Source organism: Symphodus melops (assembly GCF_947650265.1).
Source record: "Symphodus melops genome assembly, chromosome: 2".
Taxonomy (NCBI): Eukaryota; Metazoa; Chordata; class Actinopteri; order Labriformes; family Labridae; genus Symphodus; species Symphodus melops.
This window is the reverse complement of record NC_136692.1, coordinates 14,854,327-14,976,222: the sequence shown is the minus strand read 5'-3', so window position 1 is coordinate 14,976,222 and position 121,896 is coordinate 14,854,327. Positions and strand designations below refer to the sequence as shown.

At 39.5% G+C, this 121,896-nt stretch overlaps 5 protein-coding genes across 10 annotated transcripts; 3 read left to right on the top strand and 2 right to left on the bottom strand.

Moving 5' to 3' along the window:
* Nucleotides 1-462: 462 nt before the first annotated feature.
* Nucleotides 463-10,337, bottom strand: nptxrb (neuronal pentraxin receptor b). The gene is made up of 5 exons (XM_079336983.1): nucleotides 9,420-10,337; nucleotides 6,776-7,160; nucleotides 5,712-5,953; nucleotides 4,082-4,261; nucleotides 463-2,482 (listed from the first exon to the last, which is right to left on the bottom strand). The coding sequence occupies exons 1-5, from the start codon at nucleotides 10,143-10,145 to the stop codon at nucleotides 2,237-2,239; spliced, it is 1,779 nt and encodes a 592-aa protein (XP_079193109.1). The 5' UTR covers nucleotides 10,146-10,337; the 3' UTR covers nucleotides 463-2,236.
* A 4,094-nt stretch (nucleotides 10,338-14,431) lies between these two features.
* On the bottom strand, nucleotides 14,432-23,935 carry cbx6a (chromobox homolog 6a). 3 transcript variants are annotated; one of them, XM_079336963.1, is made up of 5 exons: nucleotides 23,617-23,935; nucleotides 22,477-22,520; nucleotides 22,306-22,371; nucleotides 21,627-21,693; nucleotides 14,432-20,650 (listed from the first exon to the last, which is right to left on the bottom strand). In XM_079336963.1, exons 1-5 carry the CDS (start codon nucleotides 23,683-23,685, stop codon nucleotides 19,388-19,390), a joined length of 1,509 nt encoding a protein of 502 aa, XP_079193089.1. In that variant the 5' UTR covers nucleotides 23,686-23,935; the 3' UTR covers nucleotides 14,432-19,387. The 3 variants fall into 3 exon arrangements, with proteins under 3 accessions (XP_079193089.1, XP_079193090.1, XP_079193088.1); XM_079336964.1 differs by having other exon boundaries at nucleotides 14,432-20,653; nucleotides 23,799-23,930; XM_079336962.1 differs by having other exon boundaries at nucleotides 14,432-20,653; nucleotides 23,617-23,924.
* A 1,470-nt stretch (nucleotides 23,936-25,405) lies between these two features.
* pla2g6 (phospholipase A2, group VI (cytosolic, calcium-independent)) lies at nucleotides 25,406-36,451 on the top strand. 4 transcript variants are annotated; one of them, XM_079337930.1, is made up of 19 exons: nucleotides 25,406-25,503; nucleotides 26,460-26,683; nucleotides 27,398-27,607; nucleotides 28,216-28,396; nucleotides 28,549-28,736; nucleotides 29,454-29,550; nucleotides 29,837-30,019; nucleotides 30,313-30,421; nucleotides 31,047-31,163; nucleotides 31,606-31,696; nucleotides 31,843-32,006; nucleotides 32,101-32,251; nucleotides 32,591-32,727; nucleotides 32,922-32,999; nucleotides 33,395-33,549; nucleotides 33,671-33,722; nucleotides 33,994-34,109; nucleotides 34,377-34,450; nucleotides 35,265-36,451. In XM_079337930.1, exons 2-19 carry the CDS (start codon nucleotides 26,469-26,471, stop codon nucleotides 35,407-35,409), a joined length of 2,463 nt encoding a protein of 820 aa, XP_079194056.1. In that variant the 5' UTR covers nucleotides 25,406-25,503; nucleotides 26,460-26,468; the 3' UTR covers nucleotides 35,410-36,451. The 4 variants fall into 4 exon arrangements, with proteins under 4 accessions (XP_079194056.1, XP_079194057.1, XP_079194055.1 ...); XM_079337931.1 differs by lacking the exon at nucleotides 25,406-25,503 and adding an exon at nucleotides 25,667-25,787; XM_079337929.1 differs by lacking the exon at nucleotides 25,406-25,503 and adding an exon at nucleotides 25,670-25,804.
* Nucleotides 36,452-47,241: 10,790 nt separating this feature from the next.
* pdgfaa (platelet-derived growth factor alpha polypeptide a) lies at nucleotides 47,242-62,828 on the top strand. Its single transcript, XM_079333845.1, has 6 exons — nucleotides 47,242-47,891; nucleotides 48,198-48,294; nucleotides 52,094-52,201; nucleotides 53,590-53,783; nucleotides 60,501-60,627; nucleotides 61,244-62,828. The coding sequence occupies exons 1-6, from the start codon at nucleotides 47,829-47,831 to the stop codon at nucleotides 61,252-61,254; spliced, it is 600 nt and encodes a 199-aa protein (XP_079189971.1). The 5' UTR covers nucleotides 47,242-47,828; the 3' UTR covers nucleotides 61,255-62,828.
* A 21,559-nt stretch (nucleotides 62,829-84,387) lies between these two features.
* LOC306820446 (dnaJ homolog subfamily A member 3, mitochondrial-like) lies at nucleotides 84,388-90,224 on the top strand. The gene is made up of 12 exons (XM_079338296.1): nucleotides 84,388-84,714; nucleotides 85,780-85,916; nucleotides 86,088-86,171; nucleotides 86,328-86,537; nucleotides 87,003-87,155; nucleotides 87,267-87,414; nucleotides 87,578-87,642; nucleotides 87,729-87,857; nucleotides 88,239-88,354; nucleotides 88,492-88,586; nucleotides 88,732-88,871; nucleotides 89,568-90,224. The coding sequence occupies exons 1-11, from the start codon at nucleotides 84,510-84,512 to the stop codon at nucleotides 88,854-88,856; spliced, it is 1,467 nt and encodes a 488-aa protein (XP_079194422.1). The 5' UTR covers nucleotides 84,388-84,509; the 3' UTR covers nucleotides 88,857-88,871; nucleotides 89,568-90,224.
* The last annotated feature ends 31,672 nt before the right edge of the window (nucleotides 90,225-121,896 follow it).

The following is a 121,896-nucleotide window of genomic DNA, read 5'->3' as shown; positions in this document are numbered from 1 at the left end:
ACACTCCAGGAATGTTGTTAAACATTCAGTTTGTATATATATTTTTTATTCCATCTATTTCACAATATCATCGAAGTTCCATGAAGATGCAAATAAGAACAAGCGCAACATTTTCACAGCATTCAACAATCAAAAGCAAAAGAGACAGAAAGAGAGAGATAGAGATTTTGACAGAGAAAAGGAGGAGACAGAGACAACGAAGAAGAAAATCGTTTCACCAACATTGATGGGCGTTGGAGCCCAGGCAGGCACTTCACAAATGGGTGTCTAATAGCATGAGGGCTGATGTACTGAGGTAATAAATGGACATAATGACTGTTTCATTTTAATGCACTGTGACTGAATATATGTTAAGTGGGAATGAAAAGTGGGAATGAAACCCTCACTCTCGACCACAGAACCAAATAGATGATAGATGGGAGCAATGATAGTAATTTGGCTTAGGGTTAAAAAATCATGCAGTTGCTGTTCTTGTTGTTTTTAGCTCTGTTTCTACAGCAGGAACTTTCCTCCTGCCTGGACAATGAACCTTTTGAGGAACTCAGTTTATTTTCAATGCAGAGAACAGGGTATGAATAAAGCACACTTTGAGTCACAGTTGTTGTTGTTGTGTCAAGTTAAAAAATGACAGGTATAATGGGCTGGTGCTTTAAATATATTAACAAGCTACTTTTCCCAGTCTTGGCAGGCCTTTAGGCCCCAATGAAACCAGAGACATCAAAAGGATACGTTTAGATCCTCAGGAAGTAGTTCCTAGCACTAAAATGGTTGATTACTGATAGGTGTAAATGCAAGTTTTGTGCATTACTTTAACCCTCTAGATGCCTCATACTTCAAAGATTCCTCATTCTTTAATGTATTTTTAGGTAGCCCCGTCTGTGGCTGTTTTTTTTTTAACCAGAGATAAGAAGTTAGAGATAAGAAGTATGGATGGCTAAAAACAGAAATATTTTTTTAAGTGATTGACAACACTCCTTCCACGTAATATTCTGTGAACTATCCTGTTGATTTTTGGATGATGTGTATCTTTTTTTATTAATGTATTTGCATATGTGTGTTGTTTAGTTAGCCAAGACAAGGAATGTAGAACTTGTTTTTGTTTACCTATAACAATACAGAGTCCAATGTTGAGTCCAAGCATCAATCTCATTTCAACACCTCCCTCCCCTGTATTCAGTATTCTGAAGATCTGCTTCACCACACAGACATTGGTGTGTTTCAGATTGTTGGGTGTAATGTACACAATTTGAGTTTGTTTCCCCTGTGGCAGGAAATGTGACTTTTCTCATGCAATTACACTTACACTCTATCTTGTTCACTGAGCTAGAACACATATCTTCAAACTCAAACCGATTTGGGTGTTAGAATGGTCTTAAGATGTATATATGATGTTTATTTCAGAAGCAAATTGGGAGCACTGCTTTGCCTAAGTTGCAAAAAAAAATAAATGCTCAAAGTCAACTTTACACAACTGAGTGTTGTGAGAAGCTACAGCATGGGGAGCAGACTGGCACCATTAGCAAAGATATATTACACAATAAACACTTTTAAGACAACTGTTTTACCACATGATGGTAAGTAATGTAAAAAAAAAGTACACAGACATTTCTCAGCATGATCAATTACAGTTACAACAAAACATATTCTGTTTTCCATTGAGTGCTAAAATCCATATAACGTGATAGCTTCTCAAACCTCTTTTTTAGCGTTAAACACAACCAGCAGGGCACATGACAAAACTGTTTTTCACTGTGTAAAACAGTTAAGAAATCCTTAGTAATGTCATAAAGGTACAGTCTGTAATTCTTTTAAAACCTTTCAAAGCTCTCAGCCTGAATGACCATTTTTGGTTCATCGGTCCAGTAGATAGTTACCAATATGACAACATGTGGAACCTATTCGAAGCAAATGCTTTAACCAGCATGAAGGGCTTCTTTAAAAGCCTTGTTCATGCCACAAGTTGATCCACCCATGCGGTCTTAACTAATGTGATTCAGTGTTTAAACTTACTGCATCTCATTGCAGAAGTTAAGTGTGGACACCAAAACTTACAACAAAACAATTTTTAACAAACTTTTATATGCTCCGTGATATATTTCTGCCAACTAGTAAGCTTCCCATTCATGACAAAATACTGTTAGCCCCAATGTGATACATTGTGGTACATCTTCTAAAGTGTCTCCTATATTGACCTATGAAACACGACCATTATCAGCTGATCTCTTCCAGTCACCCTTCACTGTTTGGAGCTGGAAGGGTTGGATCTCTGCGCAGCATGGCAGGGGTCCAGGGACTCCTTGGTGGCACCACCGTACACATCTACATCATGGTCAGTCCAGGGGGCGATGTTCCCTAGCGCTGAGAAGCTGCATTCAGCAAGGGCGGCCACTTCAGCTGGCTTTAACACCCGATCCCACAGGTTGAACTGGGAGAGCTCCCCGACCAGGGCCTGGGAGGCATCAAAATGCCCGCCCAATGTATCCTTAGTCAGAGGAGTTGAAAAAAACAAATGGTTTGTATGTCAGAATGCTAAATTGAAAAGTCAAGCGATTGTTTTAGTTTCAGAAAAAAAGATTCCATATTGATTTCCTGACCTGGAATTTAAATCCTGCCTTGAAATAATCCTGACCATTGAAGTATTACCTTTCATTGGCCCAGGAACTATTTGGGTAGCACTTTCTGTGCTGAATTGACAGGGCTCGAGGAAGATCAGCGGGAAAGTACGGTCATTGCAAGTACCATTAAAGGATTAGGACAGATGCTTTATGTGAGATAAACATTACAAAGAGTGGAACAGGGTATAAAAAAGCTGTTAGTGTCAAATCACATCAGATCACTTCAAAGCAGGTCAACTGTAATGTTTAAAGCTTTGTTCACTAGAAGTTCATAAAAACTTTTAGTACACACCAGGTCATTATAGGTACAATCAGCTAAACAGAACTACCAACAGCCCTATTCAATATAGCAGCACTTTATACTGTATCATGTTTGGAACAATAAACTCTTCAGAATATTTTATACTTCAAAAGTAGCAACCATGGTATCTTGAGTTTTTTAAATATTCAAACATTTAATTTAAATTAATACAATTTATTCTCAACTTCCTTTTTTCTCAGGCAGTTGAACAGAAAATACGTCTGTAGTATCCTTCTGGGTGAAGTAATGTAAGAATCGGAAAAGCAGTCAAAGGCTTTATCCTTCCACAAAAATGTTGTCTTTAAATGGTTCCCCATCAAAAAGATTAAATAAATATTTATATCTCTCATACAACCTTTTCTACTGCGGGTGGTGCTGAGATTGTTCCCATAAAACCTATTTAACAAATCCACAGAACAGCAATTCACCATTCAACAGAGATTTGCTCCCTCTCTGTGAAAACATGCATTAAATCAAGTCTCGTTGCATCATTGCTGTATCTTGTAGAATTGGACTCCCTGCCCCATGCTGTCAATCCTTTATCAAGGACAACATACTGCAGAATAAGCTTATGCTTGTTCTTTTGACACAAGGGAGGAGGGATAATGTCAGATTTCATAACGGTTACATAATGCGGGTGTCTTGCTAATGAAGGACAGAGGCAGCTGAACATGAGGATGAATACAATTTGGTTTCTGTCTTTCATGTGTTAGAAACTAATGGGGCAGCCTCAAAATAGAACTTCCTTGTCTTATCTACACATCTGAGAATCATTCATCCATGCTTCCTTGAATTGTCTGTTATTCATGCATTTAACTATCTCTATCCATCCATCAATACACATATTCATCTCTAATCAATCCATAAGGTAAGCTCTATCTATAGGTGCATTCATCCTCTACTCACCCCCTCTCTGTTTATGCCTTCATCATTCATCCAGGCATCATCTATCTGTCCATCATATTTTAATTAATCCAATAATTCTGTCATTTATCTGTCTTCCAATTCCAGTGTCCAACATTATGTCTATATCCATTTGTTTATAATCCATCCATCTATTCATGTGCCCCCCCCCCCCCCCCCCCATCATTTCCATTGATATATACAGAAAATGGATCCATCCATCCATAGTGTATTTATTGATTAATTCATCCATATGTCTCACCTGTTCTTGTCCAAGTATTAGGACTCCTCCTGGTTTAATGGGATGCCATGCAGCCAGTCCCTCTCCCCTCCCCTTCATCTTTCCCCCTTGGTAGGCCTTCCACACCCCATCCCTCAGGGTCCAACTGACGCAGATGTGTTGCCACTCATCCTGTGGTAGGGAAAGAGGCAGCTGCGCCACCTACAGATGGCAGAACACATTGGCGACAGCTTTTCTTTACAAAGTGACTGAATGATTTCTAGCTGACTGACCTATGACACACCAAGCTTGCATATTGTTATTGCATATTGGATAAGTGTGCGTAATTAGAGCCGAATGTGGACACACTGATGTGTCATGTAAAATGTCACCCAATGGACGGTCCAAGCTGCCATGGGAGCTATGAGTGTAAGCACTTTTTCAAAAATGTATTTATACTTGAACAGACAATGAGGTAGAAAAATAAACCTGACACATATAATCAATAACAAAAAATATTAGAAACACTTGAAACACTTCACAATTGGAAAAAAATGTTAATAGAAATATAAATGTTAACTAGGTAAGAGAGGGAATAACTTCAATCTGTAGTGTTTGCTGGAGTGGGTACCATTAGTTTAGGCCATTAAAAACAACAGTTTAGCCCAGTTCAGTGAATTCTCAAGGGAACTAGCCAGTCAGAAAAACAGGTTCATGTAGGTGCCAGAATTCTACTCCAAAAGGTCTGTTATGTAAGGTGGAAGTTGTTTATATCTGTATATCTATCACCAGTTACACATCTGCATCAGCAGAGTGAGAGACAGTGTGAAGGGGCATTAAGGTTGTAGCTGCAGCTTGTCTATAACTAACATCACAATAATCCATAACAAACAAGAACACAGCTTCAACAATTATTCTACAGGACAAAACACAACTTGATTTATTTCTGTACAGGAAGCTTAATTTTGAGCCCTTTATAGTAGATGTGTGCTCTCTTATAATCAATATTTCTGAATAATAAGAAATGATTGTAGAAAATGTAAAGCAAGTAGTAAGTTTTGAAAACTAAACATTTTGTATGAGGTAACTTAACATACTGACATTTATCAAAGTCGTACAGTAATCCTGACACCAGGAATACAGTATGCTGTGTTCAACCTCATGGCAATGTATTTCTTTAAAAGAAGGTTCAATGCCAGTATTATGTCACTAAAATTGTGATGTGACTGGCTGTGACACCAGATTGCAGATGTAAAAGGTAAGTAGACTATATAAAAACACAGCTGAAAAGTTGCCTCGTTCCTATCTCTGTGAAATAACATTTATTTGCTTCTGCTAAACAGACTATAATTGTACAAAATAAAACAACAACTAGGGACTTTCTCACACTGCTGTTTCATCACTCAATTTAATCAATAGTTATCATAACTACCTTGCAGCTTTTATTGTTAACAGCATATTAAGCTCACAATTCCTTTGTCAATAATTTGACTTAAAAATAATACCTCCTGAAACTACTCAGAACTGAACATTGTTTGAAATGCATTACATTACATTTCCATCTTTGAACAATCTTTAAAAATTGCAGCTGTTTCCGACAGCTACACCAAACTTGTCATAAACACTTGAGGTGAGTTCAATTTTTCAGACCTTGAAAAACACTGTTTTTTACCTTGTCATTGATGAGCAGCTCCACAGGATTGTGGACTCCTTGCAACAGCACCAGCTCATTCGGCTGCCCAGGAACTGAGTATGAAAATGGCGTTCCGATGCCACCCTCTTTGGCCTTCAACCACACACAGGCAGTGAAGGCATACATCTCTGTGATCTCTTTCCTCACCAAGCCATACATATAGTTGGTCCGCATAGGGAAGGAGAGGACAAAGCCATCTGGGAAAGGGGGCTCTGTCAGTGCTTTTAAAGAAACAGATAAAGGAGAAAAAGTCAGAAAGCGAGATCAAATGGAGAAGGCAAATTCAATGAAAGCACAGACTCTTCTCTTCTCACTTCCCTGTCAGTTTTGTGCGCATGCAGTGTCTAGCACTAACTCAAGCACTACAGTTAATGATCAGCCTCTGTGACTCAAATTACAGCTCTTCAAAGAGAGAATGTTCAGAAGTTGGGAGACAGAACTAAATATATATATTTTTTTCCTTTTAAACCTTCCTCTTGCCACGTAATGAAGGTTCAAATTCTCATATAGACTTCCAGTCCTTTTATTAAACTCCTGTCACCTTATTCAAGTCGGTTTCATTGCCTGTAATAGCAAGGTTTGGTTACCTTGATTGTTTAGGGTTGAATACATTTCATCCACTTATATAGCCAATAGATCTTCTCAAAAACGACGCAATATATCGGTCAACCCTAAAATATGGATTTGTAATAAAATCTCAGATTATAAAGATTTAAAGGTTACATTTAAAAGCCCGTAAATGATTTAAGAAATTTGCTCATTTAATTTATTCCTCGCCTCCAGCCCTGTTTGACATTTTATAACCTTCAGCACTCATTAATCATCTTATTTTAATCTAAGCATATTCTCTACTGCTGCGATGACCCAGTTCACCCACAGTGCTCATTAAAGTTTCATTTTATCTTGCTATGCTAGCTTATACACACGCTTTGCAATGCAGCTGTTTAACTCAATATGTGCACCTGGTCATCCATACATCCCTTCTTTCACTTCTTTAACCATCCCTCTGTGTCTATCCTTCTCCTCCATCCATGCAGACTCACTGTGTTCCAACTCAGTGATGCGGTGGCTGACGGTGTCAATGCCCTGGTTGATTTTTTCGTGTTGGCCGTTCGTTTCTGTCCTCATGGCTTGACGCTCCTTCTCCAGCATCTTTATCTTCCGCTCCAGCTCCCCCTCCAGGTCCTCCACCCTCCAGGTGCCCTTTCCACGTCCAGGGGTGGCCTTGGAAGGGGACTTGGGGGCAGGGGAAGCGGGGGAGGCGGGACGGCGACCTCCTGGAGGGGCTGCCACAGGTGGGGAGGAAGCACTGTCAGTGGGTGGAGCAGGTGCCTTGCCAGTGTTTCCAACTGGGTTGCTGCTACCACTGCTGCTGCCTGTACCCACAGGTGCATCTGTAATATTCAAGGCAGCAGGGCCGATTTCTGCCTTTAATAGAAGGAGAGGACACAAAATAAAGAAACTGTTTCAGATTTAGAACAGAAGAGTCAGTCAGAGGGATAGAAAGAGATGCTGCAGAAAAACAATCTGTTTAACATAGATCTGTAATGGATGCAGCCAGTCACAATATCCGGTTAGCTTTTATAGAAGGGTTTTGTGATGGAAGTTGTAGTGATGGAAATGATGGATATTAGTTTTGTTGAGCAGCACTTTCATAGATCACACTTATTTCCCCCAGAGAAATAAACCATCTGACCTTCCCTGCAGCCCCATTATGAGATTTCATTTTTTGTTTATAAGTAAATATCACATCTTCAGCTAGACTTGTAACTGTTTCTAATTAATAATGTCAATTTAATTTTAGTGGATTGAAATGTGTTCCATAGTCATTTCATTGCGTGTGATGAAAAACTAGTGACATTGCCAAACACTGACTTGTAGGCTACTTTATGTTTACTACTATTACTACAGGCTAAACAATTAAGTTAAGACCCCTGCGAAATGCTAGTACGTTAGCATGTAGATATTGCACTTAGCTCAAAGCAAAACACAAAGTACATTGCCTCGGTCAGTTTTTCCCCGGTAAGTGATTGTAAATATGTGATTTACTGGTTGTTTCCTTTTTCAGCTGATGCATTGAATCATGGGAATCATTATTGGAAACTGCATTTCCCATGTGTACTACCATAAAAAAAGGCAGTGTGCTCTTTAAATGTCAGGACACGCTATGCGATACACTGTGCATATAATCTACTTCAATGAGGCCTTAAAGATCAAATACTTGGCTTTTTAATAAAATACTTGTATTGGACTTGGAGATGCTGACCTTTCTTTTCTCAAAGAAAAATGAAACGCAAATTGTCCACACAGCGTGTTGTGGACAATTTGTTGACAAGCGTCCATTATCAATACTATTGATCATTTTCATGAAATTTGCTGGGAAGATTGTGATTGCCCTGCCTGGCTTGGCAAAGCTGACATCAATATAATGCTTGAAAATGAATATCGTGGCCACATACTGTATGCTGACGCAAAACATATCAAAATATAGACTGGGTAAAAGGATCGGACATATCCACCTTCGTAATTCCCCCTTTGGAAACCTTGATTTCGTCATTTTTACAACCTCTCACACGAGAGAAGTTAAACAAAAAATATGAGTAAAGCCCATTCCTGACTTCCTCTCTAAATCATTTTACCATATCAGTCACTGTGATGGTTTAAAACTGAAATGAAAATGTGTAAATGATACAGCAGAATCACAGCAGGAGGTGTTGTACTGATGATGGTAGTAACACAGCGGCGGCAGCGGAAGCATTCGTATTCATAGCAGAAGTTTTAAAAATAAGGTGTTGGTGAAGCAGCAGTAAAGAGAGAGATTGCTGCTCTAAGTGTGAATAAGAGGCTGCAAGGGTGATATATGTAATATCAAAAGAGTTGCTGAGGCAGGGCTGAATCTGGAAGTCCGGGACATAAATTTACAGAGACTGAGACAACCATGTAACTGAGTGTGCTTGGAGAGAACTGGCAGGGATGCAGCAGTTTGTGTGCGTGGTTATAACACCCCCCCATGTCTCAATCTCAGCACATACACACATAAACTGAGAACCTGCACCCCCCCCCCATCCTGTCCAGCCAGCTTCATCTTTTATTTATATCTCTATCCTGCTGTCTTGTGCAGAGGTATAGGGTGGACCAGCAGGTGGAAAGATTTCCCTTGGGAGCAGGGAGGAGGGAGTGTGTGCAAGACATGAGGAGTTGTGTCACGAGTTGCTTGTCAGAGGAGAGGTGAGGTGAAGATAAAAGAGGGAGGTAAAGATAAAGAGAGGGAGGGATATAGTCATAATAGAGATTGGGGCACTTAAGATGATGAAGGTGCAGGCTTTTAAATCATCTCTTTGTCATTATGCTGCAGCAGAGTGGCACTTTTCCTACCTGAACCTTTTTATTTTGCTAAATTATATTTAAAAAATGTTACAGAAGTAGGCTACTTCTCTGCTATACTTCTCCGGTTTAGAAGGGACAAACTGTCTATTGAGAAGATGGGCTGTAAAATGGACTGGTCACATGCCAAATTGTGTCAGTTGAGTTACTGATTCACCTGGCAAATCTTCATTTTGGTAACAGTCCACTTTCCTACTGTGAAACAAAATTCAAACAGGAGGATCAACAGCAAGACCAACAGGTTTTGCCAATAGTTTTTTTTTTTTTTAGCCTACTATAGCTTACTCATATATTTCAAGTTACCTCGAGTTTTTCAATACGGTCCTTCAGATCCATGATGGCCCGGGCCAGCTCCTCCACAGCCCTTGCCGTCTGCAGCTGCGCCGCGTTCGAAGAGCTCACCTCATCCCCGGCCATGACGCGGCGGTTCCCGCTCCAAACCCCAATGCTCCGCTCCGGGACGTTCCTTTCATCCTCCAACCCGCTCTCACACTCACTCAGCTTCCCCGTCAGCTCTCGGATCGTCCTGTGGTCCATGAGGATTTGGTCGTTTTGCTGCAGGACTTTCTTCCGGAGTTCCTCGGCGGTGGTCGAGAGAGAATTTGCGTCTTCATCCCCAGCTGCGTACGGGTCCTCCGCCTGCTGCTGCTTATCCCGCCGCTGCCTCAGATCTTTCGTCTTGCATTCACCCATAGGTACAGGTGTGCAGATCAACCGGCTGAAGCTGAACTGTTTAGCAGACCCTCCTCCGGTTTCCTCACCCAGGTTGAGCTCGTTCAGAGTGGGAACCTCCAGGCCGATGCCGCCGAGTCCGTTCCCGTAAGAATCAGAGCCGTGTAGAGCGCCCAGCGGCCCGGCGTGAGCCACGGATCCGGGTTCCAGGGGCTGGATTAGCGTCTCCGATGTTAGTGTGCCGTTATCGCTGAGAGGCGCGGCGCTTTTCCGGGGATAAACACTGGCGATTATGCAGATGACCGCGCCGAGAAAGGCCAGGGTGCCCGCTCCAACGAGCACCACCAAGAACTTCATTGTGACTATGGAGATCAATTAAATGGATTGCTGTTTAGAGGAAGCCGGAATGACAATGCCTTTAGCCTAGAAAGAAAAAAATATAGTTTAGAGAGCATCATAAAGGAATACGACTGCATCACCAGAAACACGATCTCCTAGTCGACTGAACTCCGTTTGATGTCTCATATTAACGAACAAAAACAAAAACTGCTACTCAACCTGCTGGTGCTGTTTGTCCGAGGCGCTGCTGATTTCCTCTTATTGCCCTCAGTGTGTATTATCGATGGCACCGCGCTGTCTGGACCACAGATGCTCCCTCTCCGGATCCGTGTTGCTAAGCGCTCTCCTCCGTACGTTACCATGGGGATCGCGCGTGAGAGGAGGAGCGAGGCTGTGAGCATGCGTCAGTCAGAGCGAGAGGTGAAGCTCTCGCAGCAGAGCAACAAACAAGGCATTGATGGATCGATGTGTGTGCGTGTGTGTGTGCGTGCGTGTAGGTGTGTGTGTGTGTGTGTGTGTGTGTGTGTGTGTGTGTGTGTGTGTCTATACGTGAATAGTGACAGGAAGAGAAAGACCAGGTAAGTGAAGAAGGTAAAGGGAAAAAGGGAGTTTAGGTTGATTATACACACAAGGCATTTTAAGTTTGTTTATTGCAATATTTGTGTTCCAATGTATTAATCATTTTAAATAAAGGAATTTGCAAATTGATGTTAGCATAATGAGACACTTTCCATTTGATTCAAGATTCAAGACTACTTTATTTAGTCCCGAAGGAAATTTGCCTTGGACGTACTTATTATTCTTCATATTCATGTATCGAAAACAATTGTTCAAAAAATATGGTAAAAGAAACAAAAACATGTATAAAACAAAGAAATCAAATATGAGGCGATAAAAACACGTTTTTATTATGTTAGTCTTAAAAAAAAAAAAGTCACATAGACTCAATGTAATGATCAAGAAAATAAGAGCCAACACTGATTTAAGTACCTGAGAGAGCAGCCATTAAAGTCCTACTGAATTTACAGTACCTTCAGTCATAATACATGCACACATCTGAAGGGACACAATTCAGCATGCCTTCCACAGTCATCTGTTCAAGGATACAATATGTGCAGCAGCTTGCATGTATTCACAGAAGGAACAATGAACTTATGTATAGCCAGTTTACTTGTGAGAAGTGGTGGAAGGATGAGGAGACACAGAAAACGAAAACGAAAAAGAAGGAAACAAACATAAAACTGTGACTCTAAGGCTTCTGACTGCGTGGGAGAAAGTTGTTTTGCCCAAGAGAGGTTGCAAACTGAAACTTCCCACAAACGCCAACTGAAATGCTCTGACCCTGACACAGAAGTCCTCTGTGGCCTTGCTCAACAAACTATATCCTCACTCAAAATATTTTTTTGAAAGCGTGGATAAACCAAATTACAAATGTTTGCTCTTGATATAAGTCCAAATGAAATATATATATATATATATATATATATATATATATATATATATATATATATATATATATATATATATATATATATAAAACGTGCATACCACTGCAAATTTTGTCTACACAAATGATTCACCATGAAAAGGCAAACAAAATGCACATGCGTTTTATGGATGGGAGTTTGTTAGCTTGTCATATGAAGAAAACTGTATCCTCAGATAACTCTTGGTAAACTTTCCATCAAAATTGTCTACATCACTTTCTCCCAACACATTGAGGTTACAGACTTCATCATGTAATGGGTTATAAAAAAAACATCCCCATAGTTAAAAATCTACATGCATATATTCCAAGGGGATAAAAATGAGATGCATCTAATCTTTATTATTGTGACTTTTTTGTATCAGATGTGTTGCTTCTATAAGTGGACCATGGGAAAAAGGAATAAACCAGACTAAAAAGCGATGAGTCATCTATAAGAAGCAATGAATTATTGAATAAAATCAATAAAGCAACAATTGATAGGCCTTGTCTTTGTGTAACTTATGTCACATTTTTACATGGTATCAGATTTATTGCTAAGAAGCATTGTTACAACTAAGAAATAATCTGCCAAACACGTCTTTACTTTTGTGTGATGTTAGATTAAATGGAATATAAAAATGATATAAACAAGATCTATCTGATGATTTATAGATAAAAAACAATTTTAGTTCTCAGACCCAAAGTCCAAAACGTCCAGAAAATTCAACAGGGACACAAGAAGCAGCATCAAGGGAGCATAACATGGATAGGAAGACGTTTCTTGGAATGACATATGACAACAATAGGGAAAGGAAAGCTAATGAGACACGGGTAATCAGACAGGTGAGGCTGATGAAACTGGTGAAGACAATCAGGTCAATCAAAGTGGACGGAAAACAGACAAAAGGAAGAAGTAAGACAAGACAAAAACTACTAAATAAAACAGGAAACACTAAAGACAAGGCTAGTGAAACGCACATACTGTACTCTGGTAAAAGGGAAACATGAGGACACAAATGTAAAAATAAAACATGCCACACAAGAAATTTACACGAGAGATAAGGGAATAAAGCAACATGATAAATAAATAAAAATTAAAACAGAAAAATGAATTCCAAAGATTGAAATTAACCTAATATAAAACTTAACAATACACATCAGATCTTTTATGAAATATGTGACCAACAAGTCTTTGTGAATGTTGCCAAATGCTGGTAAACCTATAGCATTATCTTATTTCAGATTCCTAAAGTGTATTCAGTGTAACTCTGACTAAACCAATTTTTCGAAAGTCCATACTTACAAAACACGTGTTGCCGATGAATGACCCAGAGTTTTGTGTCCAGTAGGATGGTTAAATTGGCTGGTTAGACCTTTGCCTTAGTTAGATGAACATGTTTATTTGGTACATAATTAAAAATCAAGATATAATGTAGGCGTAGGAGTCAGAGGTGATAAACAGATGCAGATTGTATAGCTAGATTGTTATGAAAGGCTATAAAGTTTACATGTTTTTTTTTTCCAAGTCAGGCTCTAGGAAAAATAGCACATGAAAATATTTTGATTCTCTGTATTTAAATAGAGCTGAAATATTCATTATAGACTATCAGAGACTTGAACTCCAGCCAGGCGTCACTGCAAATACCAGAAGCCCAGATTGTGGAATAATCTCTAGAGGTGGCTGATGTTTCACGCACAAATGCAGATGTGGGCCACTTGCATCAAACCACTGTGTATTTCAGTTCTGTCTGGCTCATAAGCCCATGCAGTGGTGTCCTGCCACAAAGCGAAGGAACAAAGAATGACAAGTGACCAGGGCCATATCACCTCTCTCTGTCAACTCTCTCCTTGTTGCATCAAGCACAGCTGTGTGAACAGAGGGTGAATTAAATAAAACACTGTCGACAAAAGCTGTTTGAAATACATGTATCTATCACACGATCAAAGCATTTGGAGATGAATCCTGAACATGATGACCCTGATATCACCCCAGCCTTTACAATCCCTCTGAAAACACTGAGGTTGCTTTACTCTGGTTGAAAAAACGGCTCACCAAAAGTGGCTCAACAGCTCCTCCCTGTGGTACAATTTAAAACTATAAAAACACCTTCCCCTGTTAATAAAATAATTAATTTGGTCTGTTTAAGGGAAGGAAAAGCTATTTAACAGGCATTATTTTTCAAAAAGCATCCGATGCAAACCAGACTGTATTTCAACTTAAGTATTGGCTTGTCTTTTTTAGTTTGTTGGGCAGCCGAGTGCTGTCAAACATCCAGCAGGCTCCCGAGTCCTTGCCATGCGCATTAAGTTTAAAGCAAGTTCAGAATTAAATGCTGAAAAACAACACTTATGGATTCATTTTCTGTTTTGTTGCTATGGAGCATAGCGATAAATGACTCCACATTACCATCAACATTGCCATTTTGTTTTAAAGGTGTCCATTTAATTACCTGGTTTAAGATGCATATCCTCTCGTCATGTTTTATCTTATCTAAAAAAAAATAAAACAATGAAAAAAAAAAATCAGATAAAGAACCCCGTTTCCCACAATCCTTGACTCAGTCTCCTTTAAAAGATAATACTGGAGTATACCCATTTCCTCCTGAATGTTATAATACATAGACCCTATAATGTGCAGCCTCTGCCACAGTCTGCTCCGCTTTAAGACGCCATTGGTACCCTCAGGATCTTCTTCACTTAGATATTTCCTATGCATTGTGCCTATACAGGATCAAAATTCCCCTGAAAGACCCTAACCCTATCAATTTGAGTACAGGTAATAATGATTCAAAAAAATAGCAAGAACTAACCTTAAGAACAATAAAACCAGATGAAGTGTTTTAATGAGCTTTTAATTAAAAGCCTTGTACAAGAAACACACAGAGAGCAACAACAGTAACAGCTAACATGACACTGAATACATAATCTGTACAATAAGGGTTTGCAAAACATGCTTCAGAAGTTCAGATACATTACAATGTCATTATCCTCCATCTCCTCGTTATTACCATCAATACAATGTACATAATTCATATTAACATTTAAGCAGACTTAACTGCAGTCTTGACAAATTAAAATCACTGCCTTCTAATCCAACTCAAATTAGGACTTTTTAAAAAATGGCAAGTAAAGAACAGTATCACATTTACATAATTATGCAAATTAAAAAAAGTATTAAAATACAGTATAAAGGAAAAAATGCAACAAAAAAAAAAGCAAATTTCCTAAAAAATTTTTTAGCATATTTTGTCAAACATTACACTGAGTATCCTTCTTTATATCCACTCAGTGCTAAATAAGTCTAGCACTTAAAATACATTACATGTCAGAGTAAAACAAATTGAAAGGAAAAAAGGCTTAAAAAAAGTCAACGAAAAAAAACCAAGAGCCCTATTTGGTTGAAACACAGGCCACTTTGCTGAGTTGTGCTACCCCATATGAGAACAAAAAACAAAAAGACATTGCTATCATTTGTTGGACACACTGCCTAACAGCCTTACACATCTACCAACTGCAAGAGTCACTTCTATCAACCACTTAAAGATATCAAAGATACAGTAAATGGAAAAATCTATTCCAAACCAGGATATATCCAATAGGAGAAGAAATTCATTCTTAAATTAATTAAAATGAATCCGTTTTGAAAAATAAAGAGCACATTCTTATTTTGAGGTTTCAGTTAACTGTCCTAATTTGGTCGTGGTAGTGGTTATTCAATCTCTTCTTCATATAATAGATGTGTAACTTTGGAATAAATCTTTCCATATGGAACCTATGAGAGTATTGAGACAGTATTGACAACAATTAGAAGAACCATTCAGTATATGACAGAAGAGGAGGCAGCTTCTTCCTCGTCTGAGTGAAAATCACAAAAGCCGTTTCTGCAACTTAAGAAAATTGGATACTTGAAGCCCATCAAAGGAGTGACTGATAGGGATAGTGTAATCTTTTTAACAATTGCAGTTGCAGCACTTAAGCGTGGTAGAACTGAAAGAGACAAAGTAAACGTGGCCTGAAGTGAAGCCAGGGTTGAGGGGAGCAGCTATAAGGCAACAAAAGGAAGATTTTAAAATATCACAACACACAAGTGTACCAGAGAAAGAACGAAGGTATGGAAAAGGTCTACATCGATGCTGCATTGTGAAACCAATCAGTGCTTGTATCCCCCCTGACTCCTTTAAAAACATCCGTATTGATCAATCTGACCTTGATTTAACAAACATGTTTTTCTTATCCTTTTGAAAAGAAAAAAAATGTTAGTTTTTTTGTACAAATAACATCATCGTATCGATATGTTATTTTTCTTTCCTCCTTTTCGGGCTCATACCACTGAAACAAGCCAGAGTAAAGCCTCTGTGTAACTATCATCTAAAGTTGAACTGAGACTCACGAGAAACTAATGAACACATTTACATTGCTGATGTAGAAGCAGCACAGAAAAAGAAGTCCCTGCTGGAAGTTGTTTAACAACAACCACTGGCTACATAGGAACTTCAGAGAAAATGAGCAATCCACCCCCAGTGGCATATGGTATCATCAAACGATGATAGATGATCAATTTCAGATGTCTTCCATGATTGGCTTGATTCTAATTCCTTACAGTCCACGTCATGTGCCCAAGATCAACATGAAAGTATAAGTCAGTAAAGTACACGGTTAAAGGTTCAGGCAAGGACAGTGTCTCACCCGCAGACAGAAAAAAAAAATTGTAAAACTGAGTTCAGGGTCATTCTTTTTCGTATTACGTCATTGTCGTATGAAAGATGCTATATAAATAAACTTGACTTCTTGCTATTCTTTATGAATTAATACAAACATTTGTGGCTGGTAAATTATGCTGAAGGCAAGTCAAATGATAACTGAATTTCGTCCTAGATTTTCTAAACACCATCCCATATAGTTGTAGTAGGCTGGCTATTTCAGCAGCATTGCCACAGACATTAGCTAAACTAAGAAAAAAAACATGGGCGTGGCCTAACTAAATGGGGGCATAACACAGTTGACAAGAGCTTGACTGGTGGTCTTCAATACATTTAGACAGGTTTAAAAACACAGTTAAATATCTAGAGAGTATCAAACTTGACACTTTCGATGGCTTCTGTCATTCCCAGCTGCTACAAAAACATCAGCAGAGCAACTGAAATCAATCTCATCTCTTCTTATACTGATGGATCACAACTGGAAATAGATCGAACTGGCCATGATATCAGGTTCACAGAAAAGCTCGAGTGATGGCCAGACTGGCCACAGAAATGACTTCTTTTGGAAAGTTATAGAAAGTTTCCTTCCTTCCATTTTCTTCTACTTCAATTTGAAGCTCCTCCTGGGAAATCAACAAGCATTTTCAAAATGAATGAATTTACTATTTCTAGTGGTGCAACTGATGACAGTTGATCGATCCATTCGGATAATCCCCTACAGTTATGACCAGATGTGAATCAATGGATCGATGGAAAAGAAGGCAGCTTTTAAGTACTGTGTGTAGGCGCCATGGACAATTTAACTCAAAAATAAATTCTCGCAGGTTTTTCGGCCAACTTTCACATTGACGCATCTTGAATTGTGATCCGTTGCACCACAAACTACTTCTGGTGTCATTTAGCTCTCCTCTTAGTTGGAAATGCATCAATGGAGATGCTTATAAATGCTCAAACCATCTGAGCTGGCTCCTTTTGAGAATCTGCTCTAAGCTCTCTTCAGGCTATGCCTGGCCTCCACAGAGACAAAACTAATTTTTGTTGTGACTTGTATTCACTTATGTGTGATTCCATTCTTTTCATTACTATCCGGAGTCCACTACTGTAGGATGAAACATATTGACTGGTAAATTAAAAGCTTTGCCTTCCAGGTCAGCTCTCTCTTCAATAGGCCTTCATTACTGCTCAGGCTGCACCTGAGTCTCTGTTCATGTCACTCTCCATTTGAAAGTCATTCCTGAACACGACCTCAAGATAGTTACTCCTTAGCTTGAGGGAGAAACTCTCTCCCAAACGTTAGCCAGCAGAGAACCAGAGCCCCAGGCTAAGGTTTTCTGACTCACAAACTCAGCTACAAACAGATCTATTGCCCGCTTGAGGTATACGTTTGATAAAGCAGACCAAACTGCATTATCTGCAAGTTAACATTTGACATCTCTATATTTTCTGAGATACCACAAGTCCAATTGCACTTCTGTTTGTTATACCTGAAAGCAACTTGCACAGTAACCCAGCCATGCCCAGAAACAGTTGGTGTTAAACCTTTGTCCTCAAACTCTTAGGCTGCATTAACACTGCAGGTAAAAGTCACCCTAATTAGAATGTATAGCTGCTATGTGACTCATCAGATTTCTTTTTTTTTTTTCTTTAAAAAGAAAGAAAGAAAAAAAAAGACTTGAACAGCACAAGTCACATGGAATCAGATCAGATTATGTATCCCCGCATTAGATACATGGATTCCCACAAGAGTCTGATACAGGCCACATTTAAAATGAAATGTGAAGAGCCAAACAAGAAGATTACATTAACGAAAGGAAAAAATAAAAAATAAAAAAATCAGAATTTTGCACGGAGGCTTGCAGTGTGAAGGCAGCCTGAGAAGTCTTGGTTTATCTACTCCTGTTGATAGCATGAGCCCGACCTTGGCTAAAGAACTTCATCTATTTAAACTAAGCGACTAAAATAAAAAAAAAGAAGCTTATTCAGCATCGTCACCAAAAAGAAAGAAACACCCAAAGAATCAAAACAGGAAGTCCTAATATAGCTATACAAGCATAAACTCCCGAGAGACAACCTTCAAACACCTGCTGAGCAAATTAAGGGTTCCAACAAATAGCTGTGTTATGTCTGCATTTGGGAGTTTGTTTCAGCCTGAACTGTGTCCAGCTAATGGACCTTCTACACCTCGTACCTAGAGATAAGAAGTTAACCGAAACTAAGGAAGAAATCCACAACTAACTGTAGGCCAGTTAAGAGTCTTAGAGGACATTACAAAGTGAAAGATGGCGATGTGTTTGTGAGAAAACAACAAAGCATGGAAAGATGGCAAGGACTGTAATAACTTAAAACTATTTCTTGTGTATTATTTTGCAGCTTTTAAGGTTGTGCGTGCATATAAATACTTACTCACACTGTATGTATATGCGTGTGCGTTCAAGAGAGGAGAAGGCCTTGAAAAATTCCTACTTTTTCTTTTTTTTCTGATGCAGTCAAGTGCATTGCATTTACCTCGCTGTATTGATGCAATATATGAGAGTCCAACTGTGTTAAGTGCAATAACACAATCTCATTGATCACTAACAAGCTGGACCTCCATTGAGAGAAGAAAAACCTGAAGGCCGCCGACACAGCCTTCACGGCAGGGTCTGAATCAGAAAAGTATTTGTTTCTTTCACGTACATCAAGTAAGCTTAATAAAAGCTCTAAAACTCAAAATAGGGAATAGTTTTCACTTTTTGAAAAAACTTTTTATTGCACCAAATAAGCTTAACTCGGCATGTCCAAAGCGAGTGAAAGGAAACAAATACTCTTTAACTTCAAGTCTGATTCAAAAGAGAACAGTGTGGTGCAAGTGGACAGAATATGTCACTGTAAGTGACATAAAGGGCGTATTAGCCCTCTGTTCAAAGTGTTACAATCCTTTTTACAAGAGAAAGAGCTCCTCTGTACTATTCAATTGCTGGGTGGTATTCAGTTGAAATACATTTCATTTGACACAACTTTTAGGAAAAGGTACGAGGGGGCTACGGTGGCAACGCTGGTAAAAAAAAAAAAAGTCATCATCTATGGCAATAAATTTCACAATATCTGATCTCCTATGGCTTAGGGGGAGAAGGGTTGTCAGAGGTGGTGCTTGGGGGAGGGGGAGGGGAGGAGGCTTCCTCAGGGCTGGTTGAGGGTGAGGCAGGGCAGGAGCCCGGAGAAGGGAATTCTTTAATGGTGACGGTTACCAGGTTGGTGGTGACGTCGGTGACCACCACGTCTTTGCAGCTCGGGGCCCTTTCAGGATGCCAATCGGGGTCTCCTTCTGCGGGCACCCTTTTGGGTTCGGTTGGGGCGGAGCTCTTGTCGCCAGGAGTATCGGGGGAGGAGGAGGAGGAGGAGGCCGGCGGCTGGTGTTTAGCCCTCTGTTGGCGAGGATTCCTTCTGCCTCCCTCTGAATGAGCCGGGGCTCCCCCTTCCTCCCCATCCTCCAAAGAAGAAGAGGGGGAGGAGGGTATGAAAGGAGACCCTGAGGCTGCGGGGTCTTCATCTAAGGATTGGGCAGGAGCTGGTGGCTTAGCGCCCATCTGGTTCTTTGTTTGAGGTGTACTGGACTTTTGACCGCCGGTTGAAGGAGAGGCTCCTGCAGATTCTTGGGATTTAGCAGCTGCTGCACTGGGGGGAGACTTTTCGACAGCGCATCTGGAGTGGGAAGGAGAAGGTGGAGACAGGTACTGGGAGGAAGAGGAGTTGCTCGAGCGTGACCCTGGATGGGAGGAAAAGGGCAAAACACCGCCACACTGTAGCCCAAAGGGCTTCCCATACATGGGGAACCCGAGCATCTTCATCGGAGGCTGGAATGGTCTATAGGGTGCCTCACCCTTCTTCCCGATGATGCGATTGCGTGAAGGTATATTTTGGCGTCCTGCTGTGTTATTCCTGCTGCCCGTCGATGCACCGCCCCTCCCTGGCTTGTCGATGACCTTCAAGTTGAGGATGATTCGACCCCTCTTGACCTCCCGGGGTTTGACTCGACGGTTGAGGATGCGCACGGTTTCTGAGAAGGGCGAGATGTGGGGGCGGAAAGGGAAGCCGCCAGGATTGGAGAAAGAGGACGCCATTGGATCTGAGCGGGGAAGAGGGCGCCGGGACATCCGATGGCAACGATGAATGTCTTTCTTCAGCTTGTGCGTGGCTGCAAGGGAATTGAGTTTAGGAGAGGGTGCTACGGTAGAGGAAGAGGAGGACGAAGACGCTAAGTGATGAGGAGAGGCGGACGTAGAAGGAGAAGGAGTTGCTCTGGACACAGAGGAGCGTGATGTGGTCTGGCGGGAATTAGAGATTCGGCTGCCGTTCCCTCCTTTCTGAGCACGGGCCTGCTGGAGATGGTAAAGAAGCGGGAAACCATTTTTTCCAGTGTTATGAAAGCTATACTTCTTCAACCTGTATCATTCTGACCTTTTGACAAAGTGTGTTAAACAAAATCAGTCTTTGAAGCAGGGTTTTTGCAGTTTGCAGGCCAGAGATGTCGTGTCAGGGAAACACAGTGAACATGTTGCAGTTGTTTAAAAATAATTGTCGTATTGATATTTGACATCGAAGTCACATTTACATGGACTAACATTGGATGCAGTTGAAAACAGCTACTTAGATTTACTATACATGATGAACTACCTGTCCAGTAATCTCATAAATCTATTCATATCTGCACCTTACTTTGTAAATGCTACATTCCTTATGTAAATACTTGACGTTGTTTTTTCATCCTGCACTACAACGAGCCATCACAACCAAATGTCATTGTTTTCTGCACTGTAAAGTTCACAATAGACAATAAAGAAATAATAACAACTTTATTTAATTCTATATGAATTACTAGTTGTGATCATCCTTTAGTAAATAGTCTCTCATAGCCTGAGCAGTAAAAGCTACCATTAACAATGAGACTCACTGGATCAAAGACTTTGATGCATCATACAAGATAGAGAAACTTTTTTAACTTTGAAAGGGAAGACGCACATTACAGATGTGATACATGTTACATAATGAGTGATTAGCCGTGATCCATGTTAACACTACAAGAACTACAGGGTTACAGCGATTTAACAACATCAGGACTGACGTGTTTACAGCCGAGGCAGTGAGTTGTATGACAACTGTTCCTTACCGGGGATTTTTGTTAGTACAAGATTATTAAATATAAGCTCATAGTATACAACTGGAGGGCTTGTGCTTTTTACATGTACATGAGAGACTTTTGAATCACTGCCAATGTGATGCAAATTCAATAAAAACAAACTGTTAAAAAGTCATCTTTTTGCTACTTATAAAGACAAGAATCAAATTATTTACCTTCATAACAAGGTTTTTAGGCTTAGGCCCCCGTTTCTTCGGCCCGTGCAGTTCTCTTTCTCGTTCCCTGCCAAAAGCAAATGACAGTTAAATACAAATGGAAAAAGTGAAAACAGTATAAAAAAAAAAAAATGCAAAGAGAGCGAAGAAGGTAGTGGTGAAAGCCATGGTTGGAACAATAACTAGGGCAGTCAGTTACAGAGAAAGTTAGAAGCCACATTTGAAGAGAGACAGATCTGCACCCATCCAGTGTACCCATATCATGATATTAGAGGGGCGGCCCAAAGGTCAAGTTAAAAACGCTTAGTGGAATTTTTTTAGATTTATTTTTGGGGCTTTTTGTGCCTTTAATGTAGAGATGTGGATAGAGTCGGACATCAGAGAAACTTGTCTGGCAGTGCCATAATTTACTATCATTGTAAACACTTACACTTGCTCTGACATTAGGAGTAGCCAGTGTCCTGAACAGTGAGAGTTTAAGACTGCCCCAGCACTAAGTGTCTGTACTTTTATTTACCCTCCATGACTGTGAATGCTAGGTTGTGCAATGAGTGCTGCCTTGTGTTTGCCCTACATCCACATATGTAACCAGAAGTGATGGCATTGCAAAAAGAAGGTAATACTGCTGCGAGAATTAAACCGGTCCCAATGAATTTGTATGAAAGCTCACTTGACTTACTTTTGCTCAAAGCCCAGTATCAGCCTATCATCTAGAATATTCTCCTCTGGCTCCCAAGTGCTGTGCCTAATTGAGGATGGAGAAAAATGAAGAAAACACAACCAAAAATATCCACTCCAAGTTATCGTTTTGTCCTTTCCAATTTAATTCAAATTTGAGAAAAGCACTTACTTCATTGCCCATCCTTTCCACTTCACCAAGTATTCAAGTCTTCCCTGCAAGAAAAAGAATTATTACAAAAACAGCATATGTTGAAAAAGGTAGTAGAGCTTTAAAATGTGACTGTACAAGTGCCTTTTCTACCATTTCAGTCTTTAGTTCTGCACATTTGGAAGTCAATGGGAGACTTACTGTGTCTTTTAAATAAAACAAAGCACATTACAATACTTACATTCCTCTAATGCTATACACCATCATTTGTTTCACTCAAGAAAGTGCTTCATCGAGATATGCTCCCACAGTCTGCCAAGCCTCATCCCTAAATTTGATTATGTTTTGAAAAATACCTTGTGCTGGTATTTGACATTTCACTATTTTGATTAGCTAATCGGTTCCAATCTGGAAGTGTGTTGGCCTGGAGCTCTATAATTTACTATCCCATTCACTTCCAGTGATTACTCACATGTAGCATCGGACATAGTGCATTCCTACAAGTTTCCTCCAAAGAAAGGAACATGATCATTTCGGGATTGTTTTCAAAAAGCTGGGTCATTCAACAACATGTGTGAGGAGCCGATCTTAATCCTGAATCTGCTTTGAGAAAGTGCATAAAGTACATCTCCAACTTCTAACACCCAAACCTAGGGCGAATAACGGTCACTTAAGAGATTGATCTATATTTGTGTTGATCGTCATTGTTGATATGTGCAAAGACTCCTAAAGGTGCAGTTGTAAGGTTCAGACTCTGTCCTCGGCAGGCAGTAAAATGCAGCTCTGTGGTCGTATAGCTTTAGCTTCAATCTGCTGACAGAGAAAACAGCCCCCTCCATTTCATAGCACGGCCGTCTTCCCATCGGCTGGGCTGCCCTTTTTTGAAGCTAGCCCCTTCTTTGTGTCGCTGGTTTTATTGCCCTGCTAATTCCTGAACATACCGAGCCATGACCGATAGCCTCGCTGGTTAGCTTCTCGCTAACTCTGCCGTTTTAAGTGAATGCACTCGACGGTAAATAAGGCCTCTGAGATTGCACAGGCACAAGGCAGCAGCCCCCGAGTTAATAGGCTCGATCAGCGCCGTGCCGAGCTGTGATGACCTGGGCCAACATCTATGGGAAGTCAAAAAAAACACGCGGGACGGCGGCGGTTGTATCTCACCTTACGAACGCGGCGTTTAAGTATGGCTTCCGCGGCGAAAACACGATCTCCCACCGCCGACAGCTCCATCTTTCGTGCCCGTTATAAGCTACCTGTCTGTGTTTCCTCCCGACACACGTCAGGCTCTGCTGTGTAGTCGGGCCGACCACAACCAAACTATGGGAAAGAAGGCAGACACACACCTCTACAACAGCAGCAGGGCAGCGGCGTAGTACGAGTTCGCTGTCACGTGGCCGGGGTCAGCCCCCTTCTGTTGTCATGGCAACGATGAGGACACTCACAAGGGATGCGAAAGGGCCGCGAGCTTCTCTCTTTACCGCTTGATAACATGCGGCGCCATGATAGCTACTAAATTTTGGATTTTGTTGAAAAAAAACCCAAAACATTATTTCGACGTCGGCCTACTTGAAATGTATTTAAAACAGGTTAGATACAATGTTAAGTAGGCATGTGCTTATCTTTTTACCCCTTATTAGGGCAAACATAACTTGAATAGCATCCATTACAGATGAGGGTATTAAGAATAAAGCAAGCCCTTAAATTAACTTGGACAATGTAAACTTGTGCTGAAACTGAAATACATTTAATTTTCTGTATTTTAATTCCAGAGGCACAACCTCAATGAACAATACCCAGGCCTACCTGCTAACTGTGCTAAAGGCTTACACTCAGATTAGCATTTTATGGTGCTCTTTTAAATCGTATATTGGACATACAACCAATCTTACCGAGCGGTTATTATTAGCTCAATATTAGCTGTGTTGAAATAGGCCTATACCAGAAAAAAAGAGGCCTTACAATGGCCACGTGATGTGTATATATATATATATATATACTCTTTTTCACTCACTATTTGATTCTTGAAGATTGATTTTTGATTAACTTTTTATTTATTGATTCTTGATTGAGCGAACATTTATTTTCTTATTTATTTAAGAACAATCATTAATAACATTTTAATTCTATGAAAAATATATTTTTACTTGTTGTATATGCTACATTGACATATACAACAAGTATAGATGAAAAAAAAATTGCTTATATATATATATGGATCTAACTACCACTGGATAAAAAGTTACTAGAGGATGTTCAGGACCCATGAGAGGTGATTTGTTGTCCATGAATTAAGAAATGAGAATGCTATTGAAATTCCAACCTTGAAAATTTCAGATTTAAGGGCCTTTGATAATGGTACTAAGGCATTTGTTAATGGCTATCTTTACAAACTATGAGCTGTGAAAGTTGTGAGAGGATGTTCAGGAATTATAAGAGGTGATTTGTTGTCAATAAGTTAAAAAAAATGTGAAAGCAATTGAGATTATGAATTTAAAGGGATACTTCAGCCATTTGCATGAAGCTGTGTATCATTAGAAACATGGTAGTAGTGTTGAATGGTCGTGAATCCAACCCTCATTTTGACCTGAGACGAGAAAAAAGTGTTTTTCTTTGCTTGAAAGTTTTCTTCATGTGATGCAAAAAGCGTCATATTGCATCAAAACTCATTGTATCAAAATTGATACAAAACTTCATGCAAATGGCTGAAGTATTCCTTTAAATGTGCTTATTTGATATATGTCTTTGATGGTTTGAGGGTGTTTTTGGTATTAATTGGTGTGGAATATACTGTCACTTTGTATTTTAGCCGGGGATTAAGATATCTATGTTGAAAAACAAAGGTTGAAATTGGTCGTATTGCACTTTTACTCCGCCTATCACCAGCGAGTTGGACAGACATTTATTTTATTTAATTATTTGCGCTTCCAGCTGCATCGTCATCTCTGGTTATTTGAAGTTTATCCAAACAGTGAAACGTGTGACTCGATTTGCTTTCCAACATATCACCAAGCTGTGAGAAATCAAGGCTTTACCACGAAGATATAGAAGGTAAACAGGCGAATATCAAACTATTTTCACCAAGAATTTTCTTTCTTTCTTTATTTATTTATTTTTTTTTTAAATTTCACCTATTTTACCTAGGTTATTGGATAAAAATCTCGGATCATACCGTGTTTGTACTGTCCCACCCATTTTACTGAGCAACTATTATTTTCCTGAGCTCTGATTGGAAGACCTTACGTCACTCAAGCTGTGTAGCAAGTTTGGTTGAAGTCTGGCGGTTGTTGATGTGTAGCTGTCAGAAGTCAGATAACACCGAGGAGATCTAGCAGGTCAGCGTGGACGGCAGGTATAAAGCTGGTTTAATACGAGTTAATGCGATTAGTTTGACGAGAGAAGTATCTAACTGTCACATAGGTAGAAATGCTCGTTTCTAAACAAATGTCTTTTTGTTAATAGTGTGATCTGCTTGAGGCTTTTAGCTTTGGTATCATGCCATTGATTCAGCGTCTATGAACTCGTGAGCAGCATGAATGGAGCGACTTGTTCATCATTTATAAGAGGACCACACACACGTATTTAACAAAGAAGTTAAAAAAGGAAGCACAGAGTTTAGGTAAATCTAACCCGGGTTATTTACTTATCGGATAGCCTCAGAGGTAACGATGATAGTATTAGCTGTAACCTCACTAATTATTGCAGTTTGTCAATCCCTGAATCCAAGCACACATTTGATACTGTCAACAGACATCAGGTGTAATATCCGGCATATTGCACCTGTTGTTATTGTGTGGGGGTTTACATCCTGTCTTTGTGGTGTCATAAATCATTAATTGATGCTGAAAGTAATACTACAAGCTGCAAAACAGAGCAGCTAGGAAGATGTTCAGAGCTTACTATCTCTGCATGTGCTGCCTTAAAGATGAGTCTTATATCCTGGAGAAATAATAGATTATGCAAATGATTTTCTGCTCTCTCCCCAAGCTCTCTGTTCATTGTTTCAGGAGATCAAGATGCAATTCCTGGGCCGGCTGTTGGACACAGTGTCCTCTGTGTCAACCCTCTTCACCAACCCCTACAGGGTCCGGGATGTGCCGCTGGCAGAGTACGGTGGAGGAGGCAAAGTCCTGCTGAAAGAAGAGGGACGAATTCTCCTGTACAAAAACACCCAATGCCAGTCATGGGACTGTTTGCTTATGTGCCCTGAGACCCCTGCAATGACTTTGAGGTCAGTCTCTATCACATTAAAAACAGGAAGGATAATCATGTGATCTGTGTCATTTGTAACTGACCTTGGGTTGTACATAACATGTAGATTTAAGCGTTTTGGTACCATGATCCCCATCACATTTTCTCATTACTTTAAGACTTTTACTTTTCGTAGATCTAGTTTTGATCACTATTAATCCCAACAATTTACTAACAAAGAGGCGTAACAAAATCAAAGCCTTGTATCTTGAATGAATCAGTAAATCAAGCTACTGAAGCTAAGGATCAAATCTCACAACAGAACATGCTACCTGTAGGTAAAAGTTGTATGCATACCTTTAAAAATATAATAGAGTATATAGAGTATAACATAACTAACAAAAGAAGGACAACAACAAACATAGGAGTGAAGATAAATTTGGGGCGCCAGTGGCCTAGTGGTTAGTTTGCATGGCGCGCACCATGTACATAGGTTACAGTACTCATAGCGGATGGCCCTTTGACTATTAAATGAGTCAAATTGAGTCTGGATATTGTAAATGTGGATCCAAAGATTCTTCCTTTTTAAGATTGAGATGTTTGCCATTCTACCCTCGACTACCGCAGCTCTGTAGAATAATCTTTCCTAGTGGAGAAAAAGCTCATTTTGATTGCTTTCTATACAAGTGTGTCTCAGATTCCACTTCATTGTTCTCGTGAAATATGATAATGATAATTGCACCGTGTGCATCAGGCTGTTTCAGGTGCAGTCAGAGGAGGACGCCATGAACTGGTTTCCTCAATTTGCCCTCAAGCTGCGACCTTTCTATGAGACACTCCCTCTGAAGGCTGAGAACACGCAGCCAATCGTGGACTGCATCCGCAACCATCCGGACTGGAGCTCCGCCCACATTGCTGTGGAGACAGGCCTGAGGGAGTGCCTCAAACATAACCACGTCCAGAGGTAAAACGGGCAGTCATATTTTAGAAGAAAATACAATAGAGTAAGTCACTTCAGTGGTTCTGATGATCAACAACTATGTCAAATGTGGTTGATAATTTCTTGTGAAGTTTATCAGACATTAGTGCTAAGCGATACAGGTGAATGAAGAGTGGATTGTGTGCAAGCCTCATCTGCAGATGCATGAATTATAAAGCATTCAGAAAAAAGATCAGTACATAATAACCAGGCTTTAAAAACCCTTTTATCTCATTTGCTGGCTCTTATCCTACTAACTTGAGACAAGTAGCTCCACGGTAGTTTCTTAAGTTTTGTAAGGACAATAAATTCAGTATGTACGAACAAGGAAATAAATATATCATTACAGAACTTATAAGTGAAAGTAAAAGTAAAAAAAGAATTTTGACTTATTTTTATCAACTTACATGAAGAACATTGTTGTTTTTTCTTCATTACCAAAATCATTGCTTATAAAATTGAATGGGAGTTTTTTTTCCCCCCCTTAATCAGTCTATGGTGCTATGAATGGAATACAGTTCATTCCCTGAAAGAAGCAAGTAATACAAAAAAAAGCAGCTGTAAAACTGACGACATCCTCTTTTTGTCTCCAGTCAGATCAATGCCAGAGACGCTTCAGGTCAAACACCGCTGCACCTGGCGTGTGAAAAAGGCGACTCGGTGTGTGTGACAGAGCTGCTGGAGGAAAGCCAGGCTCGCACCGACATCAGAGACCGTAATGGAGAGACGCCAATGCATTGTGCCGCCAAGCAGGACTCTCCTGCCATCATTCAGGTGAGAGTCAGCAGACAGGAGCTCACAGTTACATTTTAACTCATCAAATAGTCAACTAAGTGGGGCGTTCAAAGTTATAAAAACATTCACATCCTCTAAACTGTGCACTAAACAAACACTCTCTCTCCCTCCATCTTCTTCTCCTCATTTAGGTCCTCTGCTCCCGGCTCTGCTCCGGTGTAAACGAGTTGAACAGTAGCGGGGAAACGCCGCTCCACGTTGCTAGTCGGTTAGGACGTGTGGAGTCCGTCAAAGCTCTCTTAGGGGGTGGAGCCAAGTGCGATGTCATTGGCAGCGCCGGCTACCCCATCCACTGTGCAATGAAGTACAGTGAGAAGGGGTGAGTAGTAGGGAAGACGAGAGATGAGCAGCAAGATGGATTTCTCTTTTCTGCTGTTGCTGGGACAAATCTTACTTCAAGCAGACATTATCGATGCGAACTGAAATATATCTGCACAGTCCTCAAAGATACCCTGCTTTTCTTTAACATAGACCTTGAGATCAATCCTATGATGTAAGGATAAGGATAATCTTTATTGATCCCCCAATGGGGGAAATTTGGGTGTCACAACATCTCCAAAAAACATTAAAAACAGGGAATATAAACAGCATCAATAGCCAAAAAGAGAAAATAAATTAAAAAAAACTTCAGAACTGCGGTTTATTGATTGTTTAAAAAAAAAAAAACACTGAGTAGAAATGAAAAAATACATTGGAGCTTCGAGGTCAAATAATGTCACACAACTTTACATGTGAAACATGAGTAACAATAAACTATTGCAATGTGTAAATAGGTCAGTATGCTATTACAAGTCAAACAATGTCTCTGAATTGTCATAATAATCGTGTCAACTGGGGACCTGCTGACTTAGGTAAATTTAAGTTTCCACAAAGTTAGGATAGTGTAAGAAATGAAAGGCTTTTTGCTGAAGGCAGGAAGAGCGACACTGAGACCGACCGAAGAGCCTATGCAGGGTTTTAAAGAGGTATTAAATGGTGACTTTAAAAAAACACGTATAATAAATAATTCATTCTTTGTTGTATGCCTGCCTTTCAGCTGTGTGGAGGAGATCCTCAAAGCAGACCAAGGCCAGCTCCAGGCTGAGGACTCTGTGTATGGAGGGACACCTCTCCACTGGGCCAAAACAGCAGAGGTGAAAAGGATCACATCATGTGTGTGATCAAAAATCCATAATGAGACTTTTCATTGACCGCACATGTTTGAATTATTATTGTAAACATCCGGGGACGATGTCCAACTTGTACAACTTGATGTGATAACGATTATGACAAGTCGGAGATTGAGCAACAGTGCTAGTTTCCTCTCATTGGATTGCCCTTGGCTCTCAAACGAAGATATTCATGTTGCTTGTCAGATAATGTTTCAGGAGGAAATATGATGCAGATGTTCAGATACATTCTTTTCTCTCTCTTGACCAGATGTGTCGTTTGCTGCTTGAACACGGCTGTGCAGTGAACTATCTCAGTAAGACCGGAGAGAGCGCCCTTCACATCTTGACCAAGAAGGGACGCTTTGAGGCGGCCATGGTGCTGCTCACGCACGGAGCCAACGCCAACCTGAAGGGTCAGAATGGAAACACAGCTCTGCACCTAGCTATGAAGGTGTGTGGACAGAATAGAATCCCTGATTCTAATTCCCAAGATGAAAGCTTTCATTTTGTACATGTAGCCAAAATGCTTGTGTTGGCATTCTCAGAAAATATTGTTCTTTTGTAGCATTTGAAATACATCAAATTGAAATGTAAAGGCACATTTTCAATGTATTTAAAATGAATGTTCTAAATGTCTCAACATATATCCTATGTTTTCTTGTTTTTTTTGCAGTAGAGATACACACTAACTGCTTAAAAAAGATCACAGCAGCCTTTTTTTTTTCTTCCCCCTCCTTTCTTTAGATGGACCACATGGAGTTGATCAAAGCCTTGATTGTGTTCGGGGCTGATGTTGAAATTCACAACGACCTGGGAGAAACACCAGGACTCATCGCTGCTCGCACGAGCAAAGGTGAGAGAGAGAGAGAGAGAGAGAGAGAGAGAGAGAACTTCAAACAGTGAGGTGAAAAGTTGAGAGGTAGGGAAGGAGAGGAGTTGCACAGAATGTGAATTGAAGAACTAAAAAGAGGAGGAAAACCGGTGAAGCAGCCTTATATACTCAAACTAACAGGCGGGTTTATGAAAACACCTTCCAGTCTTTTATCCTGCACATACATCTAATGTCTAATTATAGAGTAGTGAACTAATGCATGGAAATGGTTGGATTTGTAATGAGTGATTCACAAAATAAAGTTTGTGCACATTCATTTAAATAGATGATGTTCTTGCTGGACATATTTGTTGTTTGAGATGATTTGACATCAGGCACTCGATGCTCTGAGGCAGATGGTGATAAAGCGAGTGTGCTGCCATGTATTGATTCTAAAAATGCATGATGATGGCTAACAGCTTGCTTATGTTCTTGCTCTCTCTCTCTCTCTCTCTCTCTCTCTCTCTCTCTATTCCTCATCCTCTCCCTCCTTCTATCTCTACATCTTTAAATACTATTTTCTTTCTGTCTGATATTTTCTCTCGTGTGCATGCATGTCTAACTGCACGTTTTTGTGTGTGTGTGTGTGTGTGTGTTAACATGAAAGGTCCTAATAGAAAGATACTGCTGGACATGCTGTGTAGTGTAGGGGTCCAGCGCTGCCTCCCACCTTCCCCCGGCAGTCCTCCCCCAGTCTCCTACACAGCCAAGCCTGCAGCCATAGGTAACAGTCCCGTCCCTCCTCCTGCCCTCTCGTAACTGTAGTTCTCTCCTTAATTTGATTGAGGTTTGTTTTTTTTCATCCAGTTATTATCTAAACTGGGAAGTTGTTCAATCAATCCACATTACTGTCTTTTTTCACTTTCTTACTGATCTCATTTAGAGCAGCTTGTTTTTTGTGCTAATGAGGCAGTAAGGGTTGGGCTAATGTAAATGCCGTTGTTGATCACAGAGGGGTTTACATTGTGAGCTTCTGTGACTAAAATAATTGTCATTCATTAAGAACATTTTTGTTGTCTAAAGTTGATCCAAACGGTCTGAAAGTGCTCTGTATAACTCTTCTCCTCAGCTTGTAGAAAACTAGTAGTTGCCCTTCCCTCTACTTTATCGGACGTTGAGCATGAATATGATGATGTGTGGGTCCAATAACTGTCATTGGCTGGCAGGGTTTGATGACATCATGTTCATGGGGGCTGCAGTCAGTGCAATGAGCAGAGGCACCACTGAAATAGATGGCACCAGAATGGAAGGAAAGAAGTAAGATTTTGTATTTTGTGTGTGTGTGTGTGTGTGTGTCTGTATATATATGTATGTACGAACAATAGTCATCATTTTTTAAATGTTGCACTTCTGGAGTCAATAAAACATTCTTTTTTTTAAAAATATGTTCCTCCTCTCTGAAGGATTGACAGACTGTTGTGTCTTGATGGTGGGGGTATAAAAGGCCTAGTGCTGATCCAGATGTTGATCGCTTTGGAGAGAGAGGCCGGGCGGCCAACCAGAGAGCTCTTCGACTGGGTGGCCGGTACCAGCACTGGAGGCATCCTGGCTCTCGCTATAATTCATGGTGAGTGCAATTTTTTATTTATTTATTTTTATCCCCATTTGATTTCGATGTAATGTTACGTTAAAAACAACATTGACTTTTATTCTTTTTGTAGGTAAGTCCATGGAGTACCTGCGCTGCCTCTACTTCAGGATGAAGGAGCAGGTGTTCAAGGGGTCACGACCTTATGAGTCAGCACCACTGGAGGACTTCCTGAAGAAAGAGTTTGGAGAGAACACCAAAATGACAGACGTCCAATACCCCAGGTTACTGTTTATGCCTCATGATGATATGTAGAGAACTGGACTCTAAGACAGAGAGTACTCACTAAAAATGGTGAAGAGCTTGTTAGCAAACTTAGAATTCAACACTTTGGCACCTCAAGGAAATATAAACCCATACCCAGAAAGACTTTTGTTCTGAATTTTCAGTGTGCAGCCAATGACTTGGACCATTAATAATTCAGCAGTTGAAAATGAACCAATTTTCTGTCATCCATTGCAAATCCTGGATTAAAGAGAATGCCAATATTTCACCCATTTTTTTAATGAAAAAAAAAAGCTACCTACATTTCATCCGTTCTACTCATACTTCTTTCTGCACAGAGTGATGGTGACCAGCGTTCTTGCAGACAGACATCCAGGCGAGCTGCACATCTTCAGGAACTACAACCCTCCCTCCATCCACAGAGTACCCCCGTATGACACCAGTGCCACATTCATGCCCCTCACCATCCCACAAGGTACTTGCACAGTCGTAGTGTTGTTGTTGTAGCTGATGGGTAGGGCAGTAACAAAAAAAAAAGAAACACTGGATGGACTTAAACTGTCCTCGAGTGAAGTTCTGGATTGTTTTCAGGAAACGAACTCTGAGAAGTGGGGCAAAGCTGTCCAGTCCTTCTGTGTTGTCTGAGTGTCAGCCGTGTTGTTGTTACAGGATGGGAGGATGAGGATGTATTGATAGTAGGATTCACAGAGGAGCCAGCCAGAAAGCGTAGGAAGGTGACAGATGAAGGTGTGTCTGTGTGGATAAATACCTTTTGAAGGGGGTTGATTCACAAAGGAGTTCAACACTTCATGAGTGACCTTTTTTTCATCTTTACAGAAATGACTGGACATTTTCTAAAAGACACGAAATACAATCACATCTATTACAAAACAACAATTTACAACACGGCCACACGGTGACTTCATGCTGATTTAGTATTTTCCAAAAATGTCCAACTTTTGTTTGAGTACAATTTCATTCATAAAATTGCTAATGGCTAATTCTTGCCAGTTGGATAAGTGTCAAAGTTCTGTGAGTTCTCTACAACCTGTATTCTTCAAGCCTGCACCCAGAATCAAAGTCTGATCAACTGTTTGACACCTTTCTAAAAACCTCAGTCTATGTCCCTGTCTTTACATCAGAACAACTTGTGTGGCGAGCGGCCCGCTCCAGTGGCGCTGCCCCAACCTACTTTCGACCAATGGGGCGCTTTCTGGACGGAGGACTGCTGGCTAACAATCCTACGCTGGACGCCATGTCAGAAATCCATCAGTACAATAAAGGCTTAAAAGCAGAGGTACCAACTACAGATTGTTTATCAGTTATACTGATAGAATGATACATACACTGCGTCCTCGATTAAGTTAACAATCATGTCTTCTGTTTTTGTATCTCTTCTTACATCTCCTCCCTCTCAGGGCAAAGAGAAGGACATCAAGAAGTTGGGTGTAGTGGTCTCCCTCGGTACAGGTGGGCAGCTTCCTTGAGTCCAAACATTATACTCATAACACTGCATTTTAAGCTTCATGTGAGTAAGCGGTACACACGGTGAAGCTCCTTTTTATTCTTTTCTGCTTACCACGACGGTTTTAGTTTTTAGTTTATACTGTCAATACATCCAATTACAAGCAGCATTAAAACAAAGGCAGAAGCAGTCGTTACAGCGTCAGACACTGTTGCTTCGTCCAGGATTTCCGTGTTCGTTCGCTGATATCGTCACTGTGTTTCCGTGTATCTCCAGGTAAACCTCCTCAGGTGGTGGTGACCTCTGTGGACGTCTTCCGGCCCTCTGGACCCCTGGAGCTGGCCAAGAGCTTCGTCGGAGCCAAAGAGCTGGGCAAGATGCTCGTGGACTGCGTGAGTTGGGCTCCGTTCCGAACTGCAACCAGTGTCTTCTGACAACACGTTGTTTGCCGGTTAAATCAATGAATGCTTCCCGCTCATCATAAAATTCTACAGCTATAAAACATGATATTTGTTTCAGTACGCATTAATTAAGAGCTGCCTCTGTTGCTCTTTGGAGTCTTTTAGTATTATTAATATGTCACGAGAACAACAGAATGCTAAAGGTTTTCATTTTTTTTAATCTAGTTCTACATAATCTATTTTTCCCTGACTGAACAGTGTACGGACTCTGATGGATGTGCAGTGGACAGAGCCAGTGCCTGGTGTGAAATGATCGACACAATCTACCACAGGTCAGCTGACTATGAATGTTCAAACGAAAAACCTTCTCAACTTCAAGGTGCACTATACATGTGGTCGGGAAATTTGAAAGTGTAACACTTCTGTGCTATATTTACACAAACTTTATTCAAAGGAATACATGGGTCCCTGGACACTGTTTGGAGCTAGAAGGCTGTCAGGACAGTTACAGTTTGACTGTTTCAGACCCACCACCACAACTTTTCATCCAGCTTTTTATCATCAAACAATGTTCCAAGGAAGAACATTTTCCTCCGAGAACAGTTTCAGTTATAAAACAGAATCTACACACTTCTCCAATTTTTATATTTCTCTGCCAAAACTACATAGTGCACCTTTAAAATGGTGCTTTCAAACAAATACAACCTTAGCCTTGATGTGTATTTTATAGCAGCAGTTCAAAAGTTGTCTCCATTCATACTACATTTACAAAGACACTAATGGAAGGTGGACAAGCATGGCCCTGTGTAAACAGGAAGCAGTCTGAAATAACTCTGGTTGTTTAGCTGCAGAAATAAAATGTGAACAAAAGCTCCTATGGTAAGAAGTAAGAACTCAAGTGTATTTGTAAGCACAGCGTTGACCACATTGAAATCAGGAAGCACTCATGAGTGTCTGTTCTTGAGGTTAGAAAAGGCCCGAGTGCTGTAGATGCTGGGCGTGATGGTAGCACAAGTTTGTGTTTGAGTTGTCTGCTCTCTGCGCCGACCCTGTCATCGTCAGCTTTTCAGACTCTATCAGTATGACTCACCTCTCATCGTCTCTTATATTCTGAGCCGTTCACCATGTTGATTTTGTTTTTGACAGATTGAGCCCCCAGTTGTCTCAGGAGGTCATGCTTGATGAGGTGAGTGACGCGGTCCTGGTGGACATGCTGTGGGACACCCAGATGTACCTGTACGAGAAGAGGGAAAACCTCCAAACTCTGGCAAAGCTGTTGCTGAACAATTGAAAGCACAAAAACAAACGAATAGACTGCGTAGATGTGACGATGGAAGCATGAGAGGATGGAGAATACGAGTGAATCGGAGAGATCCATGTGTAGTCAAAAGCAGGAATGTTTGACAGAGAGGCACAAAGATTCATGAGCCATGTTTGATTCAAGACTGTAACATCTGTGTGGGTGTGCTCTTTCTGTAAACTCTTTCAGGTGACAACACCACGTTGAGTTTCACTTTTAAGTCAACATGACAGTAGCAAAAATGTTAAACAATACGTACATAAAAACGGGCACATGAAGCAACAGACATGTGTAACCTTATCACTGACTACTTTACTATCATTTTTGAAGAAGTTTACTGTTTGAACATCAACTGTTGAAGGACACAGAAGAGCTTTCAAAAGTCATGTTGGAGGAAGTGGTTTCAACCAAATCAGAACAAAAGTAGCCCAGGCTGACTGTAGCTGCTAGATGTCACACCTCCCCCTCCTCATTTGAACTTTTCTTGTTCTTTCTTCAACAAGTAGCGACAGAGGCACTTCATGAAATAATATATAAACTGACATTTTCTGTTCGGCCATGTGATTAAAGGGACTCTGCAGCATCATGTAGAACAGCTTGGAGGATAAATGACAGACCATGCTGCCTTATGTGTCTGGGACCAGAATTTGTACTCCTTCCTGTCTCGTACTCTCCTGCACACATTGTCATGCCTCACTTTCTAAGTTATTCATACTGACTGAATCACAATGTTTGACTTCACACCCACTGATAACTTACTTGCACGCTGTACACTGTTCTAACCAATCATTGTCTCTGCGTCAAAATGTTTGTTGGCACTCTTCTGTAACATGCACTGTTAAAACTGGGCTTTAATCTGAGACTTGAAATGTCACATTACTTGAAAGACAAAGAATCAGAAGTTCATTGCTACTTGCACAATATAAACTGGAGGTTGCAAATAATTCAATGTGTGTTTTTATTTTTATTTTGCTTAATTATTGAAGTGTATAGCCTACTGGTAACACAATAAAATATATTCATCTGGACTGAAGTTTTAAATGGCTTGTATATTTCTTTGTTGCAGCAGCAGTCACACTCTTGTTTAATTATTTGAGTTATTTAATTCCTACGTGGTCTGACTACCTCCTCATATATTTATTTATTCATCATCTGTGGCTATTTAACAATTTGGAATCAGCTATAAATAAGTGAAGTTTATCCAACGGTGCAGTTGAACTCACACTGCTTTAGCATTTTAATGGAGATATCATTAAACACAACACTTAGATACATGTAAAACACAACTAAAAACAGGGTTTTAGAGGAAATGAAATCGAAGATAAGATGGAAAAAGGAGTCAGAACTTCCCCTAACTGAGATCACTCGAAAAGGTTGAGGAATATAATTTACGTAAAAAGAGATGGTCGCTTTGAATACTCGACATAAGTTTACGTGTTAATGCAGTAGGTATTTATTGCATTCAATCTACTGAGCATTTTTCTAAATTGAATTGCGTTTTCACAAATGTATTTTTGTAATCAGAACAACTAAATGGACCTGGTCTGACTTCCTGTTACTAACAGTGGATATCCAATCAGCAAGCTCAAGTGTGCTTCTGAGGTGTCATTCAAATGCTGGATGTCTTCCTGCTTATCAAGGTAAGCTGATGTGCTGCAAACAAAATCTTCTTGTTTGGTTTTATGACGGATGGCTTCCATAAGCATTACTGCCCTCTAATGGATGCTAAGGGTTTTTTAAAATATGTTATATTATATATCATAATATATTCATAGTCGACCCAAAGTGCTCCCCTCTCCTTTAATTATCCATTCTGTAACTCAGACACAATTGTCTTGAGTCCCTCCCTCAGTCCTCTCCAGTGATGTCAGTAACATCCAGGAACCTTCTGGCAGCATCTAACCTCTTAATACTAATCTTAACCTATTCTGACTTTTCTTGAAATCCACAGCACAATTTATCACAGTGGCAATTACTTGTTAATCCAAAAAACAGACAAAATGTAAATGATTCCCTTTAACAATGTAAAAGGCTGAAGGGGGAACATTTGAATTGACAAATGTGTACTCAAGTTTAAATCACTCCCAACCTTCCCTCTTGTCCTCTAGAGGGAGCTAAATTACAGCACATGTCAACAGGTACAGGATTTTTCTACAGGAAGTCTGTTGTATGTATTCGGTTACATTTTCAATTGTCACTGTTTTGCTGATGTGATGCTGTTAAGGGAAACAGGACAGGACCTCCCTGTTTGTAAAGTGAAGTAACAATTTTGACACAGCTATAAATCGATCGATTGATTGTATCTCTGCTAACAGTTTAGTGAATAGAGAAAATTCAACAGTGTTCTGTAAATGTTTGGTATTCATGTGTGCCGTGTGCAGGATAATGCATGACTTAATGAATCAATCCACAATCAACACCTGACCATGGTTGTGCTTTATTGTCTATTGCCTATTCATACCAGAGAGTAAAAAACAGGAAACCTCCTCCAATGTGTGTGTGTGTGTGTGTGTGTGTGTGTGTGTGTGTGTGTGTGTGTGTGTGTGTGTGTGTGTGCACGTGTGTGCGTGCAGTGACCATGAAACTTGCTGTATGAAGATGACCTACTTTTTTATACTCAAACATTTTTGTATCATTTCATTTATATTATAATTACAATAGTTTATTTATTTAAGTGTATCCTTATTTATAAACAATGAGTTAAATTTGGACATCCGTCAAAAATGGTGAACATTTTCATTTGGTATTTTATTGTGTTTGGTGAAATAGCTTTGTAGTGCCACCTTAAAAAGTTCTGACAGGACACCTCTGCAGAATTATTTGCCTAAATATACACAATTTATTAGACATATTAGAAAGGAGGCCATTATGGTAAACATTTGCATTATCAATTCTTTAACATAATCCATCATTTATTGACCGAAAGTTGATCATCTTATTGAATTTCATTGGACTATTTTAACATCAAAGATAGAGGCAGATACTATTATAATCATTTGCTGGTAATTACAAAGTTACAGCAGCTACAACTGTAATCAAGAAGTTACATAGAAACATTGGACATAAGACAACACTGATTGGATAACCACAACAATGGGCAAATGTCTGTCAATGATTAAAATACAGGCAGAAAATGAGAATGAGGAAAACGGATCACAGCTCTTAATGCAGATTAGCAGTGGCAAAGCTGAAACATCATGTATGACCAGCTAGCCACCATAAGCCTGCTACTGTTTTGACATGACTCAAGTGTTTTAGCTCCAGTGAAACCCATTAGCTCGCCTGATAACCTCTAACAGCGCTGATGTGGGACAAGACAGAAGGGGATTCACTGTTTTCATTCTGCTCTGAATGTAACGACCAGACTGTGGATAAACCTGGAGCCTTTGTAATACTATTAATAGACTGCCATGTGCCTTAGATCTGTTTAGCTATTGCTGTTATTATATACATGGATTACATTTAGTTAAGATCAATTCATCTTAATTTGAACCCCTTGAATCACACAAATGATTTACAACAGACTTCAGTTTGAGTCCTCTAGAACAAACCCCAGGTTGTTGACTTATTTTAAGCAGTTGGTTTATTTTTAGAACATTTAATGTACAAAAATGTTATAACATTGGATCACTAGTCTCATGTTAGTAACACATCTAAGTACAGTATAAGGCAAATATGAAACATTAGCTGGATTACTTACCATAAAAACCTCAAATTAAAATTCTGGGCTTTTATTGGCTCCACTCTATGAACTCTTTGCTTTTTTATTGGGATAGGCGTCAACTACATAGTCATTATTTGAGTTAAGCCAAGCTGGCTTATTGAGAAGAACAGAGTGAAAACATGTTGGCAGAATAGATTTGAAGTTGAGTGCAGAAAAGATCATTCTATGACTATGGGTTATAGGTTACAGTTCATTTATAAAGTGGAATTATTCTGTTTTCACTGAATACTGCTTTTACTATAGTGTCTGTGTCAATCCAGTCGAGGCAATTTTCCAAGCAGCTCTCAGTGCCAAACACTACCAGACAGATTAATAAGACAAAACAGTAATTGTTCCTTTAATACCAAGGCCAATCCTCATCAGTCTTTATAACTTTTCCCTCTGTGGTTCTCCCTCCTCCCACTCATGTTCAGCCTCTCCAGCTCAGGCTTGTCGAACATTTGTCTCTGTCTTCTACAGCCTTTTAATGACTTGTCTGCAGAGATATGAAGGATAGCAAAGATGGCTGAAGAAAAGGAGAACAGATCCAGGCTGCTTCATGTCTCAACACAAATGAGAGTCTCCTGTCTTCTTTGCCATCACATGCTGGCGAGTTGGCAAGCAGGTAATAACAACACTGTATAATAATTAACATATAAACACACACAAGTATGCTCTAGTTGTGCCCTCTGACTGCCAAAAAATGCAGTCAGAATAATACTGTCTCAGTCAATGCACTCAAAGTTAGCTGTATGCTTTCGAGCTTTAAACCGGAGTATGTATTAAACAGTACACAGTATGCCTGATAATCAACAATCAGCCTCATACTGCTCATTTGGCTTTGTCTGTCCTCCTAGTGACTGACGTTAATGAGACATCTGTTACTAAAGAGCCATAATGAGCATATAGGGACAAATGTTTTCTCACTTGGCGAGTGTAGATCTTATGATTGTGTCCCATGGTCCTTTTCAACAACTAGAATATTTCATTGAATAGTTTTTGATACCTGTGCACACATTATGCAATTGCAACTAAACTTGGTCAAGACATGCATCATAAATTTGAGTAATCAAACTTCCCCTAACTGAGTGTTAAGGAGCGTGGCATAAAATTCACTTTGTACAAATGGTAAATGGACAAAGCCTGTACTTTATAGATATTAACATACGCTACTGCACTGTAATTTTTTTTTAATGTGGCTTATTCTTTTTCAACGTTCTTTCTTTCATGTGATGATGTGATGTGATTGTGATGTGAGGAATTCTTAGCTTGTAATGCAAAGCACATTTCCGGGCAAACAGAGGTGTTTTGTGATTTTGTCTTAGAGATATTCAATACATGTAACAAAGAAAGCAGTAAAGAAGTTGTTTACATATTGGGTGTATGCGGTATGCTAGCAGAACGAACAACAGCCGGCCAAGTACAGTACTTGAAATGAAGGGTGGCTTAGTCGGAAGTCAGTTGTGTCTGGTTGTGGTTACATCTGACTAAGTTTTTTTTTTTTAAAGAAGGGAAGTGTGTTTATTATTTTACTTTGAAATACCAGTGTCCTACACGGATAGATGTTGAATTGATCCTGATATTAGAATACACACATTACAGAGCAACACCTTGGGAAAAAAATTCTCATCAACAAAAGTTGTCATTTTCTTGTTCTGTATTATTTATCATCACAGATCGATGGACCTTTTCAATGCAATAAAACATGTAAGACATGGCTATACACTTTAAAAACAAAAACAAAGTGATGTCTTTATTAGACGTGCCGAATGTATATACAAACTAGTCTGGTGGATTTTCCTCCATGGAAACATAAACATAGGAACAGCCTCCGTTTCTTTTCCACTCTGTCTTTCCTGCTGCTCATTAACAATCACACAAAGAGTCTGTGTCATCGCCCTGATTAGAGTTAATACGATGCTTCCTCCTTCATCTGGGCGCTATAGCGTGGCCTTCAGAGAGATGCCATGATGTCACCTGACTGTTTGTGTTACTGCTGCTTGTGTGTCAGTCACACAGGACAAACGCGACCTCTGCTCCTTCCCTCCATTACCCGTCTTTAGACAGCGCGGCATTGTTTCCGAGCCAAAATTACCACATCAGCAGCCCTCCAAATACACCCCACATCCTTCTCCTGCAACCCAACGACAATGAGGGAGAAATCCTTCTTTTGGACGAGGAGAGAGGGGGATTTCTTCTCTCTCCAGTTTCCCAGCGTGGTCATAACTGCCGTGAAAGCTTTACTAATTGGCCTCTTAATCTCTTGAAACAGCAGCGGGCTCGAGCGTCTGAGGGGGTGAGAGTGGTGTGAAATGAGAGTGATAGGTTAAGAGAGAGAGTTTGCTCAGAGTGGTTATCTTATCTGTCTTTAAGTGTGTGTAACTCTACATAAGAGTGGTCTCGTTTGTTTGTGTTTGTACAAATATTGTATGAGTTTCTACAGGTGTAAGAAAGTGCACTTGCAGTATGTTAACACACTTGTGTGCGTCTGTTACTATAGGTGCTAACCGATGCTCTGTTTTAATCCTGTAATGAGCGTGTGCGTGTCCTTGTGCACATTTTCAGGAGTGTTTGCGTGGTCACATGGGTTCACCAACACTTCCTGATGATTCATCGATGGAAAACACAATTAACTCCCTCACTGCCTCTCAATTATTTCCGCAGAGGAGATTTGAAGTCTCCCAACTGAGACGATTAACAATTGGGAGGATGAATCAAATGTTCCACTGGTCAAACCATCCAGCGGCGCCTGTTTTCACACTGGACATTCATAGTTCCCCAACAGCTGTCAGCTGTGCAAACTCTGCCAATCAAGTTTTTTTTTTTTTGGGTGGTTTTTTTTTGTTGTTTTTTTTTCCAGTTCTTTTTTTAAATATTCTCCCTATATCCCAGCTGTGTTGGTGTTTTACCGCGTGTTCATCACCTTATCACATAAATCAATTAGGAAACATCATTGAGGGAGGTGATAGAATTGGAGGAAGAGGAAAGGGGAAGAGGTGTTAACCTCTTTTTCTGCTGCAGCTGGCTGGAAGTAGGAGGTCATGCAGGGGACACACTAAAGACAATTAAAACCTAAACCAATTAGAAATCCATTTGGATAATAACATGCTGATTTTTTTAACCTTGTTTGAGAATGGAGTTAAAATCTTTAATACATTTCTAATCTTTTGATTTTAATACTTCTATGTCTGATAACAGATCCTAGTAACAAGTATAATCAAGTAGAAATGAATGATTGTATTAATAGGTTCATCAGTAAACATGATGTTGTTGCTAAAAAGTAATCATCGAGCACACAATGAGCAATACAGTGAGCCATTTTTCTGTTTTTTTTACTTGGACAAGAGCACTGTAAACACACTCTCAGGACACATTTCACGACATGATTTCATAACATTCAAACATATTGAACTCACTGCGGTGTTGATGGCATAGAGGTTATGTTATGCTCCATGTAGGCAATAGGCCTCCAAGCAGACGGCCTGGGTTCAAGTCTGATCTATGTCTCTTTATAGTTCCCTGTATCAGTCAATGGATTGTGGATCTTGTGCGTCATTATCTTGTTGCTTTGCCATGTGAACCTGACATTTATATATATATATATATAAAAAAAAGTTTATTGTCTTTACCATCTCACAACACAGAAGGTTAACAGATGTTAACAAGGGAACAGGAAGTACTCAGGCAGGATCAGTGCTTGGGTGTTTAGTCTCAAGGTCCAGACAAGAATGAAGAGATCTGTCGTTTCTAAACATTCCTCTGTTAAATTCACATTTAGATTTTTTTTTTGTTTTTGTTTTAGTCATTCTTTGAATTCAGTGTATTTTGAGCAATACTATAGAAATCTGCAAAAATGACTTTTTTTCAATTTGCACAATTTATGTGCTCTTTAACAGGAAAACCAATGCCACGTCACAGCCACTCCTGTGATCTGCTCTGTACACAAGAGCCTTGCTTGGGGACAAACCAGCAGTGGTTGTTCTTGATGGACAGAGTGTCTCTCATTTACTGTCCCCAACACAAGACTTAACCTCGTAGTGCCAGACCAGGAGCTCTGTCTCTGAGCAAGTGATCCTGTGTCCTCCAGATTGTTTGGGAATACAGGAAGTAAATGTGCTTCATTAAAGATTTTGAGAGAGAAGTGTTAGTGACCGAGCCAAAGGGCAGACAAGATTAAATCATTCACCTCTAAAATGCTAAATAATGTCTCAGCCAAGTTCTACTATAAAGTATAGTTACATGAATAAAGGACTATTTTGAGAAATGTCATATAAAACTACAGTTGACTGTATGGACATCATCTGGTGTCAACCTTCAGTAAATTTCCAAACTATGTAATTAAGCTTGCATTTATTCTTCTAGCCTGGTACTCTTCCTCCTGTTTTGAAGTAGAATTGTGCTTGTCTGCAGCCTCATGCTCACTGACATAACATTGTGGGTCAATGTGATCACAGTATAGGGATTTGATTTAACTCAAACCTACCAAATCTTCAATTTCACTTTTGTAGTGTTTTTTTTTCTTTCTTGACGTTACAATATTTATTATAAATGACTTCTCCTTAAGTTATATGAAAAAAAGACATCCACCACATCTGTGGTACAAGTGGTATTCAAAGAAACATGCATTTTTTGGATTCAGTTAGAAAGCTTTTAAAACATGTATCTTAAATTTCACCAACATGAAGAAAAAAATGCAACTTTTATGGTGGTTTGCACTTATTGGCTGCTTTCCAGTTTCTATTTAATGCCAAGTAAATCTGATTCAGACTGGTGGGAGGTCCAGCACTTACTGTATGCCCCTTCCAGTTAAGCTGGCCTTCATGAGTATGTGTTCACACAGCACAAGGGCCCAGTGTTTTCCCTTTGCCAAACAGACCTAAATAAAGCATTCTCTCAGAGCCTTGTGGCCTGTGATGAACAGATGGGCGGGGTTGGTGATTTTTTTTTTTTTTTCTTCTTCTTTGGTGTGTGTGTGTGTGTTTGGGGAGGGGGGCATTTCATGTAGGTAAATGCCAGCATATTTGAGATGGTAATCCAGGATAAATCTGCAGTTGGCTGATGACCAAACAGTTATGTGTAGCACAATAGATTTGGGCAGGTGCCCAATAGTAGATTTACTCAGGGTTATACGGTGAAATCCATTCAAACTTTTTTTCCCTTAAAGGCCAGATTGTCGAGTAAAAGAGAATAAAAACTGTGCTAAAAATATTTTTCCACTCTGTGACTGGTTTTGTGGGGGGGGAAATGGGGATAGCCCTTAACCCGCACCCTTCTCGTAAAAGTTTTTATCCCCTGCTGGATTAACTTTTATTCGCTCTCTGTTTCTCAAACACTCTTTTTGTCTTATGTTACTGCTCAAATCTTCAACACCCTCCTCAAATCTGACTCATATTTTCATTTTTGTTTAATCCCATTGGTGCCATTCTCTTTTCCCATGGGAGAGCAGTTGCATTTGCGTGCCAAACTTTTCTGAAGTGCTGCTGCACAATATATCCAAAACTGTTTTTGGTTTGTACTTAATTTGGATGTTTCTGCTTCTAAAAAAAGAACTGTAAAAGTGAAAAAAGGTTTTATTAAATGTATTTGAAAAACTATCTACTCAATTTACGAAGAAGCGGGAAGAGACTTTAAAGAAAGCTGACATTAGCATTTATAGGACAAGTTTACCAACAAAAGGTTTTTATAGCTTTAAAGTCCTTTATGCACAAATAAGTAGTTATTGCAAGTAAATGGCCCTGTTGGCTGATGGTAAACTATACCACACTGCTTTTATTTGTTGTATCTTAAATAACAATGTGCCTGAAATTCGGCTTTTTTCCAACTCAAGAACAAACCACATTTAACTGATGGTACATCATCTATCTATCTATCTATCTATCTATCTATCTATCTATCTATCTATCTATCTATCTATCTATCTATCTATCTATCTATCTATCTATCTATCTGTCTGTCTATCTGTCTGTCTGTCTGTCTGTCTGTCTGTCTGTCTGTCTGGCTGTCTGTCTGTCTGTCTGTCCGTCTGTCCGTCCGTCCGTCCGTCCGTCCGTCCGTCCGTCCGTCCGTCCGTCCGTCCATCCATCCATCCATCCATCTACCCTGTTCTTTGTCTATGTCTGTGTTTGTGCATGTGTGTGTGTGTGTGTATGTGTGTGTGTGTGTGTGTGTGTGTGTGTGTGTGTGTGTGTGTGTGTGTGTAGGGTGAACTGAAGCCATTTAAGAAAGGTGGAGGCAGACAGAGGTGGATTTCTGATGGTATCAGCCTCTGTCAGGCTAAATTGGCTTTCATGGTGTTTTTGATACAGACAGCCAGGGACCCACAACTGTCTTATCTCTGCAATTTTTTTCTAAAGATTAACATTGTTGAGATCCCTTTGTGTGTGTTGTTGAGATTAAAAAATAACATGGTTTAATCACTCTGTGTGTGTATATGTACATGGGGAAATTAAGACAGACCAAGGGAGACTAAATGTGTATGTGCATGTTTGAATGCTTGAGGCTGGATTTCCAGATTCCAGCGCTGCTTTGTGAAGCTTTAGCTCTGGAAGTCTTTCACATTCCCTCAGCAATTTCCTTTAAAACTCAAAGGGTATATGGCTATGGTCGCTCCTGATCTTTTGATGTTTCACCATAACTCGGAAACTGTTTTTTACTCAAACAAACAGGCACGTCTTACAGGTTTATCATGTCTCCCTCAAAATTGGTTTGTAATAGTGAGACTATCCACATAATACCTCGAAAAGCTCAAAGGTCTGCCTAATGCTGCTGCCATGGCCACACATTGCTTGTGATGAAACAGGAAGTCATTTTTTGAGTAGCTTAAAATGATTGTACAGCCATGAAACTTGGGACACATGAGCCCAGTGAGACAGTGACACATTTTATATGTCTACTAAAAAACCCTCTTGGAAGCAATATCGTAAAGTGAACAGGGAATCCGCCATTTTCATTTAAAGGTCAAAACAGGGCTCGCCGTGGAACAGAACTCTGCTGTAACTCAAAACTAAATGGGTCCAAACTGAGTCATACATCACCTGCTACACATATCTACATGCCAATAATGTAGTGCCAACTACTGGAAATATATACAATAAGCCTTGTGAGACTTGACTTAGTTGATTCAGTGTTTCCAAAATGCCAATCTATAACCTGTTGGACTATTCTTTGCTTCATGAAGACAATGCAGCTGCCACACAATCTGTGGCTACGCCACATCCCGAAATGCACATAAGTTCAAGTGCCTGTTCAGCTGTACTTGCAGCCCTTGTTAAAGATATAATTAAGTACTATATACATTCCTAATTATAATGATAAGAATAAATCACAAGAGGAAATAAACATAGCCATAGTTGATAGCCTGGTTCAGTTTTTGGTCAAAACTGTTCTGAGGGTGAATAGCATTTTTTTTTCACACATCTGTTTTGATGATACTTAGGCTAAGAGATACCCAGAGTGCTGTTAATACAGTAAAAACCAATTTATGCACTATAATGTCCAATATAGTCATCGTCTAATCTTTTCATACAAAATAACCACAAGGCAACAAGAGTCAGTGATCCTTTCTCTGATCTGAACTATAATGAATGTTATTACACAGCAATTAAACACTCATACAGTCACTGATTAATCCATCTTACTTACTCATATATTTTAAACACACATGCATACACAGGCACACTTAGCCCTTTGACTACATTTATCAAAGTGGCTAAGTCTTAATAGAAAATCAAAGATTGCCCTGAATATTGCTACCACTATGCTAAATTCACAAATCCCTGTAACATAGGAAAACAAATGTAAAGTAAAAATGCACTTGTATTGTATACTTGTAAGTATTTGAAGATCATTTAAAGCAACATTCAGAATAAGCAGGCATCAGCTGAATTTGTCTCAGTTAATTTCAGACTTCTGTCGACAATAAAAGCTGTGTTCCTTCAAGGCGTGATAAATGTGACTTATTTCAGCGATTCTCAGACATAAATGCTTCTTTACTGTGGTTAGACCTCCTACAATTCGCCACAGTGGCTATAGCCGCGTGCGCGCTCCAAGTTTAGTGGCACGGGTGCGCGCACAGCTATATCCTGTGACCAAAAGCATCCCGACTTCATTCACCCAGGAGATCACAGAAACTGACACCCTATGGGCTGCAGGCGGAGAGTTGCTTTATTTCTATGTTTGCCTTCTTTCATACATTGATACTATTTCATCAATGAACTCAGGACATATCGATTAACAAGCCAAAGAGTAAGATACCAAACAGCTGCAGGACGAACCAACGGGACTTTAACAGGATTATAACAAGAACAAAATGATGGATATTGCGGGGCGTGTGAATGACAAAGAAAGGTTACAACTTTTATTCGGACACCTGTTCTTCTGATGCCTATACGAGCTACAGGACGTCGTCATGTTCTTCATTCATTTTGACTGTTTGATGAACTTTTTCTGCATAATTCCGACTGCTCTTGCGCTGACCTCTGGTTATTTAGAAACCCACTAAGTGACTTTCACCAATAGCAGGAGTAGAAAAGAAGAGGCGCGTCTCATCAATTTGAACATCATCCTGTGTACTTTAATCGAAATCTTTGTGGTGACCTGAGTTTTACCGAGGGATGTTTGTGGGCTCCCGAGAACAGGGAGCGACAGCCCGGCTCCTGCAGTGGACCTCCGACTCGCCCTGGTGCCGATGCAGTGGATCTGAGAGGAGATGAGAGCTGCCGTGTACCACCTCCTCGCCGGCTGTCTCTGCCTGTTACGCACCGCTGCTGAGGTAAGCCGCTAGATAGTACGCTGTGCTTGATGTTGCTGCTGCATGCAAAGAGAATTACTGCAACTGCTGCAGTAATCTCTTTGCATGTAGCAGAAACATGCAATATTTAATTTAACTTTAGCTATAATTACGCACCAGCGTCTTTCTTTGGGTGCAGGTAGACCGTCTTTGTAGAATAATGCGAGAAAGTTGGTATCTATGACTTTCTAAATCGGGAATACTTGGATGTTTTTGTGCATATTCCACACACTCGATTGCAGCTTGGTGTCTCATAAAACAACTCATAGTCTGAATTTATTTCCACAGGAGTCTCCTCTCCCCCGGGAGCTGCTGGAGCGACTCTCCCGTAGCGAGATACGCAGCATCAGTGACCTCCAGCGGCTGCTAGAGATAGAATCCGTAGGTAAAGCACTTCATATGATACAACTCTTACATGCCGGGGATTAGTGAAAATGAGGTTATTTCTCGAGAAAAAATATATTTCATTTGTGCTATGATCCGACAATGAAGAAAATGCAGCTTCTAAGCCGTTGAAGTGTGTTGAGGGGATGAAGTGTATGTTAACTTCCATTTTTAGAAACCATATATTGTCACTTTTATACTTGCAATTTCTGGACAAATGTTGTGCTGCCTCCACAAATTTTGTACTGACTGATCACAAAGTTAGCTTTGACAAATAAAAGCCATGCAAGGCCTACATGGGCCTGTCTGCTGCTCCCTCCCTGTCTGTGCCATGAAAGACTCTGAATGAAGCATTAGTTGCATCTGGTTCAATGCACAGTAAGAGGATGCTGTCCTCTTGTCTCATTACTGGAATGCCTCACTGGATGTTGCTATGAGACAAGCAGGAAGTCTTGCGCTTCACACACTCCATGAACTCTGAGACAGAGTTAACATTATGCTTATCAGTAGTTCACTAGAAATAAGCGGTTGGTTAGCAAATGGTTGTTTGAAAGGGCCTTCCACCAATTTCATTAAGTTTTCACTGTTTACTGCATTACTGGTCATGCCACATTATTGAAATGTGTACAATGTAAATGTACCATTAGTTAAATGTGGTTTGTTCTTGAGAAGTTTTATCAAGTCAAGAAAAATTACAATTTTACATCATGTCTGAATGGTCATTTCAGCTGCATATCATGGAAACCGATTTAGTGTTCTTGACTCATATGAAGGCCTTAAAGTCAGAATGCCAAGACCTATTATATATTAGTTTTAACCCTTTAAGGCAATTGGCCAAAGTGCTTTCCTCTGTCACCAAACGTCTGCTGCTGTATTCACTGGAGTTTGCAACCTAACAACTGACTAACAACCTTTCACTTGAAATGTTAGACAACATCCATGCCCATGTTTTACAACTTTTTCTCTCCATGGACTTTTTTCCTGCAGTGTCCAGCAAAAGCTAACTGCAAACATGTTTGGTCAATACTTTTCAGAGCAAACATTAAGAGAAAACCAAAATCACCTTACGATTTAAGAAAACCTCAAAAACAAATCAAAGAATTTTGAGTTCACAAACATTTCATCATTGGTGTGTGTGTGTGTGTGGGGGGGGGGGGGGGGGGGGGGGGGGATTTAATTTAATTGTCTGCAACTCTTAATGACACCAATATTAAGCTTCAGTAAACACAGAAGTTTGCCAGTTCTCATTATCCAGATAATAAATCATAGCAGCCTAAATCATTAAGGTGAGGCAGGAGGAAATAACTGTGGCATAAAACAGGCTTCATTGCATTCATGCCCCAAGTCAGACTCTAAATTCCTGCCACACAAACTTCCCTCTGCTCTGAACTTCTCGTTGGCCTTGAAAAATGGTTGAATCATTTTTTAAAGTCCACAGCTCCAAGCAGTGCCACCATTAATCCTGGCATCATTGAAATGCAAATGTCGAGTGTGATGGCTCCCTGGCTTGGTGGGGGTCAAGTGGCTCACTTCATTATGCTCTTGTCATGCCGCCCATTATTGGTTTGAGAGCCGGGCCCGCTAGAAGGCTGCTGTGTTGCTATGTATAATTCATGCTCAAATTCCTGCATGTCAGGGCGAAGAGACACAGAGAGAAAGAGAGAAGGTGGACTCTGTTGTGTTTTAAGACGCACAAAAAGTAGCATTGTGTATAGAGGTAGGCGTGTGTGTGTGTGTGTGTGTGTGTGTGTGTGTGAGACTGTTTGCACACACACAAACCCAGAGGTCTGTGAGGTGTATTTAGAATAAAACAATCCTGCTGAGACATCATTGATGATGATTTCCGGTAGTTGATTCCGGTAGTTGATCTCCTCTGTTTCCCTTCTCTTGAACAAACACACACAGAGACACACAATTAAGCACACACTAGACAGACTTCAAATTTATGGACTTAATTCGTCTCTTGATATTCAGTGGTTTGGCAGTGGTGAGTGTTGAGATGTTTGATATGTTGAATTTGCTCGAGTGACATTTCTTACATTTCATTATCTGCACATAAAGACACAAAGGCCCAGTATAAACCTGTAGTAGACTTAATTCAAAATGTCTTTATTTGTTCCGGTCAGTCCTGTCGTGCTATAGATCCGGTCTACTCTTTACTGTTTCAGTTTGGTACAAATTTATTAGCGTTTCTATTGTTATTAGGATTTCCACTTTCAAAAGTTGTCATGCTACCGGAATAACCAAAACCTCTCATTTATTGCTATCCTTCTCTTGGGGTGCCTAGTTTTCCAAACAGTTATTAAAGGGTGTAGTTAGACCCAATGCAGTCTGTTGATTGGTCAAAAGAATCATCACTTCCCTATTGACAGCAGTAATAGAGGACAAAGCATGCTTTGTGTATATCTTGTGGCTTTCGAGAGTAATTTAAAAGAATTGCAACTAACACCGTCGTCTATCTCTTCTATAGACGACCTTGGAGGTGCAGGCCTCAACTGGACGTCCTCCATTATTGCCCCAAATAAGGATATGCTTGTCTGTGGAAACTTGAGCAAGATCAGGTTTTATTGTACCAAACTGTACTGAACCACGCGGACTGCTTGGTGGAAACAGGGCCGAACAGTTCATGGTTAGGTTGAAGAAAACATTATGGTGCAGTATGATGGTTAAAAGTCAACTGTGATGTCACGTCAATAAAATGACAAAACAATAAAAAGGATCAGATTTCCCACATACTAATATTCACATGCCTCTCAGACCTGGCTTTTAAATAGTTAAAAACCTGGTGTTTTTTATACAGACCCAAAATGGCAGAGTCACTTTAGAAAATCTTGTACATGAGAATAAAAGGAGCAGAACAAAGTTTAAGTCTGACCACCATGGTTGGCAAAATGATCTGTACCTTGTATTTGAAGGCAGAGTCGTTTTATATGGTTACAAAACTTAGTCCATCAGTCAAACACAACATCCAAACCAAAACTGCACGAGACTTACATCAGTACTCATCACATTCAGACAGAAAATGAACCAATAAGTATATGTTCTTTCAAAAAATGTTTCAAGTTTCTGGAGGGACAAGACTCTTTTTATCCCAGATCTCTCAGCTCTGAGTGACCTCAAAGTGAACTCCTGATGAATTAGATTTAAAATGTGACTGATATATTCAGTCACTGGCTGTGTTTTTCACTGACTGCATTTTTATGCAGTGAACCGGTTGACCTACTGACAGATATAAACATCAAAACTAAGTTAGATTAACCTGGTTAAGCGATGCCCTCTGACCAGGAGAGATAGAGATGTCAGTAATAAACAACTTGCTGCTGCACGTAAACATCCTGTTATGGGTCAGCTGCTCAGTCGTCAAGATGTTCTGATAAAGAAATATTTCCTCCTTTGCTCTCATTTAACCTCTGTATCAGGTTATCCTGAAAATGAAGTGTTAGCTTTCATGGCGTTGTATGTGGATATAATTTGGTTTCTAACAGGGTTTTTTTGTTTCTTGTCTTTCTTTCTTCTCTGTGGGGTTTTAGGGGGGTTTTCTTTATCTTTTTTGAAGCCAGAATTTCAGTTTAAACATGTAGCAATCAAGCATGATGAGAAAATAGGCATGCTTTAAACTAAAACATTTATGCTCCCATGTTAAGAACTTCTTAACTGTGCTCGCTTTCAAAGAAGTTTGTCTCTTTCTGTTTGACAGCAGTCAGGGAATATTTATGAATAGTGTTTTGTTTAGTTTTTTTTTTTCTACAATGAAAGCATGTGACGTCTCAATGCACACGTGATGTTTTGTCTTTATCCAGAGAACGAGGTGATCCAGGAGACCAAACACAGCTACCACAAGGACTTTTCTCACCGTTTTCCTGACTTGAAAAAAGCACACACACACACCAGGAACAGGAGGAGCACAGGTAACGCACACACACACACACACACACACACACATTCAAGGTCTCAAAAAGAGTAACCCTTATCTAAATGTTCAAATTAATATTAATACTCAGACCTGTTAAACAATGGCTGTCAACAAGGCCACAACTTGTTTTGATATAAAGGGGTTAATAGACTTGAGCTTTTTATAGTGTTTTTGTATTCCTCTGATTACTCAAACTGATTTTTCCAATACAGCGAGGTCACACCACATTGACACATTGATGGCAGTGGGTGCTATGTAGAGTGTCCATCAGCATTAACTAATCCACTTATGCACATTCACGGGCCACTGACGCAGCAGCGTGAGTAACTTGAGGTTAACTGTCGAGCCCAACGACATCGACCCCACCGTCTCTTTCTCACCTTTTCTCTCTTTATGTATTACAGCTGTCTGTGCACATACATACTGGATACAGGGCCAGCTCTAGCCATTTTGATGCCCAAGGCGAGTTTAAGATTTTGCCCCACCCCCCTAGTGACATCATGACCTTGGAGAAAATTATAATAATTCTCAGTAACGTTAGAATCGCAGTTGTATCTGCTAGTATACTTCTTCCATATGCATGATGAAATGCAAAACAGGTATTCAGCAGAGACTTGACGATTAGATCTGACCATACTGTCATGTGCATAGATATCTGGACATCATTGGGCCTTTAAGGACACAGCCCAGACCTCAGGAGGGGGTCTTGGAGATTCTTCCCCAGATTCACTATAATATTTTTGCATTATTATTTACACTCACAATACATATTCAAGTACAGTTAATGCAGTGCAGTGCTACACTGTTTATTTATTATCTTCCACAGCATTTATTTAATCTCTTAGCATATCATTATATAGCATTTCCACTTCAAATATTCATTAATAATAGATTAGGAATTAATTCCTCTAAGAAGCTTTACCCATACAACTTCTTAATAAGTGCCCTTTTTCATTATCCTTTTTAGTTATCTATTCATTTTAATGTCTTTTTAGTTTTTAATAGAGTCTCTCAAACAATAATCAACAGTAAAAGTAACAGTAAACACATTTTTAACTCCAGTTATTATTTATGTGTAGTTGTCTTTTGTTGTTTTGGGGGTTTTTTTCAAGTTGAAAGATTGGCATAGAAACAGAACCCGTAGATTTCACTATGCAGTAATAAGTAACATTAAACAAGACATATTAAGATGTAATCAATTTTAGTCATAAATAATATTTTTAGTTTAGGACCTAGGACCTCCTGATGACCCTACTTTCGGTGTTGTTTATCAATATATACTTTTTGAAGTAAAATCAGTCCAACTTAACTCACAATTAAGAGACTAAAAGTACATATTTTGGTCAAAGTGCTTTTCCAGCCAGCTTTTTGTTCCCTGAACAGTGGTGGAAGAGGCCTTACCTGCATCGTGTAAAGTACGGACAGCGATCTACGAGATCCCTAGAAGTCAGGTGGATCCCACATCAGCCAACTTCATAATCTGGCCGCCCTGTGTGGAGGTCAAACGCTGCACCGGCTGCTGCAACACAAGCAACATGAGATGCCAGGCGGCCCGAAAGTATCATCGCACAGTCAAGGTAAGGAACAAAACTTCCTTTCTCCTGGTATCATTTCTAAATTAAGGCATGAACATTTGATGAACTTTTTTCATTTGAAAGAAATATGGGTGATGGATGACAGCATTATGACTAGGTTCTTACAATTGTTTTTCATTATTGTATTATACAAACTTAATTTTAACTAGCAATTTACTTTATTTTTATTTAATTTATTTACAGCCCATTTTATTATTTAGATGTATTATTATTTTTTTAAAGGATAAATGCATCAAAACCCTAATGTGAAATTTAAAAAGAAAAGAAAACAGAAAGTAGGCTTTAAAAGAGGCATCACTTTAATTCTGACTTTTTCAACATGTCAGCAATTGCATGCTCCCTGTAAACACCAGTAAGATCTCTATAAACATTAATGAAACGCCTTTGGTAATTGTCTTTAAGGGGCCACAAACCTTAATACACACATAAAAGCTATTAAAGGTACAGAGAATATAAACAAACCACCACACAACCACTATTTACTGGATAGATATTCCCTATAAACCTGCCAAAAACTGTTACTCTCGCTTACCGTTGTGTGCCAGACAGTGTATGAGTTTGTGTGTGTGTGTGTGTGTGTGTGTGTGTGTGTGTGTGTGTGTGTGTGTGTGTGTGTGTGTGTGTATGTTGGCAGTGAGTTCCTTTAAGAACATAATAGCTTCCTTTTGATTTCTGCCAGAGCTGAAAATAAGACTCAGTAAAACTGATTGGTTCACAGTTACAATCTGCCAAGTGGGAGCTGACCCAAAGTGTGTGTGTCCGTTTGTGAGGGTGTGTTTCTGTGTGTGCATTCTGGATACAGGACAGAAATCTAAGATACGCGATTGAACCACAAAATGAAATTATACTAGGCTGAACTTATACAGTTCGCCCCGCTTCCACCAAGCGGTTCGTTTTGGTTCATCTTGGTACGGCATGCATTTTGTGGCATTTCCATAAACTAATCCTGGGAAAGATTCCCAAATAACCGAACGGTAGGCAACCGCCCTATTTTTTGGGACCCTTCTGTTTGGGTGCAAAGAACATTGAGCTGACCCTAAAAAGTGGAGCTAAACACTGCAGTCCATTGATTGGTTGAAAGAATTGTCACTTCCTGTGTAACAGCGGCAAACACAATCCTGCCAGTTGTTTATATCTGTATTTCTCCTCGCGGCACTCAGCCTTCTCTGAAACAAAGCTGGATTGAGTTTTGTAATAAAGAGTGTTGGTTTTGTTTGTGTCGCGTTATTCTCCTTTGGTGAATTTTTTAGTTCGCGTTGAGCTGCTTTCATGTGACGCTATTACGTAGCTGACGTGGCTATCTGTATCCGGCTCACACGCCGCCTACCAAATAGGGCACGGGTGGCTATTGGAATGCAAACGGAATCAGGCTATACCGAACCAAACCATACCGAACTGAACCGATCTGTAGGCTACCGGACTGCTGTGCGGAAACGGGGCTAGTCACATTACCTGAAAATTAAATTTGAATAAATTGCAAATTAGATTTTAAATTTGCAATGGTGAATGTTAAACAATGAGGTCCACTGGGGCGCCAGATGGCTAGAATCAATTATGTGGCATAACATGCAGAGGCTATAGCCTGGAATAGTGATGACGTATTTTTGCAAGCCAACCTGGAAGAATCTTCGCCATGGATTTGGACGGAAATTCGCCTATGGGATTGTTGCGTTGGATCTCGGATCATTATGGAAAATAAGCTCTGTGGCAAACACATGTTTCTGTAGCTGTTTTGTTCAGCGCAATAATCTTTATGAACATCACTTTTATAACGTTTGAAACGTTAATGCCGCTGAGAGAAGTAAAAAGCTACAAGCGAACTACACCACGGTCGGTGGATTTTGACGTCACAACTGTTATATGCTTCATTCATCTAATCAGCATATTTGACAAGCTAGCGAAACCATGGCTTAAGAAATTGTTAATTAACCTAATATTTGCAAGAGCACTGAAAAACATGACGAGAGGAAGATTAGTAAGAGAGTTCCCGGCGTGATGATGTTTAATTCACCGACAACCACTGTAGTCTCATTTAGCCACTTGTTAGCAACCGCCATTTTTAAGTACGCGTACAAACTTTAAAATCCCCAAATGGGGGTCTTAGCTAATGTAGTTTATCTCGTCTAACAAAATGTCAACATCTCTTAAGCTTGTGTTAACCACAGACCTTATTTCACTCATGGCACGAAAATTCGAACTCACTTCCGGGTTTTAGGAGTCATTGCTGTGCCAGTCTATAGTCCACAGTACTCCAACTGTGGGTTTGGAATCCGACCTCGGCCCTTTGCAGTAATCTTCCACTCTTTCTTCCAACCTTTCCTTTCTATAGCTGTCCCATACAATAAAAAAAGATAGGCCTACTACAACTCCCATAACCCACACTACTTCACTGCAAAGTTTAAATATATATCTTGCCACTGGGAGCCAACAATTACGTACATGATCGATGGACTTGGATAGTCATTGGGCTCATATGGGCATGTGTTGAATATAGTTATGATCTGCTAGTTTACCATATTGTTTTGGGGTTCATAAACATCCTGTGTTTCTATACAGCCGGCAGCTCTGTGATTCCTAAACAATTAATTGCCAGTTTCTTGTCATTCTCCTCTTTGTCTAACAGTCATAAAATGGCTTCCTCTTGAGGGCAGGGTTGGAAATTCTGGAAAGCTAACATCGTTTGAAAAGTAACATCTCCCCAGGGCAGGGATCTCCGCTCATGCTTTCAACTTTTTTCACGTTACCTCATGTCTCATTCAGCAATATGAAAACTTCTAACATTAACTTGCTCAATCTGACTAAGACAAACATGTCAACAGAATAACAGCAACCATGGCGTCACTTTTCAGACCCTTCATCTAACTCAGTTGTCATCGCCATCACTAAAACTCTTTATGAACCTTGAGTCTTGTTTGTCCTTTTGATTTATGACATCACTTCGAATACCTCAGGTAGCGCTTGAGTGCGGGTTGATGCACGGCGGGGGCAGAGCACGCTCAGGGAACCAGGGAGGCCATTGATTGGTGTTTTCTCTGCAGATATCACAGCAGTGATGGTGTGAGTCAGCGGGGGGAGACTATGTTTCTGTCATTTATGCTGGATCACATATCCAACTCTAACTTTAAGCTGTTTTGTCGCACTCTGTAAATGTTCTTGCATTTTCTTATCTGCGCATACTTTGCATGGGTAGCTTGCATGCAGTCTATGGTCGTACTTCTGTTGCATGGCATAAACCCCTTTCTCTTGACTCGAGGTGATTTTTTCAGAATATTTCCCAGTGAGTTCTCACATCTGCTCACCTTGACATCACACTGAAAATGTACTCGGGGGCTGGCCGAAAAAATTACCGTAAATTCCGTACTATTGAGCGCACCTGGATATAAGCCGCACCGGCTAAAAATAAGTAAATAAATGTATTTGTACATATATAAGCCGCACTTGATTATAAGCCGCAGGTGTCCACGCTATAACAAGAGCTATTTACACAGACGTAGGCTACCGGTAACATCCGCAAAAACTGTAGCGTCCGTACGGACGTTAAAGGACGACGAGAGCGTTCAAATAATAACTTAATAACCCGATCACTGTCGGCCATGACCACGCCGTTTACAGCAGAGAGCAACACATAACTTGTCGTAAAAATCCAACTCTCTCCCCCAGCGTTCTCTCATACAGCCACTCAACACGTTCTCGCTGGTGCATTCACTGACTCTCCACATAATCGGAATTATGAACACATTATCAACTACTGACTTTACAACATGAACCGTTACAATACGAAGCCTAGCCGACGGTGTCTGTAACACGGCTGATGAAAAAGATGACCGTAATATATTTCACAAGAAAAAGTCCATCCATTCACTGCCTCAGAATGACTTCATTACTCACTTCCTCAGTCTCTGTTGTCGCTGTCAGTGTCATCTTAACGTGCAGCAGCTCTGTTAGCTTCTTTGACAGCCAGGTCAATCACCTTTAACTTGAAAGCTGCATCATATGTATTTCTCCGTGTGTTTTCCATCATGAGGGTGCGTGCATGAAGCGCAAAATGACTGATATTAAGATCCGACGTGACGAAGTCAAATGTTTTTGCGGCAGAAGCTCATTGTCCCCCATAAAAAATCCATGCATTAGCCGCACCGGAGTAGAAGCCGCAGTGCTCGAAGTGTGAGAAAAAAGTAGCGGCTTATAGTCCGGAATTTACGGTAGTTAAATCGGAGGGAAAAATATGGCTTACGGCTTAATATGGTTTACGTTCACACATGCAGCTCACCCTGAAAATTTAGCCTAGCTTAGTTATTTAGACACTTCAGATTGTATAATATTGCTGTTAAGTTTTTTTTTAAAGTGTCCTGCTCGATGTCCTGTTGCATTGTGCATAATCCAACGCCGCTGTCAGTGCTGTCTGCATTACATGTGTTAAATATTTACTTCTTGTGAATTTCAGCTTCACCTTGCCACATACAAAATAGCATCAGTGACAAATTCAGTGTAATAGTTTGGCTATTGAGGTCAAAATATCAACACACTTCCACCAGAATTAAAGACACCACCTTCAATTTCACATAAGGACCAATGATTTCCATCACTATTTTCAGGAATTTTGAAGTGTTAACAAATCAAAATGCTCGTCCAAATACAACGAAAAAAACAACAACAATAGTAACAACAATTGAATGTAGTATTAAAAGAGTAAAACTTAATGCATTAGGAATAGAAATATGTGAGTGTGTGTGTAGCCAGAGGTTGAGAGGCAAACGGTTGAAAAAGAAAAGGAGACTTTCATTTGCTGTGCTTTGGTCTGCTGATACACCCACTCTGAGATGAAAGGACTAGTCTCTCTTCTTTAAATAAAGGAAATCAAAAATAAAGTCTCAAGATGAGGGGTCTCAAGTGCAAGATGCATTCACACACACAGCTGTAGGGGAAATGGCAGCACTAAGGTTTAAGTGCTGTGTCCATGTGTGAGACATGAAGAGAGATATAAAGATAACATTAGCATTAACATCTTAACCCTGCTGCGGTCATGTCAGGCTGTGACCTCTTGTGCTCTTGACCTGCGCTCTTCAGGAAAAAATAAATACCCCCGTCATCTTTGAAGCGCATTACTTCAAATTAAGGAGTTTAAGTATATTTTGGTAACTGGACAAGTGAATGGCTGAAAAGTTCGTAATGGACTGTTGTTGTTCGGTGCAGTGCAAGACAACAAGAAGCTGCAATCTGTCCCAATAGATCACATTTGTTTAAAAAAAATACAGAAACAGCTTGCATGGCCCATTTAAAACAAACTAAATATGAAACTTACTATTGAAACTTATTATTCACATCTTGTATCTTGATTCTTCTAAACCAAAAAATAAGGCAAAAGCAACAACTGGAGACTCCAGTAGTAGATCTGTCCAGTATTTAACCAGTACTGACACAAGTAGCCCTCTGAGAGAGACTTCTTTTGGCCCTGTTTTACTGAAAGCTCAGTTCTAGCCCATTGTTGCTTTAGCAGCTTGGCTACTCACCTGAGCTGAACCTCATGGGTTGCGGTTGTTAATGTTTGTGCTTGGCTGCCCTGAGTCTGTTCAGACTTGAAGCACAGGGACTTGTGCAATCAGAGGTGGCTCAATGCCTGGGTTGTTGGCATTAGCAACTTGGGTGTCACTGTTTACAGTAACCTTGTGTTGATACTTATGTTCATGGATTTCTATCCAAGCAAGTGCAATGTGTGTTCACACAAAACAAATAATGCTTCATTTACAGCCTATTAAAATTTTCTTTGGCAGAGTAAATGTTTAATTTATCCATCCAAACAAGAGCAAACCCACCTGTTCCTTGACACAGCTACAATCAAATAATGGCTGCCCTTTCTGAATAAGAAATTAAGAAATTGAAAAGGAAATATTTTCATGTAATGTTGCGTTTTTCAGCAGAGAGATTATTTCAAATATCCTTGTATGCCAACAAACAGTTTTGGAAGTTAAAGTCTGTAATTGATTGTTTAGTAAGGCCTGCTTCCTTTTGTCACTGTAAGCCTGTCTTTCCGTCTCTCATCCACACCAGCAGTTTTTTTATTATTATTATTTATTTGTTGTTTTTTAAATGAGAGATAAAATGGGCAGACTCACAACTTAAAGTTACTTAAAAAACAGTACAAATGAAAAAATGGCCTTCAGTTATGTCCCGCACGTGGGTTTGAATCCAACCTCCACAGCCCTTTGTTTCATGTCATTCCTGGCTCTCTCCTCCCAGTGTTTCCTTTCTCTCTTCAGATGTCGTGCCAAATAAAGGTCAAAATGGCCTGGCCATTTAACAAAAGGAATATCTCCTCAAGTTTGTGGAATGACAACTGCTACTAATAAAACATTTTACAAGCAAGTGATTTCAATTAATGTGTTTCAAAAATGTAAACAGAAGACTGTGTAAGTGGTAGACAACACAGAACATGGCGATGGAGGAGTGTAAAGGTGAAAAACGCATCAGGTGAAGGCATCTGTTTGATTTGAAGTTATCCATTACCCTACCTATTCTCTTCCACTGGGTTTGCTGTTTCATTTCTGGTTTTAAGAAATCCTGATTGATTTGAGCCTGATTATGCTCTTTGACTGAATAATGTTTAGCAAAAAATTTAAAGAAAACCATTAAACATTAGCAAGGTGAATCATATATTAGTAAAATAGTTCTCATGAGCCCTGCATGTGACTGTCTCTCCAGGTTGCGAAGGTAGAGTATGTGCGGCGGCGGCCCAAGCTGAAGGAGGTGCAGGTGAAGCTGGAGGATCATCTGGAGTGCATGTGCACCAACAAACGCCACACCAACCCAAACTCAAACACAGACAATGGTAATTTTACAGCTGTGTGTGTCTGTGTGTGTGTGTGTGTGTCTGTGTGTGTGTCTGTCTGTGTGTGTGTGTGTGTGTGTGTGTGTGTGTGTTTGTATTAAGTCATTTATCAAGTGAATCTCCTGTCTCAAAGTGTCTGTTGACACCAAAGGAGCTGATAAGAGATCTGAGCTATTTACTGTGCAATTTCCTTTTCTCTTCAATTAGTCATCCCTCAGGGAAAAACACCCACCCAACACACACACAAACACACAGACACATACTCGCCCACAGGCACACATACTCAACACATGTATCCAAAGTTTTCTGACTTACTATGCCTTTGCAGCACTAAAAACAAATGTGATCATTTCTTAAAATATCTTTTGATGTATCATGGGAACAGCTATTTGAGGACAAATGATGTAAGTGAGTCTTTTGGTTAAAATGTGTGTTTCAAATGTTTATTTACAACTTCAAAGTAAAAGTTGGTATTCACATATACATCAAGTATAAAATGCTATAAATTTATATCCATACTTTTTCAGCCTTTATTTTTTGAGGCTTATAAAAAAAAAGACACAACGGGAAAAGCTGCAGGTTAGCAGAAATCAACCCTCGACTCTTCTCTCAACAGGCATTAGGTGAAGAAAGACAGATGGGAGAGCGGAGGACAGAAGGAGGAGGATGACCAGAATCAGAAAAAAAGACGGAGCACCTTCAGCCTCTTAACATCTCCATGACAACCTCTGCCACTCAGTGACTGTGCAACGTTTGATGGGAGTATATTTTACCCTGAGATGTTTGAGAGATTTCATGGAGGATCACTGACTGCCATGGACCTCTTTTGTACTTTGGAGAGGAGAGGAAAGATACAGACTTTCCATCACATATGCTGATAATGCAGACCAGTGGAGGACATGAGGTGCATTCTGGGATATCAAAGGACTTTTTATCTGTATCTTGTGTCAGTGTATAAACGGCTCAGCGACTCGGATTAATAACTGGGTGGAATCCTTACTAGAAACCATGACTGGGATTAGATTTTTTTATTACTCCAAGATTTATTCTCCCTCAGAACAACACTCACACACACACGCACATATAGCTTCTTAATTTTATAACCCCTCGTTTTTTATGACTGTCTCTTTCTACTTCTGGTATGTTATCTGCATAAAAAAGGACGGCAATACCCTCCTGGCATGTTAGTGATACTAATAAACTATTTATGGAAAAAAACAAGATGAGTGTGAAAGATGCCTTGGAGAAAGATGTTTTTTTACAAAGTGCTTGTTAGAGAGTCTTAATTTGGAAGGGAAAGCATGCAGGATTCTGTGTGTGTGTGTGTGTGTGTGTGTGTGTGTGTGTGTGTGTGTGTGTGTGTGTGTGTGTGTGAGAGAGAGAGAGAGAGAGAGATTATCTGGAGGATGGTAATACTGAGGCTAAAACCCCTGTGAATTTGTAACTGAGAATTACACAGACAAGCATAAAACCTCACGTGTGTGTGCTTGCGTGCGTGCATGCGTGTGCGTGTGTGTGTGTGTGTGTGTGTGTGTGTGTGTGTATGTGTGTGTGTGCTCTGAAAACTGTGGAATATCAACATCTGACTGGTGATTTGTTACAGAAAAAAATGTTATTCCAAACAGGAGCTGAGGAAATTACAGTTTACCCAAGATAGGCAACTGTTCTCAGAGGTGACTTCATCTCATGACTCGCACATGCTGGGCGATGTGGGGGAGAAGGTGACCTCATGTCAAAACACCACACATCCTTCAGCTGTTCACACAAATCTCTCTCTCTTTCTTTCTTTCTCTGAAACTTCTGTTTCTCCTTATATATGCAAGAAAAGGGGCATTAAGATTTGCATTTGATTAATATGTTTCGAGCATTTTACTATGAACTGTTTGGGGGGGGTTTCTGGATACCAGGGACATTAAACTGATGTGTATAAATATGAAACACCATCATGCGTCAATGAGCACTTTTGCTTCATTTAGTTCTCTGATGTCCAAAAGGATCAATATATGTACAATACACTCAACAAATACAACTTATTTGAGAAGTAAGAGTCCTTCTCTCACATTTTCTTTTTGCCTAAATCAACTCCCTATGATGCTGGCCACCTCTGGTAAAATTGCCTATAACCTCAGTTAAACAGATCATGTGATATACACCTTTAATATAATGGCCTATGTCAAGTGTTTGACTTAGGCTGTTTTATTTTGCCCAAGTCAAAAGACAATGTGACTTAGGCAAAATAAAACAGCCTAAGTCACAGACGCATTTATTATTTTATTTTTCTCATGTTACATAATTGACAAACATTGTTATTAGTATGTCAATAGTGATCTGTTTTCATTACCTTGTCGAGTAAAATAATTTAAAAATATCATATATTCAACATCTGGATCAGTATTTTGTGTTTCCTGAAATACTTGCAAAAATGACTTATACTCAGTAGCTTTAATCCAGAGTTTTTAACTGAATCCCTTAGCTTTTCTCAGCAAATGAGACTTGACAATATACCATCACTATTCAGATGCAAAAGCTCTGAAAAAGTTGTAAGTAACATGGTAACCATTACTTTGCTTTATTCTGCTGCAGTATAACTTATGTAACAACTACTGTGGTTTGGGTTAGGCCAATTAATGAATATCAAAATGAAGAGAAGACTGTAGGGTTAGTCTCTTTGGTCAACGCATGATGTTGTTCCTCTCTCATCCAAACCTGAAGCCATGCAGCCAAACATGTACCCACCAGAGTGACCCAGCTCCTTCTGGCATCCTGCAAACCTGCTGTCTCGACAATTACACCGCAGTTCTTGTACCCTCAAAGAGCTCTTTATGTTTCAGACGTTAAACCCTTCTTAGGACACAGTTCAACAGCTGACTGCATTCAACAGAAACAGAGGACAAAACAAATGTTTGTTGTTCGTGTTGGTGAAAAGCAGACGAGACAGACAGTCGGGTGACTTAAGCGAGGCTTGACTTCTCTTTACGTAACTCACTTTTCTGGCATATTCCTCTTCGAAGCACTGATGTGAACTGTGTGTAGACATTGGCCAACACTTTAACCAGAGTGGGTAGTCGGTGTAAATACTGAAAGTTCATAATTGAGTGTTTCTGTTTGAGCCGCACAAAGGAGACACTGTGCATGAAGCATCATTGCAACAGAAAGTGCTGAAGTTGTATCCAAAGCTTAATACTCAACATTTAAAGTGTGCATAAAAAATTTTTGTGGATACAAAGAACTTAAAAGCAGTTGTGTGTGGTTTAGAAGAGGAACAGAGGACGGAGAGACAGATGGGGATAAGACTGTGTAACAGGGTCTGAAAGGTGAGAGGGAGGAAATGAAAACACTCAGGATACAGCACTTGGAGATAGTGTGTCTCTGTGTGTGTCTGCGTTAAACAGACTGACAGTGAAAGTGTGCCTTTGTGTGTGATAAAGGATGAAAGAGGTTTTTTGTGTGTGAAACATAGAGGAAAAACTCCATCCCTCCAGAGCTCGGTTAAGCAGATTAACAACATGCTGGCTAAAATGCTGAATGCTCCACAGGTCAAGTACAACCTGATATAAGCAGATGGAAGTTGGACTCTGTTCAGTTTTTCTGATCTCAGATCAGATTACCAAACATCCTTATTCCTACACTTAGCCATTAAGAAGCAGAAATTGATCTGACTCTGATTCTGCTGGATTTTCTGCATAAACACCTCCAGGTTTCATTGCTCCCATAAACCTCTCATTCAAATCACTTTCTACTTGAATCATCCCAAACACACAAATACTGAATACCCTGAAAGACTATGTATGATTTTAGATGACCATATTATGCATCTTTTCCTAACTTTGATCTGCATTAAACATGATACAAGTGTTCCTTTTATAGCCAGATTAGACAAGTCAAGTTGATCTGTAGGAAAAAAAAAAACATTTTCCATTCATATTAAAGCTTTTAGTCCATTGCTCTTTTGGTGACGCTCTGAGGATGTGTGCAAGCCTCTGAGATGTCCCATTTCACTGTGGAGATACTTCAACATGACCACTCAAAGTTCTGAAATGTAGAGTCTCCAAAAAACTGGGACAAAGACTTGGACTAAATGTGGTCTGGGAGGAATCTTCATCATGTTGGCTGTTGACATCATGAATTGACAGCAGTTAGTGTTTAAATTTAGGGTAAGTGTTTAGTCCTCTATGACTTAACTGTTAAAAATGAATGGTTTCATGTCCTTCCATTCATTTAAACTACACTCATGAGCACCTTTTTACCCTTCTCTCTTCTCTGATTTTTCCTGTACATGTGTCACACAGAGCTGCTGTATCAACACTTGTTTTACCAGATAAATACATTCTCCTCCAACCTTCAGGCTTGTTCCCACAACTGGACACAGCAGGGACCCACAGTGGTGAGGTTTGGCGTCATGAATGGATGAAGATTTACTGCTCTGCAGTTAAGGCTGATGTTTTGGTGCTGGATCCTGTATTGAGGTTAGATTTGTTTCCAGTGACTGAGAATGAGTGGGTGGGGGCTGAACTGCTGGTATCCCCTAACTTACACATTTTTTAAATATCCATTTTAGGACTGTTAACTGTGAAACATGTATCACTACTTTAAAGGAAAAAAACTGTCAGATTCTGTGACTTCGCCGGTCAGGCCTCTTGTATACATCACACTGTGACTTCCCCAACACTCTTTTTACATCATGCCTATCTGTCCTGTTTGTTTCTACATGAAGTATCAAGCAGATGTGCTGCTGCAGGTCTCAGTCCCACTGCGGCCTCAGGGGAAACAGCTGCCTGATCACTATCAAATATACCTTCCAACAGCCTTCGCCTCCAAACAACACCTCCTCCTGCTCTGTTCACAGTCTGACTTTAGCACAGCTTTTTAAAGTTATAAGCCTCTTGAATACAAACGCAACACATAAAGCCATCCTGCTGTCGACCACTTCAAATCACTCAACAAAGTAAACCCCCTCCTCCTCCTCACAGTCGTCGCCATCTCCTGCAGCTCGACCTTTGTCTTTAGCCTTGCCGAGCAGAAAGGCCTGCTGCTGAGTGTTTGTAGAGACACAAAGAGAGAAGCAACAGTTTGGCTGAACAGGGAAATACAAACAGAGAGGAGGAATAAGCTTGAGAGGAGCAAAGGGCTTTTGGATGGATCCATTGGAGGAGGGATTGTTCTGAGGGTGTCTCTATGCCTGATGTGTCAAACCCAACTGATATAATGGTCACATCAAACGACATTAGGTTAGATTTAATATCTTGGCTCTTGAGGGCTGTGACTTCCTTTAATCTTTTTAACAGAAGAGCGGCCTTGTGTGGAGATTAAGCTCGATGTCACATGTGTCTGTAAGCACAGTCTCTCTGTCGTAGTTATTTTTATGTCAGTGTAGCATGTTTCCTCTTTTTAATCCCTCTCTGCTTGTGTTCTCATCTAATACAAAGCCATTAAGAGCCCTTGTAATACTAGAGAGGAGCCACAGCAACCTCGTGAAAGACATTGTTCAGATATTTATGTGAATGTAGATGATAACAGCTCCTGACTCCTTTCATGTGTAGAACATTTATGCGAGCAAGTGTTTTCTGTAACTTCTACCACACAGAAAAGAAAATAGATTATTGTATAATCCTTGAGTTATCCTACCAGCCTGCAAAAATAATACACAAAAGACAAAGGTAAAGAGAGAGTTAAACATGTCCTTGTTCGTTTCCCCTGTTTAGGTGGCAATAAAATCTTAAAAACACAATCAAAAATTATTGGATGAAGCAAAGTCAAAATCACTCCTCAATCAAATAGTACCAGAAACATGAAATCCAGTTGCTTTTGTAACAAGAGGATTAGCAAGAGGTTGCATGCAAGAATGAGGTCAATTTATGAACCCAGCGAGGCTAAAGAGATGATAATCTTGGGAATTATGATGAGTCGGAGACACAAAGTTGAAAGGAAGCTTGAAATTAAAGTCTGAAGAGATTGTGGCGTTCTTGAAGACGAAACTGCTTCATACAGAGGTGCTTCTCCGATGACATTTTTCATTGAGATCAACTCACACATAGAAATAATATTATTAATGTCATATTAATTCAAAATCAACTGAAAGTCCTGACTAAAAAAAATTTGCCTACTGTATATTGGTATTCTGTTGAGCCCTAATGGAGGCCTTTGTCTCGTGTTTTGTTGTCTTTTAGGTATCTAATGCTAATCTAATGCTTTGCTAGATGTAAAGTGTTGCTGTCCTCTTTCAATGCCTGGCTTTTAAGAGTCTAAACTAGCACATTATGTGACAGAAATGCGTGCATTGTCCCTGGAACTTAAAATACAAAATAGAGTAAATACAATCAAAGGGGATTACAAACTCTTGTCACCAGTACTGTTAATCTGCACGCAGCTTTTTATTACCTGTGCTGCACCCAGAAGCTGGTGAACACAGGGAAGCATTTAACGTTTACATGTAGAATATTTTTCTCTAGTTGTAATTGGTTGGGACCAAAAGCTGAGTTTAAGACCTGATTATGAGGATTTTTTTCAGAGCTTATACTGTGAGTGGACTTGATAGATGAGCACCGTTGTCGCTCTCATCTGAAAGTTTTACATGTGCAGAAGAACATGCATGCTCAATATTTAAGAGCGCCAAAAACACGCACCCAACACCGTCTTGTTGTGAGCATTAGAAACTTTCTTGTGATTACAGGATAGTTTCTAGTGGCCAGCAGATTGATACTGTTTGATCAGATGTTAAATGTAGAGTACTGTAAATACGCTACTGTTAAGTCTTACATCTTTGTACAGCTTTCAAAAATATAGGACTATGATCCTTGATGGCTTGTTGTGCAGAGAAGGAGCCACAATTATGTTTGGTCCATATTGGGACCAAAATTCCCATAAATTCTGTGTTTTGGGATTAATTTGGTTCATCCTAAAGATGCTTATTTATCACCGGGCATGTGTATTCTTCATGTATTCAGTCAAGTTTATTTTAGGCACATTAAAGTGTCGCTCACTGTGGCAATTTTCTTCCCATACAGTAGGGCCCTTTTACCCCCTCATTGAGCTCACTGAATTATGGAGCTAACTGAGTAGATACAAAAACTCAAGAAATGAGAAAGAAAGACCTGAAAAGGTTGAAAGAGGAAGGAGGAATTCATTGAGTGGTGGATATATAGGGGCAGGAGTACATGGGGGCCACTGTGGTAGTAAATCTGGTTTTATTATTAAATGAACATTAAGAGAACAGACTGCTTTAGTGGGGAGAGCTTAAACAACTCTGCAGGCACTTCCACACAACTACCAGTTTTTCAAAAACTGCTCAGTCCCACTTAGATCAAGACTCTTAAACTTTAGTTTGGTCAAAACTGTTTTAAAGCATCTAAAGAGCAGGATGATATGTTGCTTTAAGTTCAGCTTTTGAGTTTTCTTGCCTGCAACCAACAAAAAAGAAATAAATATCACATTATGTGAGAGAGGATTTATGTTCCTTTCAAGTCACACAGGGGGGTCTGACTTCAGAGAGAAAGCCACAAAGTTAGCCATCCAATGCTACAGTGACTCCCTACTACAATATATTACCCATCAACTAGCCTTTACAACAATACCAACAAGGAATGTACTGTATACAAAGGACATTTCCTACACGGGTTAAATAGCTTGTTGCTTTACAGTAAATGCCTGTGCATCAGGAAATGTTAGCAGAAATTACAATATTTTATATTTTTTCCCACAGGCTTTTTATACCTGAATGGAATGTGGATAATGTCCAAAAGAGCTAGAGATAGTGACAAATGACATGCAGGAAAGGGGTCACAGGTCTGTTTTGAATGTGGGCTGCCCGCTTTCTAGGACTTGTGCCTATTTATAGTGTGCACACAAGCCTACAGTCACGTACTGTAATCCAAAATAAAGTAATATTCTGTTAAATATATTACGATATGCTCTTTAAAATGACCATAACCTAGTTATCCTACAGTCATATACTGTAATCCAAAATACGGTAATATACATTTAAAATAAATAACAGAAGCTGCATTGTAAAATAACATTAAAATACTGGCATCTCTGCTGCCAGTATTTTACTGTTATTTTACAGTGAAATGTGTCCATTCGTGTACTCTCCTCTCCTTACTCTAATCTAAATGGATCCCTTCTGTTTTTAAACAAAGGACTTGGTGGCAGCCAAAATGCCAAACTTAAATCTGAAAAAAGTTAACAAACTACCGTAAATTTCGGACTATAAGCCGCTACTTTTTGTCGCGGTTTTTAACACTGCGGCTTTTAAAACGATGCGGCTTATTTATGAATTTTTCTTGCGGGACAATGAGCTTGTGCCGCAAAAACATTTGACTTCGTCACATCGGATCTTAATATCAGTCATTTTGCGCTTTATGCACGCACCCTCATCATGGAAAACACACAGAGAAATACATATGATGCAGCTTTCAAGTTAAAGGCGATCGACCTGGCTGTCAAAGAAGGAAATAGAGCTGCTGCACGTAAAGTTGACACTGACAGCGACAACGAAAAAGAGACTGAGGAAGTGAGTAATGAAGTCATTCTGAGGCAGTGAATGGATGGACTTTTTCCTGTGAAATATATTACGGTAATCTTTTTCATCAGCCGCGTTACAGACATGTTTGATAAAGGATTTACAGTAGGCTTCATATTTGCGGATGTTACCAGTAGTACGTATTTCATTAAAAGTTAAAAAAATGTCTTTGTGTCACGTCTTTCTGTGTAAATAGCTCTTGTTATAACGTGGACACCTGCGGCTTATAATCAAGTGCGGCTTATATATGTACAAATACATTTTTTTACCTATTTTTAGCCGGTGCGGCTTATATCCAGGTGCGCTCAATAGTCCGGAAGGTAATGATTTGTGTCATGGCGAATCCCAGAAGTCAAGGTCAAATTAATATTCTCTTTCACAAAAGCATTGCACTCCTGAACCGCACATTTAACTTGCCAGGCCACTCGTGTGAATTAGATAATATTTTCAAGCAGTAAACAAATATCTGGACATCTCAAACACAGCACGCTTTCACACTTCCTATTTAGTCTTCTCACTTTGTTTGCCTTATATTTCAGTGATATTAACCCATGAATGCTCCCCATAACAGAGGGCCCTCCCTCATTATTCTTCTTGTTCTACTTCTTTGCCCACACATCGTTTCAGCAGTTAAGATTCCAGATAATGTCAAACTGACTGTCCAGAAATTGTTTAGAATAATTTGTACAAATCACCTCCTTTGACTTAAGTGACAACCTCAGATGGACTTTGGAAGTGTTAATAGAGAAATGTTAGACTAACACTTACACTCAGCCCTTCTTAAATTTTAGCATAAAGGCTAAAGCATTGGTGTCCCGTGGTGTTGCCTCACTGACATGCTAGTTTGGCACATCTTTAAAATTTTAACATAACTTAATATTTATAGTCAGATGCAGAGATGCTGAGACAGAAAGATAGAGACAAAAAATGAAACATCCACTCCACATGTGGTCACATCAAACAACCCAACCTTTTCTCGAAGAAGAAAGTAGCATCTGCTCTGCTCCCTCCCAAGGAGTCAGACAGTTAATAAGTAGGAGACCAAATGAACTAAGGTGATTCACTCTTCTTTCTCCTGCCTCTGCATCAGGCCTGAGCTCCTGACATTTGACTCACAACTCTGACCTCGGCTTTGTCTAGCCGTCAGGTGCCAGCTTGCCTTCCACAGGGTGTAGGATTCCTTCAAGATGCTGTCACCAGAGGGGGTTCAATATTGTCCTTTCTTGACCAATCACATTGCAGCACTACATGCATTGCCCATGGTTTACCTCACAACGCTGTCCTCTCTTTTTCCTATCGATTTCATGTTTTTTATCTGACACAATGGCTGATGGAATTTCTGACAAGATAAAAATCAGTTGAAGGAAAACACTGAACTGCCTTAATCTCTCCCTCGTCTTTGATTTGTAACATCTTGTGGACATCTTATGCACTAAAATCCAAGTGTTACCTCACTCTCATGCTGAGATATCCCTCTTCATGGTTATTTTGCAGGTTCCACTACGAATCACATTTGCCCACTGGCTTTGATACAGCTGTCCTCCCATACAGGAATTCATATCATGCATCCCTCCTCCTCCTCCTCCTCTCCTCCTGTTCTTCATCTATCTCTCTGCAGGATACATAGAAACTGCATCAAAAAGGGGATCCAGGGATTACACTGAGTCATCCATGACTTCAAAAACAAAGATATCTGTCTTGGCATTGAATTCCCTGCTTGTTTTTATATCATCAAAGACACTCTCTCTGTGCATTCTTTTCCCCGTGCCATGTGTCACTTTCTCTCTCCACCTTGCTCCCTTTAGTTATCTGCTGACCAGAGGAGCTCAATATGTGGGATCAGAGAGCTTGGAAGTAGAAGCAAAGTGTCTCTCAGTCTTCTAAGCCAAGTAAGGATTAAGGCCGTAGACTTCTGAATAGTTGTGATATAGTGTGTTCATGCCTGCAGGTTAAAAAGAGGACGAGAAAGAGAGGGAAAGTGGAGCCAAGATGAGTGGAAGTGATGGTTAGTTTTCATCAACTGTGAGAAAGGATGTAGCTTAAGGACAGATAGTCTAAATTATCTTAGGAATGAAGCCTGTTGGTTTTAGTGTTTCATAGACTTAACAACCATTGACTTTAATAAACATGGAAGTTATGGCTCCACCTCATCCTGTCGTACAATAACAAAGAGTCGACTGGTTGAGTTGTGGTCGCCACTAACCAAAGCACACATTCACTGTCTGAGAAAGAGCAAACATTCTTCAGGTGGGCACAGTCGACCACATATCACATGTGTGTCTCAATGTTATGGAAAGTATATGATTCCTGTGTTAATGTTGGTTATATTTCCTCTCGCTGTTTCTCCTCTACTTTATGCAGGAGCTGCATTCATCAACATTACAACCTCTTTTGTCATGTTAAAACATATTCAAACCAAACGTCGTTGAAAACTTGGGTATAAATCAGCGTAAAGAACTAATTGTAACCACAGAAAACCATGTTTGAGAAAGAGGTGTTTGCTTCTATTTGATTTAAGTTTTATTGTTTGACATATATATGTCCCATGACGTGGAGGAGGCTGGCTTTACAACCTATACAGCATCCAGTGAGAAAGAGGATAGAGCTATGGAGACGTGATTTATTTCATTTTATTTTTACAGTCAAGATGGGAATTTTAATTTGGGGACAAATGGGAATAAAGGAGCCAGCCTCACAGGGACACTAAGGGTTCTACAGTTACTATAACTTACTATTACAAACACTTTCTCACAACCCTCTAGAATGACAATTCAGGACAGCAGGGAAAGAAAGTCTGGGGCAAAAGAAAACCCCACTGATGGAAATAGAATGCAAACACCAATCTCCCCATTCTTACTCTTGTTTTTTTGCACATGAACGTGACAGGTTGATAATAGATAAGACATTTTATGGGAACTGTATAAGGGCGTCTGTATCACATCTATCATGATCTCTAAAGACACTACCATCAGAAGCATAGTGATGCCTACAATCCCGTCTATGAACTCTTTGAAGAGAAACAGATGTGTTGGGTTATTGCAAACATATATTTGAAGTATCTTTAGATAACAGTTTGAGGCTACAGTGAATTCCTCTGTTCAGCATGTTTTTTAGGAAAACAGTCTGTTCTGTTGCAGGTGTAAAATTCTCATATAAAGGGTTTATAGGTCTCTCAGCAATACGCCATCCTATAACTTAGGTTAAAATTGAAAATCACATTGTCTTTATTGGAAAATTGTGGTCTTACTCCTCTGTGATGTTGTCCATCTAACCCCCTGACCTACACCCATCCTTGGTATTTGTTCTGCTCATGATCCTTAGGTCTTCTTTCAAAATGACTCTTTATCTTTTCATCTACACCATAAATCATCTCTTTTCTCCTTTAAACGTATGTTGCCATATAAGAGGAGCCTTGCCATTTTGAATTTATTGAAGCTGTTTTATTTCCCATCACAGTTGCATGTCAGTTTCTTCCCTTTGGTGAGCTGAAAAAATGCCGGGGTTCATCTGTACGCTATAGTACATGTGTAGTTTGTTAGCAGAGAGCTGGGTCATCATGCAAGAAAAGCTATGAAACAAAGGCAAGAAAACCATTCCTACCTAAAAAGCTTTGAAACCTAAAGCACAAGCGTAGATTTGTCTTAATTAAAACACAGTTTATATGTGAAGGTTATTATTATTTTATTAGTCTTTTGAAACAAAATTTTAAGCAGAGCAAAACATGACATTTAGTTCATAACATTGTACGTAATATAAATTACAAAAGAAAAATGTGATGCTCAACATGCACATTACAGCTTTTGTTTTGTAAAGAATTACGTTGACACCCAACGCACATGAAATGACGAAAAGTAAAACAAGGCAAAAAGAGGAAGAAAGCCAGACAGAAAGAATGTGTGCCAATTCTGTTTATAAAGATGTGATGGTTTGCTAGCTTGTTTGCCACAAACACATGATGAGTTGATTGTATAGGTTTCGCTAAGTTTGTTGAATCTGTGTAACACTGCCCCCATGTGGCTGCAAAATTAAGTTTTAACCTGGTCATGAAGCAGTCTGAAGCTAATAGTGGTGCCTCCTCGATTACTACAAAAAGCAAGCAAGACCATCCGAAACTAAATTGATTATTTCTCTGTACCTACTTTTAAAGCCTGCACCACCCTTGGAGTATGTGTCAGATGAAATAAATCAACTCAGAGCTGCTAAAACAGCCTTATAGTTTACACTTTCCTAATGAGTGACACATTTCACTGAAAGATACCGGGATAGTAAACACTTATATAACCAAACCAGCAGTCATTAGGGGTCAGCAAAACAAACTAAAGGTTCCATACAGGACCTTCAAAGAAACTACTATACAATAGCTGTTTTTTAATTTTGTGCAGTTTCCCCACTTAACTTATTCTCAAAAATGGTTTCAGTTAGATCACGAATAAGGCAAATGGATCTTCTTTGTAGAAAATTCATTCACCAAAATGTCCTATAGGGAAAGTAAATGAAAACATGTTTATGCTTGGTTCACTGTATGATAAAAAAAAAAACATTGACCTGTCCTGATTAAAACAAATCTTGAAATAAGGTTCAAATGTCTTGTTCACATTTTCACACTTGGTCAAACTGGAGGAATTATTGGCAAGACAGTTTGAACCCCGTGTCACTGAAACAATTCAAACTGTCAGGGGAAAGTGTTGTCACAGCAACACATAATCTGCCAGCTTGACAACCTCCTTTTCTTACTCCTCCTAATTTCCGTCTTTTGCATTGTCTTTAGAGCGGTGAGGAGAACAACACAAGTCAAGTGTGCGATCACATCTTCACCTGTTTACAAAACATCTCAGAGAAAGTAACATCCTGCCAAGTCTTGTATTTTCAGTTCCCCCTCCCTCCTTCATCCTTCATCCACATCTTTCATCCCTCTCTGACTCTCCCCCTAATGGAGCCGTGATTTATTTGAGACTGAGGGGAACTAGTCAGTCTGTCACCTTCAAAGAAAAAATCAGAGCTTTGGTGGTCCTTTCTGAATGGAGGAGGAAGAGGGGAGGGAATAGAAGAGAAGAAAGATACAAAGAGAAGGTTAATATGCAGTGAACTCTTACATACATCGACCTTTTATCTTGATGTAATTTACATACAAATTTTATTCTTGCAGTTTTTTACTCCGTTCCTTGTCACTATGTATTAATGTGACAAAAAATCAGGATCTTCCTGTCATGGTCACTGACCTGTAGCCAGAGGAAGCACTTAGGTGGGCCGCAGCTCTGCATGGGTCACCTGTCACCTGAGGGAAGGGAAGGTCAGAAACAACAGGCTTGACCTGGCTGTGGTGGCATAAACCCCCAGGCTGCAGCAGGGCTTTTACTTTGAACAACCAGCAGGACTCTTTGTTAGAGAGAAAATGCAGCAGATGGAGACATCCTGGGAAAAGGACAGTCAAAGGGATGGGAGGGGTCACCCTGCTGTAAATTAGGCACTTAGTTTTACAAATTAGAGAGGGTAGTGGTAGTTGACCCCCAGATAAGGCTGATAGCTCTGGATTCTTTGAGGGCAGTGGGTCAGGAGTGGGTCTTAATTTTAGACTGCATACATATGTAAGTAGCAAAGCAACACCTCAGATTAATATATGCAACTATATGTAACCTACATTTAATGTATGTGTGTATGTTTTTCTCTCTGATAATCAGGGGAGGTAGGCTGCTTAGACAAAACTAATATCGATGCCTCATTTATTAAGTACAGAAACAAACAAACCATCAGCAATAACATTTATTCTTGATATATTTTGTAATTTAATGTCTGAAACTGCACTTGAGGTAAGTTTAAGACAAATCAATTAACTCTTCTCTACTAAAGCAGCCATTGTTTAAATGTTACAGCTTTTTTTGATAGACATGAGTGGACAAATATTATGACCTAATCAAATATTACAAATTATTCCATGATCAAATGAAGGAACAAAAAGACATCAAAACAATGCAGATGATAAAGCTTTAAAATCCCAAAGTAGGTCAAGGAAGCAGCTTTAAAGTACTGCATATCAATTAAAATGTGTTAAAAACGTGGTTTTAATAAGGTGAGGAAATAAAGGATAAACCGCAGCTACAGCAGAGTGACTTTGCATGAGCCTTGTAATGTGACAAAGAATGAATATGAAGCAGGCTGGAGGTGAAAACAAACATGATGCCAACAAAAATTTCTGAACATGGCATTTCAAAAATATTTGATGAAGTGTGTAACTAACTGCCGTTGGGATTCCTTGTGAAAATAGCTTAAAAAAGCTCATTAGAGCAGGTACAGCATGTTCCCAGGATGGAGGAATTGGCGGGGCTAAGTTTGTCCTGGGTAAGAGGCCTGGGAACGTCCCAGTCCACAGTTTCTGAGTGGGTGGCCCTTTCCAGATCTGCACATAGTTTCATATCTCCTAATGCAGGAGTATACACTTACAGGCAGTACACACAAAATATACAAAAACTACAATGCTTTCCATTTATTGAGAACTTTTATCAGTTAATATGAAAATGTTTCCCATGTGGAAACCACCAATTGGCTAACCACTAATATTCCCCACAAACTTGAAACCCATCTGGCAACTGCTTTGAACAATCGGCCACAAGACGTCACAGCGCTCTTTAGACGGCTTTAAGGCCGAGATAGAGAGATTGGGTTAAGTTTGGTAGAAAAATAAAGGGAGAGATTTTCAAATTAGACATAACAATGGTTCTTCTTATTGTCTGTGCACAATTTTGTGAACATTTTTACGTTTTACTTTTGAAGGAAATCAATTCAAGTCCGTGAAGTCACATGTTTTTTAATGGTCATTTATGAGTATAGAAATTCAATTGTGTTCCTCAAGGACTGAGATGCTATAAGGGTAGTATTTAAAGCAAGAATATGCAACTTTTCCACCAATCATAACATGTAACAAGATGCTTTACAAAACAGCATATTGGTTAATATGCAGGAAGGATTTCTCCTTTGTATTCCTCATATTCCTGATGTCCACACTTCCTTGCAGAAGGTGGAGGTCGGAGCAGACGATGCATGAATGAAGACGGCCATGGTTGTGGGGACGACACAGTCCGATGGGTTGGCTGGGCATCAGACTGTGGTTGGGACGACATGGTTCATACTGTAAGTGGTTCCATAAGAGTGTGCTGTCTTATGAAAGCTATGAATTGGACAGAGGTGTTTTCAAGTTATGATGAATAATTTTAAGTGTGAAATCAATTCAGTTGTCTGTCTGAACGAACTAGCAGGGGCTGGTTGCCTGAATGTATCTTACTTTGTTAAAAAAAAAAAAACATTACAATGTTGTAGATCTTGTTATCGCAGCCATCAATACCCAAAGTCTGCTCTGAAGCTTTTTTCTCAGGTTTCTGGGCCTCTTCCAGAGGTGCAGGTGCTTGTTTATTGGGAAAGGAGTTGTCCTCCTCCTCCTGCTGGCAGACTTTATCCTCAAGCTCACCTCTAAATTGTTGAGTCATTGCATTGGGGAAGATTGTCCACTTCTTCAACATTTTTTGTCATTCTGTTCATCCTCTGTATCTGCATCTGTAACTCGAACACCCTTTCAGCATGATGCTTCTTTTCTTTGTCAAGTTGCTGCTCTTTTTTTTTTTTTACAATTGACTTATTCATTAATTATTACTTAACAACTTGATATGCCACCAATCCAAAGTACATCAAGTATAGCTTTTCGTTTTTTTTTTTTTTTTAAAGATGACTGGTTGCTGGTCATCAGTACAAAGTCCACAAACTGGATCCGGCTCCAAAATGTGTTTTGTATTAATAAGCTTTTATTTTTTCATGTATAGTATCAAAGCTTAAATTCTATCATCTTGGCAACCTCTACCTCATTGTTGAGAGAGAGAGAGAGAGAGAGAGAGAGAGAGAGAGAGAGAGAGAGAGAGGAAACCACAAGGACGTTTACGAGCAGCCTCATGGCAGCCATCACACCAAAGAGTACTGCAGCCACAGAACCATGGGGCAGAGAAACCTTCTGTATGTTGACTCTGCAGATTAGTGACTTAATATAACTACACAAAGACTGCCTCTCTCTCTCTCTGTCTTTTGCACTCAGGAAACATGTTGAAAAACGAGTTGACGAGTATCCACAGTGGTTTATGAAATCAATTTCCTTCACTACCAATGTAACAGAAGAAACTACACTTACGCTAGAATGTTCATTTTAAGAAAAAAAAAAGTAAGTAAGTATATTTGCTGCAATGAAGAACTGTTCACAGATTTATAAAAAGGTGATTTGATCCTGAAGGACAGAGAAGGGAATGGCTTGCTCTCACCGTTTTCCATTAGTCATCATTACAAAGTTACCAGAATCATTTTGATTGTTAAGAAATTAAGAAATAACAGAAATAATTAATTGTTGTGTGTAAAAAAAAATATAACAACTTCATACTTTAAAGCTCACTGACAGGATGATGAAACTTTTAAAACAGGTGTAGGAAAGGCTACCTGCAACAACTGTTCATCCCCAGAGGTGTTGTCAAAGAGAGTAAAAATAGGATCTTCAATATTTCACCTTGAACCAACTTGAAGGCAATGAAAATTGTGATCCCACAGTGACAAAGTTTAAGACATTTTATTCAGCTTTTTGATGTTTTTACAAGGTGAAAAATTAGAGAGTCTGTCATGATCCCATCATGGCAGGTCCCTCCTTCCCCGTTGTGTGTTGTTTGTATTCCCTGTCTGTGATCCTCAGGTTTCCTTCCCCTGTTAGTCTCTGTGTGTGGCTGTAGGCGTGGCTACCTGGGTGCTGGCTGCACCAGGTGTACCTCATCTCCTCATCAACCCTGGCTGTACTTAAACCTGGATTTCCTCTGCCTTGGCGCCAGATCGTTTCGTCATACCAGTGTGGTAGTGGTGTTTTGTGGATCACGGCCTTTTGTATTTTTATCTAGCTTGGTTAAGCTAGGTTACTAACTCCTCTGTGCTTCCCCACTTCAGATCACCGTTGTTCTTGGACTCTTGTGTGTTACTTCGCTACCTGCTCACTGCCTGCTGCTACAACTCAGGAGGAACTTCACCACGGGATTGTTGGAAACTCACACCACACTCGGACCGAGTGTACACTTCACCTTTGGGATCCCTTGATGCATCACCCCCTCCCCCTCACTGTCACTTACTTGTTCATTAAATTGTCACTTGCTTGAACCTGGTTTGCGGGTTGTGCTTTTGGGTCCGATCCAGTACGAGATCGTAACAGAGTCAATGTAAGTAATTAAATGATGTGTATTACAATGTATGTGCTCATATAGTTATTTAATCTGGCGGCTTAATAAAATTATGGAGAGATGTTGGACAACATTTTTCCACAAACTCTCCATCACTGTAGCTCTCAATTTATGGTGGGAGCTGCTTTATCAAGATGGCAGTTCCAAAATGGCGGACATGTAAAGTCTGTAACTACCAATATGTCTTCCAAACTAATAAGGTCAATATTGGTGTCAATACATTTGGGAATGCATTTAAGCATTAAAATATCACTTATTTGTGCCAAGAACAAATGAACATGTTAATTTTGGCAATGTATAATTTTCAACTTTTTTCCTAGACACTTATGGACTTTACATGGCTGTATCTTGGAACCACCATCTTGATGAAGAGGCTTCCACCAAAAATTGAAAGCTATAGTGACTCTGTGCTGTGCTGATGATGGATTAACGCTGGGTGTTTGTAATATAGCAATAATAAGGTCTTTTTACCTGCTCTTTTGTAATATTAAATAAAGAGTAAGGTCTTATACCTGCTTTTTGTAAAGTGACATTTCAAAACATTCCTTAAAGTTTACACTGACATGTTGGGGTCTTCCATAAAGGGATTTAAACCTGTTAGTACCTTTTTAAAAAGATTAGCAATCCTAAACATCCATCTGTCTTGGTTCACAGTTTAGGTGTATGCACACTCGGTTTCATTCAATTTTAAACCTGTAACTCTGCCATGATTACACAGTATTGTCTTCATGAAACACTGGCAACAGTTGTTTTATTACCTCAAGGCTTCACAAATGAAATCCAAAACTGACCCATCACTGTCCAGCAACCTCTGAAAGCAAGACCGGGATGGCCGCCATCACAAACCTCTGACTGGACATGGCTAACAACACGATTATTTGCCGTTGCTCCAGAAACTGAACAATTTCACGATTCATAGCAACATACAGACAAAGGACAAACATTAACACTGAGTCAAGAAAATAAGCTTCAAATCTTCACAGCGTCTTTGCTTTCAAATCTTTGGGATTTCACTTTGAAACTCCTGAAATGTGAGGTTATGATTCCAATGAGGTCATCACTGGTTGATTCACATTTTATGCTTGGCTTAGACGGGCCAATAAAAATGATGTGATTAATGGAAAGATATAGAGCTGGAACCAGGCTCAGTGAACCAAGTACTCCCACAGGGAAATGGACTGATATTAGTGAACACGTTTTCCATTAAAGGAGTGGACCACCATACATGCAGTTTGTTAGGATACCCTGTCTCTTTGAATAGTTAACGTACAACAACAACCATCAAAGAAAACAACTGCTACAAGAAGAGACAGACGGAAAGAAACCATTCAACCAACTGTGGCGAAGAAAAAGAGTTGTGTAACTTCTTTTCGTTCACATCCTTATTCTTTCTTGTGGCACTCAGTAATCTCCTGGATACTATGAGACAAAGCACCTCAAATATCATGTTCTTCTTTATCCTCTTTAAGTGGCTCAAGTCAAAAGACTAGCACTTGCTTTCTCCCATTGTTCTTACTTTCTGGCAGTGAGGGAACTCTTCCTCCTATAAGAGCTGATAGTCATGCTCTTGGTATCTTTGCCCTTCGAGCATCTTGGGCACTTGAGCATCTTGGCACAGTGGATGATGAAAGACATGCAGAACTTCTCTGTAGTACTAATGCAGATCATCTCCTTAAAAAAGCATTACTACATAAACCAGGATTTCCTGAAATACAATTTACAGATGTTTCCACCTTGGTTACAAATTGAAGCCCCCTGTTAACCTAGAAAGGAGAGATCTACATATCTCGCTTTTAAATGAACAAAGATGCCCATATAATAAGTCAATACCCACACTGAAAACAATGATTCATAGAGTGAACAAACCCTGTGTATCCATGCCATCTCAAGAGCTCCTGAAGTCCAGAACTACCTGTGAATACTGCCGGTAAATTAAACATCACATCAGCAAAGGCGCAGACTTTACTTAAATGACAAAATATCAACAAATGGATAAAGGTAAATAATTGTTTGTGCTGCACTCACACTCAGCAAGCTGCAAAATGTGATTCGAAGAAATTCTGTGACAGATGCAGACATTTTCAAATACTGGTAAAGTAAATTAGAGATCAGGAAATGTCCTTAGTCCTGCTTCATGGACATTTTTTCTAGAATTCTTCAGTTCTTCCCAAATGTCTGCTTATAACCATGATCCCCTGCTGGAGAGTTTAATTAGATTAGAGACATCTATAAACTCATCATCATAGCTGTAAATTGTAAGGAAGCTGTCATAGATCAGGGCAAGACAAACAAACCAGAGTTCCTTGGAGCAGCCACAAAAGGAGATCTGTCCAACAGTGTGCCATCCCCTCTTCAGAGATACTCCAATTATTATCTGGTTGAAGATGTTACAAATTCTTACAAGAAATATTCCTGCACACCTCGTACTCTAAATAAATGAATTATTAAAAAATATATCTAAATCCAAACACTTTTTCACTGCAATGACTGTGACAACATCAGGAATGAAGAAACCGACATTTAAAAAGATGTTTTAAATCTCAAATGTTTTTGATTTTTGTTTTAGATCAAAAACTAAGACTTTATTTGAATATCCATTCGAAAACCTTGAGCAACATTCTTTTGAATGGTTTGCTGTTTCATTCTGCAGCACTGCTTTCACAACAGGCAATTTTCATCAGATTTGTACTAAAAAAGACAGGCGTGTATTGCGCACACACAGAGACAGAGATACTGTGAGACCACTTAGTTATTCAGAAGCACAGACTGTAACCATAACAGCTGCTACATCTCCATAACAGAGAGGAGTGTGGAGTGTCATCCTGGACATGGTTTGACGTCTGCTTGTTCTCTCTGCTGATAGACGCTCTGATATCAGCAGCTGTGGGTTTCTGAAACATGAATTTGAGACCTTCTGGCACTGAGATAATTTATTATGTGATCATCTGGCTACAAAATGGCTTCAAGAATTCTTTCTGTCTGCACATCTTTTATTTATTTATGTCATGACATTTTCAGTCAAGCAGATGATGGGACATCACAGGGGGCCAATCAAATAAATTCAACCTCTTTAAATCATAACATGAAGTAGGAGTGTGAGTGATGGGGGGGCTTCAGGGAACGTTAGCGTTTCTGAATTTGTTTGACTTTGCTCAGTTTTGACAACTTTAGGGTAGAGTTAAAGGCGTAACATGGAAAAAAGTTAATACAGAAAACTACCCCCATTTCATTAGCAATTTAACAACTTAACAAGTTAATAGTATTTGACCTATCAGTTGCATTTCATAATGGGCCTTAATGTGTATTCCCCAACTTGTGCAGCTAGCTTTCAGCAGACTCTTGTGAAACTGTGTTTTTGCACCTCCGTATTGGCATCATTTTTCAACAAGAAAAGTTGCTGCTTACTCTAAAGCCAACACTTTAGGACAGCATGGTGGGCTTTTTGTGTTTTAGTGTGTGTCAAGAGGTGGATGGGAAGGGGTTTAAGTTACTGACTGAAGATTGACATCCTTGCCCCTCCTCCATACTGATGTGATGACTTGACCTCAGACCCTTCATCTCCATAGGCTTGGGGATTAAAAAAAAAAAAAAAGCCAAGAATGACCGGAGAAGAAGAACCAGTTACATGTATTTGGTAACATACAATACAAACTTTTATATGCAGAGGCCATAACTGAATATTGAGTGTGTGTTGAAGATAAGACTTTGTAAGACTTTATAAGTCAAATAACATAGTTGTCAGTTATGTTTACATCAGTGAGTGGCAAATGTCTGCCTCCTCTGTTAATACATTCCTCTGCGACGCACACAGCTGGGATGCTGTTTTGAAGGTCGCCTTGGAGATGGCGGGGAATGAGTAAGAGATGGTGGGTAGAAAGGAGGGGAAACAGAAAGGGAGCGGGAGCTTCTCTTTCATCAGGCCACACACTGACATCCATTCAACATTTTCGTCTCACCCCCAAAAACAGACTCAACAAGAAACATGAAAAATTGTGATCATTCTCCTTAGTTTTTATTGTCACACAGTCCTCTCATGACTCCTATGCTATGTGAACACCACAACACATAAGAGGAATTATCAGGCAGTTACTATGTGACAGTGTAAAAAAGTTATTCCACCATTTTATTAAGTTTAGGTCTGGATACCATACAGATGCAGAGACACATTGTTCTTGCCCAAAGACTCTTTCAGTGAACTTTGAAACCTCAGACGTCACGCCATAGTTTAACGTATGTCTGCTCAGTTTTAGAGATTCAGAAGGCCACAGGAATATTTTGATATTCTTGTTGTAATAACCTTTATATTTTTCCTAATTCTTATCATTACTCTTAGTACTTAGTACTTTACACAAACAAGTCAGTTCCAGGACATGACCTAGTCAACTGGTTCAATTAAATTGCTGTTTCACCCAATCATATCTCTAACGCCATCTACTGTCTGAACAGGCAATGAGTACAGGTCTTACAAAATAAAAATGGAGCAGATACCTTTTACATCTAATTTCCTGTAAATATAATCATTCTCCAATGCATTTTATAAGAAAAATAATGAAAATTAAGAACTTTGAAGTGTAACTAAATCAGAACGACATCAGGTGTATGTCATGAAGGTTGATTACTTTTCAAATGCCACAAATGTACAAAGCAATAAACAGTAATATAATATTCTAAAATTGTTTTTTAACAGACATATGGATAGGCTGAGGGGGGAGTTCAACTTAAAACACCAGCAGGCACGAACAATGTTAAAAGGTGTTTGTGTTTCTGTAGCGAGGTTGTGGAACAGTTTGGGTGTAGAGCTTAAGCCAGGGGTGTCCAAAGTGCGGCCCGGAGGCCATTTGTGGCCCTTGAGTGGATTTTTTGTGGCCCTTGACTTCAAATCGAAGAATTAGAAGATTTTGGCCCGAGGCCTCATCAGATGGCATATTTCGTTCTTTTTTTCTTTTTCATGTTTGTGAGGGAGACCTATAAAAGCCTGACTATTCTTTCCAAAAAATTAGAACACAACAGTTTCCCACTGCAATTAGTTATTGTGTATTTACATAATTTTTTGAAGAGGTCAAAATACAAAAAGTTCCTTCCAATATTTAAAAAAAACAAACAAAAAAACCCTGTGGCCCGTGAGCGATTCTAACGCGACAATTTTGGCCCGCAAGAAAAAAAGTTTGGACACCACTGGCTTAAGCAATGTCCAAGCATGACCCAGTTTAAAAAGTGGTACAAACACATGGTTTTCACAAGGTACAGGGAGGAAGAGGGGCTTTAACAATCGGGTCTTATCATAAATTGTTTATATTTATTAATTTACTCTATTTTCTGTCTTTTTTAATATGTAAACATGTAGGCCCACGGGAGTGTGAATTAAGTAGTGGAAAAGAGGTAGGTCTAAATAAGTGTTATACAAGTAGCGTATGTCTGTTTGTGAATGGCTGAGTGCGCATGCGTGTGGGTGGTGGAGCAAGAGCGGCGCGGGCGCACGAGTGTGTCGGCAGAGAGGTGTGCGCGAGGCATGTATTGTGATGCCGGGGACAGAGTTACGCAGAGAGAGAAGTCAGCTTCAAAAAGTGTACCGTTCAAGTTAAGTGAGCAGAATAAAGCCCAGCAGCGTCAACACGGCCAGACTCTCCGTGTCTCATTTTACCAGTTGCTTCACCACAGTAAAGTGACGGGGTTGGAGGACACTTCGGCCCTGGAGCAGAGTCTCCCCTGTGCGCTCTGACTACGGTCGGAACGCCGAAGCAGGAAAGGTTAACATAAGCTTATGCTTCATGCTACTCCTTTTCAGACATGTTGGGTTCGTTTTTGTTGATTTCTTGTTTGTTTGTTTTTCAGTTTAGTTTTTGTGCTTGCTTGCACATGTCCGAAATTAATTTCAGAATCAGAAAAAAACCCATTGGAAAAATAATGCAACGCCTTCTAGATTACTTTGAAGTGTTGTGCCCTGAAAATGACTGAAAAATGATTCACAATAAATACAGAACAGTAGTAGGTAGGTTACACGGGTGAGTCTGGTATGGATTCACACTCCATACCAGTTGGTGGCGGCAATGTACTAATTCGTCGTTTGCATACTGACACAAAGCTTCTACAAAAAGAAGAAGAAGAAGCCGACGCGAAAAATGGCGTCCTCCGCTGCCCGGCTTTCCTCACGCTGGCTGTCAACATCTGTTTCTTCTGCTTATCGTAACAGGTGTTTTCTGAGTGTCCCTGTCAGCCTTACAGGTGCTTGTCCAGCAGCGTCGCTGCAGGCTCACCGGGGAGGGATAGCTGTTAGCTTTAGCTCGTGGACTCACGGAAAGCTCGTGACATTGAGAGGACTGACAGGTGAGCAAGCTAATAGTTAGCATGTCTTGCAAGTTATATGTCAGAATTATGTCCAACACCAGTGGGAAAGGCTTTTTATCAAGTTAAAGTGTGACGCTCCATCAAGCTAAAAAGCTACCATTAGTCCTCAACAGCTGTGAAGCCTTCATACATGATGTAACTTCTCTCCTGTTATCATCATTACATCAGTAACTGCACTCACACTGACCTTGTTTATGCAATATTATTCAACAACCTTGTTGCTGCTGGCACAACTGATCATTGCAGCCTGCAGTAGGCAGCAGTAGCTTGGGTTGGGAATCGGAGGGTCGCCGGTTCAAATCCCGATGCGCACCAAAATGTAGAAGCTGGAGAGGTGCCAGACCACTTCTCGAGCACTGCCGAGGTGTCCTTGAGCAAGGCTCTGAACTCTCACGAGCGCTTCCAGTAGGGGCAGCCGCCGCACTCTGAGATCTATTAAATGCGGTGTTGTGAGACTAATGTCACTGTAGACTCTAAATATACAGGAAGATAAATAACTTATTGAAAAATAGAATCATGGGATACTTGACTAATAAAAAACATGTATAATACAATACATTAGACATTGTTTATAATACTATGTATATTTAAAAACCATCTTCTTCTGGATGTTTCTCTTAAATTGACAAGCATTCAAAAACTCCTGCAAAGGACTTAAACAATCATCAAGAATCCTAGACATGGAACAATTTAAAAGTAAAAAAGGCAGTTTCAGCAGCATGTAGTGAAACACTGTCTGAACACTGAGCTGCAGCAGCAGTTTCATTTATTGAAATGCACTATAGAGGAATGGTCAGTGCATCGGGTGCTTGCCTTGTTGGCTTCTGTGGATCATAAGGTACCTCAGTATGAATTGAAGTCGGTTTCATGACCAGCTGAAAGTCCTGTCGTAACTTTTATTGTAAAGTACAAATATTTGAGTTATTGAACAGTTGTTGAGTGATTGACTCTGGAGAACATGTTCAGTGGTTTAGTTAATTAAGTGCAATATGTAGGTTTACTGTCAGGAGTGAAATCTTTTTTTTGGGATCCTTTTCTCTGCAGGCTCTAGATGTCCCTGTTGCATTACCAGCCACTCTTTTCACACCAGCAGTTATTTGTCAAACAAGGAGGACTTCTATGGAGTCTTGGGTGTCTCCCGAACCGCCTCACAGAAAGACATCAAAAAGGCTTACTACCAGGTCAGGAGTTGCTCCTCCTGTGTTGCTCTTCAAGAAAATATCTGCTGGGTTGCAATATTTTAATCCCATAAATGTTGTAGGGTTACCTTTTTTTTAAGAGAGGTTTACATAGAATGTTTTTCCCTTTATCCTCATTTTTCCTCTACTTTTTTTTTTTTTAAATCTCTCTAGTTGGCAAAAAAGTATCACCCAGACACAAACCCAGATGAACCAGACGCCAAAGAGAAGTTTGCTAAGCTGGCTGAAGCCTATGAGGTACACAACCTTTACACACGTGTTAAAAAATAGTTGCCTTCTCTATCCACAAAAAGGTGTGCTAGAGTTAGTGTTTTATTAGGAGCAGCACTTAATTGTTATTCAGACTTGAATAGTAATTCCAAAGTGTCCCTGTTCTTATGTCTTTGTGTGAAGGTGCTGAGCGATGAGGTGAAGAGGAAGCAGTATGACACGTACGGAGCTGCAGGCTTCGACCCAAGCCGAGCTGGACAAAGCCAGCAGCAGTACTACAGAGCGGGGGGGACCAACATAGACCCCGAGGAGCTCTTCAGGAAGATCTTCGGAGAGTTCTCTGGAGGAATGGGCTTCGGAGACATTAACAACATGTTTGAGCAAAGACCCGAGGTCAGATCTTAATTCAGCTTTGAAGACGATACGATGGTGAAGTCGGGAATTAGAAAACATTCTTGCTTTCACTTGAACAGGAGTAGGAGCGTCTTTCCTTCTACCCTCACTGTGCAATAACACATGGACACTTTCACTTGTATGTGCAATAATCTCAACCAATTGCAATAATAATCACTGTCTATAGCCATTTTTTGTATTTTTTGTTTTGTTTTTGCTTCCTCCATGCATATTTTTTGTATATTTTTTACGTTTTTTTCCAACGGAAGAGTGTTCTATTATTTATTCCATCTTATTCTTTATATTGTTACTTTTTTTGTTACCTGCTACATTTTATTGTATATGCTGCTGGAACCTAAATTTCCTTGAGGGAGTCATCCCAAAAGGATCAATAAAGTTCAGTCTAAGTCTGAACAGGTTATACGTTTTGAATCAAATGGATATATTTCTTCTGTCTTCCCACAGTTTGTGATGGAGCTGACGTTTTCAGAGGCAGCAAAGGGTGTGAATAAGGATCTGAATATAAACATTGATGACACCTGCCCGAGGTGTGATGGAAAGGGCAGCGAGCCGGGCACCAAGGTGTCTCATTGTCACTATTGTAACGGCACAGGCATGGTGAGTGGGGCGAACAACAACGGACAGTGGCTGTGAGCGGGACACTCAAACTCACAGATGATTCATCTGTAGCTGTGGCGATATGACGTTCTGTCCGTCTCATTCCTGCAGGAGTCGGTCAACACGGGTCCATTCATGATGCGTTCCACCTGCAGACGCTGTGGCGGGAAAGGATCGATCATAATCACACCGTGCGCAGTGTGCAGAGGTTCAGGACAGATGAAGAAGAGGCAGACGGTCAGTGTTCCTGTACCTGCAGGTGAGTCTGCTTCCGAAGTTACAGGTTAAAGTCAAACCCTATAACATGCTGTATATCCCAAAACACATTTCATCACAGATCCAGATTCATATTTAACCTGTTTGAAATTCTAAATTTAAATCCAATGACAATCTTAACAAATATAATTGTTGACATCTTGTAGGAGTGGAAAACGGTCAGACTGTGCGCATGTCGGTAGGCAAGAAAGAAATCCTCATAACATTCAGGGTGAGTTCTGTAGGATTATTGAAGGAGTGAATGTGTTATAGCATGACGTGGAGTTTGACGTGTTACATTCGAATACGTCCGTTCAGGTGCATTCAAGTCCAGTGTTCAGACGTAACGGAGTGGACATCCATTCAGACGCGTTGATCTCGATAGCTCAGGCCATCCTGGGGGGCACAGCCACGTCACAGGGCCTCCACGAGACCATCAGTATCGTGGTGAGTAAGGAAGGGGGCAGCACAGTATACGGAATGGATTAAAAGCTGGTTTCTATCCTCAGAGCTTTCATGTAAATATGTTGTAGGTAAACACTTGACTTCTTTTCGGGGAGAAAAGTCTTTGTGCCACACATACACCACACAAGGTGCTTGTTTCTGGCTTTTATTTTGTAATATGTTCCTAATGTTTAACTTAATCAGATGTTTATTTTGTATTTCTTCCAAATAAATGTAATCAAATGCTTTTTAAAAGTCCTGGATTTTCTAGATGTGTCTACCAGATATATGTTGGTCGCAAAATACACATTCAAACAGAGATTCAGAAGAGAAACGTTTCAGTTGTCAGCTCTCTTGTTTAAATGTTATCATCCATGTTTTCAGATTCCTCCCAGTTGTCAACCTGATCAGGTGATCCGGCTGCACAGGAAAGGCATTCGGAGGATGAACAGCTACAGCTATGGAGATCACTACGTTCACATCAAGATCAAAGTGCCAAAGTAAAAACAGAAGCAAATACTTTAAAATCACACTTCAAACTGCCTTACTCGCTGTGCTCTCCTGGATTTAATGTGGAGTTTCTACCAAGTTGGTCATGTATTGTGTTTTTTTTTTTTTTCTTGTCTTGTTCCTGCAGGAAGTTGACTCATAAGCAGCGCTCTCTGCTGCTCAGTTATGCTGAGGAGGAGACGGATGTTCAGGGGACGGTCAATGGTGTCACTCCGTCTGCAGGTTAGGCTTCTGTTACCGGAACCGTTCAGTCAAAAACATTACCCCACTCTAGTCTGAAGACACGCACATAAATACGGATAGCCGATTGGTCCTTGTTTAGCGCTGTAAGGTGCCAGAAGTTCATGTAGAGTATCTTTGTGTCCAGGAGGGGGCAGCAGCACAGCAGGTTCTGGTGCGAAGGCGAGCAGCTCAGAGGAGGAACAAGAAAAGCAGGAACAGCCGCAAAACGAGGGAGGCTTCTTCTCCAAACTAAAGAAACTGTTTAGCTGACACTCTGATAAACAGGTGGGAGCTTGAAACTGTCACAGACACAACCACACATTACATCCAGCAGTATGGCACCAATCATCTCTGTGGGTGTATCTAAAGCCAGATTGTTTGAAATCAAATGGCCTAAAGCAGTTTAAGGTCTTAGCATGTGACTTCAGAGCTGAGCACAGATTTTCAGATCACACCTCCATCCCTCTGCTTCTCCTACCCTCCTTCTCTTCCATGCCCCTCACTTCCTGTTGCACCAGCAGGGCAGATAAGTTTCTGTTTTTATGTCATAGAAAGTCTTTTCTTTGGTTTGGAAAGTCTGTTGGTTCTTCTTCATTTGCAGTCTTGCAGTGAAACTCTGTTCTAATGCGTCTCCACATACTGTAGCTTCCCTGAGTGGGTGGGCTCCGTTCTTCCCCCACGTGGTTACAGTGGCAACGATTGGAGAGGGAGGGGTTCGCATGAAGATGAAAACGTATATGAAAAGTTTGAGCTGCTAAGCGACACATAAACAAGCTGAAGGGAGCGCACACAGACGCAAAAACAACCTAGAGTTCAACTGTACTCTTTAAGTCTGAACTCCAGGTCATGATTGATTGTAGTCAAGTGGCTTTGGACACTTGACCTGAGTTCTTTAAAACTTTTACAATGACCCCGTCCCTGCACAAGAAAATGTGCCAGTTATATGTCAAACCTTTTTAAGTTGCTTTCCTGTCTTTTCAGGTGCAAAACAAGGTTAAACATGGTAAAGGAGGAGAAGAAATCCACAGTCTTGGACTCCGTGCTGTCTCCTCTGGTGCTGAGGATTGAGTGAAGGGGAGGAGCAGAGAGGCAGAGGGCTATATGTGTTGACACAGTCACACATTGTTGATGCGGCGTTTGGCAAACAGGTCCATCACCACAGACGGGTCCTGAGCCGATAACTCAAGAACTGCTGGAAGAGGAACAAGAAGACGACTATTGTGGAATAAAGTGCACCACTCACTGAGTCACAAAGTGCTCTGCAGACAGTAGCTGTTTAAAAAGAAAGTGAGGTCAGCCAGTTTAGACAAAAAAAGGTCAAATAATAAATTTAGCTTGAAGAGAAGGATGACCGGCCACTCATCTCCGATGCTTCCCATTTCTCCGTTGACATTTCATGAGGCTTTAAGCACTTACCCTCTCTAACTCACAGAATGTGTCTATAACCAGCACCTGCTTTTATGTGCCATAGAGCTTGGTTAAGAAATGAAAACCAAAGGACACAGATTTGTATTGATGAGTAATAAGGGACTCGTTGGATTCAAAATTCTATAAACATCCTGCTCTATGAAGTCTATCAGAAGATTATTTAATCGTGAAATAAAAACATGAAATAAAGAGAGATCTGTAAACTTCTCAGTCTGACTTGGTTGTAGGCGGTATGCTTTGTGAGTGGCAATAAAATGTTGAGAAAAAATACTTTAATGCCATTGAATAACATTTTTCTGTCTCCACTTTTCTGTATTCATTTCAGACTTTCTTTAGGTTAAACAGTTTAACTGCAGTACTAAAAGCCAGCAGTAGATGGCAGTGTTAATCAGAAATTCCCCTTTTCTGCGCTGATTCTGGACTTCCTTTAACACTCAAACTGAACAGAAGATGTGGTGAGGATCATCTGGATCGTTCATTCCTCTTTAGATTTGGGGGTTTCTAGCTTTGCTTGGACTCGGTGTGGTCAGTTTTTACAAACAGAAGCTGTGGAGCCTCCCACGGGAAAGTTATATTTGCATATGAAGTCACAGTTAGAAGACAGGCCAGTGGCTTTGTTTTGAATAGATCTCTGTGGTACATCTGTGTAGGTTTTCGGTCAAAGACATCCAGGTCATGGAAATTTGAAGCTTGATCCAAAAAACAACTGGTTAAAGGTCTTTTAGATGTTTCATGTCTCCTAAGCTTCCTTCAGCTCTTTAGGCAGAGCTAAAAACATAAGACTCAGTGGAAAACAAGAGAAAGACTTAAGAACAGAAACATCTCTGAGAAGCACTTAAGATGTAAGTCTACCTCCAACTGGACCTTAATCAAAACCTCCAAGAAACACAGCAACAGTACCAGGGACAAAAACAACATCACAGTGCTCTTATTCAATACTTGTCTGGAGTATATCAGAAACTCACAAGGATTGTTTTTCACAAATACAACGTCCCAGTTCACTTCAAATCATCCAGCACCTTGAGAGAGAAGCTTGTCCGCCCCAAGGACAATAAAGCATAGCATTCGATGCAATACATAGCAATGAGGAATGCAGAGATCTATGTATTGGAGAGACCAAACAACTATAATTGTAAGTACATGGCCCAGCATTGGAGAGGACATTCCTCTGAAGAAAGCAAAGTTCAGACCTCTGGTATAAAATATGTAGTAAAGGAGCGATCTACCTTTCTATCTTTCTTTATTCAGATCATAAGCATTCTCTATTCTTCAACTATAGGGTCTAAAAGGTTGAACAACGGACAAAAAAAGGGGTGTAAATATTGCAGGAGATGGATGACAAATAGCACAACCACCATAATGCAGCATGTAAACACTGTGGAGCTTGAAGCACTAAGAAAGATAAAAAATAAAATATGGAGCCAAGAAAATATCTAAATTATACACACTGAATATGTCTATCACATTTCTAATACATGTTTTATATATAATTTACTAATTTTAGGAAAGGATCTATCTTTGAAGCCCTAATTAGTGAGTGCAAGATGAATAGAGATGACCATACTGTAATTGTTGTTTGAAGGATTTTAGCTGATAATTAACACTTAAGATTCAGTAATGACCAAACTTGTCAAAAACATGATGTTATGAGGTGACACAAAGATAAAAACATTCAGTGTCTTTTAAAAGCGTTCTGTGACAATGTCAGAAATTAACAAGTCAGGCTCTCAGAAATGCATGCTGCATCTCTGTTTCTTTCCCCTTTGTGCTCCATGGGATTCATTTTAAAATCCTTTGATTTAAAAATATAAAATGTAAATGTATGTTTGTAAGAAATTGCCAGTGCCATTTGTTTAATAAAATATACACTGTTTACTAAGTAACAAGACAACCTGCAAACTAAAAATGATGACTAACATTTATTAAAGAGGATAAGTCAGCAAATTGAAATGAAAGACAACATAACACATAGAATAAGAATAATCAGAATATTTACCTTTATTATTAGGTTTTTATTTAACCTTTATGGAGAGTTTAGGTTCAAATCAGGACAGTCACATGTTAGCGCTTTAGTTATATAATGCTATCAAGTTATTTATCTGCACATCTTCCATTAAACTTTACAATGTTATCGTATACCATAAATAAGAGCAGCTTAAATTCATCATATTTCTCGTACAAGTCTTACATGAGGTTCAGAAATGTCATCCTGATTCAACTTTAATGTCATTGTGCCAGTTCAAGACAACAAAATGAAGTTGATGTTCTAGTCAGAAGTGCAAAAGAGCAGTATAAAGTCATCAAATCTCAGTTGTTTTAATATGTTAAACAAATAGAAATAGGATGCATGTGCTTTTGTTAAATCAGACTGACAGTAAGCCATGTGTTATTGCACTTCTTCTATCCTCGATTTTTGATGACAAAAAAAATACTTTACTAATACCTTCTATATGCCTATGCATGGGATAACAGAGATCATGATTTTTTTGTTGTTCTTTATTATGATTGATCAATTTAAAGCTGTAAAACTAATTTGACTGATTTGCATGTTTTGCTCAAATTGAAATCCTGTTACTTTCAGGATATAAAACCCTAACTTTTTCTGGCTGAAAAAAACACTTTATATTCCAAACAATGAAACAAAAGCAAGCTCATGAAAAGCTGACAATTAGGAGGTTCAAGGCTTTCACACCATGTCATGGTATTCAAATACATGGCTTTATATACAACCTTTGCAGGGTGATTAAGAGACAGATTTTGACCCAGGCAGTCATGTTTGACCAAAGTCAATAAGTGGCAATTAAATGTTGAACATAACAACCGGGTTCCACACATTATTTGACCTTTCTGGGTTGTAAAGCAGAGACCCATAAAGACCCCCTCAGTTATACAAACAGATAAATGCTCTCATCTGTCAATCATGTGTGTCTTACTGCTGGTTGCTGGGAGTAACTGGGAAAGTGAATCGGCATCACGGGAAGTGATAATAGACTTTTGGCTTTAGTATTGCAGTACAATAACACATTTACAAGAGTGTTGGCTTAATTAGAGTTGTTGGGCACTCTTAAGGAATTAAAGAATTTAGTCTGTGTGGAATAAAAACTGTGATTGACTTATCTTAAAGACCACATTAAAGAAGCCATTTTGTGACAGGAAGGAAGAATGAATGTGCAGACCATAGACTGTATAGACATGTCTTTCACAGCTGTGTGAAAGACATTTCAAAGATTTAGTGCCCTCCATGCCTGGAAGCAACCCATCCTAAGCCTGGTTTACCAGGATTATTCACTGGTGCTGCTGGTGCGTCCACTGGGAACAGGGGTTTGTTTAATGTGGGAAGATGTAAGCCTAGGATTTGTCTGCTATGTTGTCACTCGGTTGGATTGGACTTGAGGTAGACACTTGATGCCTGAGGCTCCTCGTGAGGCAGGGGCCTGAATGGTGAAAAATCCTTCTTAACAAGTACAGCACCCACAAACTGAAACTATGAGGTCTGGAATTTATATTTGGATGTAAAGAACACTTAGCCAAGTCATCAAGATTTTATCTCCCAGTAAAGACATGAAGAGCACCTAAGGGCTGACCTGGTTCACAGTGGTGACAATCCGTCATCGGAAACAGTGTGTTATAGTCGAGCAATAGTTTCCCTCCATATTGACCAATAGCGTACAGTAAGTGTATTCATTCAACTGAAATGTCCTTAGTTTGTATTAGGGCTGCAATTTTAAACAATATCTTGACATTAACATTACTGTCTCACTCAAGGCCTTGGTATAATAGTCATGTTCTCGCACCATTTGGATGTAGTCAGGTGAAACTCAGGTTAACTTTCTGCTACCCTCAGATTAATTGATGCCACTTTTGTGGTGTTAAAAACTTAATTTTGTATGAGGGACATGTTGAATTTGTGTGAAACATGAACAGCAGCAGATACACAGAAACTGGGAGTTGTGGCTCGTATGCACTTTTCAATGTTTGTTGGCACTTCCTGTACTGCAATATGTCATTGCTTATTGCATATTTTCTCACATCATGCATTAATGGTCCGTGGACTAAGTATAATTCATTTGCAGTAGTTCTTGTATAATTAGGCCCCGTTTACACGGAGACGCTGTGACAGAAACGCATCGAAACGACCCCACTTCGAAGTACAGTGTTCTTTCTCCAGTCCAGTATGTTCTTTCTTAAACAAAAAAAGAAAGGCAAGAGTGAGTCATCCGATTTGTCTGTGGTTCATTCCGTAATCATAGCCTCACATTTTTTTGGACCAACACATATTGGCATCCAGGGACTGGAAGCCATAATCACAGAGGATAGATGTGCTCCAAGCAGTGGGCCAACTTTGGGATATTTCATCCAGTAACCATCATTCAGCTTGGACTAACTCTTGTGTATGTATGTGTGTGTGTGTGTGTGTGTGTGAGGGGCTAAAGGGTAACTTTGGTTTCAGCCTGTTCCCCATTTCCCCTCAATCAGAGGAACCTCTGGACCAATTTCACCCTCCCCTTACTTCCACCGCCCCCGTCCTCAGCTAATTAGAGCTCCAGATCACTGCCACATGCATGTGGGCCGACAGCGTTGGCCAGCAGGCATGTGCGAGTATGCATATTTATGGTCCATCTTGAGGGGTCAAGGAGATGTTCCTCTCCTTGCCAACTATTAAAAGGTTGAAGATTTAGTATCAGTTTACCAGATTGCCAAATTCTTTCCATATGGTCTCTGTTTTAATTCAGAGCTCGCGGGCCCCAGTCCCCCCAGTTTTTACCCAACTACACAAACACAGACACACACACAGACACACACACTCACAGATGACCTCATGCCTGGTAATGTTTTTCTGACATTTCCTCACATTTGTAATGCCTATTGAGAAACTTTCTTTCTTTTCACCCAACCATTTTAATTTTACATATAGAACCAGCAGTGCTTAAAGCAGCAGCCGCAGGGAGGCTGAAATGATTTGAAACTGGACTGCAGAAGCTGTGTGTATTCTCACTGAAAATAATCACGAAATCCAAATTCATATCTTTAAATTTATTCTATGTTCAAGACTGTGACACTGTTTCTTGAATCATGAACACATGTAAAAGAACGTTTAACTGTATGAGTTAAGCATTTATTCAGATTCACACACTTATGCACTTATTATATGCATGAATGTTTCTAGCTGTGATTCTGCAATGTCTTCAGACCGAGGCCAGAAGCTGAACAAATTTTGCTGCACACACTATGAGTTTAGGAAAGTCTCCCCTGCTGACTCTCCCGCCCACTCGCTCTCCCAGCTAGTCTCCTCTGATGGGTTTTTGTTTGGCCCTATGGCAATCTAACCCTGCGATGGTCAGCAATAAGCACAGCAAGGCATATTATTGCTAACTGCAACCATTTATGGTAACTGAAACTGTTATTTAAAGGTACTATTAAGGAGGACAGAGTAGTGTGTTTGAGAAAGTTTAAGTGTAAATATATGGGTTGTCATATATCATTGATATAATTTATAACATCTATTTTGTTTATGTAAAGTAAGCATATCTTATCCTATACTTCGATGAAAGCACTGATTTCTTCCATAGTTTACCACTTTTTTTGACAAACAACTTGTATGACAAAAATGTACAAAGACCTTAGCAAACTTACAGTTACAAAATTATACATTTGTGTTGTCTCTCAGTCAGAAAGTAAAGCATAATTCTGGATGTGACTTCATCATGTATAGTGCGTAAGTTGTGCAGTCTTATGTATTATAATTTCAAAATACATCCTGATATCCTCTGGCAGCTCCTCTCTGCTAATAAAAGGGGGGGGGGGGGGGTCATTTGATTTATCACAGCTGCAATGAGCCAACACTGTTCTGTTGGGTCAGGAATGTAACCCAACCCTACCTCATGGTTCCCTTGCTGCAGGTGCGGCTTTGTTCTATTTTCAATAATTACTTGACATTTATTTAATCAGCAAAGTGAATTAAGAGCTAATCATTTGTAATGACATTCTGGTTAGAAGGGAGCAGAAATGGTGACGAAAAGAGGAGAAAGTTGAAAAGGCCAACTTAAGAAGCCTCACTAAAGCTAGAAGAAAAGTTAATGGAGTTTGAAATCCATGAGTAGCCTTGAAAACAACCTTAGACAAGCAAAACAAGTTACACCTGGACGCTCCAGGAATGAATAGCATGGGAGTACTCAAAAGCTTTACAATAGTGCAAGAAAAAAATATTGGCTTTAAAAAATGGCAAAAACAAGATCTATTTTAATGTTTTTTAAGAGAAGAAAATACTTATCTATTTTAGTGACTCTTACATTCTGCTTTGGGCTTCCCTTCTCTTCTTCGTGATAATTGGTCTTTAATGAAGTACTGTAATGTGCCAGTCTAACCAGCGATTTGTGGCCTCACATTCAGAGTGGATGGGAATCTTCCTCATTCTGCCCACACTTTGTCGTTAATTACAGGATCACTTGAGAGCAAACAGATGAGGGTCTATAATTACTTGGAATGGAAATAGAGTCACTTTGTGTTATTCTGAATACATTACTGAAGACAAAGGTGTCATATCGCTTGGTAAAAATAGGATCCTCCTACTTTCTCATTATGGTATCTGAGCTCTGTCATTTGGTGGTCAGGCATGTGTAAGTGTTTGGTGACGGGGTTTCAATAACACGTTGACCATATTTGAAAATAAAGATCTTCGAGGTCTAAGCATTTTGGCTTTCTAGATGTAGTGATTGTTTTACTGAATTTGATTGTGATTTAAATTGTGTCCATGGATTTACATTATTTTGACAATTGCAAGGTCAATATGGAAAAAATAGGGTTCTTGGATAAAGAAGTTATTGACTTAACATTTCGATCAAAATAAGTTGTTGAAGTTGTACATGTAGGATATTTTCCTTCACATTTTTATCTTTATGGATAGAGATAGATTGCCTGTGCGTGGGAACCTTACGAGCTGTACAGGGCAGTTAGGCCTTGAACAACCTTACAACCCCGAAAAGTGACGTTTCACTTCTGACTTGTATCCTGACCTGTCGTACATCATGGATCAGGGTTTCTGGGAAAACATAAACTCACCAACACATATCAGTGATGAATGTCCCAATGATCTTTGAAACAGTATATTAACATATATCAACTAAAATCCAGAAAATAGTAGTGGTTAAGGATAAGACAAGGCCTCACTATCACGTACAAGTAAGAAACTAAGAAAGTTTACACAAGACTTATAGTCAACTATAAGCCCTTTTCCACAGACACCCTCCAACATGAGTTATTCTGACATGTGCAAAAAACACACAAAAAAAGTATGCTGGGTGTAACCTATAGACTATAGAGTGTTTAAAACAGACTTGTAGTATCAGTGACATCACCCCATGGTTATTGAGGGAGTTTTTTGAAGCCCAAAAATGGTGGTTGCCGTATTGAAAATTGCTCCCTAAACCTAACTTTCAGTTCACACTAAAACAGGCAAATGAACAATTTAGACCAAATTATTTTTCTTGTCCCAGACCAGGATCAGTTTTTTTTCTTTAGTTGTTTTTTTTGTTTTAAATGAGAGATGCCTTTTCATTTACAAAACATAGACTATACAATTTTATTATATGCAGGTTCTTGATGATGGAGGTACAACAAATATCTGCTTTCTCCGCTGCTACCATGGACATAATATTTAGACTGTTTGACTATCAGCTCACTTTGGCATCTTTGATCATTTTATGGCACAGAGAATACAAACACTCCAGCCACTAGTGGTTTTATTTTTTATGATTCTGTGCGAGTGTGTGTGTGTGTGTGTGTGTGTGAGTGCTTCCTCCTGAAGGAGAGAAGAACAGTCTGAATGTCAGTAAATGGAGGTTGTGATTGTTTCCAGCTTGCAGGCTACTAGTTGTAGATTTGATCAAAGAAGTGTTTTTTTTGTGTGTCTGTATGAGTTGAGGTTAAGAGGGTCCGGCTCTTTCTCTCCTCTCCTGTCAGTTAAACAGCAGTCAACTGCCCTCATCTGGGCTCTGTGGAGCGCTCAGCACAGTATTTGTTTGGGTGATATGTATACACATGTTGACGCCTGAGTAAACACACTGGGGGTCCAGACAGAGCGGGGTGTTTCAGGGAGGTGAGACGTGCGAGATGCTACAGCCACTTATGTTCAATTCGGCTGAACACACAGTGTCATATGTCAGAGACAGACACAACCATTTCTCGCAGCTACTGTACTTAATGCTGTGCTTGAGGGTAAGATGATAAAATGACAAACATAAATGGAGAAAAACTCAGTGAAATATATTGATGCCTAGTATGTATGAAAAAGACAAATTGCTCTAAAAACATGCATTGTTTGATTGAGCAAATTACTTCTGTGTGATAAATTGTTGTGGAAAAAGCCACACAATTTGCCTCTGTCTTTAAGAGGACTGCGCTATCTCACCTTTATATAAAATCAGGCTGAGTAAATTTGTTGTTTTCTACTGCATTTTTTAAAAAAAAGCCTCTTTCCACTGCGCTACTAAGAAAGATGGCAAAACTCAAGTAGGCTGCTTGTTAGAACACAAATTACTGACCTTGAAAGTCTTATCTGAAAAACTGTCAATTGCCTTGTTTTTGAAAGTTGTTAAAATTTGCATTTCCTGGCCTTAGGCATAGGAAACCAAATGCTGGAAGTTACTCACATAAATAAAACACACAGTCCAATACACCTTTTTTTCTGCATGCAGTTTTGAAGTTAAATGTTTCAGCATGGCTGGAACATAACTTTTTTCTTGTCTGCCTGAGCCTTTTTTTCTCTTTCTCTGCTCGACGCCCACAGTCAGAGCTCTCTTTCCCTGGGCTTTTGGTCAGTCCTGTTGGGCTGTGAAGGTCCAGACGTGCAGCTGGTTCTTGACCAGAAAATGTTAACTTAGTGCAGAGGGAGGGAGAAGGCTTGCGTCTGTCGTGTGTGTGCTTTTTAAGAGCCTGCGTGTGTCTTTGTGTGTATTTTCAACACATGAAATGACCACAAATGACCCTTTATATGACTGATGTATCATCAAGAACCTAATTGGGCGCAGCATGAGTGTGTAAGTGTTTATATTATATGAGTAGCACTGGTCATAGCTGTTATTCTCAGTTGGCAGAGACAGGGGCCTGTGGTTGAGGACAGCAGGAGGGAGAAGAGAGGGGATAGGGAATACACTCTGAAACCTGGCCCAACATTTCTCCACCGCCTCTGCTGCTCTGCTTTGGGTCTTGTTAAATCAAACAGAAGAAGGTGGAGCTGCGGGTAAGAGACGCAGAAAAAGTGTGGGAGTGCATGACTGTAGAGTTGAGTAACTGAGTGAGAGAGCAGGCGAGAGTTGAAGTGTTTGGAGAGAGTTGAGGTGCTGATTGCAACATCATTCTCCATATCCTCCAACTACGAGAGTTCATGTTCCAGGCATGTTATGCTTAAATGCACAGGGGGTTAGGAAAGCAATTCTTTGTTTTAGTTATAAAAAATATGAAGTATTCTGATATATGATTGATAGATAATAAAACAATGTAATTAAAACTGAGATTTAGCTGTTGATAAAACAGACGAATAAATACAGATGCCTCAATTTAACCTACTAAGGATAACCAGACTGTCAGGAACAACAATGATCATTTTCTATACAGTGTTTTATTTGTGTTGTTAAACACTGCTGCCAGGTAGCTGTCAGACAACGTGAGTTACAGCTAGTAGTATGACTTCTAAATGTTTAGAAAAACACGACTTGTAAAATCCCCAACCATTTTTAAACGTGAACTAGTTGTTGTTGTTGTTTTTTACCTGGTGATGTGTGCATGTCACTGCACAAAGCAAAGCAATAGCTGTTCAGTGATTGTCAGCAAGAGTGTCTGTCAGCAGCCTCTCCTCTCTCGCTTCATGCCCTCTCATCTGGTCCTATCTTTTGACCCAGTGTATTTGCAAATCTGTGTTCCATTTACCTCAGAACTGGGAAATTGAAGCTGGGGCTTTTCATGTCTTCATTTAGAGGCAAGACAGTGGATGAAGCCCGAGAGAGAGAGAGAGAGAGAGAGAGAGAGAGAGGGAGAGAGAGAGAGAGAGAGAGAGAGAGAGAGAGAGGGCGCCGCAGGTCAGATTTAAACCTTGGCCTCTGTACACAGGGTGTGCGCACTAACCTCTAAGGTACCAGCGCCTCAAAGCCTTTTCTAACCATCAAACCTTCTAACATGCTGTGTTATCGAGTAGGGAACCAAATGGTTATACTTGTGAATAACGTCTATGTTAAGACGCAAGAGGAAAGAATAACAGGAAGAAGAGGCAAAAAATGTGCTTCATTCTGAACACAGAGGGGGTGATTTTCTTCTGTTGTAACAGCTGCGATCATGCAGAGAGAAAGTCATCACCACATATTAACATATGACTGCAATGGGGCCTTTATGTAATAGATTTGTTGACCATGACTGCACATAGTGAAGCATACACAAAAAAACTCACTCTGTGATTTGATGTTGTTTCAAAGCTCATTCCATGAACTCCCAGATGTGGCTGATTTTGGCTCTGCAAATGCTACATGTTAATTACTCAGCACAATCCAAAATGACTTACTTCCAGGTAGAATGAACTCCCTAACAGTGTTTGCAGTTTAGGCTTCTTTTTTTTGTGAGGGCTGAACAGACTCTGCTGTCTGTATCCAAGATACAGACAGCAGAGTCTGTTGCCAAATTCTGCATTTAATCAACCCATAGAGGTTTTGTTTCCACAGTCAGGAGATGTGAATGTGAAGTTTTATCAAACTCTGGTCAGTTAAGTCATAACACAGATCTCTGGACAGGAAGAAGAACCCTTCTCTATTTGGAGGAAAGGAGGGATTGGGACCATAATCTTCCTTTTCCCCTAAAAATAATTACAACTTACCGTAAATTCCGTACTATTGAGCGCACCTGGATATAAGCCGCACCGGCTAAAAATAAGTAAATAAATGTATTTGTACATATATAAGCCGCACTTGATTATAAGCCGCAGGTGTCCACGCTATAACAAGAGGTATTTACACAGACGTAGGCTACCGGTAACATCCGCAAATACTGTAGCGTCCGTACGGACGTTAAAGGACGACGAGAGCGTTCAAATAATAACTTTTACTTAACCCGATCACTGTCGGCCGTGACCACGCCGTTTACAGCAGAGAGCAACACATAACTTGCCGTAACAATCCAACTCTCTCCCCCAGCGTTCTCTCATACAGCCACTCAACACGTTCTCGCTGGTGCATTCACTGACTCTCCACATAATCGGAATTATGAACACATTATCAACTACTGACTTTACAACATGAACCGTTACAATACGAAGCCTAGCCGACGGTGTCTGTAACACGGCTGATGAAAAAGATGACCGTAATATATTTCACAAGAAAAAGTCCATCCATTCACTGCCTCAGAATGACTTCATTACTCACTTCCTCAGTCTCTGTTGTCGCTGTCAGTGTCATCTTAACGTGCAGCAGCTCTGTTAGCTTCTTTGACAGCCAGGTCGATCGCCTTTAACTTGAAAGCTGCATCATATGTATTTCTCCGTGTGTTTTCCATGATGAGGGTGCGTGCATGAAGCGCAAAATGACTGATATTAAGATCCGACGTGACGAAGTCAAATGTTTTTGCGGCAGAAGCTCATTGTCCCCCATAAAAAATCCATGCATTAGCCGCACCGGAGTAGAAGCCGCAGTGCTCGAAGTGTGAGAAAAAAGTAGCGGCTTATAGTCCGGAATTTACGGTACTTGATGCTGACTCTGAAGTAATACCGGGCAAGTAGCTATAAATTGCCCAGTGCTTCATGCACCATGCTCTTCCTAAACCCAGAACACATTCTTTCATGAAAACCATTTGTATGTTATGGAGGTTGTAAAACAATCCCTATTCCAGATAATTTGTAAGACCAGCTTCAGTTTATTAATGTGGCCCATCATACTGTAGCTTGCTTGAAAAATCTTCAATCTGCAAAAATGATTTCCATAAAATTAGTTTAACATTGCTTATTGCAAGAGCAAATAGATAAACAGCTCTCATGGTCTATCTGTTAGCGAGAGGAACACCTGCTCTTCCTCTTTCCTGTTACCTACAAATATGTGAACAAAACTGTTCACAGGACTTTAAACAATCATCCAGCATAGAGAAAACTATATAGCACCTCTTAAGTCTCCACATCCAGCTCTCGTTTTGTTTGCTTTGCCCACATAATCCAGGTTTCATTGGATGCCAGACCACACACAGCTGGGATTCATGCTGGTGCTGTAACACAGTCTATCTGAGGGGTCTCTGTTTGCTGATGATGTTTTACGATTTGGTTTAGTGGATTTGCAGGTGTCTATGCTTGCCAGGCACAGATATAGATAGATGAAACCATTCAGAGGAAGGCAGGCTATTGGTCATCAACAGGTGTCTCAAAGAGGAGCTCTTAAAAAGAAAGAAAGACAATCTGAGTCAAGCATGTTCAAACTGTGAGGGAAAAGTCTGTTTGCTTTAGCTATTGTTGAGATAAATATTATAGCTTAATGTGATTCTATTAATATTTCAAGACAAATAGAATCCATTTATTAAACTTCTAGGATCAGTTACGAAAAAGTGAATTTGAATGTTATTCACATTAATAAATATTTGCATTTAAATGAATGTGAGCTGTGAATCAGAGCACTGACCTCACCAACAACTTTTTAAAGAGCAACAGAACCTATGTAATAAATGTGTGGTAGTTTTCAGTAAAATAAGATAATTTTATAGCTTCAGTACAATATTGCTGTATTTTCCATCAGGTGACACTGCTCCACATTGCCTCCCTTTAGTCATAATAATGGAAGAACTTGTTTGAAACTTCCGGGTTGAGAAAGTGTGAGTGTGAGGCGTTATTTATTAAAATATAATGTTTGAAGTCATTTGTCGATGAGTTGTTCTTAAGATTTATTAAGATTTAGGTTTTTCACACAGAGTACTCGTTGCTAGTCATGCTAAGCTAACATTAACACATGCCTTTCAAATGGTCAAAAACTCAAGTTTCGAATCTGAACCATCTCAGTAGAATCTGAGTCCTCAAAAGCTGAGTATGTGAACTATTCTAATAGGCTTCACTTCATTACTTAAAAACATCAAATATATTGATGTGCGTTTCTGAATATGCTGCACGTTTTTCGTCAGGTGTCATAGAAAGCTCTGTTGATTTGCTAATCTTTCTATTGAAAATCAGTCAGGCTAAAGACCTTTGACCAATAACACTGCTTTACAGACTGCACAGATGTTAGGGAACTATCTTAACAATTTAAGAAAAGACATGTTTCACTAAACATTGTGTAACAATAAATCATTTTAAATTACCCTGGCCACAATGCTAATTCTGTTAGCACATTCATTCTTATGTACATTATGCGTCAGCATCAAGCTAATAAACAAAAATGTACATCCTGGTACATCAATGTCAGGTTGTGAGACTTATGCACCAGCTGCCAGTGTTCAGACCTCCTCAAAGGTTGGTCACTTCTTTTTCCCTTTTGCTGTTTACTTAACATGTGTATTGTATTTTTGCCCTCTGGGCTTGCTGTAGTCAGATCAGCATGCCTCATGTACAACAAGGTTGCTCAAAAAAACAACACTGACAAAAGCATGAACACAGCTTACAAGTTGATGGTGTATAGTTTGGTCCAAGGGAAACAAACATGCAGCAATCATTCAAAAAATAGAACAATAACCACATGAAACAACCGCTGCTTACATTCACATGGAGTCTGTGCTCCAAACTGATGTGGAGTCTTCTTTCCAACTAACTATGCAAACACTATCACTTTGAGTACAAGTTTATACAGTAAGAAAATATTTTGTTAACCAAAACAGTAATAATCAAACAAAAATCACTGCACCAGCTGGCGTGTAAAGAAGGAATGCAACAATTCTCAAGATAACCACGTTTCACTGTGTACTTGTAAATTGCAGTTTTAGGGTGTTTTCTACCATAACTCCTTGCTGTTACTGTAAACTTGACCTAAAATGCCTGAAAAAAAAGTTTTTAAACACTCCTAACAGCTGAACCGAACTGAACCAAAAACAGTGACCAGAAAACCAAGGCTGTTGTGTAGTGAAAACCTTGAAAAAAACCCTAACTTTTTTCTTAAATCCTGAAACTTCACTAAAGTGGCAATAATTCAGAATTAGGTTGTAATGTTTCCTGGAATATTCAAAGACTGATGGCCCTGATCTTGCATTGAACTCCTGCTGAACTGACAAATCCTCAGGGAAATCCCTGAAAGTAGTCAACTTACAGTACGCTTTAGTTGTTTACATGGATCTTAGACTGGATATGTCAACTTTTAGAATTTATACACCGATTAGTTGCTGGCTGCTAACATGAATTGAATTTGAATTATTTTGCACAAAGTTGACAAAAGAATAAGTCTGTTTGTGTGTGTGTGTGTGTGTGTGTGTGTGTGTGTGTGTGTGTGTGTGTGTGTGTGTGTGTGTGTGTGTGTGCGCGCGTGCGCGTGTGTGTGTATACGTATGTATGACACCCCCTGTTGGTTCACCCATTTCACTCTTAAACCCTAACTCTGACCAGATGTGACCGTTGGTCTTCACCACTGTTCGTCTCATTCTTTCTCTCTGCCATCTCTCCTCCCCTTCCTTGGTAAACATGCGCTCTCTCATCGCCTCTTCCTCACGTTAACCTTACCTGCAAAGTTTAATCACTCTCAGGTGGTTCATGACAGTTTAACTCAATAGCACAGGGCATGTAACAAATCATAGAACGTGCACATAAAAATGTAGATCATGGTTGAGCACTTTTGAAGGGAGTGTGTCAGTGCCTTTGCTAGAGAATTCTGGAGTTAGAGTTAGATGACAGACTGAGAATACATGTGTGTTTGTGTGTTTTGTGTGTGGTGTGTGTGAATGTTTACACTGGGCGTTCACGTGGTAACAGTCTTGTTGCTACGACTAATCCAGCTCATTTCCTTTTTTAAAGACTCATCATTTGTCATCTGGCAGGCGTGGGTTTTACTGTGTTTTCTTAAGCAAATTTGTGTGTGTGTGTGTGTGAGAGAGAGAGATTGTTTATACCATATATCCATGTCTTATAATACTTACAGGTCTATATATTGTGACAAATGCACGACGTCAATCCTGTCAGGTTGGCAGAGCAAAAGTTTAGTTGAAATAATAATGTTTTGATTTTGAATGTATTTTGAATTTATTAGAGGGTTCTTAGATTATCCACTTGAAGCCTTTATAAACAAATAATACATTAATGTTTAAATGTTTCGAAAAAAACAAGTGTCTTTCTTCTTGGGAATATGTACTAACAAATTTCTGTCATCAAATGCTGTCAAATGTCTCAGAAACTGAAAAAATCAGTGCCGCAGTTTAACAATCAAGATCTACAAGATGTTGCATCAGGACATTCAAGAAAAGATTTTTTTGTTTTTGTTTTTAATGGCACCTTCAGGTTACATTTTCAAAAATGGCTGCTGAACAAGCCAAAATATCATTTGAGATGTTTTGTAAAAAATAAGGGCACATGTTTAGATTAGAATATGTTAACGTAAAGTAGAACATGTATAGCATGTATGTATGTAAACTGCAAGTTGCCCTTAAATCGCTCACAATTTTCACATTGGTCAGCCCACAGTTGGCAGCTTTAAAATATTCTGATTTGGTGCTGTTGAGATTAACACGATGACTAAGTTATACTCGCAGTGTGCTACCAAGTGTGATTTACCTGCATAGTAAAATGATGTCTTGTTTCAGTTAGCTTTCCCTTTGTTTTTTGATATTTGCATATAACATTTGACTAAACTTCAGACATGGATATACAGACTTTGAGAGATTGTTAGACTACATGGTTGATACAAAGCAAATAGTAAAAAGCTGGGAAGCTCAGAGCGTAATCAGTAATGTTTGCCTTCAGTGTCTTATTTTTTCCAAGTAGGACATTAATATGTCAAACATGTTGAAACAAAAAAAGTCACAATTTGATAAATTGCTGATGACATGAATTGTGTAGGCAAGAAACTCTTTTTTACCATCTGAGGACATTATTGTCCCTGGTCACTCATCAAAAGAAATAAATAGAGCTCAGTTGACCAATGGACCATTGTGCTCACAGTTTGACTTTGCGAAAGTAAAAGTGCTTCAGAATCAACAAGAGCAGGAGTGCGAGATGAATAATTCTTGTGCTGCTTAGGGTCCGACTCTCAGGGGTCAAAGTGTGTAACTGTACAAAATGACCTTTAAACTGTTCACAGTATGTCAGTGCTGGGAAAGTTTTCACTCTCTCAGCACAAAAAAAAACATTTCCTGAATGATTTAAGGTTTAATGCCCAAAGTGACTGAATAATTAGTAGTTTTACCCAAAAAACAACAGATCAGAGACTCTTGAGGGAAGACATGGCATAACAAGAAACGACTGGAACTAACTAAGCAACAGACGATCGATGCACAATGCTATAATGGGAATATCTGCCTTGTTATCAATGCTATGCGTAGTTCAACAGAATCACATTGTGACCCGTTAGGATATTTAAACATAATCACCCTCTCTCACTGCTAAGGTGAATTCTCTGGATAATATCCTGAAGATGTTGCTGTTTGTGTTCACACATGCAGCTTCTACTGTAAATATCAGGAGTTTTCTTCACGTGTGAAAGCCCTTACGATCAGACTGCAGATGTGCTACTTCAATTACATTCTTTATATTGATTGTCTTAGTGCATCATTGTTTTTTCACACAGTGCAGACTGTCCAGTCTGACAACGGTACTTTTTTGAAGCTTGACCAAACTGTTGTTATCTGATCCAAGTCTTATCATCACGTTAGTCACACGCCTTTGTTATGTAACCTATTTAAATGAAAAACCCACACAATTACATTTAGGGGATGAGTGAGAAGTTGTTTTCACCTGTTAAACTTTTTATGATACTACAGAAACACTGTTTGATCCCACTGTCATGAACATGCTTCACATTAACCTCAACATCCCCTTCAATCACTGAGGTCAGTGTTGAAATGAGAGTCTTCTGACAGCTCTATAATCATTCAGAAGCATGAAGCCGGTGGTCTGCTCGGAGTCTCTGTGCCAACTGTTGAAAGACAACACCGGTGAGAAAGCAGCTCTGGCACTGCTGCATGTCAGCAGCACGGACCACCCGCCTCCCCCTGGACCCCACCGCTCTCAGACAAACAGGTATTTTTAGCAGCTTAGAAAAATACCGCCAGAGTCTTATTGCTCAATGTTCATCGGATTAATCCCCTTTTATTTCATTCACACACAGTCACACAAATACAATCCAAATCCAGCGACAGAAAGTTAGGTAGCTTCTTCAGTATGTCTACTGCAAGTGATACACTGCAGTGCTAATTTAATCACCACATTAAACAAAACTGTTTTGGATACGTGCCCTTTTTTTGCCAGATATGATGGTAGTTAAAGTTGAGCCCAATTCACGACTACCCACCTGAAGAGCAGAGTCAAGTAAATGTGTTTTTCTGTGGTAATGTATAGATCAATTTTCCCACTCCTCTTAAAAAAAAACCTCAATCCCATCCACGCTTGCTTAGTTCTGAAAAACCTCTTCCACATGGAAACGCAAAACATTGTTCCGGCTGTCTTGAGCATGCCAAGTCAACAATGATGCCCCTTGATGTGAAAATCTGTGCAGTCCTTTCCAATGACCATTTATTTCAAAGTTGTCCTACCAACCCGAAGTCCAACTGGCCAGGTCTCGTCCATAACCGAAAGAAAGAATAAAGCAGCAGTGACCTTGTTAGTTTAATCAGGCAACTGTGAGTGCATGCATGTTAAAAGTCCAGTTAGCAACATTAACACCAGCACTAGATTGGTTATGTCCACAGCTGCACTAAAGGTGACAGTGAGTTACTTCTTCAGAAATGTGTTTTTAGTGACCTGAAACGCTGTTTGCATGAAGACGTAAGGCCAAAACGCACAGAAAAAGCTACGTTTTCAAAAGCGTCTACATGTGGGCCTCAGCTAATATTAACTTTTTTTGTTAATAGAAAATGTACTGTTTTTGCATGAGACACAATTTTAGTCATTTGAAAGTATTCTTATAAACTTTTTGTTAAGAGTCACATTAAGAGATTGCTACAACATAATGATGTCTACCCTGGTTAGTATTAATTAGCACAGCCGTTGAAAAGGAGAAAAAGCTTTTGATATTTTAGGCTAAGACCAAAAAGATATAAGATATAAGATATATAATATATAATATATATAATATATATATATAATAAAATGCTAACTGATCAATTTAGAAGGAGAAGCAGGATTTCAAGACCTTTGCACATGGGTTTTTTCCTGTTCAAAGTCCTTCCAGCCTGTTACATGAGTGTTGTAAATAAGCTAATTACACAAAGTAGCAAACAATTCATTTAAAAGTGGTTACTTTTCAAATGTCTTTTTCTGGCTTTAAGACAAAGTTTTCCACCTACACACTACCAGATGTCTTTGATTCACAACCACAATGAATTGTAGATCGTATCACGTATTGTCATGTCCTCCACTCACACACACACAGAGTCTGAAAGTCTTTTAGTTTCCAATCTCTCTCCCCTCTTTCTTTTCCAAGAAAAACAACGGCAGGGCTTGACTCACTCCTTCCTCCCATCGCCTCTTTCTTCATTCCCACCTTTCTGGATTTTCCCCCTGCTTCGTTCCAAACGCCGTCCTGGTTTATGATGAATCTCCTCTTAAGTCTCTTTCCATCCAGAAAACTTTCTTCACCTTATTTTCTGCTCTTCATGAGGGCTTTTTCTTTTGGCCGGACTTAAACAATACTGAGTGATAAATCAGTCTAACAAGACCAAATACAAAATGTTTATTTTAAAACTGATGCGAGTGTTAACATATGTTACAGTTATAATATATCAAAGTTCATTCAAGCTGGTGTTTTTAATGTAACAATGGTATAATAGTCAGTGAAATACTAGAACATTTGTCCAATATTTGTTGGATAGGTTTAATTTCAGAGTTGGAAAAATACATTTTGTTGCTCAGGCCTTGGTAGAATTAAGTCAAGTCTCATTCGTGAAAGCCCTTGCTAACTTTCAGAAGCACATTAACTGACTGCTTTTCTTCCCTAAACATGCCCGCTGAAGACAATTTTACATTGTGGCCGAACTTGGTATTGCAGTGTCACATGATACCATTGGACCCAAAAAAAAAAATGTTTCTCATAAACCCTACATTGAGTGGTTTATAAATTGGTGGATTCATTTTTTTTCTTTCCAATACGAACACTTAAAACTATATTTGTATAATCATTAGGTCCCAAAAGATTTAAAACTCATTCAAAGCCAAATTCACAGATATTTTTGTAAACAATGAACACAATTCAGAGACATGAGACTGCTACCCCAATGTTCCTCTATGGACCGAATAACGACACATGATTGAGCATTGAAAGACAGCAGGTTTCGATTTTTTTTGTCAAAAAACAAATGCTTACATACAGTATAGGACAAGATAAGCACTGAGATAAGGGGTACTCTTTGGACCATAAGGATCACTAAAAGCAAAACAATCTGAAAGTTATCATAGATGCTTTAAGAAAAGATGTCATCTAAAGTGTTACACATTCATAATGTATTTCAAAGAAAAAATTTACCCTAAGCAGAGAGAAGACATGGCACACATAATTTTTAAAATGAGAGTACTTAAAATCTGCAGAAACTATTTTTTTTAAAGTAAATATGAGACTACAACATTAACATTGTATATGTTTGATCGGAGTTGACTAAGGCTTTTTAGGATTTCTGAGAAATTAAATTTAGTGAACATCTTGTGAAGAAGTGCCATGGTCTGATGATGTAATGCAAATAGGACTACAATAGTTTAATATCTGAAATGGAGCAAAAAGAAAATCATGAAGATTCTATATGTATTTAATTAATCTTCCATTTACAGTGACCAACTTTATGTCGACATATTTATCTCTCGTATTTCCTACTACTGTACACATTGGAGGGATGTTTGAATTGTTGATTTATTATACTCGGTGTCATTTCATTGTCAGTACTGACATGTCCATTAGTTGTCCAAATTGCAATAATTATGTGACATATATCAATAATTACATCATGGCTTTTTATATTTAGCATTTATTCTAGTATCCTACTTTTCAAAACCCAGTAGAAATGTTGTGATGTTGTTATGTTGTGGTGAAGGGGATATGAGCTGGAACCAGTTAGCACACCGCTCAGAGATGAATGTGTGAAGCCACTGGCTTACTGTCAGTGTCATGGGGATTTACAAGTGTTTGTTAGTATGAGCACAGTAAGTGTGTCAGTGTGTGTGGAATTAGGGTTGTAGGGTGAAACTCATCCTCCCTCTGTCTTCCCCTCTGAGTGACGTGGATCTCCATCTCTCTGGCTCCATCCCAGATAGATCGTGGGAAGATACCCCTGCCCGAAAACAAAACAAATAAAGTAATACATCAACATCTATAATTAGGTTAAGATAAAGAAGGATGTCTCTCTCTCTCTCTCTCCTTCCCCTCACTGTGTTTGCAATTTTAGCATTTATAATTGTTTAATTTTTTAAACAGATAAATACTGGTTTCTTTTCAATTTAATGCAAATGTTCATAATGATAAAAAACTAAGTCTGATCTGTCTGTGTTCAGTATAATGTGGGGGAAAAAAATGCTGAAGTTGTTGCCAGAGTTCTTTGGGTCTCTGAGGCGCTTGGCAAAACTTGTTTGTTCTTCCAGGATCTATGCATTAATAATGCAGTGAAGTACAGGTTGTTTCAGATTTTAATTCTTCCCTTACCTTTCAATTTTATTCAAAAAACTTTAATTGTCCACGGGGGGCAATTCATTGTATTTATTTTTTTTATTTTATTTGTTTATTTGAGCAGTTGTAATTCTGCTCAAAAGGAGTGGGCCGAAGCAGAAGCTTATAAGCGCCCACCCCCAAAATCATTACAAAAAGAGTTTACATCAAAACGGTACAAAAGAACAAGGTGACAAAGTGCGACACACAGGAACACAGAGTGGGGAAGAGAAAAAAAAAAACAATAATACAAAATAATAAAATAGAGCAGCATGCACACTTAAACACAACGTACCTGTTTGAGTTTTAACTTTACATGAATGCAAATTGGTTCAACTGCTCCCCCTAGTGGCAACGCGTTTCTTCTCCTCTATACTTTTCAAAAGTCTTTTGTTTATATTTATATCTGAACAGGTTGATGTTTGGACATTGTTTCATCTCCCTCTCCAAATTATTCCATAATTGTACCCCAATAACCGTCAGGCTAAAACTTTTAAGGGTTGTGCTATGTTTCTGAATCCTATAGTTTAATTCATCTCGTAATTCATAACGACCAGTACGTTCTTGTAACCTTCTTTGTGTTTGGCTTGGTAGCAGTTTGTACCTTGCTTTGTATAACATCTGTAAAGTTTGGAACTCAAAAATTTCACAAAACTTCATATCTTCGATTTTAAAAATAATGAGTTTGTGTGGTCCAAAAACCCAACTTTAAACAAGAAACACTCACTGCAAGACATGCAAAAGATGACGCCCAAAATGTCTTTGCGGAGGTGATTATGGTCAACTCAGTACATTTTACAAGCTTAGTTGAAAAGAAATGGAGACTGTTTGTAAACGCAGGATGCCAATTCCCACTTGTGGAACAGTCACAAGAGTTTAAAGCTATGTGCCTTTCAGAGACACTTGCTGTCACATCTACTGGACATTAGCTCCAGTCACAAACCAAAACAAAGCTGTCCCTTCAGCGCACAGCTTCCCCCACCCACCCTCAACCGCTTCCTGAGTGTTCTGACTGAGTGCAGCTGTGTTGATTCCATTCAGATGCAACCAAAAGTTGATTTGTTTCTCATTTCTTTTACGTAATGTAGACCAAATATAGTATTTTCTTCAGCCTGGAAAGTCTATTGGTTCTCTATGAATCTTAAAAAACTTTACTATTATCCTCTACTAACAGTGTCCCTAAGTGGGCGGAGCCATCTCTCTTCCCCATTGTGGCAGACAGGGAGGGGTTCACGTGAATAAAACGTGTTGAGCCTCTGAGTGTCACATAAGCAGAAGGATGTGCAGTCATGCTCTGTGTGAACTCACAGCAGAAAACAACAAGCCCACAGGAAGTCTTATTTTACTCTTCAACAAATATGTAGTCAGTTTATATTTGATAACTGCTTCATTAATATTTAAAATGTTGTATTATACTTTTAAGAGTTGGTGAGACAGATTGCCTGCCGAGCATTCTTCCTGTAAAACTATTGTTTAGAGGAAAAAAATACAAATAAAAAGGCTGATTAATGATAATGATTTATGTATATCTCAAAGAGACTTGTCCATCAGGAGGAGGCAATCTGTTGTATAGTGTATTACTGGTCTGTGTATCTGATTTGCATCATAAACTACCACTGGGCCCATTTTTCCTGTGTGAGACAAATTTAGATTTGAATCTGACAGATAATTTCCTGTAGAAACACTCAGCTCCCAAACAGTCACTCTCTTCCATCATGTTCTGAGAGGTGACTGGGGGGGGGGGAGAACTCATTAGCGAGATGAGTTGGTTCGTTTCAAAACAAAGCTTGGTATGGTTCATTTGAGGGGGAAACTGGCTCTGTAGGTCCATATGCAAACATTTTAATGTGTGTGTGGGGCACCAAGGTAAAATCCAGAATGATTTGGATAAGGGAGGAAAGAAAGCAGAAAAAGAAAGCAGAAAAGTTTATTTTACAAACAAGCGTTGTCCTCATTTTCCCTCGGTCTACTCCTCTTTTTCTCTCATACAAACAAAACCAGCCAGGGAGGTAGAAAATGATAACACAGTTACGAAAGTTAACACAAACCAGCTTTGTAATCATTTTTTTCTCTCTCCATGGAACACACACATTTCATGCCACACGCCTCCTCTCAGTGGGCCACATACAACCACATGCAGGGCCGACATGTGCTGAAAGAATCCTGAATTCAAACACACAAACAAGCAGACACGCTCACACACACACACACACACACACACACACACACACACAAGCACACATTCCACACACACACCCACATCGTACAATCGTACAAACACTAAAAGATTAAACACTCACAAATACCTCTGTCCACAAAAGCCGCCACCTTCACACACACATTGCCAGCCAAGCTCAACAGCAGAACCAGACTTACACACACACTTTTTCACGTACTGTACAATCACGCTTATATGTACACACTCAAAGTCCCAGGACTAAGGAAAAGGGGATTTCCAGCCTGATGCTCCACAGCTGCAGGACGGCACCCAACGTGCCGTCAACCTGGCGCAGATTGATGAGCTCAGCAAATGGGTGTGACTGAGAAAACAACTGAGAATGATGAGACACAGAACGTTACCTTTCTTCATCCTGATAAAATTAAGACAAAATGAAGATATAGAGAAAGAGGCCCATTTGCAACATGTCCCACTTTGAGAAAGGAAAGTTGAAGGCTCAGTCATAATGTGTGTTCATGTTTAACATTTTAAACTTCATGGCATAGAATAAGCTTAAAGCAATATAGCCTTTGGTCCTCAAGCTATGCTAGAGTTTTGACATCTAATTGGTATCATAAAAGGAGGAAGAGGTCTCATTTTTAAAACATGTTTTCTCCAACAGAGAATCAATGGGATGATTTCCTTAATTCACAATCCTGTTGACACTTTAAATCAAACTTTGCTGCTAAAGAAACTTGGTCAATTAGCCTTTCATTACAACAACCAAGTTGATACTGTTACTCCAAACGTCAGTGCTCCATTTAAAAGGCTAAAGATTCAATATATGAAAAGAAGATGACTGATTAAATGCAAACAGAGTAAAATGAAACAGTTACTGAGTAACAACTTGTCTGGTCTTTAGCCAACAACATTTCAAAGTAATACATTAAATAGTTGTCAGATGTCTCACTGCAGGCTATATTCTTGAAATAACAGTAATACATATCAAAATGCCAAGATAAATGTCCTTGCTGACTGCCTGAACCCTCCCCTCTAGTGTTGAAATCAGAAATCTGTCCATTACAGACCTCCACGCCCATAAAGCTTAACATGATTATCATACCTTCTGTTTGTCGAAAACACAATTTGCAGTGGTGACAATGAATGGACGACTGACAGATTAAACGGTGATGAGTGGATTTGGACACGTACTTGAAAAAGACACAGCTGTTGAATATAGGAGTCTAGTGCATTAGTGTTAGAGGAGTAGTTGTCACAGAGGATGGAGACAGATAATGTGGGTGTAGCAGGATTCAGAAAAGTTGGAGGGAAAAAGAAGGCACTGCAGAGCCTCTCCATTGCTTCTCTGTTGAGGTTTTTTTTAAGCAAATAATCCAAAATGAAAGAAACAATTTCTCTTCTTTCACAACCCAGTGCTCCTTGGTCTTGCTCAGCACTTTTTAATTAAGTCTCGCTCTTGCTTTCACTCTTCTGTTTGGTTTTCCATCTCTGCACACAAAGAGCTGCCAGAAGTGATTTAACCATTTACACGTGTACACTGCTTGCTCAAGATGTCCACTTCTCATTGCTGCTTTCTTAAACAGCTTCATACGCTATCTCAAAATGATCAACATCTATCTGTGCTTCTTTACAGGGAAAATCCAAGAAATTAAACGTTAAATCAATAAAGTAGGAAGATGCTGGGAAATTGCACTATGGAGATTTTATTGAATGAAGCCACTAGGCAATTATATGTTATAACAATTTCTTTGGTGGGTAAACCCATTAAGCATTATAAACCCATCCCAGCAAGCAGTTACAAATCTCTATATAGGAGTTCGGATTGTTTTGCATTAGCAAGCAACCATTCATTTATCATAAGCAATGCATTTGCATTCACATTGTATTACTGATATCTCTATAGAAAGAAGGCAAATATTCATAGTAAATGTAATTTCACTTCTGCAAGAGAAACTAAACTCTTTACACTATTATCACTGTCAAAGTGGTTTAATAGCCTTGACTGAAGTGCACCCAAAATACAGCGCATGGTTGAGTGCATGGTATTCATTGGCTCAAAGTATGAACGCATTCAACATTTTCCTGGAAGATGGAGAATACCATAACCTTTAACAGAAAATCAAGCAGATAATGCGGGCTGGAAAGTGGCTGCACCAGAATGTAAAATTACACAAAACTCGACAAACTGGAAATGACATATGAGGCACCAGAGAGACTCCAGTGGTGGAATATATAACCCTCAGATTCTCCAAATGAGAGGTTAACAGAGGAAAATTTTAATCATTGTACTCTAGCAGTGCTGAAACAAGCATGTTTGAAAAAATTAGGCCAAAAACCAGACAGGGTTACAACATCGCCTTTGCCTCTCAATCCTTAAGAGTCAGGTCTTTTCCTCCCTCACAGATCAAGGCCAAACATTGCCACACCACAACATTTAGTAGCCATTAAGAGCAGCTCTTGGGATGATCAAAGTGGTTATTTGGGAAGCTTGCGGGGCCCATTGTTGTCTTTGGCCAGTGGTTTCACAGCACATTGAGAATAAGGCTCAGTCTGGAGAAGCCATTACCAGTCAGCATCAACAACCTCAGGACACAGTGTCTGAGTGAAGTAAGCGAGGCAGAGACTGAGCTGAGTCAGAAAAATATACCAGGTTTGTTGATACAGACTGCATTAGAGGATGGAGGAGATTAAGAAGGAGACTGTGATAAAGCATACAGAGGGAAGAAAATAACACATGAAAGTGCTGGGGAGTGGGAGAAAGAGGATAAACCTTTTCAAAAAATAAGTGAATGATGTAGTAACTCGGCCTATTCCTGACTAAAGACTTCAAACCTGGAACCTGATTCATCAGTTCAGTTTTATTCATTGTCAACTGATTGTCAAATGTTTGTTTTTTAGTCAAGATAGTTTTATTGTCATTGCAACAGGTGCAGGTACAACGGAATACATTTGTGCTGGGAGTGCCAGAGGCTTACACACTGATGGTTCACGTGTGGATTCAACCAAGACAGCAGCCACAATCTGTTTGTCCGACCGCACACAAACAATAATTTGTATTGTCTTTCTACTTACCGTTTGAAGATTTACTGTACTTTCTCAATGTCCAAATCTTCTGAAAGAGTTAATCCAAACACACCACATCCATAAAGATCCACTAATTGCTTTCAATTGACCTCAGCTGTTCTGCTGACCTTTTGATTACTCCCCATTTGGCCAATTATGGCCTTCACTGTTTACAGCCTTTAATGTGAGCCTGAGTTGAAAGGAGATTCCTGCCCCTGTTTTGACGGCCAACTACATGCAACTGTGCCAATGACTGATGTTTCTAGTAGCTAATGAAATTCTCCAAACATAGCTATGCTGCTTATATTAATACTTCAGGAAGATTTCTCCATGCACACACTTAAGATATTGAATTGGTGTAAGCGATAACTACTGTAGTTGTCAGAATTGCATTAAAAGTATTAATAAGGTTGTATTTCTAACATTTGCCAAGATAGGTTATTATATTTTAGTTTAAGTGCAGAATTATTTTCTTATCAATCATTAATCTATTTACATTGTCCCATGGAAAGCTCAAATGAAGCTCAACTTAACTTAATATAGCAATTCATACATGAAAGGTTGCAGTCCAAAGTGCTTCATAGGTATACAGTGTGTCACATGCAGGGTGTTTGATTTAGATGTGCCAGCATACAAAAAAAAGGGAAAATGTTCAAAACCATCTGTTATCCCAAGACCAAACCCTAGGTCCGTGGCAGATGTACCCCAGAAAGCATCTTTTCATCATATGTGAATCTTAGGATGTTGTTTGTCCCCCTTAGTGCGTACTTGTTAGTATCCTGTTAGCGTGAAAAAACACACAAATCTGTTGATCATTTTCAGCTTGTGCTTAAACCTTTGAATAATCAAATGGGTTTCTAAAGGAGAAACTAATATGAACATGATGGTGTTAATATCATATTTGGTTTAGGTTGTGACATGTTGACAGTAAGCCAAGTCCAACAACTTTGGTGGTCTTTTATTTTTGCACTGCACGTGGGAAAAACAAACTTGTTTCATTCCTTTGCAGAGATGAAAGAAACTCGACCTACTGCGATGTCCTCAGGCTGCAATTTATTGACACATCTCTGTATAGAAGATAGAACACCGCAGGATATGATGACAGATAACATTCATGGACTGACTGTGAGTGAGGCATGTTCACCAAGAAAACTATTGAGGATAAGGCTGTTTTTATTTCCATCAAAGTCTCTGATACTTTTATATAAAGCTGTGATGTTCAAAGCATTCACTAGATCTAAGAAAATATCAGAAGTATTTTTATCAACTACTCTTGACTTTACTAAAGTATAAGATAGAGTCATCTCTTTACGTAAATGCACAGTTTCACAGAGCAGCGAAACAAACCTGGAGCACTTCTGTTGTCAAGGCTAAACTTGCAATGTTTTTCTATGTGCAGTTGTTTTCTGAATGTGTGTTTTTTACTTGTTTTGTTTATGTACTTGCAGTGCATATAGTATGATGGAAATGCAGTTGCTGTCTGAAGCATTCTACCAGTTATTCTGCATGAATTGAAAACGTGCAAAAACTGGTTAATCTCACAATCAAGACTTAAAAAGGGAAACAGAAACCTGGTTCTATCAAGAGGTTACCAAATGTGCTGCCAGAGTTCAGCAGTTGGTAGTCTATGCATAAAGCACAGCAAAACATAACTTGTATTCACACAGTTTTTTCTGCTTGCCATATTCTTACAGGAGCCAAGCTAGCTTTGTACCTTAGCTAAGCTAACCTTTCACTTGCTGTAATGTTGGTTTAACACTTTTATCAGATTGGTATGGAGCACTATTGTGCTTTCCCAAAATGTCCATCAGTGTCTTCAGAAGTTAGCTGAAAATAGTTTCTAGTCCTTGACAGAGGACTTTTTACTGCCTCTTCAAAGCCAGGCCAGGTTTCTAACTAAAGTTAAAATGTATAAAACAAACTGTTTAGACACAAATGGCAAAATCATTGTGATCATTAAGCCCTTGCCATTTTTCCAAAATTAATTAGTCCTATTTTAGGGGCCTTCACGGTAATTCTGCCAATTCACTGCTGTCAACATTTTACTTATTATTATGACAAAAGCACTGGAGCAAAAACATTAAAAACACATTTTTAATTAATTTCTTCACTCGGACAAGGGCAGTGGATGCATTTTGCATTTTGTAAAAACATTTAACATTTAACATCACAGACATGGCCTCTATGGAAGCTGTGGATCAGTGGTCGAAGTTCTTGTCTTTTAGAAGGCTGGTGTTTCGATCCCCTCCGATTTTTGTGCAAGTTTGGAGCAACTCAAATTATGGAAAGTTCACTTCCTTTTGTGTTACAGTTTGTTACATCTTATCTTATCTGCTACAAACAGCAGCTCAAAAGGTGCATTTTTCAATGGCACTGTCAAACTTGACAATACATCCCCTCGCATCCAAGAGATGAATAAACAAAAAAAACCAAATGTAGCAATCAGACAAAATAAGCATGTTAAGAAGTCACTATGATTACAGAAACCACGTTCCACTTCCATGTCCCATTTGTTAAAATGGAGGAGGCAACTAACGACATGTACTGCAGCCAAGCAGCAGGGGGGTCTCCAAATTCTTTGGCTTTAGTTTAGGCGAGCTATCTTGTTGTCCAAGTCTGTTTCACAATCACTATTGCATTAATACCCTGCTGGTTTGTTTAATTGTTAGGATCCCCATTGACCCAACAGCTCAGCTATTCTTCCTGGGGTTCACACTTAAAAAAAACGTTAACTGCCTTGTGTAATCACTTCAATTAAAATGTTTTGGGTAAAATGCTTGACTCTGCCCGCGGTGTCTCATTTGGACATTTTGTCGAAGGGGCAGAGAAGTTGTTGGTTAAAATCAGAACTACCACACTGTGCAAAACAATACAAACAAGAGAATAGCTCTCACACAACATTTCCGACTAACTGACCATTATCAGGTATTATGCAGCATCAAAACAGTTCCATGTATACATGACTTATACAATCAAAGCGACTTCCTCAATTTTTAATCACTCAATCAGAGAACCACTGAGATTGATGCTTAAAGCTGCATGCTTAGTGCATCATCAGCCAGAAAACAGTTCAAGAAGTGATAAATTCCAATAAATGACAAATATTAATGTAACACAAATGGAAAAGTGAGTTTCATCATCTATCATTGAAAGTACCATCATGTAATAGATGCCTGTCCCCCACAAATAAATGGATATTTCAATGCTTGTGATATTATTCATCCAAAAGTCGATGTCTTGTGACTTCTTATGGGCTTTGAGAGCAGATAGCAGTATCAAATTAAATGCTATTTATGGAGCCATTAGTGGCGGCTATCCATCCTCGTGGATCTGGTCCAGACTCTTTGGCTTCAGGTTGTTTTTGTTTCGAATGTTTGTCATAAAGATGTGACTTTAAAAGACAACTTTTTCTGCATAAATTAAAGGAAAATATTTAGTAAGATGCAGATGAAGATTTTAAAAAGTAAGTGTAATTGACAAAGTAAGTTGAAAACCAAGCAATATAGGTGGCGTTAGTGTGTGTGTGTAAACAAAGAGAAAGACCCCGTGACTTCTTGTGTGCAAAGGAAAGCCTCTCTGTCACTCTGCAGTAAAGCGAAATTCTGAGTAGCAGCTGAGGCGTGACAGGACTGACAGCAGTGGGAGTCCTTGTTATTAACGGCAACCAATAAATAAAGTTTATTATTCTTTGTTCAAAGTCTTGTAGGCCTCACATTCACACCTTCACATGCTCATAAATATTATTTTGACGTTTTCCATCAGTTCTGAACATGTTATGATAATCTCACAGGGGACAGATCCTGAATAAATAAGGTGTAAATGTTATAAAGATGGTTTGATGAGTGCAAAATGAAATTGCTGAAAAGGTGCATTGAAAAAAAATATTGCTAAAGGGGCCAGTTAAATAAACAATGACACATTGCAACAATAACATCATATAGGAAGATGATTCTGTAATATGGAGTGACAGAAATGCTTCAGGTCACCACAACTTCTAAGTACTTCACTTTAAGCGGTGTATTAAATGTACGTGGTGGCGCCACAAAAAACTGCCATTGTAATGTTAATGAGTATCCTTCTTGTGGTTAAAAAACAAATCTTCTTAAGCAGTCAGTTGACGTAAAAAGAGAAATTAGTCTGTTAGAGGTGTCAGTGTTTAATGATGAATGGGTCAGACGAACCCAGTACTGTCACCTCTGTTAATCACTTTTCATCACGTACAAAACTTTTACTCCACAAGTAAAGTGCTGACTTTAACATAAAACCACTTTTTCCATTTTTAATTGAAGTAGTTTTTATTTTGGGCTTTTATTTAGTAGGATAGTGGATGGAGTAGGGAATCACAGATTAGGTGCCTGGGGTATGGGACTCAAATCAAAAACGCCCCACTTGGAGGACTACAGCCTCAATAAATAGGGCGCAACCTAGGTCAAGCAGTGCCCCCAATACTCCAGTGCAATCCACAAGTCTTTCTGAGTAACAAAAATGATGGTGGCGAAGATGGATCAGCGGATCATCTCTCAATTGGAACGTTCGATCTCTAGCTCTTGTAAACCACATTTGCTGTAAGGGTGTCGTTTGGTAGATACTGAACCCAAACGTCCTCCTACTGGCATAGCTAGCAGGGTTAATATTTGAATGGGATTAATAGGTCTCATTTATCATGTGAATTATGTTCTGAAAGTCACATGCACTGGCGGTCTAATTCTGTTTGTCAGGTTCATGTGATGCTGATTGCTTTCACAGGATTGACTATGACTCCAAGACTGAAATTGATCCACACTTCTGCAATCAGTGTTTAGCAAACACATATTTATGAGTGCACATTTGGCACTCACTCTTGCACAGTCACAATGCTTAATCATTTGAACGTTTTGTTTGCATGGCAGTCAATACTATTTCTTTTTTCATTTTTTTTTAGCAAAATGAATACTGTGGTTATAAACTAAAAATAATAATGATGTGCTAAATACTTGAACCACAGTTTCTCCCTTTTTAGTTTTTGCACATAAAACAAAAACAATGAAACATGAAAATCACCATTGAGTTTGTCAAAGTTAAGAAACTAATAAAGTAATAAACACACACTACTTGTATATTGTCAGTAGAGTAGGCAGACTTCAGGTTCTGCATTGACCTGCTATGACGAATAAATCAGGAGTTTTTTGTTGCATCTTCCAATAAACTTGGTTGACACTAATATTGAAATTTCACAGCGGACCCATTAACAACAAAAACAAAAAGGAAGTCATATATTTAGCATATGGCTTCTTATCTTTCTTGTTTCGAATCACAATGTCTCTGCCCTGAAGCTTCAATAGTGGTGAGCCCTGAGGAGTGCTGTTAATGTCTGTGTATACAGTAAAATTAAAGACACACGCATCAACTCATAATCAGCCCACGCTTAAGATAATGTCATCCTTTGTCTTTTTATTTGTAAAGGCCTGATTTACTCCAAACATTAATAACAGGAAGCTCTCCAAACGTGAATGGTTGCCATAAGGTTTAGGAGGGAAAAACTGAGGAAAAAAATCCACCAGGGAAAAGCGCCCAGCCTAAAGAGATCATAAAAAACTCAGGGATTTAAGCTTCAAGGAAAAAGAAATATGACTTTTAGATTATAGGGTATACATTTTAACAGGAGGAGGCTGCAGACCCTGGAGTTGTGACATCATCTCTAAATAAAAGTTCAATTCAGATGAACAAATTATGACAAGATCCTGGGATGAGTGGGCAGGGCTGCAGTAAATCTGTCAGCCTTTACACCTTAGATTTACAGCAGGAACACTCAGTGGGAAACTGTTTACAGTACTGATCATTGTTCTTTTATCTAATAATCCAAGAGATTGTACTGCTTCTTCGGTATCCTTCC

Excerpts from the sequence above, each read along its gene's own strand:
- nptxrb (XM_079336983.1), bottom strand. The coding sequence starts at position 10,145 with ATGAAGTTCTTGGTGGTGCTCGTTGGAGCGGGCACCCTGGCCTTTCTC. Across the intron at positions 7,161-9,419 it reads ACCGTATTGAAAAACTCGAG|GCAGAAATCGGCCCTGCTGC; the intron begins GTAACTTGAAAT and ends CTTCTATTAAAG. Across the intron at positions 2,483-4,081 it reads TAATACTTGGACAAGAACAG|GATACATTGGGCGGGCATTT; the intron begins GTGAGACATATG and ends CCTCTGACTAAG.
- cbx6a (XM_079336962.1), bottom strand. The coding sequence starts at position 23,685 with ATGGAGCTGTCGGCGGTGGGAGATCGTGTTTTCGCCGCGGAAGCCATA. Across the intron at positions 22,521-23,616 it reads TTAAACGCCGCGTTCGTAAG|GGAAGACTTGAATACTTGGT; the intron begins GTGAGATACAAC and ends TTTTTCTTGCAG. Across the intron at positions 20,654-21,626 it reads CTAAAAACCTTGTTATGAAG|CAGGCCCGTGCTCAGAAAGG; the intron begins GTAAATAATTTG and ends TACCATCTCCAG.
- pla2g6 (XM_079337930.1), top strand. The coding sequence starts at position 26,469 with ATGCAATTCCTGGGCCGGCTGTTGGACACAGTGTCCTCTGTGTCAACC. Across the intron at positions 28,397-28,548 it reads ACTCTCCTGCCATCATTCAG|GTCCTCTGCTCCCGGCTCTG; the intron begins GTGAGAGTCAGC and ends CTCCTCATTTAG. Across the intron at positions 33,550-33,670 it reads ATAAAGGCTTAAAAGCAGAG|GGCAAAGAGAAGGACATCAA; the intron begins GTACCAACTACA and ends CCTCCCTCTCAG.
- pdgfaa (XM_079333845.1), top strand. The coding sequence starts at position 47,829 with ATGAGAGCTGCCGTGTACCACCTCCTCGCCGGCTGTCTCTGCCTGTTA. Across the intron at positions 48,295-52,093 it reads GCTAGAGATAGAATCCGTAG|AGAACGAGGTGATCCAGGAG; the intron begins GTAAAGCACTTC and ends GTCTTTATCCAG. Across the intron at positions 53,784-60,500 it reads AGTATCATCGCACAGTCAAG|GTTGCGAAGGTAGAGTATGT; the intron begins GTAAGGAACAAA and ends CTGTCTCTCCAG.
- LOC306820446 (XM_079338296.1), top strand. The coding sequence starts at position 84,510 with ATGGCGTCCTCCGCTGCCCGGCTTTCCTCACGCTGGCTGTCAACATCT. Across the intron at positions 87,858-88,238 it reads ACGAGACCATCAGTATCGTG|ATTCCTCCCAGTTGTCAACC; the intron begins GTGAGTAAGGAA and ends CCATGTTTTCAG. Across the intron at positions 88,355-88,491 it reads ATCAAGATCAAAGTGCCAAA|GAAGTTGACTCATAAGCAGC; the intron begins GTAAAAACAGAA and ends TTGTTCCTGCAG.